Here is a 144179-nt window from a genome sequence, read left to right as displayed (position 1 = left end):
ATGAGTTGGCCCGGGTGCTGGACTGCACACACAGCCCAGCCGGTGGGCCAGCTGAGGAGATTTGGCTCGGCCAAAACGTTGTGTTCTGCTGCAAGCAAAGTCTAGCACCTCATCCAACTCATGAACCGATGATCGGCCTTGAGAAGGAGGGGTGGTGGTGTAGGCGGTAAGCGAAGGTCGGACAGCTGGCTGGGCTTTCGACCGACGGGGTCACGGGCGAGGGCGCTGCTCCTGCACTCCATGGGCTGCAGTACGTCGGGACGGGTGAGGCGGGGCCGGATGCGGCATTCCGATCCCTACAGTCCCCTCGACCTGAATAGTAGCAGTCAAATATGGGAAAAGGGCGCTCCCGTATGGGACAAACCAATTTAGCCCAATGTACGGAATGTCCTGGCTAATACAGGACAGTTGACAACCTTACTCACCAGTCCCTGAGGAAAGCAGGAGTAGCAAGGGGAACATAGTCACTGCGGATGATCAGAGGCAGAGAAGGGCACGTTAGATCAGTATGCGAGGTAGAAGGGACCAAGAGGATAGGTTGCACACACACTCACTCACACCCATACACACATGCACCCTCTCACTCATGCACGCACACACACGTACGCACACACACGCACGCACTTACACACACACGCACGCGCACACACACGCACTCACACATACACACACTCACTCACATACAAACACACTCACTCACACACGCACGCACACATTCACACACATGCACGCACACGTATGCACACGCACACACACTCACATACAAACGCACATACACTCTCACTCACAAACATTGCGCGCAAAGTCCGGCGTCCAGGCCAAAACTCCTCATCTGGCTCACCGGCTGGGCTTTGTGTTCTGCTGCACGCAAAGTCCAGCACACCATCCGACTCATGAAGCGACGATCGACCAGGAGAAGGAGGGGTGGTGGTGTCGGCGGTAAGCGAAGGTCCGATGGTCGGACAGCTGGCCGGGCTGCCGACCGACGGGGCCATGGGCTAGGCGCTGCTGCTGCACTCCATGGGCTGCACTATGTCGGGACGGATGAGGCGGGGCCGAATGCGGCGCTCCGACCCGACAGTCCCCTCAACCCGAGTAGTAGCAGTCAAATACAGGACACGGGCAGTCCCGTATGGGACAAACCAATTTAGCTCAATATACAGGATGTCCCGGCTAATACGGGACAGTTGGCAACCCTAATTGTGATCCATCAGCTTCACACATTTTTTAGAACTCCTTTGGTAAATGCTACCAGAAATAAAGTTTAAAAAATGGATCTACAATATCACTTATGAAATAATGAATGAATGAATAAGTTTATGAATGAATGAATGAATGAATAAATTTATTGGCCAAGTATTCACATACAAGGAATTTGCCTTGGTGCTCCGCCCGCAAGTGACATGACATACAGTGACAGTTAAGAATGATACATAAAACATTAAACATTAATAATAAAACATTATTGATTAAATAAGGAGGGCAGATTGTGGAAAAGGACACAATGCGCTGAAGTAACCCAGCAGGTCAGGCAGCATCTCTGGAGAACATGGACAGGTGACGTTTCGGGTCGAGACCGAACTTCACCTATCCCTGTTCTCCAGAGATGCTGCCTGACTTGCTGAGTTACCCCAGCACATTGGGGTCTTTTGCGTATTAACTAGCATCTGCAGTTCCTTGTATCGACATTTGGACCCAAAGCAGACCAGGCAAACACTGGGCTTCTGTGATGCTCTGTAGACCATGTCACAGCTCCACCTTTACTCTACCATTGCAATTACTTCAGAGGATCGAGCCCACTTCAATGAGCAGTGCAGGAGCAGGGCAGGAGCAGCACCAGACAGACCTAAACATAGTGAGTTGCAGCCCATTGAAGCTGCAGTTCAGGGCCACTTGTAGGCAGATTGAGGAGTTTAAATTTCTCTGAGTTACTTGATGTTGCCTGGCTGATGGACCACAAACTAAAAAAAACATTGAATATAGAGGGTCGACACAAAGTGTTGGTGTAACTCAGCGGGTCAGGCAGCATCTCTGGAGAAAAACGATGGATGACGTTTCAGGTCGGGACCCTTCTTCAGACTGCATTGATGTCCATCGATAGTCTGCCTCCTGCGATGGAGACAGGGAGATCGAGAAAGGGGAGAGAGTTGTCCGAGATACTCCAGGTCAATTTGAGGGCAGGGTGAAAGCTAGTGGTGAAGTTAATAAAGTCCATGAGTTCTGTACGGGTCCAGGAGGTAGCCCCGACACAGTTGTTGATGTAGCAGAGAAAGAATTAGGGGATAGGGCCAGTGTATGCCTCGAATAAGGACTGTTCGACGTAACTGACAAAAAGGCAGGCACAGTTGGAGCCCATGAGAATGCCCATGGCCACGCGTTTGATTTTGAGAAAGTGAGAGGAGTCAAAGGAGAAGTTGTTGAGGCTGAGGACAAGTTCAGCTTTGGCAGAGAACAGTGTTAGTGGAGGGAGATTGGTTGGGTCTTTGATCGAGGAAGAAACAAAGGGCCTTGAAGTCCTCCTGGAGGGGGATGGAAGTATAGAAGGAAGGTGAAAATTAGTGAACGGGGGCCTGGAAACTGAAAGTAGTTATAGATGCTGCCTGACCCGCTGAGTTACTCCAGCACTTTGTGTCTATTTTTGGTATAAACCAGCATCTGCAGTTCTTTGTTTCTCAATATAAAGGGTTGTTTGGCTCATTGACAGACATTTTGTGTGGAAGATCAAAATAAGCAGCTTCAGCACATTAACATTAATTCACTGTAATGTGATACCATCAATGCATTCGCATAAAGTGTTTTACATGATTCATGTTCATGCCAATTTGAATCTTTTATTTTTATTAAGCAGATTAAGTCGAAATTGTTTATGGCATAATGTATATCAATATCCTTCATATTATAGTCACTGAGCTTATAGGGCTATAATTACAAAACTAGGAATATAATTTTGAAAAAGCTATTACATGTTAAGGCAGACCAGAGCAGGTTTTTAACCATGATTCAGTCATGTTCTGAAATTAGGTCTCATATGGTTGGCCATAGATCACTTGTTACAAATTTCATACAGCTTTGCATTATTCACCCAGTCACACTTCCACTTCCCATTGGATAAAATCCATATATTACAGTTCCACGACACACAGCAGGGAGATAACGACCAATATCCTCAAGGTTTGAATGCACTTTAGACGTGATAACAATATTTATTTTAATTTGCTTGTTATGATTTTTATGTCCTTCAACTCGAGAACTGTCAGTTATTGGGGAGTGAAACCAGACCTAGAGTGCAAAATAACTTTTACAGTTCCCCAGGGAAGCATCTTGGGTCTCAACGCCAAAGAGTCACATTTCATTTCAAATTTTAGTGATCCCATTTGGCTCTCTAAAATTGACCGTCTCATTGTGCTGACTGACGGAGAGTTTTCTGCTATGGAGCCATCGCTGGAAGTGTAATTTTCCACAGTACGCTAATTTTGTCGGTAAATGACAATTCTGACTGATTGAAAGATATTTCATGGAATCAGGTCCTTTGGGTCACCTGGTCCACGCTGACCATCAATCACCCGTTCACACTATCCCACTTTCTAATCCACTCCCTGCACACTTTGGGCAATTTACAGAGGGCCAATTAACCTACCAAGCCACACTGTTTTGGGACGTGAGAAGAAACCAGAGCATCCAGAGCAGTCACAGGGAGAACGAGCAAACTCCACACTGACAGCACCTGAGGTCAGGATCAAACCGGGTCTCTGGCGCCGTGAGGCTGTGGCTGGACCACCGTATTTCATTGTACCTTGGTACACGTGACAGTCCGAACGCTTTACCCAGGGTGGAAATGTCCCACACTATAAAGTGTGAGGGGGAAATTCTAATGGAGATGTGTGGGGCACGTTTTTTACACAGAGGCTGGTGGAGCCCGGCACATATTGCCAAGGGTGGTGGTGGAGGCAGATATGACATAGCGTTTAAGATTCTTTTAAATGGGCACATAGATTTGTAGGGATCACTTGCAGGCAGATGGGATCAGTGCAACAAAGCATCACGTTTGGCACAAATATTGTGAGCCGAAGGGCCTGTTTCTGTGCTGTACTGCTCTATGTTCTAAACTAAATTAGATATGAGAGATACAGCATGGAAACAGGCCCTTCGGCCCATTGAGTCAGTGCTGACCCAGATACCCCAGATACTGGCCCTATCCTACATTCTAGGGGCAATTTACAATTTACAGAAGCCAATTAATCTACAGACCTGGACGTCTTTGGAGTGTGGGAGGAAACCGGAGCACCCGGAGAAAACCCACGCAGGTTATGGGGAGAATGTGAAAACTCCATACAGACAGCACCCCTGGTTAGGATCGATCACCATATCTGGCCAGAGGCTGAAGCTCCCTCTATATTTTTCCATCATGGTTACACTCCGACACGTGACCTGTTAAGGATCCAGTCATTTTAAAAAGAAAAATGTGATCATTATACTCACTTGTTAGATAACAGTCGAGGCTAACAGTCACATTATCCAGTGCAATTACTGCACTTGACTCGTCGGTCCATGCAGTGTTCAGCTGTAACCAGAACCTGTGAAAGCAACAATTATCTGAATGAAAGTGATGTTTTCTCCGGCAGGTCACAATAAGGTCTTCAAAGACATTTTTGTTTAAAGAAAGAGAACCACTTGAGTATTAGCACAATGGCAAATCCAAATGGTTTCAGGCCAGAACATGCAGCCTACATCGATCAAGTGGAGCAAATAAAGGCAGCAGTGCTGCAAAACAAAATCGCAAGAAGCAAACAAAAATAATGTGGCATATGTTAAAATCATCCAACTATTCACATAAAATCCGTGTTCAAAAATACACTGCAAATGTCTCAAACTTTTGTTTGCTTGGGTTAAACATGAGTAGAATCCCTATTTTGTCTTCTTGCAATATTAAGCATTACCATGGGAACTCATCTCAAGAATCATCAGAGATGAGTTGATGCTCATTGACTCATCAATTCATTTGTGATGCTTCTTGAGATGGGTTCCCAGGGGGTCATCTCAACCCAATCTAAGGATTTAAACTTTAGACTTCAGAGATACAGTGGGGAAACAGACCTTTCGGCCCACCGAGTTCGATAGACAATAGACAATAGACAATAGACAATAGGTGCAGGAGTAGGCCATTTGGCTCTTCGAGCCAGCACCGCCATTCAATGTGATCATTGCTGATCATCCCCAATCAGTACCCCGTTCCTGCCTTTCCCCCATATGCCCAGACTCTGCTATCTTTAAGAGCCCTATCGAGCTCTCTCTTGAAAGTATCCAGAGAACCCGGCCACCACTGCCCTCTGAGGCAGAGAATTCCACAAACTCACAACTTTCTGGTGACAAGATGTTTCCTCATCTCCGTTCTAAATGGCTTACCCCTTATTCTTAAACTGTGGCCCTTGGTTCTGGACTCCCCCAACACCGGGAACATGTTTCCTGCCTCTAGCGTGTCCAAATCCTTAATAATCTTATATGTTTCAATAAGATGCCCTCTCATCCTTCTAAATGCACGCTGACAATTGATCACTGTGTACACTAACACTATCTTACACACTAGGGGCAAGTTGCAATTTATAGAAGCCAATTAATCTCCAAACCTGCACATCTTTGGAGTATGGGAGGAAATCGGAGCACCCGGCAAAAACCCATGTGGTCACAGGGAGAACGTGCAAACTCTACACAGACAGCATCAGGTTCAAACCCGAGGCACTTGTGCTGTAAAGTAGCAACTCTACTCTGTGCCACTATGCCACACTATTCCAATGTTGAATTATCCTATTTGATCTCTAAGATCTGGAATGGATATTTTCACTTGTAGGAGAATCTAGACCAGGAGTCTCTGCTTAGCAATAAGTAGTGTTAATTTAAAACAAGGTAAAATATTTTATTTCAAAGGAGATAGGCACAAAATACTGGAGTAATTCAGCGAATCAGGCAGCATCTTTGGAGAGAAGTAGGTGACGTTTCGGGTCAGAACCTTTATAATAGAGAAGGATTCCAACCCAAAATGTCACCTATTCCTTCTCCAGAGATACTGCCTGATCCGCTGAGTTACTCCAGCATTTTATGCCTATCTTCGGTGTAAACCAGCATCTGCAGTTCCTTCCTTCCCATTTTATTTCAAAGCGTCGTGGATCTTTGGAATGCTTTTCCTCAAAGGGCGAGTTTGACAGGTTCTTGTTAAGAAAGGGAGGAGTGGGGAGCAAGGAGCAAGGTGAACAAGGAGCAAGGAGAACATGGAGGTAAGTCTACATTCAGGTCAGCCATGATCTTATTAAATGGTTCAGCATTGTTGAAGTACGGAGTGACACACTTCTACTCCCATGTTTTATGTGTAATAAGGAATTACAGATACTGGTTTACACAGTTGACACAGAATGCTGGAGTAACTCGGCGGGTCAGGAAGAAAGGAATAGCTGACGTTCTGGGTCGAGACCTTGCATCAGACAGTCAGATGAAGGATCTCCACCCAAAGCGTCACCTATTCCTTTTCTCCAGAGATGTTGCCTGACCCGCTGAGTTAATCCAGCATTTTGTATTTACCCACGTTGTATGTTTCTATTAGACATAAATCATGCTGCCAAAATCTAGTCCTTGTTGCCCATCAGCCAACCTTCAGTTCACAACCCACCCCCCACACCCTCACTAGCTTGTCCAGCACACATTGCCCCACTGATCTGCAAATACCACATTTAAAAAACATTGGGACAGGTACATGGATAGGAAAGATGTAGTGGGATATGGGCTGAATGCAGGAAGGTGGGACTAGGGTAGATGGGGCATCGTGGCCAACATGGACTGGTTGGGCCGAAGGACCTTTTTGCATGCTGTATGAATCCATGACCATTTTGAGGGCCTAAGAACACTCGCTTTGCTGGGGACAACAGGCAACAATGGAACAATGGTACGCCTTTCAAGAGTCAAGAGTGTTTACTTGTCATGTGTACAGACAAAACAATGACATTCGTATTTGCAGCAGCAAAACATGCCTGTAAACACAATACACGTAGATGGGGGCGCACAGTGTCAGAGGAGGAAGTTCAGAGGCGCAGCGGTAGATTTGCTGCCTTACAGCGCCAGAGGCCTGGGTTCCATCCTGTCTGTACGGACGATGTACGTTCTCCCTGTGACGGTGTGGGGTTTTCTCCGGGTGCTTCGGTTTTCTCCTACACTCCAAAGATGTGCAGGTGTGTAAGTCAATTGGCTTTGGTAAAATTGTAAATTCCCCTGGTGTGTAGGATAGTGCTAGTTTATGGGGATCGCTGGTCAACACGGATGCGGTGCGCCAAAGGGCCCGTTTCCGCTCTCTGTATCCCTAAAGTCTAAAGTAAAGTCTAAAGATAATATATAACAACAAAAATATTTCATGCTGAAATATCCTTGTTCTGCGTTCATCGGCAGCAGTAGTAGCTGATTGTGGACAGCATGAGGTGCATATGGGAATAGACTGATACTTTTCCTGATGTGTTAAGGAGAGATATGGCTTTGATCAACTTAGGGTCTTGCCTTGACAGAGTAAAGGAAAAATAATTGCTGATCAGTAGGCTAAACAGCAGCTCATGAGAAGGTCAATATCACTGAGCCAGAACAACCTCAAGCTGGAAACCATAAGTCATTCACCAAGTCATTTTGAATGCTGCCTTATTTACATCTAAATTTACACACCAGCCAGCTGTGGAGTTTGATCGCTGTACTCAATTAATTTTTCTTTAATGTGATAATCTCCTTTCAAATTAAGAGGAGCTGCTTCAGTGTTGAAGGTAGATGCTGGAGGTCAGTCAAGGATTATTTCTATCAACAGATGTCACACGTAATATGTAAAAATTATGTATTTGCAAAGCTGGACAAAGTAGGGGAGAAACAAATGTTTTTTAAGTTGCATACAGGGTCAACATAAAGGCTGAGACTAAAATGCTGCCAAAATGGAACCTCATGCATCAGGACTCAGTGGCCTGTTCTGTGCGTACTGCACTTACCGAGGCGATTGTGCTTCTGTATGGGGATAGTTTTGAGATTATACAAATAAATGTATTTCATTGTACCTGGTACATGTGACAATCAAGAAACCATCGAACCATTGAACCATTTGAGCATTTTTAAAGCGAAGATTTATATATTTTAGACTTTAGGCTTAGGCTTTTGAGTTACAGCGTGGAAACAGGCCCTTCGCCCCCAACGAGTCCACGCTGACCACCCCGTACACTAACCTCTACAGACTAGGGACAATTTTACAACTCACCGAAGCCATTTAACCAACGAACCTGCACCTCTTTGGAGTGTGGGAGGAAACTGGAGCACCCAGATAAAACCTATGCGGTCACGGGGAGAACATACACACTCCATGCAGGCAGCACTTGCCAGGAATGCGCTGGTTAGTAGGTTATTTGGCTACCATACACTGAAGGCAAACAATGGGTAATTCATACAATGGGGGCATTGGGAGCATACAGCATGAGTTTGCAAGAGGAAGGTAGATGGATGCATAATGGTTGGCACGGATGCAGTGTACTCATGCCGTTTAATGCTATGACTATGATAATATGCTTGCCATCACAATCCAAAAATAAAAGGGGCTGTATCTTCATGAAAAGAAATTTGGACGAGCAACAGAAATCAGAATAGCGAGTATTGATTTTGCAACAGGAGAGAGGTGAACAGTACAATTCCACAGGGGTTGGATCCAGATTTAGTGGTTTTCCTAATATATTTGTACTGTGACCTCCTACACATTATTGGGGGGGGGGGGGGGGGGGTACTGCCAGGAGGATAGTATTTGAAATCAAGAAGATATAAACAAGGAACTGCAGATGCTGGATCACAAAGAAACTCCGTGGGTCAGTCACCAGTCAGCAATGGAGAACATGGATAGGTGACATATTGGGACCCTTCTTCAGACTCAAATCCGAGAATGGGGAGATACAGTACATGGGAGATGAAATTTAGTGGGGGGAAAATAAAATGCTGGAGGAACTCAGTGAACCAGGTGTTGAGGTTTCACATTTATATCCCATTGACCAGACTCTACTTCACCAATAGCCTGGATAGAGTGGATGTGGAGAGGATGTTCACAAGTAAAACAAGTCGTGAATTAGGTTGTGAAAGTGGGACAGACCCTTTATGAATACATTCTAGTTAGTTGAACATAATTTGCAAATCCATGTTTGCTTTTCCTTTAATCAATCCACTCAGTCTAATCGACTGACTCTGTCTCTGACTATGCTACAAGAATTTTTCTCGCCATAGAGGTTAAACTCAGCATGGAATTACTATCAGGCCTTCTAAACTACTTTGGGATAAACAGCTGTTTGAGTAATATTTGTCAGTGATCCAGGTATGTCTAAAGATTTATGCGGATCTGGCATTATCTCCAGTTTGTTGTTACAAGATTATTTCCAATGTTACTGACCCCAGATTGAGTAAAATCAATCACAGCCTTGACAAAAACATTTTAATTGGCAGCAATTTCACGCCATCAGTAAATCTCACACCAAGTGACCATGTTGTGCAGTAATTATATTCTCAATATAACAAAATATATACTTGGCATGGCATTGTCCTGTCAAGTTCAAAATATATTTGTGCCAATTAAATCACAATTACATAAAAAAGGAACTAACATAGTGAGTTTAAATAAATTAAAGTGAATGTTTTACAGAATATGATTGGAGCAAGTGATTGCTCCAAAAGCTATCAGCCTCATTAGTATATAAATTATCATATGTCTTTATAGCCACTCCCCAGATTTATCAAGCAACTGTGTAAATCATTATTCTCTTTACAAAGCACCTAAAACTCACTTACTGGAAAAAACCCAGCATTAATTGTTTCCTTAATTGTTCTCATAATTGGTCTTTGATCTTAAACTTGTGAAATTAAATTATTGATGATGGGCTAAATAATCTATTAATTATCCAGAGATGATGGAACTTTGGTGAGGAAGATTTCTCTCTTAAGGACACAAAGTGCTAAAGTAACTCAGCGAGTCAGGCAGCATCCCTTGACTTTGTCCCCAACCTTAATGAATATTCCAATGATTAGAGACATATAAATTTCCCAAACTTTCCAGGAAATGCAAGCTGCTCACCTAGAACAGATCCCCCAGTGGTAACTTTGTCCCATATGCAAACTTTGGTCTGCAAAGGGGCTTTCAATCCTTAACCACGATCCATTGCACCCCTCACCTGTATCCACCTACCAGACTTTGTCCTGCCCCCAGCTTTGTTCCAGCTTTACCTCCCTCCCCCCCAACCAGTACCAAGGGTCTCAATCTAAACAATCACCTATTCATGTTCTCAAGGGAAGCTGCTTGACCCGTTGAGTTACTCCAGCACTTTGTGTAATTTTTTGTGAACCATCATCTGGAGTTCCTTGTGTCTGCAGGACTGCGCTCCCAAATATGTGCAAGCTGTCGAAAAGATTGAATGTTTATGAATGTCTGACAAATATCAAAAAAATTGCAAAACAATTAAAAATACTAGGGTGGCACAGTAGTAGAGCTGCTGCCGTACAGCACTACAGACCTCGGTTTGATCCTGACTACGGGTGTTGTCTGAACAGAGTTTTTTACGTTCTTCCTGTAACCGCGTGGGTTTTCTCCGGGTGCTCCGGTTTCCCCCCACACTCCAAAGATATGCAGGTTTATAGGTTAATTGGCTTTGGTAAAATTGTAATTGTCCCTAGTGTGTAGGGTAGTGCAAGTGTACATGGTGATTGCTAGTCAGTGCGGACTTGGTAGGCTGAAGGGCCTGTTTCCACGGGATATCTCTAAAGTCTAAATTATCTGACTGGATTGTTGAAAGAACAGATTGTTTTCACAGATAAAAAAAACACAACTGCACCAGAAAGTTAGAACATAAAATGCTAATTATCTGCAATTTACCTTTTGGTTCATAGCCATTCATCTCTATTAAAGTAAATGGAGGATATGAACAGGCACCAGTTGCAACCCAGCATCAGTTCCCAGTAAAACCACAAGAAGCTAGGCTTCCACTGTTGGACTTGAACACTTTTTTTAGTTTAGTTTAGTTTAAAGATACAGCATGGAAACAGGCCCTTTGGCCCATCGGGTCCATGCTGACCGGCGATCACCCCATACACTAGCACAATCCTACACACTAGAGAGAATGTACAATCTTTATTTACTAATGCCAATTAAGCTACAAACCTGTACATCTTTGGAGTGTGGGAGGAAACCGGAGTACCCGGAGAAACCCATGCAATCACTGGGAGAACGTACAAACTCCGTACAGTTTTAATTGGAAAAATATGTTTCTCTGGACATTTTTTTGGATTTTGCTTAGACTGCCCGACACATTGTGTCTGATACAGATTGGCCTACTCATGGCCACGGAGATTTGGTCTGAAGAAGGGTCCCGACCCGAAACATCACCTATCCATGTCCTCCGGAGATGCAGCCTGATCCATTGAGTAACACCAGTACTTTGTTCCTAGCCATTGTCACCTTGCCCCACTGAGAGAGAAGGCTGAAGCCACATCTGACATTAATTCATCATCATTTGTTGCACCTGATCCTTCTTGTTTGCCTTGATGTGATGCAGATTGCACCACTTACTAAGAGAGCTTTCTAAATAATGCCTATGAAGACACTTGCCCTTTTACTGATACCTGTTGCTGTTAGATGCAAGCAAGATCAGACAGTGCTGACAGCTTTGGCCTTCTGAATGTGTTGCCATTGAGCTATTTAAATGGAATGAAGACTCCCACTTCTACTTTTCACAGTGTATGCACAGTAATCTGGGACATAATTCCATTTAAATAGTTGAACGTTACCAAATCGGAACCACAGGTGTCACAATCCAATTCACTTATATGCTGGTTAATATTATAATCCATATTTCTCTTTATCCTAGAATCAAATACACAGGACAAGATGTTAAGAAGTCCCTTGTGCCAATAGGTGGGGAGCATTTCACGACATTCGTTGATTGTTGAGAGTGGTAGACGCTCAACATCTGTGGGGGGTGGGGGGGGGGGGGGGGGGGGGGGGGGGGGAGTGGATACGTATATCTTGGCCTGGGTAACCTTTAGGACAGTTGGGCACAGGACACATCATCAGTAGTGTACCCTTGCATCACTGGGTGTTTCGGCCTTTTAACACTATACACCCTCCACAAGGGCGGCCCGCTGCAGGATGATCAGCCCTCAGCGCGTGTCCCGTGTCAAACCGTCCCAAAGATTCACCCTGAAATACTTGGGGCCCAGCATGGGTCTTTACGCTTGAGCCAAATCCACCGGCTGCTTCTTTCAGCCGCCTCTGAGAGTGATCTTATGGTCTTCCGCAGAGCCTGACCGTGGATTCCAAGCTCCTTCAGCAGTCTGATGGTAGATGACGCAACAAATCCTCTGCATCCCACTTCAACTGGATAGACTTTGGTGTTCCAGCCACGCTGCGTTGCCTCTGCTGCAAGCTCTGCGTAACGCAGCTTCTTACGCTCATAGGCCTCCTCAACAGAGTTCTCCCATGGAACTGTGAGCTCTATGATGTAAGCAGTCTTCTGTGAAGGGGACCAGAACACCAAGTCTGGCCTGAGGTTGGTGGAAGCAATTTCAGGTGGAAAAACTAGTTGTCGGCCGATGTCCGCCAGCATCCTCCAGTCGCGGGCCCTGCATAGGTTTCCTTCTTCTGATCTGGTGGAAGGATGTTTAGATGTTTTCTGTCCTTCTCGGACAAAGGTTGTTGCCCTTAGGGGGAGGGGGTTGCTTACTCTCGGAGGCAAGGAGTTGGTCGCTCACCGCCTGTTCTCAAGGGCTGATGCCAGGCTTTTTAGTACCTGATTATGCCGCCACGTGTATCTCCCTTGCGTGAGGCTGGTCTTGCAGCCTACCATGATGTGTTTGAGGGTCGCTGGAGTTGGGCAGAGGGCACAGGTTGGATCCTCGCCGTACCACTGATGGAGGTTCTTTGGTGATGGAAGCACGTCATAAGTCGCTCTGATGATGAAGCTGATCTTGCTTGCTTCCATTTCCCATAGTTCTTTCCAGCTGATCTTCCTCCGCTCCACACCTTCCCACTGCATCCATTGCCCCTGTTTGGCAAGAGAGACCGCCTTTGCACTTCTTGCGGCCTCCTCTTGTCGCCGCACCTCCTCGACCACCAATGTCCTCCGCTCTGATGTTGTGGCCTTTCGCCAAGTTGGTTTACTTGTCGTAAGGCCAAAGCCTCCTCTTCCCTGCTGGACTTGCCCCACGATGTCTTTGTATCTCAGGGCTGATGAAGCTTGCTGTACTGCATCAGATGGCGTCCACTTCCGGCCAGTTACTAGGGGCGGCGCAACAGCACTGATGGTCTTGTCTCTAGAGTCCCTCAGTGTCATCTGAAGGCTTACTTTAGAACACTTGTATTCCTCTGTTAGACTAGTGAGAGGTAGTTCCAGGACCCCTTTGCCATATAGGCCGATGTTAGTTAGACATCGTGGGACCCCGAGCCATTTCTTCGCGTATGAAGTTATGGTTCGCTCCATCTTCTCCACAGTTGTTATTGGGGCTTCATAAATGGTCAGTGGCCACATTGTCCGAGGAAGGAGTCCAAACTGTAGGCACCAGAGCTTCAGTTTCCCAGGCAGTAGGGTCTGATTGATGTTCTCCAGGCCATTGACAATTTCTTGCCTTAGTTGTTCCACCTGCTCTTTATCCTTGAGACTTGCATTGTACCATCTGCCCAGGCTTTTAACTGGCTGTTCAGACACTGTTGGTATAGGGTCGTCACCGATACAGAACCTTGTGTCTCTAAGCACCCCCTTGACTATGGAGATGCTTCGAGATTTACTTGGTTTGATCTTCATTCGGGCCCACTTGATGTTCTCCTGCAGCTTTCCAAGTAGCCGCTTGGTGCATGCTGCAGTAGTGGTTAGTGTGGTCATGTCGTCCATGTATGCCCTGATGGGTGGCAGACGGAGCCCAGCCCTGGTTCGTTCACCGCCCACCACCCATTTTGAGGCCCTGATGATGACTTCCATGGCCATTGTAAAGGCCAAGGGTGAGACTGTGCAGCCTGCCATGATGCCTACTTCCAAGCGCTGCCATGTTGTACTGAAGTCAGCTGTTGTGAAGCACAGCTGCAGGTCTTGGAAATAGCTCTTGACCAGTGTGGTGATGAGCTCTGGTACATGGAAAAAGGCAAAAGATTCCCAAAGGAGTTCATGGGGAACTGAACCAAATGCATTGGCCAGATCGAGGAAGATCACATGTAGGTCTCTCTTCTCCTTCTTAGCTGCTTGGATCTGGTGCCAGATCATGCTTGTATGCTCCAAGCAGCCCGAAAATCCTGGAATTCCTGCTTTCTGTACAGATGTATCAATGTACTTGTTTGTTACCAGATAGGTGGACAGCCTTTGTGAAACAATGCTGAAAAAGATTTTTCCCTCGACGTTGAGGAGACATATTGGCCGGAATTGGCTGATGTCTGACGCATCCTTTTCTTTAGGTATTAGCACGCCGCCGGCCCTTCGCCACGCCTTAGGTATTGTTTGCTTCTTCCACACCACCCTCATGAGCTTCCATAGAAAACGTAACACATCCGGTGCGTTCTTGTAGAGCTTGTATGGTACTCCATTTGGCCCCGGAGCTGATGCTGCTCTTGCTCGCCGGACAGTGTTCTCTACCTCTTTCCATCTTGGAGGGCTGGTGTCCAGGTTGAATTCAGGTGGTTGAATAGGCGGGATGTCATGTGGGATGACTAACTGCTCATGCCTTTTTGTGTCTTGGTGGGCCTTTTCCAGGTGTTCCTCCAATTCCCGTTTTGATGTTTTCAAAGTTCCACTTTTTTCCTTTGCGAAGAGGTCTTTGATGAACTTGAAAGGGTCTTTGTAGAACCGTGTTCTTGTGTGTTCTTTCTTCCTGCGAAGTTTCCTCAAGTTCTCTGCTTTTCGCAAGGTTGCCAATCGGCTCTTGATGTCCTCTTGGAGTAGCATGAGACCTTCTCTCTCTGCCTCAGTTGCTTTTTTCCATTGCTTTTTCAACTGTCTCCTCTCTCTGATTAGCCTCTCGATCTCCTGCTGCCTCCTGGACTTGATTGGTGTTGGTAATTTCTTTCCACCTCTCCCTTTACTCACCCCAAACCGTTCTTCTCCATAGCTGTAGATTGTGTTGCCCATCCTTTCAAGCTTTTCCACTGCTGTGCCCGCTTGTTGCTCCAAGATATGTATAAGGTCACTGTTGACCGTCTCCCACTCTTTCTTTTCAACAGCTTTGGGCCATTTCACTCCAGGTTTGTGCCCTTTGATCTTTCCCTCCAATGGAGGTCTTTGTCGTTGTTGCGTGGGCTCCTCCACCGGCATTTCTGTGCTTGTATCACCCTCTTCAGTGACATGGGTGCTGATGCTCTGCGAACTTTGGTTTGAGTCCTGTCGCTGTGCTTCACTCGACTGATTTGACTGGTTGCTTCGTAAGAAGTACTGGTCAATGCGAGGCCCATGTCTCTGCTCTCTCAAGCACTTTTTCCTCCCTTGGTGGATCTTCAAGCCCTTCACTGATGTAATTTTCTCCCAACCACAAATGCACACCTGAAGTTTGTGTCCCGCAGCTGTTGTGGATGTCTCATGTGCCATGCTCTCCTTGTCCGTAGTCGTTTCCGTTCCTGGGTCTGTAACCGTGTTATCAATCGGTGAGCCATCTTCCGCCCCCGCTCTCGCAGGCTCTAGGGGTATTCTCTTTAATTTACTTTTAGTAGCATTTAGCGGGTGTCTCCAACTAACTGAAACAGCGTTGGGGACTGCTATCATGGGTAGCTAGCCCATGACGGCCCCAGTGGGGTCTGTTCCCTCCTGTCAGCTGTCTCTCCAAGCTGTCACGTGGACTTTCCCATGTTGTCAGCTGTCCTTTCACAGCAGTCACTGGACGAGTCCAGATTATCAGAATCAAATACACAGGACAAGATGTTAAGAAGTCCCTTGTGCCAATAGGTGGGGAGCATTTCACGACATTCGTTGATTGTTGAGAGTGGTAGACGCTCAACATCTGTGGGGGGGGGGGGGGGGGGGGGGGGGGGGGGGGTGGGGGAGTGGATACGTATATCTTGGCCTGGGTAACCTTTAGGACAGTTGGGCACAGGACACATCATCAGTAGTGTACCCTTGCATCACTGGGTGTTTCGGCCTTTTAACACTATACACCCTCCACAAGGGCGGCCCGCTGCAGGATGATCAGCCCTCAGCGCGTGTCCCGTGTCAAACCGTCCCAAAGATTCACCCTGAAATACTTGGGGCCCAGCATGGGTCTTTCCGCTTGAGCCAAATCCACCGGCTGCTTCTTTCAGCCGCCTCTGAGAGTGATCTTATGGTCTTCCGCAGAGCCTGACCATGGATTCCAAGCTCCTTCAGCAGTCTGATGGTAGATGACGCAACAAATCCTCTGCATCCCACTTCAACTGGATAGACTTTGGTGTTCCAGCCACGCTGCGTTGCCTCTGCTGCAAGCTCTGCGTAACGCAGCTTCTTACGCTCATAGGCCTCCTCAACAGAGTTCTCCCATGGAACTGTGAGCTCTATGATGTAAACAGTCTTCTGTGAAGGGGACCAGAACACCAAGTCTGGCCTGAGGTTGGTGGAAGCAATTTCAGGTGGAAAAACTAGTTGTCGGCCGATGTCCGCCAGCATCCTCCAGTCGCGGGCCCTGCATAGGTTTCCTTCTTCTGATCTGGTGGAAGGATGTTTAGATGTTTTCTGTCCTTCTCGGACAAAGGTTGTTGCCCTTAGGGGGAGGGGGTTGCTTGCTCTCGGAGGCAAGGAGTTGGTCGCACACCGCCTGTTCTCAAGGGCTGATGCCAGGCTTTTTAGTACCTGATTATGCCGCCACGTGTATCTCCCTTGCGTGAGGCTGGTCTTGCAGCCTACCATGATGTGTTTGAGGGTCGCTGGAGTTGGGCAGAGGGCACAGGTTGGATCCTCGCCGTACCACTGATGGAGGTTCTTTGGTGATGGAAGCACGTCATAAGTCGCTCTGATGATGAAGCTGATCTTGCTTGCTTCCATTTCCCATAGTTCTTTCCAGCTGATCTTCCTCCGCTCCACACCTTCCCACTGCATCCATTGCCCCTGTTTGGCAAGAGAGACCGCCTTTGCACTTCTTGCGGCCTCCTCTTGTCGCCGCACCTCCTCGACCACCAATGTCCTCCGCTCTGATGTTGTGGCCTTTCGCCAAGTTGGTTTACTTGTCGTAAGGCCAAAGCCTCCTCTTCCCTGCTGGACTTGCCCCACGATGTCTTTGTATCTCAGGGCTGATGAAGCTTGCTGTACTGCATCAGATGGCGTCCACTTCCGGCCAGTTACTAGGGGCGGCGCAACAGCACTGATGGTCTTGTCTCTAGAGTCCCTCAGTGTCATCTGAAGTCTTACTTTAGAACACTTGTATTCCTCTGTTAGACTAGTGAGAGGTAGTTCCAGGACCCCTTTGCCATATAGGCCGATGTTAGTTAGACATCGTGGGACCCCGAGCCATTTCTTCGCGTATGAAGTTATGGTTCGCTCCATCTTCTCCACAGTTGTTATTGGGGCTTCATAAATGGTCAGTGGCCACATTGTCCGAGGAAGGAGTCCAAACTGTAGGCACCAGAGCTTCAGTTTCCCAGGCAGTAGGGTCTGATTGATGTTCTCCAGGCCATTGACAATTTCTTGCCTTAGTTGTTCCACCTGCTCTTTATCCTTGAGACTTGCATTGTACCATCTGCCCAGGCTTTTAACTGGCTGTTCAGACACTGTTGGTATATCACATGTAGGTCTCTCTTCTCCTTCTTAGCTGCTTGGATCTGGTGCCAGATCATGCTTGTATGCTCCAAGCAGCCCGAAAATCCTGGAATTCCTGCTTTCTGTACAGATGTATCAATGTACTTGTTTGTATTATTTGTCATTGAATTGGTTATTACTTTTATTCAGTTCATGTTTTTTGCGCTTATTCAATTGCATTTTTACTTCCTTTGATTTCATTAATAAGTAAAAAGCCCATTTACTCTTCTGAGTTCAATGAATAACACATTCATGATCCCTTTATCCTTTCATCCTGTGATCTCCAACTGTGCCCTAATGCCATTGGCAATTCCTCTTGTCCGCTGTACAGCTTCTCAATCTTCTCAACAGGGCTAACTATCTACTGACTCATACTTTTTGAAATTAACCAGCAAACTTAGGAATCCCTGACTTCTGCACCCCCCACTCTCGCTCTCCGCTCTTCCATTTTTATCCCTTTTCCATATTATACCTTCAGCACCATTACTACCATTGAACATAGAGCAGTACAGCACATGAATTTAGCCCACAATGTCTGTGCCGAACATGATGCCAAGCAGGCACGGAACTCGCTATCAAAATATGGAGGGGACCGGGGGACAGGGGGGACACAATTTTTTGGCGGCCGCGCGCGCATGCGCATGCGCACACTCACACACACGTGCGCGAGGCTTCGGAGGCTCAATCCAGCGCTAAATGCAGCTCAACTCTGCCTGTCTCGCCGGGTTAACCTACAGCCCTGCCTGGACTGACGGGACACCAGCGCTGCTTCTCCGCGCTGGCCATATTTCCCACAAGTCCAGGAAGGACAGGTGGGACAGGCAGAGTTGAGCTGGGTTTAGCGCTGCTTCTCTGCGCTGGCTATGGGCCTGGGGGAACCGCTCACGTCTGACTCCCGACCTCTCTGGCCACCCATGGGGGGCACTCGGGTGGGGACGGGACAGTGCCGGAGACCTGGCCGGGATCGATCCTGGCTGCGGATGAGGCGCAGGTCTGTGCCACGTCTCCCTCCTCCAATCACCGCACTCTATCCTCAGTCCCACCCCCCCCCCCACTCCTCCCTCCTCCAATCATCGCGCTGAATCATCATGTCCCGCCCCCATTGCTTGCTGACCGACGTCTCTCTCGTCCAATCGCCGCCCTCGATCAGCAGTCCCACCTCCACTGTCTCACGGAAAGCGGAGATTTTAAAATCCAGATGACAAAAACTTGGGGGAGGATGTACCCCACCTCTCAAAACATGGGGGGGACGTGTCCCCTCTGGCCCCCCCGGGTTTTCCGCCCCTGATGCCACGACCATCTCTTATCCACCTACACATAACGCATATCCCTCCATTCTCTGCATAACCACATGCCTATCTAAAAGTCTTTTAAATGCCACTATCGTATCTGCTTCAACAAACACCTCTGGCAGCGCATTCCAGGGACTCACTGCCCTCTGTGTAAAAAAACTTGCCCCGCACATTTCCAGTAAACTTTGCTACTATTCTCTTAAAGTTATGACCTCTAGTATTTGATTTTTTCTATCCTGAGGAAAAAGATTCTGTCTTCCCAGTTTATTACTGACTTTCATTCCTCTCTCTCCCTCTGGTGGTTTCATCCACCGTTCATGCACATCCTTCACCCACTGGATGATCTTCCCTATCTGAATCCATCTGTTCTTCAACTCTTCCCTAATGATTTCAATTATCAGCTTCCTTATTTAGAGTCATACTGCACTGAAACAGGCCCTTCGCCCATCTTGCCCATGCCAACCAAAATGCCTCATCTACCCTAGTCCCATCTGCCCCTGCTTGGCCCGTATCCCTCTAAACCTTCCCTATCCATGTACCTCTCCATGTGTCTTTTAAATGCTGTTATAGTAGCTGCCTCAACTACCTCCTCTGGTAGCTTGTATCATATACCAACCACTTTTCCTTACCTCATCTACCTTCCTTATTTATCAGATTCCAGCATAGGTAGTCTCCATGTTTCCATTTACGAGGCTTTAGCAGCTGTCTCCACCTTTACCTTATCGCCCCCATCTGGTTCCATCTGCTTTTACCTTCCAACTAAAATGTACTTGCCTCTGTCTCCCAACTCCACCCTCCCACTCCCACAGTTGTCTCTAACTGTCCCTCAGCCTTCACTTTTCACCCATCCTTGGTCCCCCTATCACCAACTGCCCTCTCTCCTTTACACAGTCTATTTTCCCTTTCCGCTCTCGGTCCTGTTGCAGTGTCTCGTCTTGAAACGTCAACAATTCCTGTAATTCCCCCTGTCTCCACAAATGGCGCTTGGCCCATTGAGTACCTTCAGCAGTTTGCTATTTGCTCCAGAGTACAGCATCTGCAGTCTCTTGCGTCTCCCTGTTAAGACTTCATTATTTAAGGAAGGATATACTTGCCTTGGAGGGACTACAGAGATGGTGCACTAAATTGATCCCAAGTGTGAAGGATTTATTTTACAAGGTGAGATGAAGCAGATTGTGTCTACACCCTCTGCTCAGTATAAGTGAACATGTTGATACATACACAATGCTAAGGGGGGATTAAGAGAGTGTGGTTACCCAGATGCTTTCCCTGGTGCATAGTTGCAGAATAAGCCGTGGCTCATTTAAGAGTCATATAAACCTCAAAAGTGTCAAACCCTTGGATTTCTCCACACCATAAAGTTGTGGACTCTGAATAAAGAAGTACTTTACGTTTGTGACTGATTGCTTATTATTTGAATCAAAGATTAAGGGAAAATGGAAGGGAAGTAAAATTGAATAAAAATATAAGGAATTGAATAAGGCACAAACCATATTGTCCCTTGAGGTTCCTCTGCAAATCAGTAAAATATAGGACAGGTTTAGAGGATTATGGCCAAACCCAGGCAGGTGGGACTCATGTAGATGGGACATGTTGGCCGGTGTGGGCAAGTTGCATCAAAGGGGCTGTTTCCATGCTGTGAGACTCTATGACTAGAATATCTGCTCCTATATCTCAAAGGTAAAATGGTTCTTTATTGTGACATGCACTGAAGTACGGTCAAATCCCTTTTTTGTTGCATACAGTTCAGCAAAGTATTGATATATTTATGCCCAATCCTAGATTAAGTACAAAGTGTATAGAAATAGCCCGCCGAGTCAATATACAAGAGTCGGCAGGTTTTGGTCCCATTTCTCAAAGTCCAAGTTGCTTTAAGTGCTTATATTCTCATACTTTTTTACTCAGGGCTGATTAAAACCTCCCCTTTACATATATAATGGACAGCCAGAACAGCTGTAAATGAAAGCGGACAGCACCATGAAGAGCACCCCCGCAAAGTAAATTGAACAGACTTTTTTTCTCAGTAGAGGAACAGAGCAGGAACAGAACGCCATACCTGTCAGACACGTTGGACAATGATAGCGCAATCTTTTGCCAGCTCCCTGAGCCAGTAGCATTTCCGAATTCCCACAGAGTCCTGCCGTATTCCTCATCCGTCCTGTTCTCCACAAGCATGAACGAAAGGCTTCCCATTAACGTGCCAAACAAACACAAGGACATGTGGACCTGCATGTAAAGAGATGCATACGCAAATGATCAGGGCCCACACTTAACTTTGCACAAAGTAGTGATTTTATCTCTCTTATCTTGACAAAACATTGAAGTAAAGTAGAGAAAATTCACAGCAGTACTGTTTAGTTTGGTTTAGTTTAGTTTGGAGATACAGCATGGAAAAAGGCCTTTTGCCCGCCGAGTCCACGTCAAACAGTGATCACCCATTAATTAGTTCTATCTTACACAATAGCAACAATTTACAGAAGCCAATTAACCTACAAACCTGCACATCTTTGGAATGTGGGAGGAAACCGCACGCAGTCACAGGGAGAACGTACAAACTCCTTACAGACAGTACAATGAGAACCATACATATGGATTCATGACTATCATGACTTTGAAATAGCAAAAGAGTGTGATGTTTTACTAAAGGGTTCGGCAAAGGAAATTTAGTATATTTAGATCTCAACTTGCATTTCTGATTCATGAAATTTCATTTAGTCTGAAGAAGGGACTTGACCCGAAACCCCACCAAGTTCTCCAGCTGAGTTACTCCAGCACTTTGTGTCCATGTGTGACACCTCCAGTGAAAATGTGTGTTCTGTGCAAGGACAGTGATGGCACCAACACCATTATGGATTAGGCCTTTGTCACGACCTTGTTGAGAAAATATACCCAGGTGATAGTGATGAAGGTATAGAGAAAACGGAGAGAGGTGTAATTAAGTCAATATTGATTTAATACTCAACCTTCCCATATGTAATTTTCATCCCTCAAGAGGTGATATAATCTATATATCCCTTTGTTATCACCTCTCCCACAACCAACATTGGACCATTGTGGGCTCCACCTTTCCTTGTTCATCGGTGCTGATTCTGATTTGTTCTGAACCTTTTCATAACTCCAGTCTCTCTCTTCCTTGACTCTCAGTCTGAAGAAGGGTCTCGACCCAAAACGCCACCCAGTCCTTTTCTCCAGAGATGCTGCCTGATCTGCTGAGTTTCTCTACCATTTTGTGTCTATCTTCTGATCTGATATGAAGGGTTCTTTGATGAGGAATCTTACAGGTGGAGCCTTGTAGAAAAACTGATATAACTTTGACTCCAATACAACAGGAATTACCCAACATAACTGAACGTTTTTTTTCTTTAGGAATCTAAGGGGCTTTAAACAACTCTCTGAAATAAAGGTAAACACTCCATTAGCCATTCTGGGTATCCTTTCTATACCTGTGCATTAAACATTCACATGGTTAGACACTCACTTCCTTCCTTCTGTCCCAATTGTCTACAGGTTTGAAAAGCCATTAGGTTTTAGGTTTAGATCCAATCAGATCAGATAATACCATGCATAAATACAATCGTCAAACTCAAGTACAAGGAGTATAGTTCTCGGCATTGTAGCGCATCAGTTCCACAGACAAAGTCCAATGTCCGCAATGGGGTAGAGGTGAATCAGACAGTACCCTGGGTAATGGAAGGACTGTTCAAATGCCTGATAACAGAGAGGAAGAAGCTGGTCCTTGAAGCTTTCTGTTTGACAAGGAAGCACATTGGTGGATGAGAGGAAAAAGGTCAGAAAAAATCTACTTCATATTTGTTAATGGAACCTGAAACTGATCTGAAGTGCCTGGGTCACAATGTAGTGCATGGATTTAAGATTAATATCAGTAGTCTGAACAAAAGAAAGCATGTATACTTCCATGAAATGTCCTACAATTAAATGTTAGTATTCCTTTCGCTACATATTGGTCATATCAATTATCTTAATGTTTCTCTTATCACTTTTAATATTAGCTGGCAAACAGATGAGTCAGTCAATTGCAATTGCCACCAAGCTGGATGCCTGGGGACATGAAGAAGTATTGAACAATGAGTTATCTATTTACTCACTTACTGCCCATTTCCTGAACATCATTAATTTGTTGTGAGTGGCGAGTCGTGAGCTTATAAAGCTGATCTTAAGCATTGAAGCTCTGAAGAGGTTATTTTAGTTTTTACCTCATTAACATGATGCTGACATGCCTCCTTGTTAAACTAATAGTTCACTGCGGGGATGACTTCCAATCACCTGAACTGAGGGAACAGGTGCAGCATTGGTGCAGGGAGACAGGAAGGCAAGGAAACCAGGCTCCATCTCTCTGGTCTCTGCACATTGCCAATTGAGTGAACTTCTACACTTATCAAGGAGAAGAGCTTGCAGCTATTTCATGTCTCGACTTCATTAAGCCCCCACATTTTACACGAAAATAATTAAATGAAGAGATGGCACAATTGTGCAGCTTCTGTTTATTTCCCTTGTGTACCTATGTGCAAATGGCTTCTTGAAATGCCAGAAGGCAAAATATTTTTTTTGTTATGATTTGTGCATTACTTAATATAACTTTACAGCTGTGCGATGTTTCATTGCATAGCACTGACTGACTATGGCTTTCAACAACTCTCTGAAATAAAGGTAAACAGTCCATTAGCCATTCTGGGTATTCTTTCTGTACCTGTGCATTAAGGATTCATATGCTTAGACATTACATTCCTTTGTTCTGTCACAGTTGTCTACCTCTTGCATATTTAAAAAGCTTATCTGATTTATATTCCTGGCTCTGAAACAACTACTTGGCAGCTCAGTGGAATTTCAGATACCCGAAGAATAATAGGAGGTCTGCATCTTTTCATTATTCTTGTCCTGAATATTTTTATTCCCTTGAAACATGGGGAGCTCCCTTCTTGAGCCGCACAGTTTTAAGGTCAAGGGGTCTGGTGGGCAGAGATACTTAATAGTGGCTTCAATGATGATTGGTGAGTGGAATGCTGATCAATTGAGAAGGTGGGCTAGGAGTTTACTGAATTTCGTGGTGGTTCTGAGGGAAGATTAGTTTAGTTTAGTTTAATTTAGCATCAGGTTGAGCTGCTGCCTCACAGGGCTGGAGACTCGGTGTTGATCCTGAACCAAGATGCTGTCTGTGTGGAGTTTGCACGTTCTCCCTGTGACTGCATGGGTTTCCTCCGGGTGCTCCAGTTTCCTCTCACGTCTCAAAGACGTGCATGTTTCCACTAGCGGTGGAGTCTAGGACCAGAGGCCACAGCCTCACAATAACAGGACGTAACTTTAGAAAAGAGATGAGGAGGAATTTATTTAGTCAGGGGGTGGTGATTCTGTGGAGTCCATTGCCAAAGAAGGCGGTGGAGGACGTTTATAGATATTTTTAAGGTGGAGATTGACAGATTCTTGATTAGTACGGGTGTCAGGGGTTATGGGGTGAATGCAGGAGAATGGGATTGAGAAGGAAAGATATAGCAGCCATGATTGAATGTTGGAATAGAGTTGATGGGCCGAATGGCCTAATTCTGTTTCTATAACTTCTAGAACCAAGACAGTATGTAGTTCGAAGTTCAGTCGGTGTTGGTAGTGTTAAATAGCTAGCGCTGTTTGAATGGTTACATTTCAGCACAAGGATTGTGTGGAGCTGATGATGTACAACGTGTGCACTTGTCAAACTTGGTCTTTACAGCTGAAAAGTAATTAGCTTCTTAAGTGCAAGGCTTGAAACAGAGATGAATTAATTAGTCAATTCCCCTTTACTGGATTTTCAGATTTCAGCTTGGTTTGTCTTTGCAAAATAGTAAGTGCAGTAATACGCGATACACCTGTAGTATGATAAATACTATGGAAAAATACATTTTTCTGTTACATGATTAAACTGATGTTTTGCCTGCTGAAAGCAATTACAGCTGCCCATTCTTTTTCCCTGACTTGTGCCCGCTCATGGAAATATAAGCTTTCAGTAATAGTGTTTGAAACCTAACCAATCTCAGTGTGGGAAAAGGCTGCTGTTGGCTTTTTTTGGCACAGAAATACATAGGTTTGGTCAATTAAAGTAAAAGTAAGATACTGTACTTAGAGTATTGAGTATAGAAGTTGGGAGGTCATGTTGCAGTTATATAAGATGTTGGTGAGGCCACATTTTGGGTATTGTGTTCAGTTTTGGGCACCATGTTATAGGAAAGATGTTGTCAAGCAGAGAAGATTTAGTTTAGTTTAGAGATATAGTGCTGAAACATTCCCTTTGGCCCACCGGGTCCGCGCTGACCAGCGATCCCCGCACATTAACACTATCCTACACACACTATGGACAATTTTTACATTTACCAAGCCAATTAACCTACAAACCTGTACGTCTTTGGAGTGTGGGAGGAAACCGAAGATCTCGGAGAAAACCCACGCAGGTTACGGGAAGGACGTACAAACTCTGTACAGACAGCACCCATAGTCGGGATCGAACCCCGAGTCTCTGGCACTGCATTCACTGTAAGGCAGCAACTCGACTGCTGTGCCACCGTGACTCAGATGTTTTGCCTTTACTAGGATGTTGCCAGATCTTGATGGCCTGAGCTGTAGGGAGATGTTGAGCAGGCTAGGACTCTATTCCTTGATGCCCAGGACGATGAGGGGTGATCTTATAGAGGTATTCAAAAAATAATGAGAGGAATGGATCGTGAAAATGCACATAGTAGTGGAATAGAGAACCATAGGTGTAAGGTGAGAGTAGAAAGATTTAATAGGAACCTGTGGGGTAACTTTTTTACGCAAAGGTTGGAGGGTACATAGAACGGGCTGCAGGAGGAGGTAGTTGAGGCAGGTACTATCATAACATTTAAGAAACATTTAGACAGGTACATGGATTGGACAGGTTTAGAGGGATATAGGTCAAATGCAGGCAGGTGGGACCAGTGTAGATGGGGCATATTGGTCGGTGTGGGCAAATTGGGCTGAAGGTTCTGTTTCCACGCTGTATGACTGTCTGACTACTTCTAGAATCTGTCGTGGCATATTGAGAAATATGCTCAGATGTTTTATTCACAGATGTTGTTGGTAACACATTCTAGACAAAATATAGTGTCATAGCTTTGCCTTTAAAGATAACTCAAAGCCTTAAATCGAGTCAAAGACTCAAAAACACTGCCAAGCCGGTAAATTTATAGTACGTTATTGTGAAAACATGCACTTGTTCAATATTTATTCTGTTTTAAATCTTATTGAACAAAGCAGATTTTGTTTCTGTGAGCAAGGTGGAGGGTTAAATGCATGGATTTTGTTATTTGGAGGGATTTGATTGAACATTGTAGTGGGTGGTGGGGATGGTGGGTGTATGGAACAAGCTGCCACATGAAGTAGAAACAAGCAGTTGCTGGTTTATACCAAGGGTAAACACAGAGTGCTGGAGTAACTTGAGTCAAGGAGCATCTCTGGAGGAAAAAGGATGGATGATGTTTCGGTTCGGGGCCCTTCCTCAGAATGAAAGTCTTTTCTTGCCTCCAGCTCTTCATTTCCCCCTCCCCCCTATTTTCAGTCTGAAGAAGGGTCCCAACCCGAAACGACACCCATCCTTTTTTTCTAGAGATGCTGCCTGACCCACTGATTTACTCCAGCACTCTGTGCCTATCTTTGCCAGAGGAGGTAGTTGAGGTAGATACTGTGACAACATTTAAATGACACTTGGGCTGGCACATGGTTAGGAAAGATTTGAGGGATATGGGCCAAATGCGGGCAAATGGGATTAGCAAGATGGGGCATCTTGATCGACGTGGGCAAAGCCAATGGGCCTGATTCCATGTTGTTTGACTCAATGAGTCTATAAGCAGTTCGTTTCACATAAATACCATATTGTATCCTTGCACCACCACAGGGACAACCTACGGTACTCAGGCAGGAGACCAGCAGCATCACTCACATACCCCAAGTGGTGCTTTTTCCCACCAAGTGAGGAGTAGATAGATTTGATTCACCAGAGTTCATTTATAAAAAAGATAAAGTTTAATAAAATCCTCACATGTCCAATAAATGTGATGAGATTAATTCCATTCTGACATTTCACGTCACTATAACTGAATTTTAGAAGATCTCAATGGGTAGGCATTACAGTATCAAGAACCAGAGTACATAGGTTTAAGGTGAGACAGGCGGGATTTAGCACAGACCTTAGGGGCAATATTTTACTCACATGTTGGGTATATGAAACGAGTTGCCAGAGGAGGTAGTTGAGGCAGATAGAATGACACTTGGACTAGTACATGGATTGGAAAGGTTTAGAGAGATGTGGTCCCAACATGGGCAAATGGCATTAGCATAGATGGGGCATCCTGGTCAACATGGATACGTTGAGCCAGTTTCCGTGCTGAATGATTTTATGTCTATGACATTTAGTGCCTACAGGCAAGATCAAACTTCCAGATTTAGTAGGTTTAAGGTGAGGGAGCAACGATTTGATGGGAACCTGAGGGGTAACTTTTTTACACAAAGGGTGGTGGGTGTACGGAACACGCTACTGGAGGAGGTAGTTGATAGGCCAAAAGCAGACTCGTGGGTAGTTTAGATGGGGCATGTTGGTCAGCGTGTGCACGTTGGGCCAAAGGGCCTGTTTCCACGACGTATGACTATTTCTTAATAGGCGTTCTATCTGTAACTGGAACTATCCTGATGGTAATTCTTGTAAGGGAATGATCTTAATGCACAATAGGCAATATTTTTTACACCAAATGCATAAATATATGCTTAGTATTTGATTACCTCAAATCTTTCTGGTTTGAGCAGTACTTCCTAAGGAATGTCCTAAGTTCTTGATGAATATCCCACAAGCACACTCCCTGCAGAATTGAACAGGTGTGCAAAAAGAAATGGAAAAATATTGGGAAAGGGAGCTTTATTTACACATTCCCGGTACTGAACTTTATGATTATTTAAAGTGAATATGAAGTGAATTCTGAATTCATATTTCTGAAATATGAATTCAGAAATACTACGTTAGCACCAATCACAATGGGTTGAACAAATTCTAGGCTTAACCTAACAGCGATGTTAATAGCAATGAACCTCTGAGTAAAACAGAAACAATGCACTTGCCTCACAGGGAGAATTCCTAATGGGAGATGGAAAAATCATACTTCTCAACTCATTGAAATCAGTTGTCTGAATCTCTTTGGTGTCGAGGAACAGAAAATGGCCTGAAGAAAAAAAGAGAGAAATGTAAAAAATTAAATAGTACTCTTTTTTTTAATTTTTTTAAAATCTTTTGGTTTTATTCAATTATTAAAAATAATATTACACTACAATAAAACAAGCCTGAACCCACAACCATAATACAATACAAACATGTAATAAACTACTATACAACTATGATACAATCCTTATTGAGGATACATTCAACACCCTGCGGAGCCCAGCGGTCCCGGAACTCCCTCAGGGTGCCCGCAGACAGGGCGTATTCCCTTTCTAATCCCACCCGGGCACGGACGTAACCCCGGAAAAGGGGCAGGCAGCCGGCTCGGGTAGAGCCCTCCACCGTCTGGCGCCGTGACTCGCGGATGGCCAGCTTGGCCAGGCCCAGGAGCAACCCAACCAGGACATCTTCAGCCCTACCCTCTCCCCTACGCACAGGGTGTCCAAAGATGAGGATGATGGGTGAAAAATGCAGCCAGAAGGCAAGGAGCAGCCCCATTAGATATTCAAACAGTGGCTGCAGCCTCACGCACTCCATGTACACGTGGTACACAGACTCTTCCAGCCCGCAAAAGTGGCAGGCGGCTGGCGAGTCTGTGAACCGCGTTAAATAGTACTCTTGGCAGGTATATCAGATTCATTTTTTATTACTGTCCATTTTATTACTTCAAGGTAGTATCCATCCAAGGCTGCTTCTATTTCTCATTATCCTCATTGAGCTTTCAACCCCAAAAGCTTCAACTACTCGAAGTAATAAAACTGTTCAGGAGGAAACAAATGGCCTGTGCACTGTGGTACAAAGCTTGTTACTGAACGGTGTGGAGGTGAATATGAACACAGTTGAGGGAATTCCCCTGAGAATGATTCTGGAGATAAATTGGCAATTTTGGCTTATCTTTGTCTTGAGTGTTTGCATGCAACTCCTGCTTTGCTGTTAAACAAATAGTGCAGTGCAGAATCTAACAATAACTAATCTTCCTCAATGTACGATTCAGCTTGGTTGAGTCTTGTAAAGACTGAGTACTTGGAAACGGCTTAAGGGAAGACACTAAAAATTTTGTGGCTCTACCTTTCAGTCTTTGTACATAAAACACTGGAACAGAAACAAAAATGTATTCCTATATTCATTTTATAAAATAAAAAAATTATATGCGAGTATAAATCATGTAAATTATTATATCTGTCATTAAAACAACACGACTTAAAATGTTTTATATGCAAATCAGTCACGGTGGTGCAGCGGTTGACTTGCTTCCTTACAGCGAATGCAGCGTTGGAGACCCGGATTTGATCCCGACTACGGGTGCTCTCTTTACGGAGTTTGTACGTTCTCCCCATGACCTGCGTGGGTTTTCTCCGAGAACTTCGGTTTCCTCCCACACTCCGAAGACATACAGGTTTGTAGGTTAATTGGCTTGGTAAATGTAAAAATTGTCCCTTGTGTGTGCAAGATAGTGTTAATGTGCGGGGATCACTGGTCGGTGCGGACCTGGTGGGCCAAAGGGCCTGTTTCCACGCTGTATCTCTAAACTAAACTCAAATATTTTGAAGTGTAGCAATTGTGACTTGCAAGACAAAGATAGCAGGCATTTCAGGAATAGCAAGCTTTCAGTATTAGCAGCAATCAGTTTTACTTCTACTTACACTCCCATCTCCCCCCCCTCTGCCTTCCTCCACCCTAGTCATTTTCCCAGTTACATAGTTCCTCACATTGTATCCCTCTTGTGATCACACCTTCCCTAACCAACAATGGGCTTACCAGGCACCACCCTCCCTGAGGTCATTTGTGACCAACCTTGATTGGTCCTGGTCTTTTCTTGCCTCCAACTCTTCGTCTCTCCCCACCCCCCACCCCCACATCCTAGTTTATGTCTGAAGGGCCCCAACCCGAAACGTCACCCGTCCTTTTCCTCCAGACATGCTGCCAGAACCCGCTGTGTTACTCCAGCAATTTGTGTCTATCTTTGGTATAAACCGGCATCTGCAATTCCTTGCTTCTACTAAAGGAGTATTGTTGGTCAGCATAAAGCAGAGATCTCAAGTACAAACATATTCACAGGTCAAGCAGTGCCTAGGAAGAGTTAATGCTACAGATTCCATAACCAGAGATCTTGCTTTGATTTTCTTAATTATGACATCAGCCCAAACCATAACAAACATTTGGACGAGAAATATCTTTCAGTAGTGTAGTTGAATATCAGCGTAGAGTGGTACTTACATTGCTACTATCATTCGTAGCAAACTGAGAGAGTAGCATGTACATTAATATTCAGGAATCCTATGTTAGTACCATTCACAATGCACTGAATGAATTCTGTGGTGGGAGATTGCAACCTTCATGTGGTCCGCCCTGTTTCGACTAATGCAATTAACCTGGTGTGCACAATTAAATAAGATCAAATAGAACAAGTTGTCCTACAACTTTAGGCTGTGCACGCCATACGCAAGAAGAAGAATGAATTCTAGGCTTATCCGAACAGGGATAATGCTAATTCTGTCAGTATTATCCTTATTAACATAAAGGATAATAGCTACAGAAAATTGAATCTTTTTTCCAATTATGATAAGCTTTGTAAACAATCAAACATACAGCTTATTTACATTTTGCCAAAACATGGCGTCTCTTTCATGTGGTCACAGTGGATTATTTCTGTTCTCTTGCTAATCGAGTATCGGGGGTTTGGCAATACTCAATTGTACCGTTTGTAAGAAAAATAATTTCATTGTGTTAGCACTTCACACATGCAGCAATAAAAGCACCTCTTAGAGGGGGGCACAGTGGCACAGCAGCAGTGTTGCTGCCTTACTCCGCCAGAGACCAGGTTCTGATGCTGACTACAAGTGCTGTCTGTCTGTACGGAGTTTCTACTTTCTCCCTGTGACCGCATAGCGTTTTTTGCGCTGGTTTCCTCCTACACTCCAAAGACGAACAGGTTTGTAGGTTAATTGGCTTTGGTAAAATTGTAAACTGCCCCTTGAGTGTAAGATAGTGTCAGCATAGGGGTGATAGCTGGTCGGCGCGCACGCGGTGGGCTGAAGGGCCTATTTTCACACTGTATCTCTCAAGTCTAAAGGATCTCGATCTGAAACAATACCTATCCATGTTGTCTAGAAATGCTGCCTGACCCATTGAGTTACTCCAGCACTTTGTGTCCTATTGCGAGGCAACTAGCAACTGCAGTTCTTTGCTTTTCACTTTTATCGTTGTTTGCATGAATCACATTGGGAGACCCATTTGTGGTATTAAGCTGTGTTGGATGCCAAATAAATAATGAGACCCGGCAAATAGGTTGATGGAAGATTAAATGCCAAGTTTTTAAAAAACTGGTGCAGCTGCGAATGGCTTTCAGTCAACAACGAGCAGCTTATCTTCACCTTGTAGAGTAACATCATACGTGGTCTGGAGGCACAGCTAAGAAAAAGGACGGAGCCTCCTTCTGTGACATAATAAATTTAAAAGGATTATCATTGTGCTATGCAAATGGTTGGTAAATTCATTTCACTGAATATTCTGTGGATTATTAGTGGCCTTGTAGTTGTGTCATGAGACCCATCAATGTGTTAAAAACAGCCGTGAGATAAAAGCTTATTCACTCCAAAGCGTTCAACTCAAACCGCCAATAATTGGGTGCATGAATTAAACAATGAATGAGTCACAATTGACAATATTTGTCCTGATTTTTTTCATTGTATTGATTGTGAAACATTGGCAGTCACAGTCTTTACAACCTTTCAAAGGAAAACAACTTCTAGATATCCGCATGTGGAGTTAACTGCTGCACTCTTTTGCAGACCAGAACGGAGGGAAATCATTTGAATTGTTTGGAACTTCAATGAATTTACAAATTTGTTATTTTCCAAAATACCCTGAAAATGTCAGGCTGTGTTACGTGATGTTTAATTAAGTTTTAAATGGAAGTCTAAGCCATGACAACAATTAAGTGACTCCAGAACTGAAAGAAAAATACATTTGTATACGATCTGACATTCCCACTCAGAAATATTTCAACCCACTTCATTCCTATTTTTAAAATCTTTTTTTTTCAATATTTATAATATATGTATAAATTGTTTGTGAAGTATTGTGTACTATCATCTTGGTTTGTCATCTCTGAGAATTATTGAACAGAATTCTTCATGCGGTTATAGTCTTTTTAAATTAATAGTCATACTGATCTACTTTTACTTGCCAGGAACGTATATCATTCTTTAGAAGGCTTAGGAAGTTCGGCATGCCCCCAGCAACTCTCACCAACTTCTATAGATGTGCCGTAAAAAGCATTTTATCGGAATGCATCACAGCATGGTTGGGGAACAGCTCCACCCAAGACAGCAAGAAATTGCAGAGAATTGTGGACGCAGCCCAGACCATCACACAAACCAACCTCCCTTCCATTGACTCCATTTACACCTCACGCTGCCTCGGCAAGGCCACCAGCATAATCAAGGACAAGTTATACCCCGGCTACTTTCTCTTCTCCCCTCTCCCATTGGGCAAAAGATCCAGAAGTGTGAAAACGCACACCTCTTGATTCAGGGACAGTTTCTTCCCAACTGTTATCAGGCAACTGAACCATCCTACCAACTACTACAGAGCAGTCCTGAGCTACTATCTACCTAATTGGAAACCCTCGAACTATCTTTGATTGGACTTTATTTACACTTATCCACATTATTCCCTTTGTCATGTATCCGTATACTGTGGAAACTATGGATGGCTCGATTGTAATCATGTATTGTCTTTCCGCTGACTGGTTAGCATGCACCAAAAGCTGTTCACTGTACCTCAGTACAGGTGACAATAAACTAAACTCAAACACATTCATTTACCTAGACATACATTTAGTTCATGTTAAGCTTTACATGCCGTAGAGCATAGCATCACAGAATCAGATAGCATGGGAACAGGCTCTTTGGGCAAACTTGTCCATGAGGAACATGATGCCCCATCTGCTGGTTCCACCTGCCTGCATTTAGCCCGATCCCTTTAAATATTTCCTATCCATGTATTTTTCCAAATGTCTTTCAAATGGGGTTATAGTACCTGCCTCGATTACCTCCTCTGGCAGCTTGTTCCATATATCCACCAGCCTATGAGTGAAAAGGTTGCCCCTCAGGATCGTATTGAATCTCGGCCCCCTCACCTTAAACGTATGTCTTCTGGTTCTTGATTCCCCTACTCTGGGTAAAAGACTCTGTGCGCTCACCCGCTCTATTTCCCTCATGATACGTGTGACTGAGGAGTGAATGAATAATGCGATGTAAAGCGCCTTGAGTATTAGAAAGGCGCTATATAAATCCCATCCATTATTATTATTATTATTAATTGCTGAACATCAGGGATTTCCTTAAATTGTGGAATGAAAGCAACCAGCATTGGAATTGCACAACAGATATATTTGTTGGCAGCGTCTTTCAAAATTGACAATGAGAAAGGTTGCTGCACAGTTCACTACAAATTAGACATTTTCCAATAATATTTAGAATTCCTAACAGCGTGACATGGAAGAAACATAGAAACATATAAAATAGGTGCAGGAGTAGGCCATTCGGCCCTTCGAGCCTGCACCGCCATTCAATATGATCATGGCTGATCATCCAACTCAGTATCCTGTACCTGCCTTCTCTCCATACCCCCTGATCCCTTTTGCCACAAGGGCCACATCTAACACCCTTTTAAATATAGCCTTCTGTGGCAGAGAATACCACAGATTCACCACTCTCTGTGTGAAAAATGTTTTTCTCATCTCGGTCCTAAAAGATTTCCCCCCTTATCCTTAAACTGTGACCCCTTGTTCTGGACTTCCCCAACATCGGGAACAATCTTCCTGCATCTAGCCTGTCCAACCCCTTAAGAATTTTGTAAGTTTCTATAAGATCCCCCCCTCAATCTTCTAAATTCTAGCGAGTGCAAGTCGAAAGACCAATGGCAGAAAGTAAGCAAGAATTAGTAAATTATCAAAAAGAAAGGCTTCATTCCTGCAGATGATTATGACTTTGGAGAGGAGGGGAGAGATGATTAAACAACATGGCTCTGCTGGTTGGCAGGGGAGTTAAGTATGGTTTAGGGTTTCAGGGTTAGATATTTAAGTTCAGGTTTAGATTTATTGTGTACCAAGGTGCAGAGAAAAGCATAATAGTAAGATTAAACGAGAACTTACCAGTTTGAAGTTTGATCTGTATTTTATGAGGAGTTACGATGAGGGATTACGGGAAGAACCCCGCCACGACGCATGCGTGTCATTCTTCAAAGCAGCGGTGTGAAATCACAGATAACTGTAATGACTAAACATAGTAAGATTAGAGAAGAGATACCAGTTAAGTATATGATCAAGGGTGGGAGCGGAGGGCACGTAATCCCTCATCGTAACTCCTCATAAAATACAGATCAAACTTCAAACTGGTAAGTTCTCGTTTAATCTTACTATTTTACTTCGGAGTCACGTGAGTGACTACGTGAAGATTTTAAAGCTCTGTGATTTCATGCCGTGGAAACGAGTCCATGCATCACGTCTGCCTTGATGACTGTAGGAGGAATTGTGTTAACATAATTTGGACATGAATTCGACATTGAAATCATAAAATTTATTAACACAAATTTATAACCCCTTTTTATGGGTTTAAATTAATTTACAGAACTTAAAATTGTTTCTGCAAACGTTTCAGGTTTCATTACTGGTTTATTGTAAAATAATTGGAATGTTTTTTCCCCCCCCAGACCATCCTGCTGCCTTGAGGATTTGGTCCATTGGGACATCCAACTGTATCGCTGCCGATGTAGCTGCAGCCCTGGTGGAATGAGATTTAAAATATTAATATCCACCCCAGCCTTTTGTTAGCACCTGTTTCAGCCATCTTGAGATGGTCTGGACCGTCACTCTTTTGTGTGGTTGCTAGTGGCTGACCAAAAAGTGCCTTCTCATTGCCTCTTAGGATTTTCGTTTTCTCCATGTATAACGACAGATGTCTTACTATACACAGACGGTCATCTGTTGGGTATGACCTAAATTGTATATTGAGGCCTGCTGATCCCTGTCTGTTCTGCTTACTAACTCATAGATATGAAACGTAATATTTTCTGTTGAGGAAGTCATGTTGTCCAGTCTTAGTTTATGCAGTGACTGTACCCTTTGTGCCGTGACCAATGCCATTAGCATGACTGTTTTTAATGTCAGTCTGTGTAGGGACAGAGCTGTTGCTGGAGACCAATTCCTGAGCATCTTCAGGATAATAATTACATCCCATATTTGGGAGTACCTGGTTCTTGGGGGATTAGTATTAAAATTCCCCTCATAAGTTATGTTACCAGTGGGTGAGTCCCAACAGAGTAACGCTCTGTCCCCTGCCATAGGTAAGTCGATAGGGCATTTCTGGCGCAGTTGATGGCACTGTAACTGAGCCCCTCATCATAGTGGAGGCCTGCCAGATATTCCAGAACAGACGGGATGTTCATGTCTCTGTAGGTGATGTTGTTTTTATGGCAGTGCATCGCCCACTTCCTGATATAGACCAGATACTGTTTTTTGGTTGACTGTCTTTGGGCCGCCGAGATCATGTTCACTGTTCGGTCCGTCAGTCCCAGTTGTAGTAGAGGTGTTTTTATAACTCTACAAATTAATAAGTTCAAATGTTTATGGCATGGGTGGCTATCCCTTGTTACGGGATGTAGCAATAAATCTGGTCTATGTGGGATGGTGATACATGGTTCTAATACCATGTTTAATACCACTGGGAACCATGGTTGAGTAGGCCAATCGGGTACTACCAATACCAGATGCAGAGTCTTGTTGTATTTTCCTTAATACCCGATTGATGAGGCAGAAAGGAGGGAATGCGTAAATAAACAAATCCCCCCCCCCCAATGCAGCGAAAATGCATCTGTCGCCGCTGCCCCAGGGTCTGGTTCCCATGAAACATAATTTGATAACTGGTGGTTAAGTCTGGATGCGAATAGATCGATATCTGGTGTTCCATATTTTGCTGTAATATCAGCAAATACTTTTTTATTCAACATCCATTCGGTGTTTTTATTAAATTTGCGTGACCTGGTGTCTGCCACTAAATTTAGTCTTCCTGGTAGGTAAGTGGCTGATATCCAAATATCTCTCTGGATACACCATTGCCAAATTGTATTAGCCAGATTGTCACATGATGTCGATTTGTTTCCACCCATGTGGTTAATGTATGCTACCACGGTGGTATTGTCTATCTGTAGTCTAACATGCTGGTGATATGACCCAGTACAATATGACTTTAGGCCATGTAATGCACCCAACATTTCCAGGTAGTTTATGCCCAGTGTGAGTAATAATGATGCCTCCCGAGCAGTCCATCTACCTCCACAGCTGGTGATGGTATTGGTGGCTCCCCACCCAAGTGCACTGGCATCAGTTTGTAGTACCATGGAAGGGTTACTGACAATGATTGGATTGGAACAAAGCCAGATGTTATCTATCCACCATTTTAGTTCCATTTTAGCTTGATTGGTAGTTTCATAGGTCTGTCAAAGTGACCTGCATTAATTTAGAGTGCTTGTATTTTTGCTCTCTGTAAGTTTAGGTAATGTAGAGGTCCAAATTGTGTGGCTGGAAAGGCAGCCACCATTTTGCCAATTACTTTTGCTACCAATCTGATGGATGGTTTGCTGATGTCAATTAGGTTATTGCAAGCCTCTATTAAATCTCTAGCCTTTCCCTTAGGCAGAGTCACCGACATGTGAACTGAGTCAATGGTGAAACCCCAAATAGTCCATAGTAGTGGAAGGCGTTAGTTTAGATTTAACTGGATGGATAATAAATCCCAGTTTTTCAAATAACTGTTTTGTGGCTGTTACAGTTTGTTTGGCCAATTCCAAAGTTTTTCCCACAATGAGTATGTCATCTAAATATGCCACGACCATGTGTTTACGTTTCCGTAGAGACGCTAGGGCTGGTTTCAAAATTTTTGTGAACAGCCTGGGGCTGATGATAAACCATTTGGCAGTGCTTTATACTGCCAGAGTTGTCCCATCCAGTTGAATTTTAAGTAACATCTGTGGTCACCTCGTATAGGCACTGAATAGTAAGCATCTTTTAAATCAATGCTGGCCATGAAGTAACCTTTGGAAATTAATTGTTTAGCAGTAACAAAGGTATCCATTTTGTCAGATCTATGATGATGCGACAACCACCATCTTTTTTGTTTTTGATAAATATATTGGACACGAATTCTAATGGTTCGTGTTGAGTTTTCTCAATTACACCTTTTATGTAAAGCCGCTCCAGTTCAGCTTGCGCTTTTGATTTTTCTTTATCAGAAGGCACGAACATTCGGTTCAGTATATGTTGAACTGGAGGGCTGTACTTGTGTATAAACTCTATTGTATATCCCTGGATACTGCTTAAGATGTAAGTATCGGTTGTTAACATGCTCCATGCCTTCAGAAAAGAGTGTAATCTCCACCCAACCTCCATGCTCCCTGTATTTTGTAGGGAACCAGACCCACCTACCTCCATAGTTACCAGTGGCAGGTTTACTTCTTTTTGTAGGTTCTTCGCTGCTGTTGTTGCGCTGGTGTCTGGATTTTCGGTTTGGTTGGCGTTGGAGGTCCCCGCATCTTCCAAGAAGGCCGGCCTGGGCCATGGCCTAAAAAAGACTCATGTTTTGAGTACCGGGCCTTCGAGCTTTCACCAGTTCTGCTGGTGGGTGCGTAGGGTGCTGTCTTTGGCTGTAGTGGGTTCCAGTAGGTTCTCTTGTTCCTGCACCCCTTGCACACTTGTCTTTCCTTCTGCGGACCCCTCTTCCAGGTCAGCCCAGAACTGACCCGCAGTGCTCCCCTCTGATGAGGTAGAAGCACTGTGCAGCCCTTCAAGAGGTACTGCTGTGGGTTTATCATAGGGCCCACAGTGACCCGACTCCATCTCCCGGAGTCTGTCACGTTGGAGCAAATGCTCCACACACCGCTCCATCCGGCTCCAGCGCTCTCGGTCGCTGGCCGCCCGCGGTTGTTCAAAGTCAGACTCCTCTGAGTCCACGACCTTGTTTGTTTTTGTGTCTAGCCTTTCCGCGCGGCCGCGTGGATCTGGCCGGTGCGGAGGCGACATCGGGCACAGCTGATCCCACTATCGGTGATCCGAGTGCCGCTGGCTGCTGCTGGCTGCCCGCTGCTCCGCGGTCCTCCCTCACCAGCTTTGTCCTTACTGCCCTTCTGTGGAGTGGATCTGGTCGGTGCAGAGGCGACATTGGGCACAGCTGATCCCATCTAGCCCACCAGCTTTGTCGCAGCCCGTTGGTTTCTCCACCTGTAATCAGCATGGTAAAAACACAAAAAGACCGCAGCTCTTACCTGCAGGTCCAGGTTAAAATTGTCGCTACGGGGGAACGTCGTTCCACCCCGTTTCCTGCCGTTTTTGACTTGTCCAAAAAGTCGACGGCCCATTCTGAAAGCCTCCCGCCCGGCCGTGGTGTTCTGGCCGGCGCGGGACCAAAAGTCGGCACAGCTGATCCCTTACGGGGCTTGTGCCTTCAGCTGCTGCTGGCTCCCGCAACTTCGCGGTCCTCCCCAGCCAGCTTCCCTCGCAGCACTTGTGGACACTATTTTGTCCAGCTTCCCCCCCTGTGTAAAAACAGCGCGGGGAACAAAACTACCGCAGAGTAAATTTCTTACCTGCAGGTCGCGGTTTCAAACTTACCGCTGCGGGGGAACGCTCCCCCCCGCCTGTTGACTCGCAAGCGTGAAGCGATATATGTCACGCATGCGTCGTGGCGGGGTTCTTCACGTAGTCACTCACGTGACTCCGAAGTAAAATCAAGGGCGAGTCTCACTCACATACACACTCATTCACACCAGCATAATCAAGGAATGATCTCACCCCTGACACTCCCTCTTCTCCCCTCTCCCTTAGGGCAAAAGGTACGGAAGGGTGAAAACGCACACCTCCTGATTCAGCAACAGTTTCTTACAATGGGTTCAATAGATCTTACGAAGGGTTCCGACCAAATAAAATCACCCATCCTTTTTCTCCAGAGATGCTGCCTGACCCGCTGAGTGACATCAGCACTTTGTGTTGATCTTCAGTATCTTTCCGACACAGATTCTTCCCAGCTGTTAGCGGACAAATGAACCATCCTGTCACCAACTAGGGAGTGGGCCTGAGCCACCTCATGGGAGATCCTCAGACCATTTTTAATCGGACTTTACCTTACACTAAACAATATTCCCATTAACCTGTATCTGTACACTGTGGACGGCTTGATTGAAATCATGTATAGTCTTTCTGCTGACCAGATAACACGCAACAAAATAGCTTTTCACTGTACCTCGTTACACATGACCATAAACTAGACTAAACTAAAGTAAACTTTGCTTCATAATCTATCCAATTAGATCAGATAATAGTCTAGTTGTAGTGGCAGTAGTTCAATTTCATATAATGCAAAAGATCTATCATCAAGAAAAACTAATGACCAGTTAGACCAAGAAACTGTGAATTATATAATTATGGACTAGTGCAGACTCATGTGAAAGGGTGTGCCTAAATGTAAGATTAAAAAAAAATCCAATTTTACTAACAGAATTGTACATCAATAGACTGCTTCAATTCACTCTAATCACTAGAAGGTAATGCACCAAACCAATATCAATAGGATTGATTTTCTGCTCCTTGAAATAAGGCAATGCTGCCTGTAACACTGTCAAAAGAATATGATGTGTACAAGGTCATGGTGATTCAGTAGTCCTGGACTGGTCGATTCAAAGCCCTGATGGATGTTGACATCATTTTTCATCCCATCGTAACAAAAAAAAAAATCCCAAGCACATCAACAGATTACTGGCCTCATGTAGACTGTTAACTAAACACAGGCGGCTGCAGAATTGTAAATTAAATTATTCTGGGCACCATACATCTGCCCTTTCAACTCAGCACAAATGTTAATAATAAGACTTGGAATAGAGGTGAGAATTTTGCAGAAGTTTTTGAACATTGAACACTAAAGCCTAGGAACAGGCCCTTCGGCCCACAATGCCCATGCCGGACATGACGACAAGATAAACTATTCCCTTTATCCTGTATATCTGTACATTGTGGATGGCTCGATTGCAATCATGTGCCGTCTTTCCACTGACTGGTTAGCATGCAACAAAAGCTTTTCACTTTACCTCAGTACACGTGGCAATAAACTACAAAAAACTAAAACTAAAACTAATTGCATCTGCTTTGTATTCCTCCATTTGCTACATGACCATGTGCCTATCTAAAAGCTTCTTAAACTCCACTATCATATCTACCTCCCCCCACCATCCCTGGCAGCACATTCCAGACACCCACCACCCTCTGTGTAAAAGAAATTCCCAGCACATCTCTTTGCCCTCTCACCTTAAAGCCACACTCTCTAGTCTTTGACATTTCCACCCTCGGAAAAAAAGGTTCTGACTTATGTTACCTTACATAATTTTACATATTTCTATCAGGTTTCCACTCAGCCTCCGGCCGTCCAGAAAATTACAATCCTGGTTTGTCCAATCCATCCTTGTATCTAATAACACCTAATGCAGGCATCATATGCTACATAATACCTGCTGAGATGTTGCCTGACCAACGGAATTACTCCAGCACTTGTGTCTGTTTTTGTAAACTAGCATCTGCAGTTTCTTTTTTCTACGTAGACAGGGATGTTGTCTACAAATGCCACAGGGGCGTCACGGTGGCGCAGCAGTAGATTGCTGTCTTCCAGCGCCCGAGACCCTGGTTCAATCATGTACATTCTCCATGTGACCACGTGGTTTTACTCCAGGTGCTCGGTTTCCTCCCACACTCCAAAGACATACAAATTTGTAGATTAATTGGCTTTGGAAAAATTGTAAATTGAAACATAGAAACATAGAAAATAGGTGCAGACGTTCGCCATTCGGCCCTTCGAGCCAGCACCGCCATTCAATATGATCATGGCTGATCATCCAAAATCAGATGTAAATTGTCCCTAGTGTGTCGGATAGTGCCAGTGCTCGCAGCTCGGTGTGGACTCGGTGGGCCACAGGTCCTGTTTCCATGCTGTATATCTAAAATCCAAAGCCTAAAAGACAGCTGCAGAATTGGAAATTCAATGCATAGAAAAATGGTGCAAATAAATTGGACTTGTGCGACTAAGGAGTGATTGTGACTTGGGTGTCCATTGACAATGGCAATAAAAATTGAGGGGAGATGAAAAACGTATTATCAATTTACTATGACCTATTTACAATACTGCACAAAGTTACAATTATCTCCATTGCATTTATAACATGGAAAGGAGCAATTTGCTCAACTGATCTATTCCACACTGTACACCTGGCCCACAAATCCCTCATGCCCGTAGTCTAAAATACCGGTATCAAAACTTGCCTGAATTAGGCCAATCCAATCTGTCTCAATTGGGAAATAAGTTCCACTCACTGAAGGAGATTCCCCTCTTGGTCCATGTATCATGTCGTTAAGTCCATGTTTCATCTTCTGATGAAATATCATTGACCTGAGATGTCCTCCGCTCATGAACGTTGTCTGATATGCTGCATATTTCCAGTACTATCTGTTTTAATTTTGCATTTATTCCATTTTATTTTAGACTCATTCACAAGTGGAAGGGGCGCAGCAGAGCCCTTGTAGCGGCACCTAGTGGTGGGGTGGAGCGGGCACAACCCTCTTCATTGGTTGGTGCGGTCATCTGGGTGTTGGTTTTTGGAGCCTTTGGCGTGTGTCAGTTAGTTAGTCAGCCCTTCTCCCAGCAACAGGAGCTATTATTGTTAGTGCAGTCAGACATGCGGACTTCACGGGTTTTTGTTCGTTTTTATTAAATATCAAAATGATTTAGCTCAACCTGTCTCGCCTCACTATATTTGGTGACCCCGACGATCCGAACGTTTTTCGGATTTCTTCTCGTTATGTACGCCGACAAGAACTTCGACGACTCGCCTGCCCAGCAGAATGCAGTCGCACTTAAACTGCCCGTGTTCTGGGTGACGCAGCCACATGTGTGGTTCACACACATCTAGGCCCAGTTTGAGCTCCGCCCGATCGTCGCGGATGTGACACGCTACTTCTACGTGGAGGACGCTCTCACCCAGGAGACGGCATCGCAGTTGCTGCCGTTCCTGCAGAATTCGCCTGCCGTTGACAGGTACGAGGCCCTGAAGGCGTTGCTGCTACGCACCTTCGGGCTCAGCCGCCACGATCGCATGGCTTGGCTGCTACATATGGACGGTCTGGGTGATCGTCAGCTGTTGGATCTCATGAGTGAGATGTTAGCACTCATGGATGGACTTCAGCCTTGCCTGTTGTTCAAACAGGTGTTTCTGGAGCAGATGCCCGATGACATACGCCTGCTTCTTGCTGGGTCTGATTTCACCGACCCCCTGCAGCTCGCTGAACGGGCGGATGAACTGTGGCTTTCCAAAGAGCAGGATGGTGGTTCCATCAGCCGGGTGTCCGCGCTGTCGTCACAGCGGCCTCGCTGGGCTGTTCCTCCTCAGGATGACTTCGCTGGCTCGCAGTCCACCGCCGGGGTTCGTAGTAAGCGTCAGTGGTGTTAATACCACCAACGCTGGGGCGTGGAGGCCTGCCAATGCCGTGCCCCCTGCTAGTTTCTGGGAAATTCCTCGGCCGATCGCCAGTAGAGACTATCGCGGTTGGCCAGAAACATTGCCTCTACATCAGGATTCGCCATTCCGGGCTTTGTTTCCTCGTGGATTCTGGGGCTGAGATCAGCATCATCCCTTCGACTGGCCTCGATACCCGTGCTGGGAAGCGTGGCCCCACCCTGACCGCCGTTAATGGCAGTCCCATTCACTCCTACGGGACTCGGACTGTTTCCTTCGTCCTTGATTCTCACCGTTATTTGTGGCCCTTCACCGTCGCGCATTCATGTGGATCTTGTGGGTCCTCTGCCATCGTCTCGTGGTGCCACTCACCTGCTCATGGTTGTGGATCGTTTCACACGGTGGCCTGAAGCTATTCCGCTGTCCAACACCTCCGTTGCGAATTGTGCCCGGGCTCTCGCGGCCCACCGGGTGGTGCGTTTCGGCGTGCCTGCTGACATTTTTACCGATCATGGAGCCCAGTTCATCTCTGCCTTGTAGACAAAAATGCTGGAGGAACTCAGCGGGCGGGGCAGCATCTATGGAGCGAAGGAAATGGGCAACATTTCGGGCCGAAACCCTTCTTCTTCTGAACCCTTCTCGGTTCTTAAGGACTGCTCTTTTGTCTTTGTTTGCAGGGACTCGCATCGTACTCCGCTCCAGCAACCTTATGAAGGGCCCGTCCGGGTGTTGCGGCCTGGTGTAGCGACTTTTGTATTGGATGTCGGGGATCGTGAGGAGATCGTGTCGGTGGCCCGCCTCAAGCCTGCTCATTTGGATGTCGACAGCCCGGTGGTGATGGCCCAACCGCGGCGTAGGGGTCGTCCACTGGCCGAGCCCTGTTCCCCGGTTGCACCTGTTGTGCCTCTTTCCCATTTTCTGCCTGTTTGCCCTGGTCAGCCTGTGGCACCGGTTGTGCCAGTCCCTCCTGTTCCGCCCGTGGCACTGGTTGTGCCTGTCCTTCCTGTCTCCACTCAGTCTGGTCGGGTCATTCGCATGCCCGCTCGTTCCCTCTCCTCGGGTTCTGGGTGGGGGGGGGGGGGGTCCTGTAGCGGCACCTAGTGGTGGGATGGAGAGGGCAGAACCCTCTTCATTGGTCGGAGCGATCATGTGACCGTGGGGTGTTGGTTTTCGCGGGCTATTGCGGTGTGTAAGTTAGTTAGTCAGCGCTCCTCCCAGCAACAGGAGCTATTATTGTTAGTGCAGTCAGACACGCGGACTTCACGGGTTTTTGTTCGTTTTTATTAAAATTAAAAATCATTTCGCTCAACCTGTCTGGCCTCACTACACCCTAGTGAATTTGACAGGAATCAGAGGGGAAAACTGTCTAGATGCCCAAAGTCACATCAAGCACAAAGAAGGGTCTGAAAAAGGAGCCCCGACCCGAAACATCACCCATCTTTTTTCTCCAGAGATGCTGCCTGACCCATTGAGTCACTCCAGCACTTTGTGTCTACCTTCGCTGTAAAGAAGGATGGTTTAGGTTGCCAAAGGCAAACAATTCAGCTGCAGGGTAATCCTGGAGGCAGTTCCTGCAGCAGTAGACTCAGTTATATTTAACTGCTGCCTTAGTGACTCCTTCACAGTTAAGATTGGAAATGAGGTTGCTTGTTGATTCCTGCCGTTTTCTGTTTGCACTTTCTCAAGTAATGTGACAGTTTACATCTGCAGCTGCAAATGTTAGGAAGCTTGACATAGCAGTCTTCCTAATCAGCGTTTATCTGATTATGTTTTATCGGCATGCATCACAGCATGGTTTGGGAACACAACATTGAACATAAAACAGTACAGCACAGGAACAGGCCATTTGACCTACATTGTTCGTGTTGAACATGTTGACAGGATAAACTAATCTCCTCTGCCTGTATGTGATATCCTCCATGCCCTGCATATCCATGTGGCTATGCAAAAACCTCTTAAATACCACTATCGAATCTGCCTCCACCTCCACCACCACCCCTGGCAGGCCATTCCAGGCACCCACCACCCTCTATGTAAAGGAAAACCTGCCCCATATATCTCATTTAAATTTTGCCCACTCTCACCTTAAAGATATGCTCTCTAGCCTTTGCCATTGACATCCTGGTAAAGAAGTTCTGATTGTCTTTCATAATTTTATGTACTGTTACCAGATCTCCCCTCAGTCTCTGAAGGTGTTTTTGAGTGGACATTGGGAGCCCTTCCGATCCTCTTGATACTGGAGTTAAACATTGGCAAGAGACTACAACTTTAAAGCCCTGTCCCACGGTACGAGTTCATTCCAAGAGTTCTCCCGAGTTTGCCCTGATTCGAACTCGGAGATTTACGGTAATGGCCACTCGTCGGTACTCGGGGCTCTCGTGGACCATTTTCATCATGTTGAAAAATCTTCACGAGTCTTCCCGTGCTTACCTGCCATTAGCGAGTCTTCCCGAGTACCTGCCGTTAGCGCTAAGAGACGTCCCCGAGCTCCGACGTACACACTACGTTCATTCTCCGTGCTTACCACAAGTTTGATTTTTTTTTAAACTCGGGAGAGCTCTTGGAATGAACTCGTACCGTGGGACAGGGCTTTTAGGATCAACTTTGGGATCATGACTGACTCTGCATCTTTTAACTGCTCACCCTCTCTGCAAGCGGAGGAATGATTGTTAATGGCTACTCCTTGCCCTCCTGTAGCTTTACTCTGAAGTATTAGACTTTAGATTTTGTCGAAAGATCATGGAAACAGGTCCTTTGGCGCACCAGATCCACACCAACCAGCGATCACCCCGTACACTAACACTGTCCTTCACACTAGGGCCAATTTTACTATTTCACTGAAACCAATTAATCTACAAACCTGAACGTCTTTGGAGGAAACCGGAGAACCCGGAGAAAACCCACAGGGCCACAGGGAAAACGTAAAAAAACTCCATACAGACAGCACCTGTAGTCAGAATCAAGCCCAGTTTTCTGGCAGTTAGAGGCAGCAGCTCTACCAGCTGCACCACTGTGCCACTCTTATTCAAAACGAGAACTAGTCAAAAGGTAAAAATTAAACAAAAGGGTGTCAGATAAGGGGAGAAGTGGAGCCAAAGTGAGGGATATAGAGGATGTTGGTGGAAGGGAATGGGGAAGGGGGGGGGGGGGGGGGGGGGGGGGGGCAGTGTTGTGAGTCAGTATCCAGATTCAGAGACAGTTTCTTCCCAGCATTTATCGAGCAACAGAACTGTCCTCTCACCAACTAGGTACGGGTCCTGACCTCCCATCTACCTCATTGGAGACCTTCGACCTATCTTTAATCAGACTTTACTTTGCATTAAATGTTATACCTTTTATGCTGCATCTGTACACTGTGGACAGATTGATTGTAATCATGCATAGTCTTTCCACTGACTGGATAACACGCAACAAAAAGCTTTTCACTGTACCTCGGACAATAAATTAAACAATCAAGGCCAGTATTCAACCAAGGTAGACAAAAGTGCTGGAGAAACTCAGCAGGGTGAGGCAGCATCTATGGAGTGAAGGAAATAGGCAATGTTTCGGGCCAAAACCCTTCTTCAGACTGATGTGAGGGTGAGGGGAGGGGGGGGAAGAAGAAAGGAAGAGTTGGAACCAGTGGGCTGAGGGAGCGCTGAGAAGGGGAGGAGAAAGTAAGGACTACCTGAAATTAGAGAAGTCAATGTTCATACCGCTGGGGTGCAAACTGCGCAAACGAAATATGAGGTGCTGCTCCTCCAATTTCCCTCATCCTTTCTTCTTCCCGCCCTCCCCCACACCCAATCTCACATCAGTCTGAAGAAGGATTTCGACCCGAAACGTTGCCTATTTCCTTCGCTCCATTTATGCTGCCTCACCCGCTGAGTTTCTCCAGCACTTTTGTCTACCTTTGATTTTCCAGCAGTTCCTTCTTAAACAGTATTCAACTACCTTGGTACAAATGACAATACTAAACTATTAAGCCATTTAAATTAATATCACTTGGCTCAAAGATGAAATTTTGTATCAGGCACCTTCGGAATAACATGATTTTCTCCCTGGTTCTTCACTGGAAGATCGTGCGTCTTTCACTGTCCACGTTGGTTCATACATCTCGGATGTCACTGAAAACCACCCACAATCATCTTCTTCGAACGAACAGTGTGAGCCAGCTGGAAGGTTACCTGGAAGGTGAAAGAAGAGTATCTATGATTTTCCTATCCAAAATAAACAATTGCAGAAGCAGATGACGTGATATTTGCAAAACGAAATCACCAAGTGGCAAGACCCTTGTAACCCGCAAGAACCACAGGTCTAAGGGAATGGACTTGGTCGGCAAAAGTGAGTTTATCGGCATCAGAAACGTGGCGACTCATGTGTACTGCCTAGGTGAGGACTGCTGTATGATTTTAAAAAAGTTTTTAAATAAATATTTTTATTAGAAGCATGTATACAAATAATAATAAGCGACAATTTAATTACAGATTTCTTACATAGCTTCAGTTTTTAAATTTTTTTTTTAAAGAATAAAGATAAAGAGAGAAAAAGATAAGAGAAACTATAATCTAATAGGTAGAAAAAGAAGAAAAACTAAATTACAAATAACAAGATTGTGGAGATAGATCCAGGAGATATTAAGTATAATTATTCATCCAATCCCAAACTCAGGTTTCAACCCTGATTTTGTGTTAAACCAATTCACTTTTTTAAGAATTCAATAAATGGAGACCATATTCTAACAAATAATTCTGGTTTGTCAATTAAGACAAATCTTATTTTTTCCATATGCAAGGTCTCAGTCATTTCCGTAATCCTGATTTTAATTGTGGGGGTTGCTGTTTTTTTTCCAAATTGTTAGTATTAATTTTTTCGCAGTTATTAGACTGTAATCAAGAAAGTGTCTCTGACTTATCGTAAAGTTTGTGCTATGTTCTGATAATCCTAATACTATTAATTTTGGATCTGGGTCCAGTTGGTTATTGATAACTTCAGAAATAATTTTAAAAATGTCCTTCCAAAAATCTTGAATTTTTATACGTTACAAAGGTATGAGTTGGCTTCTTGAAATTGGCATTTATCACAAAGAGGTGAAAAATTTGGAAAAATCCTATTTAATTTTGTCTTCTAATAATGTAATCTATATAGTATTTTAAATTGTATCAAGGAGTGTCTAGCATTTAACGAACAGTGGTTTATATATTGTAAGCTTTCATCCCATGTGTCTTTTATTGTGGGTTGAGTCAACTCATCCTCCCATGCTCGTCTGTATGATTCTGATGACGGAACCTCAGTATCTAAGAGGATATTATAGACATAAGATATTAATTTATTTGTATTGGGATGTCTATTCAAACATTCATCAAGGGTTTCTGGACCCCTAAATCTATAGTCTTGCGTGTGGAGTTTTACATAGTCTCTGAGTTGAAAATATCTAAAATAATTTGCTGTATGATTTGCTAATGCTGTATGATTTTACCAGGTTGTATGCAAAACACTTTAACATTATTGCCTTATCTAAATGTTATTCCCTTATTTAAACATTATTCCCTTATCATGTATCTATACACTGTTAATGGATCGCTTGTAATCATGCATTGCCTTTCTGCTGACTGGTTAGCACGCAACAAAAGCTTTTCACTGTACTTCGGTAAATGTGACAATAAAGTAAACTGAAACTGAACTGAACTGAACAAAACATTTCACTGTACCTAGGTACATGTGATAATAAAGTATCATTGAATTCACTGGGGATGTGTGGCAGCAAGAGTGGATTATTTCCAGCAATCTGCTTCTAAGTGGCAAGCAGCATTTTTGGAGAAAAGGAATAGGTGACGTATAGGGTCAAAATGTCTGAAGAACGGTTTCGACCCAAAACATCACCTATTCCATTTCTACGGGGATGCTGCCTGACCCGCTGAGTTACTTCTGCAATTGTTGTCTATCTTCTGCTTCAAAATGCTACGTTTATAAAGTGTAGTTTCATTTGCAATTAGATGGATTCATCTTTAAGTGGTCAGCTTGGTTTTTGCCAGGTAGTTAATGACTTTGACGGATATAGATAGTGCCTCGGGGTGGTTTACATCCCACAGTATGGAGAGCTGTTTCTATTCTATGTTGAGGCACAAGACATTGGAAACGGAACGGCAAACTCAGAAACACTTGTGGGGAAGAAACATTGGGTGTCTTGCTCAGAGCTGGCCACCTATCCTCCTGCATCAGAAAAAGTCATACTATGCATTTCCACTACATTCCAGAGTCAAGTGGGTCGTATGGTCCTATGTCCCAGACAGAACAATGAAATTCTTACGTGCAGCAGCACAACAGAACATGTAAACATTGTACTCTGTACATTTCAGAATTCTATCATTTTCAATGTTTCATATGGTTGCTTCAAACCATTCTCTCAAGGTCTTTGTCAAAACCCTTTAATATTGTGGGTGGTCGAAGGATATGTGGCCAATGCAAATGGCACTGAGATTAACATAAGGTGTGCAAATAGAACATAGAGCAGTAGAGCTCGGGAACAGGCCCTTCAGCCCACAATGTCTGTGCTGAACACGACGCTAAGATAAACTAATCTCATCTGCCTGCACATGATCGGGTGGTGCCACCAGCAGTGGCTGCCTCACCAACAGTCTTCTTTTTGTTATTTTTAGTATGTTTTAAACAGTATGTTTTTGTGTTCCTTGGTTTGTTTTATGTGGGGGGTGGGGTGGGTGGGGGGAAACTTTTTTCAATCTCTTATTTCGACGGAGATGCGATTTTTTTCCGTATCGTATCTCCATCCCCACTGCGGCCTAACATAGTGGAGTTGACGGCCTATCCTGGAGACCGACGGGCGCTCCAAGCTGCAAGAGTCTGCGGGACTTTAACATTGCAGAGCTTGCGATCCCTTTTGCCGGGGATCGAAGCTCCAACTGCTGGGCCTGCGGACTTGAACATCGTGAAGCCCGCGGTGTCTGGTAAGAAGAGGTTGATTCAGGAGCTCCATGCCGCGTAGAGAATTTCAACCACCTCGATGCGGGAGTTTTGATCACCCCAACCCCATCACCTTCGATCGTCGGCTGCGGGGGCTTTGATCGCCCCGACTGCAGATGGTTTGACTGCCCCAACCGTGGGAGAACAAGAGGAAGAAAATGGAACTTTATTGCCTTCCATCACAGTGAGGAATGTACAATCCACTGTGATGGATGTTTATGTTAACTTTTATGTGGTTGTGTGTCTCGTTGCTTTTTACTTAGTATGGCTGTATGGTAACTCAAATTTCACTGTACCTTCATTGGTACATGTGACAATAAACTGACCTGGAAACCTGGAAACCTTGATCCATACCCCTCCATTCTCTGTATATTCATACATATTCATAGTGTCTTAAACACCACTATGGTATCTTCCTCCATCACAATCCTGACAACGTGCTCCAGACACCCACCACCCTTTGTGTAAAAACTTGCCCCGCTCATCTCCTTTAAACATTGCCCCTCTCACCTTAAATATGTAAGGCGGAGGGAGTCAGTATCCAGATTCAGGGACGGTTTCTTCCAGGCAACTGAACCGTCCTCTCACCGACTAGAGAGCGGATCTACTTTAAAATTTGCCCTTCTCATGATAAATCTACACTCTCTCGTCTTTGACATTTCTAAAAATGTACATTGAACTTCAAACTATACTACTCAGATGGAAGCTGAATGAGGAGAGAACCCATGGTATTTAACAGCACAATCATGTAAATTTAGAATATTAGCACACTAAACTGGAATATTGGACCAGAAAATAAGAAACAATAAAAGGAAATGAATCGGAATAATGTTAAATTATATACAAGAAAATATTTTTTCAGAAAAATGATTGTTTCGGACAATTTGTAAAGAGGCAACAAATGCAAATAATAGTAAAGATGTTGAAAGTATTGTTGGATTGTAATAAGTTCATGTCATAGGAGCAGGAGTAGGCCATTCAGCCCATCGAGTCTACTCCGCCATTCAATCATGACTGATCTACCTTTCACTCTCAGCCCCATTCTCCTGCCTTCTCCCCATAACCCTTGGCAGCCTTACCAATCAAGTATCTGACAATCTCCACTTTAAAATATAGGAAGCATTATATACTTTCAGGATGAAAACTCTAATTTGAATTGCTTTTTATTTTCTCTATCTTTTCCTTCCACAAGGTAAATAAAGAGATCCTTCAAATACCAATTTAACCTTTCAGTATTATCCCAGCACTATTCCTTTCCTCAGTAATGAAGGTTGTAACAGGCTGCAAGATCAAATGTACTGATAACAACAATGAACTTGACGATTTCAATGGGGTCTTTCACTTTGCCGGAACATCATGGGCCAAATACTGTAATTGATGTGCTATTTAAGTGTAATTACTGTTGGACCATAAGACACAGGAGCAGAATTAGGTCAGTAAGTTTACTTCGCCACTCAATCATGGCTGATTTATTTTTTCCTGCCAACACTATTCTCCTGCTTTTTCCCCATAACCTTTAACACCCTTCCTAATCAAGAACCTATCAATCTCCGATATAAAACTACCCAATGTCTTGGCCGCCACAGCCGTTTGTGCCAATGAGTTCCATAGATACAACACCTACTGGGGGCAACTCGGTGGTGCAGTGGTAGAGTTGCTGCCTTCCAGTTTGTACGTTCTCCCCATGACCGCATGGGTTTTCCCCGGGTGCTCCGGTTTCCTCCCATAATCCAAAGACGTGCAAGTTTGTACGTTAAATGGCTTTGGTAAAGATGGTGAATTGTCCCTCGTGTGTGGAATAGTGCTCATGTACGGGGATCGCTGGTCGGTGCAGGGCCGAAGGGCCTGTTTCTCTAAACTAACCTCGATTCTAAAGGCACATCCTTTTATTCTGATGTTGTAATGCAAACAAATGTAGCTGTCAATTTGACAATAGCAATGTATCTCAAATACGAGAGTTAAGCATTTAATAATCCATTTTACAACCATACTAATTTGAAAGAGGTAGGCCACTTCACCCCTTAAGACTGGTTCACCATTCAATAAGATTATGGCTGATCTGATTGGAACCTCAACTTTGCTTTCACCGCTACTCATCATAAACTATTACCATGTCACATTTTCAATATCGATCTACATCTGTCTTAAAAATATTCAAAGACTTTGCTTCCACTGCTCTTGCAGGAAGAGAATGCCTTCATAGTCTTCAGAGAGAAAAATTCTTGTGTCGACTCTATCAAAACCTTGACCTCTTGTTCTAGAATTTCCTACAAGAGGAAACGTTCTCACCATGCCCACTCTCAGGAACTTATAGAGTCATACAGTATTGACGGACACAAAAACCTGGAGTAACTCACCGGGTCAGGCAGCATCTCTGGAGAAAAGGAATAGCTTTTTGTGTCTATCTGGTTTAAACCAGCATCTGGAGTTCCTCCCTGCACATACAGTGTAGAAATATGCTCTTCGGTCCAACTTGCCCACACCGCCCAACATGCCCCATCCACACTAGTCCCACCTGCCTGCATTTGGCTCATATCCCTCTAAACCTTTCATTTCTTATATATTTCAATTTACCACATTTCAATCATGTTTTATCTCACTCTAAATTCCAGCAAAAACGTGTCTAACCCGACCAACTTTTCCTCATAAGACGCGCTGCCCATTTCAGGTGAGTACAAGGAACTGCAGGTGCTGGTTTACAAAAAAAGACACAATGTGCTGGATTAACTCAGCGGGTCAGGCGGCATCTCTGGTGAATGTGGAGATCCATGTTCTGAGTTACTCCAGCACTTTGTGCCTGCCCATTTCATGTATCGGTCAAAAATACATTTGCTGAACAGCTTTTATTGCATTGACAATCTTCCTTAAATCAGGAGAACAGTACTTCAGATGTCATCTGACCAATGTCCCATATAACTGAAGCGTAATTTCTCTACTTTTATATTCGATCCCCCTCGCTACAAACAGTAACATTCTGCTAGCTCTCCTAATTATTTGGTACACCAGCATACTGGAAAACGTTAAGTCAAGCACTAAGGACACCGTATCCCTGCGAAATTGAAAGTCCTACAGTCTCTCACACCTTAAAACAAAATGTAAAAAAAAAAAAAATCCTTTGTAAACAGCACATTTAGCAACCATATCTTCAGTCTTCATCCAAGCCATTCATATGAATGGTAAGATCTTGGAATTCCCTTCTATTTGAACTATGGGAATATTTTCACCAGAAGAACTTGAGCCGACTAGAGGGCAATTAAGGATGGGCAATAAATGTTGGTTTTACCAGTGACACCCAGACCTCAAGAAATGAATATATAGATATCCCATCCTTTAGATTTACTGCTGTACTCTTTGTCCTTGTGCTGAACTTGGATATATTTTGGTAGCTGTTTAATGAATAAAGTTGCCTGCGCTAGGCACATTACCTATCGTCTACCTCATTGCGGACCCTCGGACAATCTCTTATTCGACTTTATAGAGTCATGGAATCATGGAGTCATGCAGCATGGAAACAGGCCCAGCGGCCCAACTTGCCCACACCCAGCAACATGTCCCATCTATAGTAGCCCCACCTGCCTGCATTTGGCCCATATCCCTCCAACCCTATCCTGTCCACGTAGCTGTCTAAATGTTTCTTAAACATTGCAATAGTACCTGCCTCAACTACCTCCTCCAGCGGCTGGTTCCATATACCCACCACCCTTTATGTAAAAGTTATCCCTCAGTTTCCTATTAAATCTTTCCCCCTTCACATTTCATCTATATCCTCTGGTTCTCGATTCCCCTACTCTGGGCTAAAGATTCTGTGCGTTTACCTGATCTGTCCTTTAAAAAAACAAAACTATTTATTTATTTATTTATTTATTATTTATTAGAAGTAGTGTACATTACAGTGATATAAGCCAAAAATAACATAATACATTTCCTGCACCACTTTATATTTTAAACTTTAAAAAGAAGAAAAGTAAAGAGAGTTAGATAGGATAGTAATTGCGTGAAAGAGTGATCAAGAGAGACCCTTAGAAACGTAAAACTCAAAAATAGTTAAGAAGAAAGCCAAAGACAAAGAAAGTGAGAAGAAGAGAACAGAAGATATAAAAAAACTAAAAAAAGATTAAAAGGGATATACATACTTCGTATCTTTACTCACCCTTCACCAGGTCCTGAAACCATTTATTATCAAAGTTATGTTGCACCCTATACTTGTAATAAGTCGATAAATGGAGACCAAATCTTTTGGAAATGCTCTGGTTTGCCTGCTAGGAGGAATCTCATGTCGTTCAGGTGTAACACTTCGGACATATTTGAAATCCACATATTTATCGTTGGTGTTGGGGCGTTTTTCCAGAATTTAAGTATGAGTTTTTTTCCTGTTATTAAACCGTAATTAAGTAAGCTCTTTTGGAATGAAGTCAGCTCAAGGCTGGCTTCCATTGTTCCAAAAATAATCAATTCTGCGTTCGGTCTCAGTTTTATTTTTAATAATTTTATAAAAATTTCAAAGATTTAATTCCAAAATGTTTAGATTTTTATACAAAAAACAAAGGAATGTGCTATAGTTGCTTCTTGGGATAGACATTTATCACAGATGGGTGAGACATTTGGAAAAAGTTTACTTATTTTTGTTTTTGAATAATATGTCTATGTAAAGTTTTAAATTGGATTAGAATATGTCTTACATTGATCGAGCATTTATGCACATATAGCTACCTGATCTATTCTTATCACAGTTTTGTACATTTCTATAAGATCCCTCATCCTCTTGTGCACCAAGGAATAGAGTCCTAGTCTGTTATAGTCTCCTTATAGCTCAGGTCCTTGAGCTCTGGCAACATCCTTGTAAATCTTCTCTGCACCCTTTCCAGCTTGACAATATCTTTCCTATAACATGGTGCCTAAAAGTGAACACAAATATAAGCTTACCAACACCTTATACAACTGCAACATGACCCCCCAGCTTCGATACAATGCTCTGACTGATGAAGACCAATGTGCCAAAAGCCTTTTTAACCACCCTATCTACCTGTGACCACTCTATCTACCTTTGAAGGTTTACCTTGCACTAAACGTTATTCCCTCTCTCCTGTACGTGTACACTATGGGAGGCTTGATTGTTTTAATGTATAGCTTTTTCGTTAACTGAATGGCACACGGCAAAACAGCTTTTCACTGTACTTCAGTGCATGTGACAATAATCTAAACTATCAAAGTATTTCTAGACCAGTGTTCAAAGAGCAACATTGGTCAACAAACAAGTTCTGCCAAGACTTCATGAAAGGTGACACTTTCCATTGACAGGATTAACATGAGAATATAAAATCAACTTTGAACTGTTTACAGGTTTTATTGAGAATTGTGGATTGTGGAAAAAGATCTACGCAAGCTGCTTATTCTTCTTATGTTACACAAAATGCATCAATCTCATTAATGTGGCATAAGCAGGATTCTAGGCATTACTACATTGGCAGTAGACCTTGTCCAAAGAAATCAGTAATGATGATAAATGTTATTATCCATTTTAAACAACCAGATCCATATAAAATAAATATATTTTTGTAACCTCCCAAAAAATAACGGTGTAATAACTCCTACTTGTCGTCAACATTGAATGTCTTACAGACTTTGATTAAACAATGTCCATTATAATCATTGCATTTAATCATTCCGGGAATAATTTATCATTAGGTTACTCATATAAGGTAGGTGATTACTTAAAAGGTAATGTGCATTCTATCATACTGTCATGTAATCACAAATGTTATAAAAAGGAAGGATGTGCATGCATATACTTTCTAATTTTGGTCTTTAAAACTGTTAGATTAACCACTCACGATGGTGAATCAGTGACCCCTCTTACTGAAGTGATGGTGTTTTCCATTCTGAGGGGAATTTGTGCATTTTCAGCTTCATGCCAACACATTTGCTATTACTAGGTGCTGCCTATAAAACATTAAGCCCAACGTATTGTGAATAGTACAGCAATTACTAACCCTGTCATTACCCATTTAAAAAAATTCTGCTGATATTAGTCAAAGTCAAATCTTAAGCAGTTTTAATCAGCTGTTCACAGCTCTTAATCCCCGGTATTACAGAGATTGATTTGAAAAGCTTGGGGTGGAAATGCACTCACACAACTCCTAGAGAAAATGCTGCCGTGGATTTGAAAATGAGATTAACCTGGAGAACAGCATTTTTCTGAACAGGTTCTCGAGTGTTTTATCACCCATCAGGAGGTTTGTTCTAATTTTTCAGCAGTTTTTGTGGTCTTAAGGCACTTTCTTTCCCCTGGTGTAACAAAGGCAGACCCGGTTTACAAAGAAGGGATGAGTACTTTTTGTAACTTTATAACATATGTGTGTGTGTGTGTGTTTATGTATGTATATGTATATGTACAGTATTGTTCTGTTTTGGGACATATGACAATAAAACACTCTTAACTCTTGTTTCTAAACCTGAATACTTTGAATACCTAAATCATCTTTTTCCACACTTAAACCAAACTCGCTGCAAGTATAACTGTAATTTGCTGTCTGTGAGGAATAACCATCAAATATCAGATCTTTTCAGCCTCAATAGCAGCATGCTATTTTATTTTATTTTTGCTACAGGTATGCCTGCTAAATTACCTATATCTATTGATTTCCTTTTATTTTTACAATGTTGATTTGACATGTGATGTTCCCTCTCCAAATTTATGTACAGAGAAATGGAAAACCTTTAAACTATCTTTAATCGGACTTTATTGTTAAATCATTGCACTAAATGCTGTACCCTTTATCCGTGCAGTGTGGACAACTTGATTGTATTCATAAAATGACACGTAGTGCTGCAGTAACAGCAGGTCAGGCAGCATCTCTGGAGAACATGGATCAGTGATGTTTTGGGTTGGAACGCTTCCTGTCACCTACAGTGACTTGCAAAAGTATTCATACCCTTTGAACTTTTCCACATTTTGTCATGTTACAACCACAAACGTAAATGTATTTTATTGGGATTTTATGTGATAGACCAACACAAAGTGGCGCATAATTGTGAAGTGGAAGGAAAATGATACATGGTTTTCAAATTTTTTTATAAATAAAAAACTGAAAAGTGTGGCGTGCAAAAGTATTCAGCCCCCTTTACTCTGATACCCCTAAATAAAATCCAGTGCAACCAATTGCCTTCAGAAGTCACCTAATTAGTAAATAGAGTCCACTTGTGTGTAATCTCATCTCAGTATAAATACAGCTGTTCTGTGAAGGCCTCAGAGGTTTGTTAGAGAACATTAGTGAACAAACAGCATCATGAAGCCCAAGGAACACACCAGACAGGTCAGGGATAAAGTTGTGGAGAAGTTTAAAGCAGGGTGTAGGTTATAAATAAATATCCCAAGCTTTGAACATCTCACGGAGCACTGTTCAATCCATCATCCGAAAATGGAAAGAGTATGGCACAACTGCAAACCTACCAAGACATGGCCGTCCACCTAAACTGACAGGCCGGGCAAGGAGAGCATTGATCAGAGAAGCAGCCATGGTAACTCTGGAGGAGCTGCAGAGATCCACAGCTCAGGTGGGAGAATCTGTCCACAGGACAACTATTAGTCGTGCACTCCACAAATCGGGCCTTTATGGAAGAGTGGCAAGAAGAAAGCCATTGTTGAAAAAAAGCCATAAGAAGTCCCGTTTGCAGTTTGCCACAAGCCATGTGGGGGACACAGCAAACATGTGGAGGAAGGTACTCTGGTCAGATGAGACCAAAATTGAAGTTTTTGGCCTAAATGCAAAACACTATGTATGGCGGAAAACTAACACTGCACATCACCCTGAACACACCATCCCCACTGTGAAACATGGTGGTGGCAGCATCATGCTGTGGGGATGCTTTTCATCAGCAGGGACAGGGAAGCTGGTCAGAGTTGATGGGAAGATGGATGGAGCCAAATACAGGGCAATCTTGGAAGAAAACCTGTAGAGTCTGCAAAAGACTTGAGACTGGGGCGGAGGTTCACCTTCCAGCAGGACAACGACCCTAAACATACAGCCAGAGCTACAATGGAATGGTTTAGATCAAAGCATATTCATGTGTTAGAATGGCTCAGTCAAAGTCCAGACCTAAATCCAATTGAGAATCTCTGGCAAGACTTGAAAATTGCTGTTCACAGACGCTCTCCATCTAATCTGACTGAGCTTGAGCTATTTTGCAAAGAAGAATGGGCAAAAATTTCAGTCTCTAGATGTGCAAAGCTGGTAGAGACATACCCCAAAAGGCTTGCAGCTGTAATTGCAGCGAAAGGTGGTTCTACAAAGTATTGACTCAGGGGGGCTGAATACTTTTGCACGCCACACTTTTCAGTTTTTTATTTGAAAAAAATTTGTAAACCATGTATCATTTTCCTTCCACTTCACAATTATGCACCACTTTGTGTTGGTCTATCACATAAAATCCCAATAAAATACATTTACGTTTGTGGTTGTAACGTGACAAAATGTGGAAAAGTTCAAGGGGTATGAAAACTTTTGCAAGCCATTGTATATACCTATATAGATGACCCAAAATGTCACCTTATCTTTTTCTCCAGAGATGTTGTCTTACCCGCTGAGTTACTCCTGCAGTTTGCATCAATCTTTGGTATAAACCAGCATCTTAATTTCTTTCTACACATCTCTCATGAATCTGAATTGGTGACGTTTTGGTTTCAGAGTCGTCTTCAGATTGAATAGGTGACGTTTTGGGTCTCCAGAGATGCTGCCTGACCCGCTGAGTTACTCCAGCACTTTGTGTCCTTTTGGGTATTAACCAGCATCTTCAGTTCTTTCTTTCTACATCGATGATATACAGTCTTTTCTTTGACTGGTTGGCATGCAAACAAAAGCTTTTTACTGCACCTGGGTACACGCGACAATAATAAAATTCACTAAACTAGAATATACTAAATAGATCTGCCAACATTAAACAGTAAATAATCGGATCTTGCCTAACAAAATCTGATAGCGTCTCACAAAATGGTGAGTCTGTGGTGGATAATGGCTGACATGCTATCACATTGACATCAGCATGCATGTAAAATAAAGATGAATGGACTCACTACACACTGATCCTTCATCTTCTGCCTTGCTGCAGTCCTCAGTGAAATCGCAGAGCTGCCTCAGTTTAATAGCTACCCCATTCCAGCAACTGAACGTTCCCTCAAGCGTTGTCCTGGAGCCTGTCAAAGGACCTGAAATACAACCACAAATGGAATGGCACATAAAACGCACTTTATTTTCCACCATAACGCCAATGATTGATAGGATTTTACTGTGCAGCTTCTGTGCAGTATGATGATTATGGCAGGGGTGCCTTTGAGAGGTCACAGAATCACAGTTTCCCACAACATAACTATTCCTGTTTACGTTTATCATGGAAACTTGAAAAGGTGATATAAACTGCATACACAACATGAGCAAATTATTGTGGTTAATCCCATTAAAAAGGCTTCAAAATAAGAATCGCCACCCTCCTTTGAAAATGTTGGAAATTATAATGTTGTGTAAAAGGGTTTATGACTATTACATTTATAAACCATCTAGAAAGTGAAAGAAGATATGAGGAACTGCAGGTGCTGGTATAGAAAAAAAAGACACAAAGTGCTGGAGCAACTCCAGCAAGTCAGGCAGCATCTCTGGAAAGCATGGATACAGACAGCATCCGTAATCAGGACCGATCCCGGGTCTCTGGAGCTCCAAGCAGCAACTCTGCCGCTGTGCCACAGTGCTGCCCTTGGGGGGCAACATTTGAATGGGGCCACATTTTTTTTAACACAGTCTCCACACAACCAGCACCTGAGGTCGGGATCGAACCCAGGTCTCTGGCTCTGTGAGGCAGCAACTCTACCAGCGGTGCCTATGTGGCAAATTAGAACTAGAACTACCTGTATCCACAAATACGGAAACACAGGAAAAGAAAATTAAAGGTTCGGTGTTTAACGATATCAGGTGCAGTTGAGAAGTTTTATTCTTAATCAGATAACACTTTTTACATGAATCTTGAAGTCTGTTAGTCCTGGCATCAATTGCCACGGATTATATAAGCAAGAGAAAGCCTGCATTTGCACACTTCCACTCATGACCTGAGGATACCGTATAGTCAATGAAGTGTTGTTATTATTATTATTAAGGAAACAGAATAGTCAATATGCAAACAGCATATATTAATAAAAACCTAATTAATAATTATCTGATAATCCATCTCAATGTTATTAGGCAGTTGTAAGTATTGGCCAGCATGTGAAGATAGGGATTAAAGGGTCCCTTTCAGAATGGCAGGCAGTGACTAGTGGGGTACCGCAAAGCTCGGTGCTGGGATCGCAGCTATTTACAATATACTGTACATTAATGATTTAGATTAATTAAAAGTAACATTAGCAAATTTGCAGATGACACAAAGCTGGGTGGCAGATGACACAAAGCTGTGAACTGTGAAGAGGATGCTATGAGGATGCAGGGTGACTTGGACTGGTTGGGTGAGTGGGCAGATGCATGGCAGATGCAGTATAATGTGGATAAATGTGGGGTTATCCACTTTGGTGGCAAGAACGGGAAGGCAGATTATTAACTGAATGGTGTCAGGTTAGGAAAAGGGGAACTACAACGGGATATAGGGGTCCTTGTACATCAGTCACTGAAAGTAAGCATACAGGTATTGCAGTCGTGTGAAGAAAGCTAAGGCATGTTGGCCTTCATAACGAGAGGAGTTGAGTATAGGAGCAAAGAGGTCCTTCTACAGTTGTACAGGGCCCTGGTGAGACCACACCTGGAGTATTGTGTGCAGTTTTGGTCTCCTAATATGAAGAAGGACATTCTTGCTATTGAGGGAGTGCAGCATAAGTTCACCAGGTTAATTCCCGAGATGGCGGGACTGTCGTATGATGAAAGAATGGAGCGACTGGGCTTGTATTCACTGGAATTTAGGATGAGAGGCGATCTCATAAAATGATTAAGGGATTGGATACACTAGATGCAGGAAACATGTTACCGATGTTGGGCGAGTCCAGAACCAGGGGCCACAGTTTAAGAATAAGGGGTAAGCCATTTAGAACTGAGATGCGGAAAAACTTTTTCACACAGTTGTGAATTTGTGGAATTCTCTGCCACAGAAGGCAGTGATGGCCGATTCACTGGATGCATTCAAAAGTGAGTTAGATAGAACTCTTGGGGCTAGCGGAATCAAGGGATATGGGGAGAAGGCATGAACGGGGTACTGATTGTGGATGATCAGCCATGATCACATTGAATGGTGGTGCTGGCTCGAAGGGCCGAATGGCCTACCCCTGCACCTATTGGCTATGTATCGATGAACCTATTGAAAACGGTGTCATTTCTTGGCCACCTGTGAAGTCTGACAGAAACTCTGTTGACGCTGCAACAATCTGTTCACAGTAGGGAGTGTACAGGAAAAAGCAAGACTCAGGAAACAGTTATGATAAATAGCAACTGCAATTAAGCAAATTGCAAGTAAACAGGTACGTATAAAAATGTCATCTATTTAGGCCACCCAAAGAGTTGTTCATATGCCTGGCAGATGGAAGTCGCAAAATAATTAGTTTAGTTTAGTTTAGTTTAGAGATACAGCTTGGATACTGGCCCTTTGGATCACTGAGTCCATGCCAACCTGCGATCCCCGCGCACTAACGGCGTCTACGCACACTAGGGATAATTTACAATTTTACCAGGCCAATTAGTCGACAAACCTGCACGTCTGTGGAGTGTGGCTTTTTAAACTGCTCTAAATGCCATTAGATATCAGTTATTATTTTCTTCACCTATAAGACTGTATAATAATGAATGTCAATCATATAGACATTACATTCTCTTTTTTTTGTTCTACCAAAGCTGCGCTTGGTTTACAAAATGCACAATTTGAGTGCCGGGAGGGTATTGGTAGAGGAGGTTTACGAGCAAGATTCCAAGGATGATTGCGCTAATGTATGAGGAACATTTGATGGGTCTGGGCCTGTACTCGTGGACTTTAGAAGGATGAAGGGACCTTATTGAAACTAACTGAATAGTGTAAGGCCTTGTTAGAGTGAATGTGGAAAGGATGTTTCCACTAGTGGGGGAGTCTAGGACCAGAGGACACTGTCTCAGAATAAAATGAAGCACCATTAAGACTCTATTCCTTGGAGCGCAGGAGGATGAAGGGTGATCTTATAGAGGTGTACAAGAGAGGATTAGATTGGGTAGACGCACAGAGTCTTGCCCAGAGTATGGGAATCGAGGACCAGAGGACATAGGTTTAAGATGAGGAAGGAAAGATTTAATAGTAACCTGAGGGGTATCTTTAGCACGCAAAGGGTGGTGGGCGTATGGAATAAGCTGCCAGAGGAAGTAGTTGAGGTAGGGACTATTGCAACATTTAAGAAACATTTAGACAGGTACATGGATAGGACAGGATTAGAGGGATATGAACCAAATGCAGGCAGATGGGACAAGTGTAGATGGGACATATTGGCCGGTTTGGGAAAGTTGCGCTGAAGGGCCTGTTTCCATGCTGTAAGACTCTCCAACTGTCTCGAGGAGGATTTTTTTAGTCAGAGGGTGGTGAATCATTGCCACAGACGGCTGTGGCGACCAAACCATTGGGCATTTTTAAAGTGGAGATTGACAGATTCTTGATGAGTAAGTGTGTCAAAGGTTATGGGCAGAAGGCAGGAGAATGGGGTGAGAAGGAAAGATAGATCAGCAAGGATTGAATGGTGGAGTAAACTCGAGGGGCCGAATTACCAAATTCTGCTCCAAAACCATCTCACTGTGCAATGTGCTAATTAGTGTAAGTGGTAAGTTTCAATAAGCTAATATGATATTAAATTGGCATGTCTTGTTAGTGTCAGCAAGGTCATAATACCAAGTCATTCCAAAAGTTGAACATTTTAATCATGCTGTGATTTTGGAAATTTAGATGACAAGAGGTGAAAATGAAAAAGTTTATTTTATGTTTAGGAAGCTGAAATCAGACTGAATATTTCAGGGATATAAAGAAAGCAAGAAAGAAGTCTAACAGGAATCAGGGGTGCTAAAAGGGGCCATAAAAGGCCGTTGGAGTGTGGTTTAAGTTGGGTTTACTTTAGAGACGCAGCACTGAAACAGGCCCTTTGGCCCACCGAGTCTGCGCAGACCTGCGATCCCCGCATACTAACACCATCCTACACATACTAGGGACAATTTACAATTTTACAAAGCCAATTAACCTCTAAATCTGTACATCTTTGGAGTAGGAGCAAGGAAAATCCCCAAGGCATTTTATACATGCTTTAAAAGCAAATGGGTAGAATGGGAGATGGGTAGAACCACTCAGGGACAAAGGAGGAAAGATATGTCTGAAGCAAGAAGTAGTGGGTGAGGTACTAAATAGATAATTTGCATTTTTTACACAAAGGAGCGAGACATGGAGAACATGGAGGTAGGTGAAGTAGGTATGAGGTATGCTAATATTAAGGGGCAAGTTATTATCAAGAAGGAAAAGGTGTGGGGTGTATGAAGAACATTAAATTGAATAAAGCCAGGCACATGGATAGGACAGGTTTAGAAGGATGTGGGCCAAATGCAGGCAGGTTGGACTAGTGTTGATGGGCCATTTTGATCAGTGTGGGCAAGTTGGTCTGAAGGGCCTGTTTCCATGCTGTATGACTATAATGCCCCAATTCCTGTACTAATGCAGATCTCAAACCATTCCCAAAATAGAATACTGAGCTCACAAATCGAAAATTTATAAGATTAGTAATTCTATTTTCTATGAGTGGAACTCACACAATGCACCCTGCCTTTATTTAGTTCCACACGTGCTACCATTTGTGCAAAATACCGATGATCTTCAAATGAATGTGCATGCAGAAAGGTTCTGTGTATTTGTGCAAGGAAAATTGAGGGCAGTCTGGATGACTTCAACACCAAGCGCCTCCAACTGTTATAAATGTTGATTTCAATGAGCAAACATGACACATTGACAGGATTGGGTAAGTGCTGACTGTTACAGAGAAATATTTATAGTTGGCATCTATGATATATTAGTGAAACATGTTGTAGTGTTGATGAAATCAGCTGGAGGACTGGTAAAACAGGCTGTTGCAACAGTGAAATACAGTGTATTAATTAAAAAAGAGGGAACATCCTGACTGGATGTGGGAATACACATACCGCAGCAACTCAAAATGGAGAAGGGGAAACCATGAGAGAACCACTTCATCAGGAGCAGGTGGAAAGCTCAGTCATCAGGCATGAAAACAATACCTTCTATGCTTTCAAGATCGGCTACGGGAGGCGCCACGGGGGCTTGGAGGATGAAGGTGGCCGGGCGAGGAGAGGGACGATCCGTGTAGAGGTGAAGGCTGCAACGGGCCTTGATGGCCAGCTGCAGCTGGGACTTTGAAGCTGGTGCCAAAACCGAGCAACTCTTGCATATGGACTCAGTGGGCATTTCGGTGTGGACATGTTGGGCCGATCGGCCTGTTTCCACGCTTTAAGACTCTATAACTGTCAGAGGACGTGGTGGAGGCACTTACAATTACAATACTTAAAAGGCATTTGGACAACTACTGAGATAGGAAAGGTATAAAGGGATATGAGACAATGCAAGCAAATTGGACCAACATAGATAGTCATTAGAGGTGGCACACGGGTAGGCTTAAGAGAGCTCTAGGACTGCGAAAAGAGATTATTTAACCATGTCCAAACACTTTCATTCATATATATTGGAACCTTTTACTCCATTAATGTTTTTATTTCATTAATGTTTAAGTAGATCACAATTTTAACTACTAGATATGCTGAAAACTAGGACAAGAATTCATCAGAATTTTTATTCATTTATAAAACCTATAAAAATAAGTGCTGGAGGCACTCGGTGGGTCAGTCTGAAGAAGGCTCATGACCCGAACCATCGTCTATTGACAGTATTCCTTCCGCAGATGCTGTCTGACCAGTTGAGTTCCTTCGACACTTTTTTTGCCCAAGATTCAAGCATCTGCAGTTTTTCTATTACCTACATTAGTGAGGCATGTTGCAGCATTAATAAAACATTGAAAAATGCTGCAGTGACAATCAAGAGTACTGTAACATCAGTGTTTTTTTTGAAGATTAATAGAAGTGATCATTTCAGTGAAGCATTCGGGAATCCCGCTGAGCATCGTATAAAAGAGACAAAGAAATAACTAATTTGTACCGTCTTTTATGGAGCAAAACACCCCAAGGTATTTCAAAAACTTTGTTAAAAGTGATGCTGGGGCTCCCAGCAAGGCCGTGGCCATAGCTCGACAACAGGCCTGGCTTGTCCACCACGGAACTGGGAACTCACCTGGAGTCGTCCGAGGCTCGACTCCTGCTCGACCTCGAAGACCGGGAAGGAGGGTGGGAGGGAGGCTGTGGACACTAGATGAAGGGCCGTTTTCAAGATGGCGGCGGATGGAGGAGAGCATCGGTGTTGCCAGGACAACGAGCCTTTAAGGCCAAGTTAAAATTGCACTCTAAGAACTTTGAAACTTTGTGGGCGCCAGAAACATGGCAACTCTTTGTATACTGTTTTGGAGAAGTGTACTAGATTACAATTGTTGCACTTTTGTACTTATCTATGATTACGCTTATCTCTAGTACGATTTTACTGAATTGTACGCAAAATAATGAATTTTACTGTACCCAGGAACAGAGGTGCAGGTGATAATAAAGTATTATCATCATCATCATCATCATCATCAAACATCTTAAATGATAGAAGTGTTAGCAGAGCAAACTGCGTGCATGTTATATGGAACATCGTTACTTGAGTGATGCAAAGTAAAATAAGAATTTTCAGCTAAAATATATGTTCAGAGAAAATGGTAAATTCATTCACACTCTTGTTTTAACCAAGAATGGATACTGAAGACCCACACCACTCTCAGAAGATTATCAAAAATAATTGATTGCAAAAGAAAGTGATATTTAGAAAACAAAAACATATACATTTTTGTAATTTAACATTTTCATTGTCCTGCTTGCAGCAGTTTCCATTACAAGCACATTTTATTTTCAGGAAAGCTTCAGTATTTACCTTCATGGCAGTTCTTCAGGGTAACTGAGTCCAAAGCCGTTAGCTCCCAGTTCTTCCGGCTGTTTCCTTTATATTCAAGAGAGAACCGGAAACCATCTTCCAAGCTTCCCACTTTCCCCTGAAGCAGAGTCCATCTGTTCCAGTGCGAGGGATTTTGGAAATAACAGAAAGGGAGAGCAAGAAAAAAAAATAACACTGTGAATCAAACCAGCAGAGACACAACATACTTTTAATTCAAGGCAGGGTTGCACTGCTTTATATCAAAGTGCCTTTCATCGCAGTCCAGTGATGACTCCAGAGTTACTGATGAAAGGGACCAAACTCACATGGCGACAATAATATTCTGTATTAGTCCAGGCATAGGACTTTAAATCTACCTTGTACATTCAATGCTGTAACAAATCAAGGCTGCAAGCCATCAGTTAGAATTTTGCTCTGATATTCTGCCCAAATTCGCTTACCACAATGTTGAAGGAAGGAGAAAAAAGGGGTTAGAATTTTCCTTAGAACTTCTGACTGTTCATCCAAATGACTTCTATGTTTATATATCTGTTGTGCTGCTGCAATTAAGAATTGTATTATTGCTTTTGGGACATATGACAATAAAACACCCTTGGCTCATGAAATGCTGTTGATGCAAAGTGGAATGAGAAAAAAGCAAACATTTTCCAACTGTAAAGATAGAAGACCTCTTAGTATAGTTCAGTTTAGTTTAGTTTAGTTTAGTCTAGTTTAGAGATACAACATGGAAATAGGTCCTTCAGCCCACCATGCAGACCATTAATCGCCCGTTCACACTAGTTCTATCCTACACACTAGGGACAATTTACAGGAACCAATTAACCTACAAACCTATACGTATTTGGAGTGTGGGAGAAAACCGGAGCACCCGGGGAAAACCACGGGGTCTCAGGGTGAACGTGCAAACTCCACTCAGACAACATCCTTGGTCAGGATCGAACCAAGGTCTCTGGCGCTGTGAGGCAACAACTCTATTGCTGCACCAATTTGCCGCTCCTGTTGAAGGGACACACTTCTTGTTAGAGGAAAAAGGCATGACAGAAGTCAACTACACCTGTCTTCTGGATATATATGAACTATTGCAGGGAGTAGTTCATTTTAGAAAATAATTGATGACAGTAGTCTTAGAAGTACTGCTCTGTTTATTAGCAGTTCCCCTTCCTTGTTACACATTTTGGTTCATTGTTACGTTCGGCTTTTTTTTTAACATGGTGAGAATACTGTCAGAAGTCTGATTTGTACATTTTGTTGATCCCAAACTCAAAAAGGGTAGATTTACTTTAGAGATGCAGCGTGGAAACAGGCCCTTTGGCCCATTAAGTCTGCGCTGACCAGCTCCGTACACTAGCACTATCCTCTACATTAGGTACAGCTTGCAGAAGCTAATTATCCTGAAAATCTGTACGTCTTTGGAATGTGGGAGGAAACCGGAGCACCTGAAGAAAATCCATGTGGTCACAGGGAGAACATGCAAACTCTCAACAGACAGCACCTGAGGTCAGGATCGGACTCGGGTCTCTGGCGCTGTAAGGCAGCAACTCTACCGCTGCGCCACTGTGCTGCTGTGATGGGCAATGCAGTTGAACCAATGGACAGAAATCCTTCCCTATACAACAGCAGCAACAGAGACAACCAGATAGATACAAAATGCTGGAGTAACTCAGTGGGACAAGCAGCATCTCTGGAGAGAAGGAATGGGTGATGTTTCGGGATGAGACCCTTATTCAGACCTTTCTCCAGAGTGGCTGCCTGTCCCGCTATGTTTACTCCAGCATTTTGTGCCTATCTTCAGTGTAAACCAGCATATGCATAACAGAAACGTCCTGAGTATATACGATATGATATAATAGAACTTTATTTATCCCAGGAGAGAAATGTGTCTGCCGACGGTCATAAAACACAAGATACATGAAACATGAAATTAAAGTGACGAGTAGGAAGGATTGGGGATGTGCAAAGATTGGGGGGGGGGGGGGGGGGGGGGGGGGGTGAAGGGTAGTCAGTCTACCCCACGACAGAATGGGGAGGAATTGTACAGTTTGATAGCCACAGGGAAAAATAATATCCTATGGCGTTCTGTACTGCATCTTGATAACATATCCTGCCCATTTTATTTTTAAATGCACTCCATGCTTCCAGTTTTTCATGAGCAGTATGCTCTCAGGCACTGACATCCATGGGGAATGGTGGAGATGCTGGCTACATGAATATGCTAGTTGCAGAAGAATTGCTCAAAAAGATCACTACCGTACATCACGCACTAGAATTCTATGCATAAAAATGCCAAACAATATGTAATTTCCTTACCCTATTAGATTAAAATGTTTTACACTGCAATTCTATATTTTAATGCCAAACAGTATCAATGGAAACTATGGAAAAAATAAATCAAATAAATCCCTGCACTCATATCCCATGAAGAGCCAAATCTTCACAGAGGGTGCTGATGCTAATCAGTCTACATGTATAAACTAAAAATGACTTCCCAACAAAATTGTTCAATTGCTTAAAAGTCTTAGAATATATTTGCTGGTTGCATTGGAGCTATGATTGCATAAATAGAAGATAAATGGGAGTTTACATTCTGCTGCACACAGTTGTGGATGTCACCAAGGACTCAGATGTCAGAGAATTAAAATGTGGCTGAATTCCATTTTAATTTCCCACTGATATAATGAACGATTCACTCCTTGCCTTGAATCTCAGAAATACTGAAAACCAGTCACAATCTGAATTGAAAAAAATGAATCAAACTGGAAAGAAAGGGACTAATAACCTCAATAAGGAAAACGCTTGAAGATAGAAACAGGAGCTGATTAAAAATGGAACTAACTCAATGATATGTTCATAAAATCAGAAGTTCTAGGACTGAATTAGGCTATTCGGCCCATCAAGTCTAACTCAATCGTGGCTGATCTATCTTTCCCTCGCAACCCCATTCTACTGCCTTTTTCCCATCACCCCAGACCGCCTTACAAATCATGAATCTGTCAATCTCTGCCTTAAAAATATCCATTGACTTGCCTCCACAGCCATCTGTGGCAATGAATCACCACTTGAAACCGATAACCTGAAACTGAACACAAATCTGGATAGGAGGGAACAGGTTAGATATATTCAGTTTAGATATACAACGTGGAAACATGTCCTCCGCATCACCGAGTCCACGCTGACCATCAATCATCCATACACTAGTTCTATGTTATTCAACTTTCACATCCGACACACACAGGGGTAATTTCCAGAGACCAATTAACCCACAAACCTCTACGTCTTTTGAATGTAGGAGGAAACAGAAGCACCTGGAGAAAACCCATGTGGTCACCGGAATAATGCGCAAACTCTGCAGACGGCAACCATAGTCAGGATTGAACCGTGGGTCTTTGATGCTGTAAGGCAACAGTGTCTAATCTGAGTGTTTTATTGTCATATGTACCAGAATGGAACAGAAATTATTACTCGCAACAGTTTATTTGTCTTGCAACGATTAAGAAACATTGGATAGGATAGGTTTAGAGAGATATGGGCCAAATGCAGGCAAGTGGGATTAGTGTACATGGGACATGTTGGTCAGTGTGGGCAAGTTAGACCAATGGGCCTATTTTCACGCTGTATAACTCTATTGAGGGGGGATCTTATAGAAACGTACAAAATTCTTAAGGGGTTGGATAGGCTAGATGCAGGAAGATTGTTCCCGATGTTGGGGAAGTCCAGAACAAGGGGTCACAGTTTAAGGATAAGGGGGAAATCTTTTAGGACCGAGATGAGGAAAACATTTTTCACACAGAGAGTGGTGAATCTCTGGAATTCTCTGCCACAGAAGGTAGTTGAGGCCAGTTCATTGGCTATAGTTAAGAGGGAGTTAGATGTGGCCCTTGTGGCTAAATGGATCAGGGGGTATGGAGGGAAGGCAGGTACAGGATACTGAGTTGGATGATCAGCCATGATCATATTGAATGGCGGTGCAGGCTCGAAGGGCCGAATGGCCTACTCCTGCACCTATTTTCTATGTTTCTATGTTTCTATGACGCTAACAGTAGCACAACAGGTTTGTCATCGCACAACTCAAAAATAATGTAATAAACAAAAATAAAGTTTTAAAAAATCTATGTATCAGGAAGAGCTGAAGAAGCCATTCAGATTAATAAATAAATTGCCTACAATGGAGACCCAAAATAAAGCAGAGCTGCTCTAGCAATACCTACAGGGAAAGAAACAAAGTTCTAGCTTAATTTCAAAAACATCAAATATATCAAAAAAAATCACAAAAAATATATATATATACACACACACTGAAATGTTTTTCTTGTTTACAGTGCATTATGTTTACATATTCTGTTGTGCTGCAGCAAGTAAGCATTTCATTGTTCTATCTGGGACATATGACAATAAAACACGTTTGACTCTTGGCTCTTCCTCAGAAGGTAGGTCGGACGATCAGGAATTACAGTGTACCCAGCCCTTACTGATCTACCCCGAGCTGATGTACGGGCACAATGCTTCGCCAACTGGATTGAAAATCAGATGGCAATGCCGTTTGCGTGTTTACTAAATTTGTGGATGACGTTAAAATCAATATAGTTGAATCCTGATTAATTAATAATGGAAGCAATGGTTGCTCTCAAAGAGAGTGGAGGTTGCAAGCAGTCAAGCTTGAACTATGAAATATATCTATGATGCTACAGCCATCAGCATCTTATCAGTGGCTGCACTGTTAAATCGTTCAGACAGGTACTACATCTAACATGCAGCGAGATAACAATCATGTTCATCCAGTATCAAAAACAAAATCATTGCATTGCTGTTAAATAATAATCTGGGATGATGAAAATAAATGGACAATTGGCATCATAATGGTGAATTATTCTTCATAGTTTTCCTGCCTGATCCTTTTATAAGCTTTAAAAACAGAAGCTGTTCTTCAATACACCAACATACCTCACTATGCTGCAGAATGAGAAATGTAAGCAGATTTATTTTTACCAACACAGGAGATTTTATTAAATGATTTTCATTAAATGATGTGCTTTAAATGATTTTGTAACAGAAAGATGGTTTGTAAATAATCTCATTAAAGTATTTAAACTGGATTAGTATTATTATATATTTAATAATCACAGCAGCACACTGGCTCAGATGGTAGAGCTGTTGCCTCACTCACAGCGCCAGAGACCCAGTTCGATCCTGACCTCAGGTGCTGTCTGTGTGGAATTTGCACGTTCTCCCTGTGACCGTTTGACTTTCCTCCGGGCGCTTCAGTTTCCACCCCAACATCCCAAAGACGTGCGGGTTATAAATTAATTGGCTTCTGTAAATTGCCTCTAATCTGTTGGGAGTCCTAGTGGAATAACGTAGAATTAGTGTGAACGGGTGATCGATGATCGGCATGGTCTCGTTGGACGGAAGGGTCTGCTTCCATGTTGTATGTCTAGAACTAAAACTAAAACACACCAGGAATAATAAATTCTATTAACAAATTCTAACTCTCCAGAAGTATAGGGCATAGGGTGAGAGGGGTGAGGGTTAAAAAAGATCTGAGGAGCAACTTCTTCACACAGAATGTGGTGGAATGAGCTGCCAGGGGTAGCTCTGGAAAAGGATATGTTGGCAACATTTAAAAGAAGTTTAGACGGGTACATGAATAGGAATGTTTAAGAGGAACATGGACCAAATGACAGCATATAGGACGAGCACAGTTATGAAACCTGATCAGCAAGGATTAAGTATGGTCGATGGATCTATTTCCATTTTGTATGAATCCATGATTCTATGACTCTAAAAGCAGAATTAACAGTAACTTGGCATGGATTTGTAGACAAGTTATGTCCAAAAAAATGTTTTAAGGAAGTAACAGAGGAGCTCAATAAGGGAAATGTGCTTTAAGTGTTTAACATGGACTTCCACAGGAATTAATTAATGTGTCACATCATAGTGTCACGTGTGCCACATATATCATCAAGATTAAAGACCGTGCAATAATAGGGGTTGTAACATTACTGATAGAAGATTGGCTGAGAATGTGAAAGGTTGTGTTTTTTTGCTGAAATGTACAGAATATTTTCCAGAGGTCAATATGAGGACTACAATAACAAATATTATTGATTTGGACTTGGGAGTACAGGGCACAATTTGCAAAAGATGCTTAGAGAACAACATTTGGAGCCAAAGCTCATATTGCACTGGTAACCCGCTTGATGTTAACCCTCAGAATACTGATAAATATTCCCCCCTCTTCCCTGTGCCCAATAGAGATGCACACGATAGTCATAGAGTCATCATACAGCATGGAAACAGGCCCCTCGGCCCAACTTGCCTACGCCGACCAAGATGCCCCATCTACATTAGTACCCAACTGCTCGCACTTGGCCCTTCGTCTCGACCCGAAACATCACCCATTCCTTCTCCCCAGAGATTCTGCCAATCCTGCTGAGTTACTCCAGTATTTTTGAGTCTATGTTTGGTTTAAACCAGCATCTGCAGTTCCTTCCTACACATAGATACTATCATAACGTTGAACCGACAATTGTACAGGTGCATGGAATGGACAGATTTTAGGATTATGGGTCAAGTGCGGGCAGTTGGGTCTAATGAAGATGCGGCATCATAGTCGGCGTAGGCAAGTTGGGTCAAAGGGCCTATTTCCATGCTGTATGATGACTATATGATGCCTGGAAGGTCATGTTTGACTAATCTTCTTGAATTTTTTGAAGAGATTACTCGGGAAATTGATGAGGGTAAAGCAGTGGATGTTGTATATATGGACTTCAGTAAGGCCTTTGACAAGGTTCCTCACGGAAGGTTGGTTAAGAAGGTTCAATGGTTGGGTATTAATGGTGGAGTAGCAAGATGGATTCAACAGTGGCTGAATGGGAGATGCCAGAGAGTAATGGTGGATGGTTGTTTGTCAGGTTGGAGGCCAGTGACTAGTGGGGTGCCACAGGGATCTGTGTTGGGTCCACTGTTGTTTGTCATGTACATCAATGATCTGGATGATGGTGTGGTAAATTGGATTAGTAAGTATGCAGATGATACTAAGATAAGTGGGGTTGTGGATAATGAAGTAGATTTTCAAAGTCTACAGAGAGATTTATGCCAGTTGGAAGAGTGGGCTGAAAGATGGCAGATGGAGTTTAATGCTGATAAATGTGAGGTGCTACATCTTGGCAGGACAAATCAAAATAGGACGTACATGGTAAATGGTAGGGAATTGAAGAATGCAGGTGAACAGAGGGTTCTGGGAATAACTGTGCACAGTTCCCTGAAAGTGGAATCTCATGTAGATAGGGTGGTAAAGAAAGCTTTTGGTGTGCTGGCCTTTATAAATCAGAGCATTGAGTATAGAAGTTGGGATGTAATGTTAAAATTGTACAAGGCATTGGTGAGGCCAATTCTGGAGTATGGTGTACAAATTTGGTTGCCTAATTATAGGAAGGATGTCAACAAAATAGAGAGAGTACAGAGGAGATTTACTAGAATGTTGCCTGGGTTTCAGCAACTAAGTTACAGAGAAAGGTTGAACAAGTTAGGGCTTTATTCTTTGGAGCGCAGAAGGTTAAGGGGGGACTTGATAGAGGTCTTTAAAATGATGAGAGGGATAGACAGAGTTGACGTGGATAAACTTTTCCCACTGAGAGTAGGGAAGATTCAAACAAGGGGACATGACTTGAGAATTAAGGGACAGAAGTTTAGGGGTAACATGAGGGGGAACTTCTTTACTCAGAGAGTGGTGGCTGTGTGGAATGAGCTTCCAGTGAAGGTGGTGGAGGCAGGTTCGTTTTTATCATTTAAAAATAAATTGGATAGTTATATGGACGGGAAAGGAATGGAGGGTTATGGTCTGAATGCAGGTGTATGGGACTAGGGGAGAATACGTGTTCGGCACAGACTAGAAGGGTCGAGATGGCCTGTTTCCGTGCTGTAATTGTTATATGGTTATATGGTTATATGTCTCTGTGATTCCAGGGTTTAGGATATATGTGGATGGACTGGAGAAGCTGAGCTTGTTCTCCTTGGGATGCAGGAGACTGCAAGGGGATTTGCCAGAGCACAATTTGTAACTTTTTAGTGCAATTGAATCTTAAGTATCAAGTCCTGGATTTACAAGGCTTCTGCAGCATAGCAAACAAAGCTTAATGTTAGCGGCAAACAGCAATTGAATGTGCAGGCAACTCAAATCCCAGTTGGTTACGTGGAGAATGAGAGCGAGAGAGTTTCACTTACATTCTTCACTTGATGAGATCCCTGAAAGGCAGATTCAGAGCATTTTGTAGTTACAGTATGTATGGAAATCAAAGGAGAATTTAATTGGGGAGAGGATTGCTGGGAGGTGAGAACAGGGTAGCTGTCTTGAGAGAGATTCAGGTTTCTTCTGAGTTTTTAGCTTAGAGATACAGCGTGGAAACAAGCCCTTCAGCCCACCCAGTCTGTGCCGACCAGCGATCACCCGTACACGAGTTCTATCTGACACACTAGGGACAATTTACATAAGCTGATTAACCTACAAATCTGCATGTCTTCACAATGTGAAAGGATACCGGAGCACCCGGAGAAAACCCAAGCGGATCACAGGGAGGATGTACAAATTCCGTACAGGCAGTACCCGTAGTCAGCATCAAACCCGGGTCTCTGGTGCTGTAATGCAGCAACTCTACCGCTGCGCCATTGTGCCGTACTAGGAGGTTGGTCAAATAATTGAGGTTTGGGCTGAGAACCTGAGCAGCGAGAGGAACTTGGAGTGATCATAACATTGCAATGCTAGGATGAGATCAATCCGGAGGCAGCGTGGACTCTCTGTGGGATACCCACTTATCATTGAACAAATGTCAGGGCTAGTGGGGAGAAGGCAGGAGAATGGGGTTAAGAGGGGAAGATAGATCAGCCATGATTGAATGGTAAAGTAGACTTGATTGGTTGAATGGCCTAATTCTAATCAATCAATCAATCAATCAACCAACCAACCAACCAACCAACCAACCAACCAACCAACCAACCAACCAACCAACCAACCAACCAACCAACCAACCAACCAACCAACCAACCAACCAATCAAGCAATCAATCAAGCAATCAATCAATCAATCAATCAATCAATCAATCAATCAATCAATCAATCAATCAATCAATCAATCAAATCAATCAATCAATCAATCAAATCAATCGATCAATCAATCAATGGCAAGATCATGAGAGGAATATATTGGGGAAATGCACAGTCTTTTACCCAGAATTGGGGCGTATAAAACCATTGGACATAGGTTTAAAATGAGGGGGGAAAGATTTAACATTTAAGAAGCATTTAGACAGGTACATGATAGGATAGGTTTATAGGCCAAATGCAGGCAGGTGGGACTACTGTAAATGGGACATGTCGGTCGACATGGGCAAGTTGGGCCAAAGAGCCTGTTTCCATGCCTTATGACAAGTAAGACAACATTAGCGTTGCTGGTTAGAGAGGAGATTAACGCAATAGAAAGGAAGGACATTAGCTTGGAGGATGTGGAAACGATATGGGTAGAGCTGCGAAACACTAAGGGGCAGAAAACGCTAGTGGGAGTTATGTACAGGCCACCTAACAGTAGTAGTGGAGTTGGGGATGGCATCAAACAGGAAATTAGAAGTGCGTGCAACAAAGGTAAAACAGTTATAATGGGTGACTTCAATCTACATATAGATTGGGTGAATCAAATTGGCAGGGGTGCTGAGGAAGAGGATTTCTTGGAATGTATGCGGGATAGTTTTCTAAACCAACATGTAGAGGAACCAACGAGAGAGCAGGCTATTCTAGACTGGGTATTGAGTAATGAGGAAGGGTTAGTTAGCAGTCTTGATGTGTGTGGCCCCTTGGGCAAGAGTGACCATAATATGGTTGAGTTCTTCATTAGGATGGAGAGTGACATAGTTAATTCAGAAACAAGAGTCCTGAACTTAAAGAAAGGTGACTTTGAGGGTATGAGACACGAATTGGCCAAGATAGGCTGGCAAATGATTCTTAAAGGGTTGACGGTGGATATGCAATGGAAGGCATTTAAAAACTGCATGGATGAACTACAACAATTGTTCATCCCAGTTTGGCTAAAGAATAAATCAGGAAAGGTAGTGCATCCGTGGATAACAAGGGAAATCAGAGTCCAGCAGAGGAGGACAAAAGGCTTAATTAGGAAAGGGAAAATAGATTATGAAAGAAAATTGGCAGGGAACATTAAAATCATTTGCTATGTCGCTCTTCCAGGGAGATGCTAAATGCATTTCGTTGTCTCTGTATTGTACACTGACAATGACAATTAAAATTGAATCTGAATCTGAATCTGAAAAACTGACTGCAAAAGTTTTTATAGATATGTGAAAAGCTTAGTTAAAACAAATGTAGCTCCCTTGTAGTCAGAAACAGGCAAATTGATCATGGGGAACAAGGACATGGCAGACCAATTGAATAACTACTTTGGTTCTGTCTTCACTAAGGAAGACATAAATAATCTGCCGGAAATAGCAAGGGACCGGGGGTTAAATGAGATGGAGGAACTGAGTGAAATCCAGGTTAGCCGGGAAGTGGTGTTAGGTAAATTGAATGGATTAAAGGCCGATAAATCCCCAGGGCCAGATAAGTTGCACCCCAGAGTACTTAAGGAAGTAGCCGCAGAAATAGTGGATGCATTAGTGATAATTTTTCAAAACTCTTTAGATTCTGGAGTAGTTCCTGAGGACTGGAGGGTAGCTAATGTAGCCCCACTTTTTAAAAAGGGAGGGAGAGAGAAAACAGGGAATTACAGACCAGTTAGTCTAACATCGGTGGTGGGGAAAATTCTGGAGTCAGTTATTAAAGATGGGATAGCAGCACATTTGGAAAATGGTGAATTCATTGCACAAAGTCAGCCTGGATTTATGAAAGGTAAATCATGTCTGACGAATCTTATAGAATTTTTCGAGGATGTAACTAGTAGAGTGGATAAGGAGAACCAGTGGGTGTGTTATATCTGGACTTTCAGAAGGCTTTCGTCAAGGTCCCACATAAGAGATTAGTATGCAAACTTAAAGCACACGGTATTGGGGGTTTAGTATTGATGTGGATAGAGAACTGGCTGGCAGACAGGAAGCAAAGAGTAGGAGTAAACGGGTCCTTTTCAGAATGGCAGGCAGTGACTAGTGGGGTACCACAAGGCTCAGTGCTGGGACCCCAGCTATTTACAATATATATTAATGATCTGGATGAGGGAATTGAATGCAACATCTCCAAGTTTGCGGATGACACGAAACTGGGGGGCAGTGTTAGCTGTGAGGAGGATGCTAGGAGGCTGCATGGTGACTTGGATAGGTTGGGTGAGTGGGCAAATGCATGGCAGATGCAGTATAATGTGGATAAATGTGAGGTTATCCACTTTGGTGGCAAAAACAGGAAAGTAGACTATTATCTGAATGGTGGCCGATTAGGAAAAGGGGAGATGCAACGAGACCTGGGTATCATGGTACACCAGTCATTGAAAGTAGGCATGCAGGTGCAGCAGGCAGTGAAGAAAGCAAATGGTATGTTAGCATTCATAGCAAAATAATTTGAGTATAAGAGCAGGGAGGTTCTACTGCAGTTGTACAGGGTCTTGGTGAGACCACACCTGGAGTATTGCGTACAGTTTTGGTCTCCTAATTTCAGGAAAGACATTCTTGCCATAGAGGGAGTACATAGAAGGTTCACCAGACTGATTCCTGGGATGGCAGGACTTTCATATGAAGAAAGACTGGATAGACTCGGCTTGTACACGCTAGAATTTAGAAGATTGAGGGGGGATCTTATAGAAACGTACACAATTCTTAAGGGGTTGGACAGGCTAGATGCAGGAAGATTATTCCCGATGTTGGGGAAGTCCAGAACTAGGGGTCAGTTGACTCATGCATGTTCCTTTAACATAGTGACCTCACCACTACTAACCACTCCCCATATCACCAGTATAATTGTAACCTCCCCACCTCTAGATCGCTCTCTAGCTCCGGTGACAGACCACGGACAGCTAGGGCAGTAATGTGTATGAGTAGTGTGATCAGTAATAAAACAGTAGTGAAGACATAGTGCGCTTAAACTGGTCTTTACATGGTGTCAGAAGCGGGATTCGAACCCACGCCTGATGAGCCCTGTCCAGGACTTAGGCAGACGGTGGAGGACGTCGCTGCACAGGTTGGCCCGGCCACTGTCTTCTCAGTCCTCGATGCCAAGAGCTCTTTCTGCAGATACCGCTGGATGAACGTTCCTCATACCTGACCACCTTCAGCACACCCTTCGGCAGGTTCCGTTTCCTCCGCATGCCATTCGGGATCAATTCTGCCAGCGAGGTCTTCCAGCGCACCATGGAGCAGCTGTTTGCCGGTCTGCCGTGTGCTATCATAGACAACGACATCCTGGTATACGGGAAGGACGTCGCTGAGCACGACCTCCACCTCCGCCAAGTCCTGGACAGGGCTCGTGATATCAACCTTAAGCTTAACCCTAAGAAGTGCCGTTTCCGCGTCCCAGAGGTCACGTACGTGGGACACGTCTTCACAGCTGAGGGGCTGAAGCCTGACCCGCAGAAGACGGCTGCGGTCTCTGGGATGTCTGCACCCGCCGACGTGCCCAGCCTGCAGCGCTTTCTGGGCATGGTGAACTACCTGGGGAAGTTCATCCCCGACCTCAGCGAGCTGAGTGCGCCCCTGAGGGAGCTGATCAAGAAGGACACTGCCTGGGCTTGGTTCCCGAAGCACCAGATGGTGTTTGACATCCTGAAGTCCAGGCTGGTTAGTACCCCCACTCTCAAGTTCTTCGAGTTGCAGCGGCCAATTGTCCTCACCTGCGACGCCTCGAAGTTCGGTCTTGGTGCCGCCTGCCTGCAGCTCTACGATGGCCTGAAGCTGCCTGTCTCCTACGCTTCTCGCACCATGACCCCCGCTGAGCAGCGTTATGCTCAGATCGAGAAAGAGCTCCTCGCCGTGGTGTTTGCCTGCTCGAAGTTTAAGGATTACATCCTGGGCAACACCTTCACTATCGTAACCGATCACCAGCCGCTGGTCACGATCCTGAATAAACCGATCCACGTCGCCTCATCCCGCTTGCAGCGAATGATGCTGCAGCTCCAGCGCTTCACGTTTCGGGTCGTGTACCGCAAGGCAAGGACATGTTCGTAGCCAACACGCTGTCCCGCGCACCGCTGACGTCCACTACCCGACACCCGTACGAATCGTCTGACCTGATGGTGTTAAACGTTAATATTGTGCCTTCACAGCAGATGCAGTCCCTGGTCCAGCACACTGCCAAAGATCCTGCCCTGCAACAACTTGCCGACGTCATCCGGCGTGGTTGGCCTGACCGTCGCTCATCCTTGCCGGCCGGTGCCGTGCCCTACTTCCTGGTCCGGGATGAGCTTGTGCTGCACGACGGTGTGGTGGTGAAGGGCCACAAGGTTGTGGTGCCTGCTGTGCTGCGGGACCACTATTTTCAAACCGCCCACAGCGGCCATCCCGGGGCCGAGGCCACTCTGTCCCAGGCCCAGAGCCAGTTCTATTGGCCCGGCATGGCCCCGGACATCCGGGAGAGGGTCTCAGCCTGCTCCACCTGCAATAGCCTCTCTCCCCATCAGCAACGGCAGCCGCTTCTGCAACAGCCTGCCCCCGATCTGCCATGGATGGCAGTCGCCACTGACTTCTTCGAGTGGCGTGGCAAGCACTTCCAGGCCCTTGTGGACTCCTACTCCAGCTGGTTCGAGGTGGACCAGCTGCCCTCCCTCACATCTGCTGCTGTCATTGGCAAGCTGCGCCGCCACTTCGCAACCTTTGGCTCCCCTGCGAGTTTGCAGTCGGACAACGGTAGCCAGTTTTCAAGTGCGGAGTTCCGCGATTTCGCTGCCACCTGGAACTTTCGTCACTTCACCAGCAGCCCCGAGTACCCGCAGAGCAACGGCCTTGCTGAGCGCGCCGTCCGCAGTGCCAAGGAGCTGCTGGAGCACTGCAGACTTTCCCGGTCGGATTTTCACCTGGCCCTCCTCAACCTCCGCAACATTTCCCGAGACCCTGCCCTGGGCTCGCCTGCTCAGCGGCTCATGTCCCGCACCACGCGCCCTCCGATCCCTGTGTCCCAGCGGTCCCTGGTGCCTTCTGTCCTCCGCCCTGCTGCCGTCAAGGAGCGCATTGCCCAAAAGCAAGAAATACAAAAACGCTCCCATGACAGGTCCTGCCGTCCCCTTCCGCGTCTGTTCCCTGGTCAGGTCGTCCGGATGCAGTCCCCCTCCGGCCACTACCGACTGGCGGTTGTCGTCAGCTCTGCCGGCTCACCGTGCTCTTACCTTGTCGACCACGAGGGTACCATCTACCGCCGGTCCCGCCAGCATTTGCGGCTGGTCAATGAACCCGCTCCGCCTCCTGCTGCCCCTTTTGCCCCCCCGATTTCTTCCTCTCTGCCTACCGCTCCTCGCATGCCCAGCACTCTGCCCTCTCAGCTCTTTGGGCCCCGCTCCCCTGCTGCCAGTCCGCCCTCGCCTGTTCGTTTGCCCGCCTTAGTGCCGGTTTCCCCTCCCCGGTCTCCGCTCCATCCCTCTCCTGCCCGATCTCCGGCTCGTTCGCCCGCTCCCGCTCCTGCTCCTGTTCCTGTTGTTCCTGCGGAGGAGGGGGAGGGCGAGTTACGTACCCGCTCCGGGCGGTTGGTCAAGCCGCCTGTACGTTACGGGGAATTTGTTTAACTGTTGCCTGACTGTGTGTGTGTGTGTTTAACTGCTTGTAGCGTATGAGTCGTGGTCGCCCTGTCACTGCTGTACTGCTTTGTTTCCAAGGGGAAGGATGTGGACTAGTGCATGTTCCTTTAACATAGTGACCTCACCACTACTAACCACTCCCCATATCACCAGTATAATTGTAACCTCCCCACCTCTAGATCGCTCTCTAGCTCCGGTGACAGACCACGGACAGCTAGGGCAGTAATGTGGATGAGTAGTGTGATCAGTAATAAAACAGTAGTGAAGACATAGTGTGCTTAGACTCGTCTTTACAGGGTCACAGTTTAAGGATAAGAGGGAAGTCTTTTAGGACCGAGATGAGAAAATCATTGTTTACACAGAGAGTGGTGAATCTGTGGAATTCTCTGCCACAGAAGGTAGTTGAGGCCAGTTCATTGGCTATATTTAAGAGGGAGCTAGATGTGGCCCTTGTGGCTAAAGGGATCAGGGGGGATGGAGAGAAGGCAGGGATGGGATACTGATTTGGATGATCAGCCATGATCATATTGAATGGCGGTGCAGGCTCGAAGGGCCGAATGGCCTACTCCTGCACCTATTTTCTATGTTTCTATGAACTAAATGTATGTCCAGGTAAATGAATGATGTATGTTCCCTGGAAGGAAAATTAGTATGACTATTAGTTAAAAACCAGTCTCCAGTCAAATTTCCATGATTTCAGAAAGCCTGCTAGGATGCCAAGGTTTCTACGGTGGACTTCAGCATAAAAGATCCTGAATTCCCAGAACCCAGGGGCGACACAGTGGTGCAGTGGTGGAGTTTCCGCCTTCCAACACCATATAACCGGGTTCGATCCTGACTACGGGTGCTGTCTGTACAGAGTTTGTACCCGTGATTGCGTAGGTTTTCTCTGGGTGCTCCGGTTTCCTCCCACATTCCAAAGACGCGCAGGTTTGAAGGCTAATTAACTTTGGTAAAATTGTACATTTGGCCCCAGTGTGTTGGATCGTGCTAATGTACAAGGTGATCGCTGGACGGTGCCAAAAGCCTTGTTTCCTAAACTACGTAAACTAAACTAAAAACTAAACCAGAAAACCCAGTTAACTAAAAGTTAGGTAATAAGCTTTCCACTGCACCTCGGTACACATGACAACAGACTATACTGCTGGCTCGTCAAGGATTCTACAGCAGAATCCAGGATAAAAGATGATTGTCACCTATTTTATCGAAGCTTCATAAAGAGTCAAACGTCTTCCATCGCTCAAGTAACTACCTTCTAAAAGTGATTCAATGTCTGTTACACTCACCCATTGGACAGCTCTGAGGTCAGGGATTATGCCACATACAAGTCAGTGTGTCCTTCCTTCTGAATTATGAGGGAATAAATTACAGAGATACAAGTTTCCAGGCAATTGAATCTATCACATCGAAGTTAATCAGGACCTGCAGAAGATCTCATGGGCTTTTAATGAGCAGTTAAAGCATGTTATTTCAGCCCATTACAACCTGATGGTGAAGGCACATTGTGTGCAGTTTAAAATATTCTAACTCTACTGGTGAAGTGAGCAATATTTTGACAAGACAAATGTAGCTGTTTCCTTCGCTCAAGTGCTAACTGATGGGAACGCAGAGAATTGCCCTCTCTGGAGACTCGAAAGATCAAGAGGAGATATGACCTGGCTATAAAATGCTGACAAGTTAATGTGAATTTAACCAGTTTAAACTATCATCAGGGAAGCAAAGATGACAAACAAAACATTAGCATCACGCAAAAAATGGCAGTAACTGGTAGAGCTAAAGCCTTGCAATTCTTTGAAGCTATGGCATTCACAGAGTTATAGAATCATACAGTGTGGAAACATGCCCTTCGGCCCAACTTGCCCACACCGACCAACATGTCCAATCTACACTAGTCCCACCTGCCTGCATTTGGTCCATATCCCTCTAAACCTATCCATGTACTGTACCTGTCTAAATGTATCTTACATTTTGCGATAGTAGCTGCCGGTAGCTTGTTCCAAACACCCACCACCCTTTGTCTGAAAAAGTTAACCCCCAGGTTCCTATTAAATCTATCCCCCCTCACCTTAAACCTATGTCCTCTGGATCTCGATTCCCCTACTCTGGGCAAGAGCCCCTTGTGTGTCTACTCAATCTATTCCTCTTCCTTTCTTCCAATCTTACTTATTTATGCATCCCTGGTTTTTGTTGTTCCACCTTTGACAGCTGAGACATCAATTGTACAGCATGGGTGCCGAAATATTTTGAGGTCATTTTCAGAACAGAAAGAATGGGTATAAATCATTGGTAGACAAAAATGCTGGAGAAACTCAGCGGGTGCAGCAGCATCTATGGAGCGAAGGAAATAGGCAACGTTTCGGGCCGAAACCCTTCTTCATTGCCTGTGGTTCTGGAACATAGAGGTTGCATGGATGTGATGGAGGTTATATTGCCCAGCGAGAACATTGCAAGCTGGAAGATCAAAGCCTTCTTTGGTGCTAACATAGTCAGGAATTTGTCAATCTCTGCCTTAAAAATATACATTGACTTGGCCTCCACCACCTTCTTTGGCAATGAATTCCACAGGTTCACCACCCTCTGACTAAAGAAAATCCTCCTCATCTCCTTTCTAAAGGTACGTCCTGTTATTCTGAAGCTATGGCCTTTGGTCTTAGACTCTCCCACTAGTGGAAACTTGCACGTCTTTGGGACATAGGAGGCAACTGAAGCACCTGGAGGAAACCCACGCGGAGATCGTGTAAACTCCACACAGACAGCGCCAGAGATCAGGACGGAAACTATAAGGTAGCAGCTGTGCCGTTGTGCAGCCCCATTCTTGAGGAGTCATCTAAATTTATCTTGCTCCACTGTATAATATCATTTTCTCTTAGACTGGGCGGGTTAGTTGACAGGTGATTTATACTTGCTCTTGCTGCATTCTATCAGTGTCTGCCTCGACAGGGAGCTGTGTGCCAAATACAGAAGAGCTTTGCTTTGGCTTCAAAGAAGATGAACAATCCACTGCATCCTATGTTCGTTCGCACTGCTCCTGGAGTGCAAGATGACTGGGTGAATGAGAAGAGGCTTGGAGCAAGGGTCAGGGTGATGTTTAGGTTTATTATTGTCACATGGGGCCAAGGAAAGAGCGTTCACGTCGCGGCCCTGTTTCAACCAATCTTTCCACCACCACGCACAAGAAGCACAAGAAGCGCAAGACAGACACCATTGTGCAGATGCCGAGAAGTGTGTTCAGCTCTGGCTGAACAACTTCTAATCTTGTGTGTGGACTCGATAAGAAGAAGATTGTCACATGTACTGAGAGGTACAGTGAAAAACTTTGCTTTGCATGTTATTCAATCAAATCACATAATACCATACATAAGTGCAATCAAGTCAAGATTGGGAGAGAAATAGATAGGGTAAATGCACTGATTGGTGCAGACTCGATGGGCTGAAGGGCCTGTTTGAAATGCTGTATCTTTCAATCAATCATGATCATGAGATGAATTACAAGATCATGAGAGGAATAGATAAGGTAAATGCACAGTCTTTTACCCAGAGTAAGGGAATCAAGAACTAGAGGACATATGTTTAATGTGAGGAGGGGAAAGATTTAATAGGTAGCTGAGGGGCAATTTTTTACACAAAGGATGGTGGGTGTATGGAACGAACTGCCGGAAGATGTAGCTGAGGCAGGTACTATCACAGTGATTAAAAAACATTTAGACAGGTACTAGGATAGGTTTAGAGGGACATGGGCCAAGTGCAGGTAGGTGGGACTAGTTTAGATGAGACATGTTGTTCGGTGTGGGCATGTTGGGCCGAAGGGCCTGTTTTCACACCGTATCACTCTATGACTCTGTGGGTTTGATGGGTTCTTAGCAGGAGGCTGCATTTGCCCGTGGTGTTAAGGGAGCATTTCTACCCAAATCTCAGCAAGCAAAGGATATATCAGTGCTTCCGTATTGAGCTTATTATTCAAACCTGCTGACTGAAATGCCAACACTAACCTTGAGCAGAATGCGAACCACTTTCGTTTATAACATTATGACCATGACAATGAACGCCTTTTCCAAACTGCAGGTGGTGATATTTACAATAAATCACAAATTGCCAGTAGGTAACACTGAATCGCCACCCATGCAAAGAACCAGCTACATTTCATTCCCTCTTGATACTATCAATGGGCACACAAACACAATGGGCCATTATGGGCTTCACCCCTCCTTGGTCATCTGTTGCCAGTCCAGCTTTGTTCTGGCTTTTCTTACCTCCAGTTCCCCCAGTCTGAAGAAGGAACCCGACCCGAATATGTCACCTATTCTTTTTCTCAGACAAATGACGGTAGCACAGTGGTGCAACGGTAGAGTTGCTGCCTGACAGCATCAGAGTCCCGAGTTCAATCCCCACCATGGGTGCTGTCTGTGCGGAGAGCACGTTCTCCCCGTGACCGCATGGGATTTCTCCGGGTGCTTCCTCACACACTCCAAAGATGTGCAGTTTATTTTGCTTCCGTAAGTTGTAAAAATTGTTCCTTGTGTGTAGGATAGTGTTAAGAGCCTGTCCCACCTGGGCGTTATTTGCGCGTCATTTACGCGACATCGTTTATGCGTCACGACGCACGACGCGACATCATTTACGTGACGCACACATGCATGGTGGGTGGTGAGACGTGGGGGCGTAGGCAGTGACGCGCGCGGCACCCCCAGATTTTGGGATTCACAAAATCTTTGCGCGCCACCTGCGTGACGCGCAAATGATGCCCAAGTGGGACAGGCTCTTTAGTGTACGGGGGTGATCACTGGTCGGCATGGGCGCTGCAGGCTGAAGGGGAAAACGTGCAAACTCAGTACAGACAGCACCAGTAGTCATGATCGAACCTGGGTCTCTGGCGCTGTCAGGCAACTACTAAACCGCTGCGCCTCAGTGCCGCCATGGAGGTGCAGTCTGAATCAGTAAACTGATCTAAAGACTAACAAGTGCAATGGCTGGCAAGTCTGCAATAGTAACTGTGCTCACTCTTTGTGAGGATCTCAGAAGTGAATGGGATGTGTTTCTCTCGCCTGCCATCGATTTATCACTGCACCTACATCATAATTTAATCACATGCCAATGGCAACACGTGCACAGAATCATAACGGTGGAGGGAAGGTTCACTTGTTATGTGTCTCCTGCATTTCATCATATGCACTTTGCTGCTCCTCGCATTCACTTCACATTCCTTTTCAATAAGTAATGCATGGCCACAAGATCTGAATGGAATTATGCATTATACTGCACAATTCTCCGCAACAACCTTCGCTCAGCTTAAGACAGCGCAGGGGCACCGTGACCTCCGGTGCTGCCTGTATGGAGATTGCACATTGTTCCTGGACTGCATGATTTGCCATTGGATGCTTCAGTTACCTCCCAAACCTCAAAGGCTTGATGCTTGACTGATTAAATTGGCTACTGTATGTCATTATCCCTCGTTTTGGTGGATGGTGGGATATTCAGGGTGGAGCTAAAATCATAGCACTCTTTTACCTTTGTATGATTGTGCTTCATTATTGTATGATTTTCAAAGGTACTTTATTGTCACATGTTGCAAGGTACAGGGAAATTAATGTTCTCAGCATACAGTTCAGTACAAGTGTTACCATACATAAGCACATTTAAAAAAAAGCTTTTGGAGATTCAGCGTTGAAACAGACCTGTCGGCCCACCAAGTCCGTGCCGACCAGCGATCACCGGTAATTTTATCCTACGCACTAGTGACAATTTACAGAGGCTAATTAGCCTGTAAACCTGACCATCTTTGGAATGTGGGAGAAAACCACCGAGGTCACAGGGAGAACGTACAAACTACTTACAGCCAGCACCTGTGGTCAGGATTGAACCAGCATTAGTCAGGATCTGGTGATGTGAGGCAGCAGCTCTGCCTCCACGCCATTGTACCACCCCAAATCTTGGATACAGTACGAGTGTGCAGAAAAAGTTCACCGAGCCAGTATACAAGACAGTGTTGGCACAGCGGTAGAGTTGCTGCCTTACAGCGCCAGAGACCCTTGTTCATTCCTGACTATGAGTGCTGTCAGCACAGAGTTTGCATGTTCTCCCCGTGACCCGCTTGGGTTTTCTCCGGGATCTCCGGTTTCCTCCCAAAATCCAAAGACATACAGGTTTGTAGGCTAATTGGCTTGGTATCATTGTAAATTGTCCCTAATATGTGTAGGATAGCATTACTGTACAGGGATTGCTGGTTGGCATGAACCTAGTGGGTCGAAGGGCAGGTTTCCATGATATATCTCTAAATTAAACTAAACTAAACTAAAAAGTTTTAACTGCAATGTCTGCAGAAAAAAGGGTTTCTATGTACCGAGGTACACGTGACAATAAAGTATCTATTGAACTATTGAGAGAGTCCTGTGCTGGGAAATAAATGAGGGAATGGGAATAAGGGGATTGCTTCCATTGCCGAGCTGCAGCTTGAATTCCTGCAATTCCCTGAAGACTTCCTTGAAAATCAAAAGATTTTCTTTCTCTGTGCTTATACCAATCAGCAGATCCCCTAGCTTGCAAACATCCGAATACAGTCTGGAAAATGTAGAAACAAGAGGAGAGGCAGGAAATAGATGAACTCAGACGAGAGGAGAGGGGGGCTGGAACGAACCCAGACATTAAAATAAAAGGTGCGAGACAAAATAATTGGACAGTTGCGAATTGTGAAGCCAGAGGAAGGAATGTGGGTGGAGGGGATGGCGAGGGGAATAATAGGTGCAAGTTCAGGTGGAGCACAGTGGAGGAGGAGGGAATGAAAGGGAAGGGGGTTTTGGAATATGTTGGTGTGTACTTGACTCCATTGGGTTACCCTGTGTTTGCGCATGTTGAATGCCAGATGCTACTGACTTTTTGTTGACATTTGGGTAGCACAGTGTCGCATCTGGTAGAGATGCTGCCTCACAGCACCAGACACCCAGGTTCAATCCTGTCCTCGGGTGCTGTCTGTGCGGAGTTTGCACATTCTTCCTGTAATTGTGTGGTTTTCCTATGACATTCCAAAGACGTGCGGGTGTGTAGTTTAATTGGCCTCTGTAATTTGCCCTTAGTGTGTAGGGAATAGATGCATAAATGGGATAAATAGATCTAATGTGAACAGGTGATTGATGCTCAACATGCAATCAGTGGGCCGAAGGGCCTGTTTCAATGCTGTACATCTCTCCCTAAACCTTCAAGTGTTTATAGGCATAGGAGAGTGCAGCACAGTGGCGCAGCGGTAGAGCCGCTGCCTTACAACGTCAGAGACGCGGGTTCGATCCTGACGACGGGTGCTTGCCTGTACGGAGTTTGTATGTTCTCCCTGTGACCGTGTGGGTTTTCTCCGGGTGCTCAGGTTTCCTCCCACACTTCAAAGATGTACAGGCTTGGAGGTTAATTGGTTTCAGTAAAATTGTAAATTATCCCTAATGTGGACAATGATAGTGTTAGTGTACGGGATGATCGCAGGTCAGCGCAGAATCAGTGGGCCTGTTTCCACGCTGTATCTCTAAAATCTAAAGGTCAAATTACCTTTGATCCTGATAAATTCTGCATTCATATCTTACAAAATGAATAGCAGATATTAGAAACATAGAAACATACAATTGTTCTATCATCACAATTGATTTATTTTAACAGGCAGTCTCCGCACAACAGTATAATTTTATCTGTAGCAGGATCCCGACCCGAAATGTCACTGGTCCATTTCCCACCACATAAGCTATGTGACCTGCTGAGTTCATCCAGCAACTTGTTTTTTGCACTGTATACTTTAGTCTGCATTTGGCACAATCTAGCATGGCTCACTCATTCTTGATAGTTTTCACAAGCAAGCTGTTTTGTTTTTGCTACATTTGAAACCGGTCAGCATTTGAAATAGACCGGCTTTGTAATTGGTTGGATGAGAATTTGTGCATTGTACCCTCTGTCACTGACTTCCAACAGATCATTGTCTTTTTGCAAAAATGTGCCAGGATGCAAATTTGAATTGCTTAAAGATACAGCCTGGAAACAAGCCCTTCGGCCTACCGGGTCCGCACTGACTAGCGTTCACCCTGTACACTAGCACTATTGTACACACCAGGGACAATTTACAGAAGCAAATTAACCTACAAACCAGCACGTCTTTGCAGTGTGGGAGGAAACCGGAGCACTCGGAGAAAACCCACAGGGAGCACATACAAACTCCGTACAGACAGCACCTGTAGTCATGATGGAACGCGGGTCTCTGGCACTTTAAGGCAGCAACTCTACTGCTGCGCCACTGTGCTGCCCCAACTTTCATTACTGTAAACATTCTACCAATTAACCTTCAGCTCGCTGAGTCAGTAAATCCTCATTAATGACTAACGAGCATGTTGTCATGACTCAAGGAACTGAGCTATGTTGGGCAGGTAGGACTATTCCTTGGAGCGCAGGACGCTGAAGTGTGATCTTACATAAGGGTGTAAAATTATGTAAATTATGAGGAGAATAGATAGGTGAATGCACAGTGTCCTTTCCCCAGGGTAGGGGAATCGACAATTAGAGGGCAGGAGGGGAAAGATAGGGAGTAAAGTGCCTGTCCCACGGGCATGCGATTCCATGCAGCAAGCGCGACCTAAAGGGCCGTTCCCACCAGCATGCGCCTGCATGCGGCAAGCGCGACCTAACGTGGTCGCTTGAGCCGTACGGCCTCGCGGGGCCAGTCCCACTTCGATCGCCGGAGCCGTATGGAGTTGTGCGGAGCTGGTCCGGACATCGCGCTGGGCTCCCTGAAAAACTGACCGTGTTTAAAAATTCCTCGCGGCAATGGCCTGCCGGCCCGCAGCCGCCTCGACACCATACGTCACGCGCGAACTTCCCACGGACTTCGCTCGCACTTCATGTTACTCACTCGACCTCAGCGCGGCCCCCGCTTCTGGTTTAGTCGCGCTTGCCGCATGCAGGCGCATGCTGGTAGGTCGCGCTTGCCACATGCAGGTCGCGCTTGCCACATGCAGGTCGCATGCCCGTGGGACAGGCCTTTAACGTTTTCATGCGGAGTATGGTGAATAATATATGGAACCTGTTAAGGCAGGTAACAATAACAACATTCAAAAGACTTTTGGACACATACTGTACATGGATAGGAAAGGTTAAGAGGGATATGGGCCATAGATGGGCAAATGGGATTAATTTGGCCGGCATAGACGAGTTGGGCCGAAGGGCCTGTTTCTCTGCAATATAACTCTATGACTCTCTTGACCTGTTCTGTAACTTGCTACAATGATGGGTAGAAATATTTGTTCAATGCTGAATAGTCCATTTGATCTAATATCTATAACATTTTGTCAGCAGAGGTTTTTAATCTTGATGGCCCTTCTGTCAATCACTTCTGCTGCAACTTGATCAAGTAAGTATCTCGACTCATTATTGAATAGCCATTGGCAAGTTTGCCCATTAGTTGCTGTTGCTTCTTGGGGGATGTATACTGTGCAGAAACATGTTCTCATCATCCGAATCAACTTCCAATCAAGTCCTCCCTTCAATTGTTGTTTTTGAATTGTTACCAAAATCGATTTTGTTGCTTCTCCTAGCCCTGGATCTGTAGACTGTCAAAATGGGGCCTTTCTTCCAGCAATAGATATACTTGGCTAACAGCACTACACCATTGAATGAAAGCTATTGAAATAGCAGACAATGACCGAACTTATGCTCAGCTTAAACTTTTACATGCTGCAAACTTAGTTTCATAAGCTTGGATAGATACAAAAAGCTCAACGGGGACAGGCAGCATCTCTGGAGAGAAGGAATAGGTGACGTTTCGGGTCGAGACCCTTCTTCAGACTTTGCCACAGATCTCTAACAGGTTTCTAACAATGGAATGCATCCAAATAGTTGCTTCTTCTGGATATAATTTTCTTGTGTTCCTGGATTCTATTTCCATCAACATAATTTTTTTTAAAGTTTGAATGTCAAGTTTTACATGCGCAGGAGCTTTGGCTAAATTCATCTGTTTACCGGATTGCCACAAACATATCGTGCAGGACATGATCTAAAAATTGATCAACATTTCAATGCAGGAATAAGAAACATCAGGGGGGGCACAATAGTGCAGCAGTAGAGCTGCTGCCTTATGCCATCAGAGACCTGTAAATTGCCCTAGTGTGTAGGGAGTAGGTGCATAAATGGGATAAATTCCGAGTGTGCAGTTTAGTTTAGAGATGCAGCGTTGAAACGGGTCCTTTGGCACACCAAGTCCACGTGCCGACCAGCGAACACCCATACACTAGTTCTAGCCTACACAGTAAGGACAATTTATAGAGGCCAATTAACCTACGGACTGTGTCGCCTAATGAGAAAGCAAAATTGCCATCCCTACCTCTGTGGTTTGCTGTGCTACACATGGAGGTCTTAAATGGGTGAACTTTTGCAAGAACTGGTGTAAATCAGCTTTGATGAGACAATTTAAAATGTTCAATTTAAAGCAGGGCTAATCCACCTAGCCTTTTTATGCCCTCCATCATTCATGAAGATCTTTGTTGATCTTCTACCTCAGCAACATTTTGGGGCTCTCGATCAATATCCCTTGTTATCTAGGTGTCCATTCATCAGAGGTTTGAATAAATGCAGTGACTAAGCCTCGACATTCCCGCAGATAGAAAATTCCAGAGATTCACCCCACTCGAAGTGAACACATTTCTCCTCATTTCAATCCAAAATGGCCTCCCCTTAATTCTGCAACAGTGACCCCCTTGTTCCTGACTCCTCAGTCAAGGCAAATGAGTTCAATGTTTCCAGTAGATACAAGGATACTGGTTTACAAAAAAATACATAAAGTTTATGTTCATGTCATTAGGTGCAGAATTAGGCCATTTGGCTTATTGAGTTTACTCACCATTCACTCATGACTTATCTATATTTCCCTCTCAACCCTATTCTCCTGCTTTCTCCCCATAACCCCTGACACCCATACTTGTCAAGAATCAAGATTCTGTCAATCTCTGCCTTAAAAATATCCATTGATTTGGCCTCCTCAGCTGTCTGTGGCAATGAATTCCACAGATTCACCACCCACTGACGAAATAAATTCCTCCTCATCTCCATTCTAAAGGTGTCAATGAACTCCACAGATTTGTAGCTGATCTATCTTCCCCTCAACCCCATTCTCCTGCCTTCTCCCCGTTACCTTAAAGCCCGATAAATCAAGAAGCTGTCAATCTCTACCTAAAGTACTAGACCTCGTCAACTGTCCTCAGTGCACTCCTCTGCACCAGCTGCCCCTTCCACTTAACTTTTTATTGGGCACAGCCATTAATTCCATCCTCCAAATCATTAATGTACAACTGAAAAGTAGCGGACCCAACGTCGACCCTTGGGCAACACCATTAGTCACCAGCAGCCATCCAGAAAAAGCTCCCTTTATTCCCACTATTTGCCTTCTGCTATTCAGCCAATCTTCTATCAATGCCATAATCTTCCTTCTAATACCATGAGGTCTCATCATGTTTAGCAGCCGCACGTGCGACACTTTATCAAAGTGCTGGACTAACTCAGCGAGTCAGGCAGCATAAAAGAGACAAAGTCTGATCAATGGTCCCGACCCAAAACTGCACCTCTCCATATTCTTCAGACACGCTACCTGACCCAAAGAAAGACACAAAATGCTGGAGTAAAGTGCCTGTCCCACGGGCATGCGACTCCATGCGGCAAGCGCGACCTAAAGGGCCGGTCCCACCAGCATGCGCCTGCATGAGGCAAGCGCGACCTAACCAGAAGCGGGGGCCGCGCGGAGGTTGAGTGGGTGACATGAAGTGCGAGCGAAGTCCGCGGGAAGTTCGCACGTGACGTACGGCGTCGAGGCTGCTGCGGGCTGGCGGGCCGTTGCCGCGCAGAATTTTTTAACACGGTCAGTTTTTCGGAGCCCCGCGCAATGTCGGGACCGGCCCCGCGAGGCCGTACGGCTCAAGCGACCACGTTAGGTTGCGCTTGCCGCATGCAGGCGCATGCTGGTGGGACCGGCCCTTTAGGTCACACTTGCCACATGGAGTCGCATGCCCGTGGGACAGGCCCTTAACTCGGCGGGACAGGCAGCATCTTTGGAGAGAAGGAATGATTGACATTTCGAGTCAAGATCCTTCTTCAGACTGATGTCAGGAGAGAGGGAGATTCAAAGATAAGGAAGTGTAAGGTGTGAAAAAGAGGACAAAGGGTATTGGGATCAAGAAAAATATAGAATAGATCATTGTTAGGGGGCTGCCCCACTAATCTGCGACCTAATCTGCGAGTTTAGTCGAGTTTGCCCTCGACTCAAACTTGCAGCATGGACGACACGAGGTCGTAGGAGGTCACTGGAACTCTTCTTCATGCTCGAGGGAAGTTCCCGAATACTCGTGGCCTCAGCTAGGTCACGGAAAATTTTTCAGCATATTAGAAATTGTCCGTGAGTAAAATTTGGTCGGCCTTGTTCTTTTTGACTCGTTGTGCATTGGAGTGGGGTCGCTATGTAGTTACAGGCAGTCGAAGGCTAAACTTTTGTCTGACTTCTTAAAACTGTCTCCACTCCTTCTCTCTCCCTTCTTCCCCCCTTCCCTCCCCATCTCTCTCCTTCTCTCCCCTTCTCTCCCCGCACCCCCTCTCCGCGCTCTCTAAAGGACTTATCTTACACTGCAGCCGTCTTTAACCTTCCTGTTCATCGCGGGTGTGAGTTTCAGACAGCGCTCCCCCGCATTCCTTGGCCCCTGCCTTCGCGATGTGTTTGGGTCTGTGTACGGTTGGTCGATCCAGCTCGCGGTTTCAACGCGGACAGTCGATCCAGCTCGACGTTTTCCAGGCGAGTGCCCTCGAGCTTGAAGGTCGAAGGCACTCTTCTTAACCTGCGGATCAGGCCGCCGCAGTGGGACAGCCCCTTTATCTGGGAGAAGGTAACAACACCTGACCCGCTGAGTTAAGGGCCTGTCCCACCAGCATGCGATTGCATGTGTCTAGCGCGAACAAACGTGGTCGCTTGAGGCGTACGGACTCGTGGGGCCGGTCCCAATTCAAACTTTGGAGGCGTATGGAGTTGTGCGGGGCTGGTCCCGACATCATACTCACCAATCAGCTGGGCAGGAGGCGGGCCGACCGAATTTGGACGTCGCACGGCGTCGGGCGGTGACATCATGACACAACGACACGCCGGGCGGTGACGTCATCGTGCAACGCCACGCGCTAGGCGTACGCCATCAAGACGCTGCGTACGATGTCAAGACGCTGCATACGGCGTCAAGACGCTGCATATGCCCTCAATGCGCCTGCGGGCCGACAAACCGTTGGCGCGCGGGATTTTCGGACAGTGCAAGATTTTTGGTGCCCCGTGTGATGTCGGGACCAGCCCCGCACAACTCCATACGCCTCCGCCGATCGAAGTGGGACCGCGAGGCCGTACGCCTCAAGCGACCACGTTTGGTCGCGCTAGACGCATGCAATCGTATGCTGGTGGGAAAGGCCCTTTACTTCATCACTTTATGTCTTTCGCTCTAATCCAACCTGTCTCATCCCAGGAGAGTTTTCACAATAAGATTCTCTCTCACTCTTCTAAATTCTAGCGAATTATCAATATGCAGTATGTTCACATTAACAAAAGTGGCTGCAGTTTATTCGCAGGACAGAACACTCAAGCTGGATATGTATTGAGTCTTAGAATTTCTATTACGGACTGAATGTCATACTGTTACAAGACAGGCACACCTTACAACTCTGCAGTCTCAGAGGATCAAAGGATGCTCACGCAGACAGATTCACTAAACTCTGAAACTGAAATGGTTTGCAGAGTACCTGGTTGGACTGTAAACAAAATTCAGATCAATGCCTGGTAACTAGCCAACAGTCGATTGTGCAATTTGCATTTGTTATACATCAAAGCAATTGAGTGGCAGGGGGTCATCTGCAGAGAACATGCTTTGACAATGGAATGCATTCATAGGTGGGCATTATGTATACAGCAAAAATCAAGCTGTCACATGAAACACCATCAAAATGGATCACTGCATGCTAAAAAATATTCTTCTGTTAGAGCAAAGCTTGTTTTACTCAACAGACTAGTGCCAACGTTTAATGACTTTTAGACTTTAGAGATACTGTGCGGAAACATGTCCTTCGGCCCACCAAGTCCGTGCTGACCAGCAATCACCCCATATACTAGCACTATCCTACACACCAGGGACAATTTACAATTTACCGAGGCCAATTACTCCACGTCTTTAGAGTGTGGGAGGAAACCAGAGCCCCTGGAGAAACCCCACATGTTCACAGGGAGAATGTATAAACTCCTTACGGACAGCACCCAACAATTCAGCGAGATTTCAACCCAACGGTATGAATATTGATTTCACTAACTTCAAGTAATCCTTGCTTTCCTCTCTCGCCATCACTTCACCACCCTAATTCTCCAACTAGTTTCACTTTCCTTCCCATTAATTTTACTGATTATATACCACTTTGTCACCTTCACCTCAGCTAACAGTGAACCAGTCTACATTTCCTTCTAATCATCTGCTTTGATTAGTCATTTTCACACCTTACCCCTCTATATCTCTAGTTACCCTCTTTCCTGACTTTCAGTCTGAATAAGGGTCTTGACCCAAAACGCCACCCATTCCTTCTCTCCAGGGATGCTGCCATTCCCGCTGAGTTACTCCAGCATTTTGTGTCTATCTTCGGTGTAAACCAGCTTTTGCAGTTCCATCCTACACTGAGAATCTCTCTACTCCTGACTGCCGGTAAAACCCTCATGATAGTCCTGTTGCCGTGGTACCAGGAACCCACCCGAGGCCCCACCCGCAGGCTCGAGGGACTGCGGATCCGAGCCGAGAATCTGGCCGACCGCAGAATCAGGAGGGAGCAGCTGGAGAGGCGGACTGGAGGAGCAAGGGCCGGTAGGAGGGTGGACTGGGGTAATGCTTCCAGCGCCTTCAACATCGGTTGCAGGAGGTGCCCCCAAGAATCATTGAACCAAGTGGCAAGACAAGTTCCAGACACACAGACTCAGTCCCAGCCAAACCTCCCCGATATTTACATATTGCTGGAGGAATAAGAGACATGTCAGAAGAATGGCTGATGATAGAATAACAAAGCAGCCATTTTACAGAGAGCCGACTGAGGACAAACAAACATGTGGTGGACAGAGAAAGGGAGTCAAAGTCTCTCTTACAACGACCCTAAAATGTTTTAGCAATGACACATACCACTGGAAACAACAAACAATGGATCATTATGCGAACCCCAGTATAAACCAGTGCTAGCTGATATGTTTGAGCTAGAGTGGAGGAAGCTAAGGGGAAAAGAGAATCTCAAAAATCAAGAACTACTGATGCTACAACATTCCTAGTTCCTTGTTTCTGTGTGCTTTTGCCCCACTAAACTTATTTCTTCATACCTTGGCTCTGGTCTGTCTAAAGGAATAGGTGATGTTTCTGGAAACGTCATCTATTCCTTTTCTCCAGAGATGCTGTCTAACCTGCTGTGTTACTCCAGGTTTCTGTGTCTATCTTCGGTTTAAACCAACATCTGTAGTTCCTTCCTACACTCTATTCTGTCTAACTGTTCAGTCCCTTCCCGCCAATATCTGGGGCACCTTTCATTACATCTACCATTTTGATAACTTCAATTCCTTGGTTGCAATCAGCTCATCTTTACCATGGACCTTCAGTCTCAAAACACCTCCATCCCTCATCATGAAGGTCTAAGGGCTTTGCACTTCTTTCTGGAACTAAGAGCTAATCAATTCCTCTCCACACACACTCATCGGCAGAACCTGCTCTCATCCTCAACAACTTCTCTCTCGATTGCTTCCACTTTCTGCAAATCCAAAGTGCAGCCACGGGGACCGGCATAAGGCTCAGTTAGACCCATCTTTTTGTTGCCATCATGGAATCATCCTTGTTGCAAATCTTCTGCGGCACTTCTCTCCAATTCTCCCTCCACCCGATCGATTATTACTTTGCTACTGCTTTCTGCACTTGACCAGAATTTGGCAATTTTGCCACCTTTGCCATCAACTTCCACAATGCTTCCAAATTCAATGGGACTATTTCTGACACTTTTGTTTTAGAGATACCACGGAAACAGGCCCTTCGTCCCACCGAGTCCATGCTGACCATCGATCACCTGTCCGGACTAGTTCCATGTTATCCCACTTTCTCATCCACTCCCTACACATGACGGGGCAATTTACAGAGGCCAATGAACCTACAAGCCCACACATCTTTGGGGTATGGTACACAGCCCACGTGGTCACAGGGGAGAAAGTGCAAACTCCACATAGACAGCACCCAAGGTCAGGATTGAACTCTGGTCTCTGGCGCTGTGAGGCAGCAGCTCTACCAGCTACGCCACTGCACCCTTCTTTTCCATTTCTGGATCTCTCCAGTCCCACCTCACGAGACAAACTATCTACTGATATTTATTTTTGAATGAACGAAAGGATGAATGAATAAATAATATTTACAGTAGGAGGGACAATAGGATCACATCAGATTTCAATAGTGAAGGATGAAGCTAGTAAGAAAGTGCTTGATCGGGGAGAGGAAGGGGGCAGACAGATCACAGAAAGGGACGGTGATGATAACTTATTTTGGCTCTTTCTGGATCAGAAACTGGGCAGCACGGAGGCGCAGCGGTAGAGTTGCTGCCTTACAGCACCAGAGAATCAGGTTCGATCCTGACTACAGGTGCTGTCTGCCCGGTTTGTACATTCTCCCCATGACTTGTATGGGACTTCTCTGATTGCTCCAGTTTCTGCCCACATTCCAAAGACGGACAGGTTTGTAGGTTAATTGGCTTTGGTAAAAATTGTCCCTAGTGTGTGTAGGATAGTGTTAGTGTACGGGGTAATCGCTGGTCGGCACGGACATGGTGGGCCAACGGGTCTGTTTCACTAAACTAAACAGTAAAAGTATTTACCTTATAGGTTGTTGGGCTCCTCAAGGCCCCAGCACCCGTGCTAAAATAGAGTGACAATTTAAATGAAGGCTTGTTGCCTTATTATAATATTTAATGAGCAATTCACGTCCTATATACAGGTTGTTTATTCGTCCCTTGGCTCACTTTGTGGAGAGGAAATGGATAACACATCAGATTAAATTCTTTCTGCAAATTTATTGCACTTTAATTTCCCACACCACTCCATCCAAGACATTCATGGGATTTAAGATTCGGTCCACACCCGTTGTTTTGAAGTTGTACTGGTTTAAATGTTTCATGCCAAAAACATCGTCCAATTAAGAAACAAAAACTGAATCATTTTCTAAGTAAATCAGAGGGAATTTTCACCACAATGAAATCTGAGAATACCATGAAAACAACTGCTTCTCTGCCAACGTTTGGTGGTGGTGGGTGTGAGGATGGAAACAATACAGGGCAGGGCATGAATGATGGACTCCTGTGTTAATTAAAACATATTTGCACAATGTATTGATGCTTGAATACACTATATCAAGAATCTGTCAATGCTGTCATTGAACTCTCTACAGAGGCTGCTCAGACCTAATAGCCCAGCACTAATTAAGAGACATGCTCTGCAGGACTCAAATTAAATTACTAACTTCTGAGCACAAGTTTAAAAAAAAGACAATTCTGTTTAAGTTCCATATTCAACGGGAATGAATGGTGGTCTGAAGAAGAGATGGTCTTGACCCAAAACATCACCCATTCCTCTACAGAGATGCTGCCTGATCCACTGAGTTACTCCAGCTTGTTGTGTCTATCTTCGCCTTATTATATGACACTGTAATAGGACATCCGGAGACAAAAAAGAAAGAAATTCATGATATTTACTGCCATAGATTAGCCCTGCAAGGTGTGAAGTTTGGTAACTTGGAGTGCAAAAATATTTAAATGAACCTTCTGAGGGTGGCACAGTGGGGCAGCGGTAGAGTTGCTGCCTGATGGTGCCAGAGACCCGGGTTCCATCCTGATTACGGGTGCTGTCTGTACGGAGTTCCTACATTCTCCATGATGGTTTTATCTGGGTGTTTCAGTTTCCTTCCACAGTCCAAAAACGTGCAGGTTTGTAAGTTAATTGGCTGCTGTAAATTATCCTCGGGGTTTAAAATAGAACTAGTGTACGGGTTATCGCTGGTTGGTGCAGAGTCGGTGGGCTGACGGGCCTGTTCCCATGCTCTCTGTCTAAAACTAAAACTTATTTAAGCTTTATTCAAAATCATTGCGATTACACTCGAATTTAAGGTGAGGGGGGATAGATTTAATAAGAACCTATAAGGGGTACCTTTTTTACACAATGGGTGGTGGAACCAGCTACTGGAGGAGGTAGTTGAAGCAGGAACTGTCACACGTTTAAGAAACATTTTGCCAGGTATTTAGACATAGACAGGATAGGTTTAGAGGGAAATGGGACAAATGCAGGCAGGTGGGACAAGTGTAGATGGGACGGTGTGGGCAAATTGAGCCGATGGGCCTGTTTACACGCTGTTTGACTCTATAACACTATTTCTAAAATTAAAACTAAAAGTTATTTAAGTTGTATTTGTTGCAATTACACAGGAAGGTACTGGAGCAGATTTCCCACTGTCCTGAAATGACTACCCGCCTGCACCTCGACCATGCAGTTTGTCCCAGCACAATATCTCACTGCGCTGATGCCTCTCTATGCTTCAACATGGCTGATTACAGCACAGGGACTCGACCGGTTCAGGCAGTCAGCTCTACTTAAAAGCCCCAGGGATCCCAACCCCAGGATCAGCAGCTGTCAGAGGCCTCAGCATTACTGACTGTTTGTGAATGCCAAAGATGTTCTTCGCAAACAGTCGGTAACTTTTAAGGGCTGCTGTGAAAATAAAGAAAATGTTAAAGGATTGCAAATAGTAAAATTTATTAAAAAATGCAAAAACTGCATCTGCAAATTAAAAATCAATTAAGACACGAAAATTAACTCCAATAACAATATAGTTGCCCAGCTGATTTGCCCTCTAAAGCAGCCAACCTAATTAAAGACGTCCCACCCAGGTCATTCCTTTTTCTCCCAGCTCCCATTCACCAAAAGGTACAGAAGCTTGAAAGTATGGGCCACCAGACTCAGGGATAGCTTCTTCCCTTCTGTTATCAGGTTTCTGAACAGTCCATCCATAAGCTAGAATACTGTCTGATTCACCTCCATCCCATTGAGGACATTGGACTTTGTCTTTGGAACTGATCACTACAATACCGAGAACTATATTCTGCACTCTGTATCTTCCGCATTTTTCTACCTAGTGTACTTGAGTTTGATGGCATATTGTTGCAGCTGGCAGAACAACTGCCTCACAGCGTCAGAGACCCTGACCTCGGATGCTGTCTGGATGGAGTTTACACATTCTCCCTGTGAACGTGTCGGTTTCTTCTGGGTGCTCCAGTTTCCCCTCATATCCTAACGGTGCATGTTTGCAGGTTAAATGACCTCTGTAAAAGATTAAGTTGCTCCTAATGTGTAGGAAGTGGATGAGACAGTGCAATAACATAGAACAAGTGTGGATGGGTGATTGATGGTTGGCTTGGACTCAATGGGCCGAAGGGCCTGTTTCCATGCTGCATCTCTAAACTAAACTAAACTATATCTAGGATTGTCTGATTTGACTGGATTGCATGCAAAACAGAGCGTTTCATGTTACCTCAGTACCTGTGACAATAACAAACCTCAACCCAAACCTAAACCTACATTTCTCCCATTGATTTGAATGGGGGCAATGCCTGCTCTTGGTTTAATCTGCTGTGGACTCGGCAGGGAGGATTCACAGTGTGAAAACTGGCAAACCTGCGGAGAGTCCCGCTGCACCAGAGCAGCACAGCAGCAACTGCAGCAGGATGCAAAGGTGCTGCTGCATACTCTGGCTTAAACCAGTGCTGACAGCTGGGATTCCCATCGGGATACCCAGGACAGATCCGGTATTAGCATTGACATCATTGAATAGATTTGCCAAATTATCATCTAATACACATTGCCTGACACAGTAATGGAAGCAGATTCACGAAAGATATTTAGAAAGAGAATTGGACAAATACTTGACGGTGAGACAATTGCAGTTATTGGGGAATTAGTCGAAAAATGCAACAAACTGAAGAGCTCTTTCGTAGGCACAATAAGCTGAAAGGGCTTCTATAATGTTGTGAGATTTTATGATTACAGTACAAAGGCCAATATATATTTCTACTAAAATGGTGCATCTTTCATAAGTTCATCAGTTATAGGAGCAGAATTAGGCCCTTCAGCCCATCAAGTCTATTCCACTATTCAATCACAGTTGACCTATCTTTCCCTCTCAACCCCATTCTTCTGCCTGCTCCCCATAACCCTGACACCCGCACCAATCAAAAGTCTATCAATCTCTGCCTTAAAAATATCCATTGACAGCCTCCACAGCTGTCTGTGGCAATGAATTCCGCAGATATTTAATGCTTTCATGCTTCAATCTGGAATCCTCACTTCAAAATCAAGGGGATCTAGGTTCAAACCTCAGAGGGCGGCACAGAAGCTCAGCTGGTGGAGCTGCTGCCTCAACACCAGAGACATGGGTTTGATCCTGACCTTTGGAGCTTTTCACTACACCAATTGGTGTATGTGACAAATAAAGAACCTTTGAACCTTTGGACACAGTGGAGGTTGCATCTTCTCCCTCCACTGGGTGCATGTTCTCCCTGTGACCACATGGGTACTTCCAGGTGCTCCAATTTCTTGCCACACCCCAAAGTTGTGCCTGTTTGTTGGTTAATAGGCGTCTGTAAATTGCCCCCTTGTGTGCAGGGAGTGGATGAGAAAGTGTGAGAACTAGACTGAACAGGTGATTTGATGGCTGGCGAGGACTCGATGGGCCGCAGGGCATGTCTCCATGCTGTATCTCTAATGCACGCTACAAGGTGCTGGAGGGACACAGTGGGTCAGACGGCATCAAATGAGTGTGATTGATCGTTGACGTGGTTTTGGTGGGTCCAAGGGCCTGTTACCATGCTGTATTTTTCAATCAAACAATCAATCATTCATAATTTAGGCTGATAGTTCATCGCATAATGAGGTAGCGTTCCCATTTGGAAACATAATCTAATATCTGCACATTTGTAACATTTTTTTCCCTTCCTCTTTATTCTATTTCTTTTTTCAATAGTTTCCAATATGATGAAGAGTCAACATGGCCATTTCATTCACTAATTGCCTAATGTTGATTAATGTTAAGTCTTCACTTTAGACTTTAGACTTCAGAGATACAGCGTGGAAACAGGCCCTCCGGCACACCAAGCCACACCGACCGGCGATCACTACACACTGGTTCTATCCTGCATGGTGGTGACAATTTTCACAATTAACCTACAAACCTGCACATCTTTGGAATGTGGGAGGAAACCAGATCACCCAGAGAAAAACTCACATGAAAACGTATAAACTCCATACAGGCAGCACCTGTAGTCAGTTTCGAACCCGATTCTCTGACGCTATAAGGCAGCAACTCTACCGCTGCGCCACTGTGCTGCCCTTAAACTGTCACCCACAGTTTAATTAGGAGTCTGCATTCTCTTGTTACTTTGTGCCATTATTTCACACATCAGTGCATATTCAGAGGCTGTTTGGAATTGTCAGCTTATTATGCACATATCAGCTTTCTCAAAAGTCAGTTAGCTGCTTAGCCTCTAATTTCCTTAGTTGCCTGCATCAGAATAACAGACAAAGGTGTCATAGTTTATGAGGTAAGGAGAGGAGAATTGAACTGGTGGTGGGGGGCAGGGAGGGGAAGCGTTATGTAAAGGCTAATGTGTATGAATCTCACACACAGATGAGTTGAAAGTGCCACTCCAATTTGATGATGGATTGTTGGAGGAAAATTCACCTCATTTAAGCTCATTACTTCCACAGGATATGTCTACTAAAGGCTGATTTAATTTATCAAATGTAATGAGATTATTTTAGGAATCTCACTGACTGTTTTCTAAAGTTAAGACTAGCCAACACCAGAATACCAGTCTTGTCTTATGCCTTGTGTTGTGAAGTCTATACAGATTTCTTGCATATGATATGTTAACTCATGGACCATCAGGTTCCAGACTCATATTCATGGTAATCAATCACTTCAGTCTGTACTTAGTTTAGTTTAGAAATACAGCGCAACAACAGGCCCTTCGTCCCACTGAGTCCGTACCGACCGACAATCCCCACACGCAAGCACTTTCCTACACACGGGGGATAATTTACAATTTTACCAAAGCCAATTAACCTTCAAACCTGTATGTCATTGGAGTGTGGGAGGAAACAGGAGCACTCGGGGAGAACCCGCTCGGTCACGGGGAGAACGTACAAACTCCGTATAGACAGCACCCGTAATCAGGGTCGAACCCCGGTCTCTGGTGCTGTGAGGCAGCATCTCAACCGCTGCACCACCGTGTTGCCCTTACTGATCCTTATAACTCCTGATCCCAAATGAAACCATATTTTACCCACTTTTTAAAAAGGTTGTTATTCCGATTTGATTCAAAGAGTTTGCTCAGTAACATTCCAGACATTCCATTCTATTCCAATCAAATCAACATGGCCTGCACCAGCTGCCCATCTGTACAGAGTGCAACTCTTGATGGGTGAAATTCTTATTCAAATGCCTTGCATGCTCACACTACATTCCCTAGTGGAGCTTATCAGTTTAAGCAGATTTGTATGCATGCACCGCTTGTAATCAGGGAAGCTGTATCGTAAAGTAATAGTCTTACAGCGTGGAAATAGAGCCTTCGGCCCAACTTGCCCATACTGGCCAACATTTCCCATCTACACTACTCCCACCTGCCTGCTTTTGGCCCAGTTCCCCCTAAATGTTTCAAATCTGCGCAAATCTTCACCATTTTGAAGCACAAATATTCACAGTTAGTTGGAATAATTGTGAAAACATTGTGTTTTCTGCTTTGAGTTGTAAGAGTAAGGGAATCATGAACCAGAGGACATCAGTTTAAGGTGAGCAGGTATAGATTGAATAGGAACCTGAGAGACAACATTTTTATACAAAGGATGATAGGTACATAGAATGAGCTGCTGGAGGAGGTAGCTGAGGCAGGTGTGATTGAATGTTTAAAAAACATTTGGACAGGTACATGGATAGGATAGATTTAGAGGGATACGGGATGGAACTAGTGTAGATGGGACATGTTGAAAGGTGTGGGCAGGTTGGGCCAAAGAGCTGTATAACTCCATGTGTGAACGTGCAGACAAGTGAAGGGGTGATTGTGGACAGGGAGAATGGGGGGGGGGGGGGGGGGGGGGGGGGGGGAGAGGGGACATGGGAAAATGTGGGGGGATGGGAAGGGAAGGGACTGGCAAGATAAGGGGGATGGGATGGTGAGAATGGGGAGATGGGAAGGGGAGGGGTGGGAACATGTGGGGATGGAGAGATGGGAAAGGGGAGAAGGGCGAGGGTGAACAGGAAAAGGATGGAGCAAGAGTGAATGGATGGGAGAGTGGGATGGGATTGGTGAAGAGTTCTGTACCTCTGCGTGGCTTTCCTTGCATACAGTACGTTCCTGAATAGAAACACCTTCCGATCCTGACCCTGACCCTGACAGTGCACCAAATTCCAAAAAATCACACAAACACAGCAGCTGAAAAGGATCTGTAAAGAATGACGTCTTGCATGCTGCACGGAGCACCACGGGAGGCACCGAACCCAGCAAGGATTAGCTTTAATTGTGCAATTGTCTCAACAACTGGAGCGTTAAGGATGAGAAAAATTACTTTGATCTATCATGCATTGCTTTCCTTTCCCCCATGGTGCACAATTTAAGCAAGTGAAAATGAGAGCTGTAGAACTCTGTTTATTAAAGAGATTGTGGTGAAACAGAGAGGCAAGGGAAAAGGGGACATAATTAAAAATGAAAAAATAAAATATACATTTTCTCCAAATTTTCCACTGACAAATGATAGTTTATTCTCTATTCAATAACAAGTCTTACGTGCGGATAATTAAAGAGTTACCTGTGCATTTGTAATCACTCGAGAAGGACTCTAAGATGCGTGGCTAGTCTATTTAGGGTTGATGAAAGAGCGTTTCTGGCAATTGGTCTAAATTACTTTACGATAAAGGAGTAAGGGGATTGAATTTGTTAATTAAACGATAATGAACAAGCATTTTGGGAAGTCAAACTAGGGCACGATCTTCACAGTGAGTGCCATGGACCTGGGGAGTGTTGCAGAGCAGAGAGATCTAGGGGTTCAGGTACATTGTTCCCCGAAAGTGGTGTCACACCTACTGTAGATGGGGTGGTCAAGAAGGCTTTTGGTGTATTAGAAACATAGAAACATAGAAATTAGGTGCAGGAGTAGGCCATTCGGCCCTTCGAGCCTGCACCGCCATTCAATATGATCATGGCTGATCATCCAACTCAGTATCCTGTACCTGCCTTCTCTCCATACCCCCTGATCCCTTTAGCCACAAGGGCCACATCTAACTCCCTCTTAAATATAGCCAATGAACTGGCCTCAACTACCTTCTGTGGCAGAGAATTCCAGAGATTCACCACTCTCTGTGTGAAAAATGTTTTTCTCATCTCGATCCTAAAAGATTTCCCCCTTATCCTTAAACTGTGACCCCTTGTTCTGGACTTCCCCAACATCGGGAACAATCTTCCTGCATCCAGCCTGTCCAACCACTTAAGAATTTTGTAAGTTTCTATAAGATCCCCCCTCAATCTTCTAAATTCTTGCGAGTACAAGCCGAGTCTATCCAGTCTTTCTTCATATGAAAGTCCTGACATCCCAGGAATCAGTCTGGTGAACCTTCTCTGTACTCCCTCTATGGCAAGAATGTATTTTCTCAGATTAGGAGACCAAAACTGTACGCAATACTCCAGGTGTGGTCTCACTGTACAAGACCCTGTACAACTGCAGTAGAACCTCCCTGCTCCTATACTCAAATCCTTTTGCTATGAATGCTAACATACCATTTTTGCTATGAATGCTAACATACCTGCAGCACCTGCATGCCTACTTTCAATGACTGGTGTACCATGACACCCAGGTCTCGTTGCATCTCCCCTTTTCCTAATCGGCCACCATTCAGATAATAGTTTACTTTCCTGTTTTTGCCACCAAAGTGGATAACCTCACATTTATCCACATTATACTGCATCTGCCATGCATTTGCCCACTCACCCAGCCTATCCAAATCACCTTGCAGCCTCCTAGCATCCCCCTCACAGCTAACGCTGCCCCCCAGCTTTGTGTCATCCGCAAACTTGGAGATGGTGCATTCAATTCCCTCGTCCAAATCATTAATATATATTGTAAATAGCTGGGGTCCCAGCACTGAGCCTTGCGGTACCCCACCAATCACTGCCTGCCATTCTGAAAAGGACCCGTTTAATCCTATTCTTTGCTTCCTGTCTGCCAGCCAGTTCTCTATCCACATCAATACTGAACCCCCAATACCGTGTGCTTTAAGTTTGTATACTAATCTCTTATGTGGGACCTTGTCGAAAGCCTTCTGAAAGTCCAGATATAACACATCCACTGGTTTTCCCTTATCCACTCTACTAGTTACATCCTCAAAAACTTTTATAAGATTCATCAGACATGATTTACCTTTCATAAATCTATGCTGACTTTGCCCTATGATTTCACCACTTCCCCATGATCAATTCACCTGTTTCTGACTGCAAGGGACCTACATTTGTTTTAACCAATCTTTTTCTCTTCACATATCTATAAAACCTTTTGCAGTCAGTTTTTATGTTCCCTGCCAGTTTTCTTTCATAATCTATTTTCCCTTTCCTAATTAAGCCCTTTGTCCTCCTCTGCTGGACTCTGAATTTCTCCCAGTCCTCTGGTAGGCTGCTTTTTCTGGCTAATTTGTACGCTTCATCTTTTGTTTTGATACTATCCCTGATTTCCATTGTTATCCACAGATGCACTACCTTCATCGTCCAGCAAATTGCCTTCATCGTTCAGGAAATTGAGTATAGAAGTTGAGATGTTATGTTACAGATGTACAAGACATAGTGAGGGCATATTTGAAGTCTTCTGTTCAATTTTGCCATTGGAAGTATGTTGTGAGGCTGGAAAGAGTGCAGAGAAGATTCTGGTTGCCAGGGTTTAAAGGCCTGAGCTATGCAGAGAGGTTGGACAGGCTAGGACTTTATTTATTGGGGCGTGGAGTCATACAGCATGGAACGAGGCCCTTTGGCCTAACCTCCCCATGCCGACCAACATGCCCCATCTGCACTAGTCCCACCTGCCTGTGTTTGGCCCTTATCCCTCCGAACCTATCCTATCCATTTACCTGCATACATGTCTTTTAAATGTTGTGATACTACCTGCTTCAACTACCTACTCCGTTCTATAAACCTACCAAAAAGGTGCCCCACATGTTCCTATTAAATCTTTCATCACTCACCTTAAATCCATGTCCTCTGATTCTTGGGTAAATTACTCTGTTTAGTTACCCTGTTCATTCCTGGCGGCTGAGGGTGATCTTATTGAGTTGTATAAAATCATGAGGGGAAGAGATACACAGAATATTTTACACAGAGTAGGGATATCAAGAAAAAGAGGACATAGGTTAAGGTGAGAGGAGAAAGATTTAAGAGGAATTTGAAGGTCAACTTTTTTCGCAGAGGGTGGTGGGTATATGCAAAGAGCTACCAGAGGTGATAGTTGAGGCAGGTAAAATAACAACGTTTAAAAGGCATTTGGACAGGTCCATGGATAGGAAAGATTCAGAGGGCTATGGGCCAACTGTGGGCAGATGGAACTAGAGTATACATTGGCAGGTTGGGTTGATAGGCCTGTTTCCGTGCTGCATGACTCTCACGCAGAAGAATGAGGACAACATGCCCTAACAGCAAATACATACATTCCCAAGGATCCAGCATTGGGCAACTGAGGTGCCTACTTGATGCTGGTGGTAGATTATTTCAATATAGACATTACGCTTCATGACATACTGTTAACTTTAGATTTAATTGCATCTGTAGGGTGTGCTCTCTGTAAACTGCATCTACCATTTAAGGGCTTCCCTTATCAATTGCGGCGCTCCTAAATTGTCTTTCTTTTATATTTCCAGAATAGGGAGAAGCAGTCTTGTGAACTGAATCAAGTACTTCAACAGCGAATGACTGCATTAAGTGCCTTCAAGGAATTTTGATGACTTGCTTTCAGCAGAAACTGGGCAGCATGGAAATAGTTGGATATGATTTGCCCCTCCACTTCGTTCCCCTCCCACACTCCAAAGACATCGCGAGTTAATTGACTTTGGTAAAAAAAACGTAAATTGTCCCTAGTGGCGGCGGCCTAGATCCGGAAGTGGCGGCGCTGCCCTGGCAGCAGCGGCTCGCCTGCAGTCCATTTGTTTTTACTTTTTTGTGTTGCTTTTTTTCGTTTTGTCTAGTTAAGTTTTTGGATTTTAGGTTGTGTTTATGTGGGAGGTGGGGGGTTGAAACGGGGCTTGCTGTCTCTCCCTTCGGGGGAATGCGACTTTTTTGACGTATCCCCCTTCTCTGCCTCCGTCTGCGCTGAGGCCTAATGGCGGAGCTGGCGACCTCGAGGCTCCGGAGGCAGCCTGTCAGGACTTGCCCTGGGCTCGCTCCCGTGAGGGCGGTCCGGCTCGGGGCTGGAACGGCGCTCCCGTGAGAGGCTGTGACGCTCCCGTGAGGGCGGCCTGGCGCGGGGCTGTGACTCTCCCGTGAGGGGCTGTGGCGCTCCCGTCGGGGCGGCCCAGCTCGAGGGTGGAATGGCGCTCCTGTCGGGGCGGCCCAGCTCGAGGGAGGAATGGCACTCACGTGAGGGCGACCCGGCTCGGGGATGGAACGGTGCTCCGGTGGATGGGACGGCGTTCTGGCGGCGGTGACCTGAGTCCGGGGTTCGGCCGCGGGCCAGCGGCTGCGTCCGCTGGACTGGAGGGCGGCAGCTTCGACCACCCCGGGCCGCGGTGTTTGAGCCGGCCCGTTTGCGGGGTTCGGTGAGCCGCGGGACTGGTTGTACCATCGCCCAGTGGGGTATCGCCTCAGCGCAGAGGGAGAAGAGGAGGGAAGAGACTGCAGCCCTAAGATTTTTGCCTCCACCACAGTGAGGAGGTGCTTGGTGGATTCACTGTGGTGGATGTTAATTTGTGTTTATTGTTGTTTATTATTGTATTATTGTATGTATGACTGCAGGCACGAAATTTCGTTCAGACCGTAAGGTCTGAATGACAATAAAGGTAATTCTAATTCTAATTCTAGTGTGTAGGATAGTTCCAGTGTATGGGCTGATCGCTGGTCGGCTCGGACTCAATGGGCCAAAGAGCCTGTTTCTGCGCTGTATCTCAAAAATCTAAAGTCAAGTTTGAATTAGTTAACAAATAAAAATCATGTGAATACCCAGTGCATAACCCATTTCACATAGCATGTTTTTATCCAATACCCATAAATTGAATGCATCTTGCCTGTTACATTTATTCTCAGCAAGTTGAACACCAGACTGAAAACTGGACATATTAAACTTGAAATCTTGCCATAGATACAGCTGTATAGAAAATGAGTACCTTATCTCTGATTGTGGAAGAAACACAGAAGTGAGTTATTTTCTCACTTTATACATTCCTGGACATTCCTATCTGCTTGGCAAAAGGATTTGTTGTAGTTGATAATACCAATTTGTCAGTTGAAAGTGACTAATTTGATGCACGATGCAATGAACTGATTTGTGGAAGACAGTTCCATGATCCTGTCCTACACTAATCCACAAAATCCATTTCTCACTTGCAGTATTTCAGTGAGACAACGATTTGCCTTGATTAAAGGTGACTCGGTAAAACATAAAAACATTTCAGTCAAGAGAGTGTAAGCCATTAAAATGTCATTAACCAGTGTAATCATAGAACACAGAACTGTAGAGTACAGGGGTAGCACGGTGGCGCAGCGGTCGAGTTGCTGCCTTACAATGCCAGTGACCCGGGTTTAATCCTGACCACGGGTGCTGTCTGTGCGGAGTTTCCCCAAGACGAGCAGGTTTGTAGGTTAATTGTCTTTGGTGAAGATTGTAAATTGTCCCCAGTGTGTACGATAGAGCTAGTGTATTGGGTGATTGCTGGCTGGCATGGACTTGGGCCTGTTTCCATGCTGTATCTCTAAACTATACTAAAACTAAATGCAGGAACAGGCCTTTCGGCCCATATTGTCCATGCTGAACACGGTGTCAAGTTAAAGCATTTTCTTGAAACGGAACCAACTAGCTGTGTCTTGGTAGTTGAGGCCAGTTCATTGGCTATATTTAAGAGGGAGTTAGATGTGGCCCTTGTGGCTAAAGGGATCAGGGTGTATGGAGAGAAGGCAGGTACAGTTTACTGAGTTGGATGATCAGCCATGATCATATTGAATGGCGGTGCAGGCTCGAAGGGCCGAATGGCCTACTCCTGCACCTAATTTCTATGTTTCTATGTTTCTATGTACATTCGTATCTTAGATCAACTCATATTGGCATTGGACACCATGATCATTATTTCAATAACAGACCTAGATTCCAATCTATATTTTTAACTGTTATCAACTGTATAACTGACACACAGACATTCACGTCAAAACACCTCTGATATTTCAAAGAGTATATGTTCATTCACCTTGACATCACGCACCTTGACAATACCACATAAAATATGCGTTTAATGAGAATTTGTGACAATTTACCCACTTCTGTTCCTACATCAACTCCTCTTCCTCCCAATGTATTCGTGATCAACACACACACAAGTGTTGTGGTATTTATTGCAGCACAAATTAAAGGCAATACCCATAACAAAGTTCAGTACAAAGAACACTGAACATAGAACAAGCAGAGGAACCACAATGTCGAACATGATGCCAAGACCATCATTTTTTTTAGTTTTCTTTAGAGGTAGAGCGTGGAAACAGGCCCTTCGGCCCACCGAGTCCACACCGACTATTGATCACACTAGTCCCACGTTATCCCACTTTTGCATCCTACACAATAGGGAAAATTTACAGAAGCCAATTAACCTACAAACCCGCACGTTTTTGGAATGTGGGAGGTAACCAGAGCACCCAAAGGAAACGCATGTGGTCAGAGGGAGAACGTGCAAACTTCACACAGACAGCACCCATATTCAGGGTTGAACCCGGGTCTCTGGCGCTCTGAGGCAACAGCTCGACCACTTTTTTATCCGCTGCCTTTCTTTTCTGAGTGCACATAATCCACATCCCTCCATTCCCTGCATATCCGCATGCCTATCCAAAAGCCTTTCAAACGGCACTGTTGTAGCTACCTCCACCACCATCCCCGGCAGTGTGTTCCATGCACTCACCGCCCTCTGAGTAGAAACACTTGCCTGCACATTTTCTTTCAAGTTTGCTCCATTCAGTAGCTAACACTCTAATACATATTTGATGGCTGTCGGAAGGGAGAGTGGACGCTGGCGCGGTTTAGCTGCCGCTGCTCTCTCTTGCACATTGTGTTTTTGATTTTTTTTTTGTCTTTGGATCGAAGTCTGTCTTTAATTTGTGTATTGGTGATGTCTTTATTATTTATTTTACTCCGATTATATGTTTTTTTACTCTTGTTAAATTCTGTAAGGTGTCCTTGAGACTTTTGAAAGGCGCCCACAAATAAAATTTATTATTATTATTATATTTGATCAGTTGCCGGCCCTGATTTGTCTTGGTCTTTTCTTGTTTTTATATCCCCTCCCCCCCACCCCCCTTACAATCAATCAAATGAAACATCGCATATCCAAGGTCTCCTGAGATGTTGCCTGCCCCTGTCCCACTGTACGAGGTAATTCACGAGTTCTCCCGAGTTTTTCCCTGATTCAAACTCTGAGAATGTCCGTAGCCGGTCCGTAGGAGTTCGTGGATGTCTCGTAGCGGCTCGTACGAGTAAAAAGTAACATTTTTTTTCATCACAAGTATTTTTTTGCGCCATGACATTTTTTACATGGATGAAAAAACGTCACGAGTTTACCGGATGTCCCGAGTACCTACCGTTAGCATTACGAGCCGCTACGAGACATCCACGAACTCCTATGGACCCGCTACGGACATTCTCCGAGTTCGAATCAGGGAAAAACTCGTGAGAACTCTTGAATTATCTTGTACAGTGGGACAGGGGCTTTACTCCAGCACTCTGTGTCTATCTTTAATGAATTGACTGGCTCAGCTGCTCAACCACAAATGCCACGAAGAAATTGTCTTTATGTAGCACCCACGATCAAGTAAACTGCAGCATGGCAATACCTGGGAGACTTAAAGAACAAAGATTGACACCGACCGAGATAAGGAGTGGAAAACAGTTCCATAATCTTGTTCTACAGTAATCCACTTAATCCATTTCTGAGTTGAAGTATTTCAGAGGCAAAGATGGATGTCAGAGCAGCAGACCCATCGCTCTGCAGGTTTCAGCTCCTCGCCTACTTTAGATGTTTTGAGGATTTAAACCTGTAATGCCTTCTCAGGCATTGAATTCCAGACCCCTTTCATTCTCTAATCCTTCCATCAAACCGAGGCTCCCTAGTTTTTGATAGCTCTACTAAAAGAAACAGGACTTCCCTATTTACTCCACCCAGGCTTCCCATAATGTAATGCCCCTGTCCCACTTAGACGATTTTTTAGGCGACTACAGGCAACTAGGTTGTCGCCACATGGTCGCCGGGCTGTTGCCTGTATGATCGTGAGTAGTCTCCACAGTCGCCCAAAGAATCGTAGCGTTTTTCTGGTCGCTGCTGGGTTTTGAAATGTTTAAACCTTTTTGCCGACAGTTGGCGACAGTTGGCTTGACGCCAATGAGCGTAGCTTGACCTCCTGACGTAGGTGCTGTTGTAGGCTGTCGCCAGGATGACGTAAGTTGTCGTCGGTGCTGACTTCGGCGAATTCCATTGGCAACTACCTACGTCAACCGGCGACAGGTACCGGCGACTGTATTGTCTTACCTTGTCATAGCTTGTTGCGGGTGGACGTAGGTTGCTGTAGGTGTGGTCATAGGTCCTAATGGGTCGCCGGTTGTCGGTAGCTTGCTGTAGCAGGACGTCGACTAGGTGATCGGTTGTTGTAGACATTGTCTTGTTTAGTTTATGCTTAGAGATACAGCATGGAAACAGGCCCTCTGGCCCTCCGAGTTGAGCTCCCGCACACGTCGCGGATACACTTCCTCGGACGGAAGGCTTTTAACAGTTAAGCCCCTGCTAGAGCAGATCTTGGCCGCAGTAGGGGAGAGAGGGGAGGCCTTCATTCACAAGGTGAAGGCCCATTCCGCCACAGAGCCCCGGGGGGAGGGCAACCAACATGCGGACGCCCTGGCTAAGGAGGGCGCCCGCAGTGGCATTTTCTGGGACCCCTATGGGCCCAGGCAGATAGCAGCAATCCAGGATAGGGAGGGAAACGTCGGGACCCCAAAGGTCACATTGCCTCTGGACCTGAGGACCGTCCAAGCTCAGGATCCTGTTTTAAAAGCCATCCTCAGAGCGGTTAGTGAGGGCGAGCAGGTAGAGGGTCTCTACAGTAAGGCGGCCCTCTCCGTAAAAGTAGGCATGCTCTTCCATGCCGAACAGTGGGTTGTGCCACAGCAGCACAGGAGGGAGTTCCTCCAGCTGGCACACGAGGGTCCAGGGGCAGGGCACCCCGGACCGGAGGTTACGTGGCAGCGGATAGAGCAGGCGGGATGGTGGCCGGGGCTTAGGGACGATGTCCGCGAGTTCTGCGCCTGCTGCCTCGTCTGTGCTGCCAATAACCCAGACCCCCAGAAAAGGAAAGCACCCATGGGACACGTCAGGAGGGTGGAGGGACCTTGGCAGTCGATCCAGATCGACTACATCGGGCCCTTGCCCACCACCCAAGGAGGCTATAAGTACTGCCTCGTCCTGATAGATGTGTTCTCTAAGTGGGTGGAGGCTTTCCCCTGTAAGACAGCTACGGCACTGGGTACTGCCAAGATCCTGGTCCGGGAGGTGTTCTCGCGGTGGGGGCTCCCTCGGTTTGTGGAGTCCGACCAAGGGAGTCATTTCACCGGACAGGTGATGCAGAACACCCTCATGCTCCTGGGCATTGAGGGGAAGTGGCACGTAGCCCACAATCCTCAGTCATCAGGGATTGTGGAGCGCATGAATAGGACCCTGAAAGAAAGGTTGAGGAAGGAGGCCATGGGCTCGCCCCAAAAATGGGCGGAGGTCCTGCCCCTAGTCCTCATGGGGATCAGGGCCAGCCAGTCAAAGAGCACGGGGTATTCCCCGTACGAGCTGATGACTGGCAGGGTTATGCGCACTCCCACCCATGTTCTGGCCCCGGTGCTCACGGAGGGTCAGCTCGAGGAAGTTAAGAGGGACAGGTTTGTCCAGCATCTCTTCGAGCATCTGAAGCAGGTCCACGGGCAGGCGGCTGGGAACATGGGAAGGCAGCACCTGCGCAACACGCTGTTGCTGGAGCCGCACAAGCTGCAGGAGTGGGTGGTAGGAGAATTAGTAATGGTTCGGAACTACGCTAGGGTAGGTAGTTTCGAACCACTCTACATGGGGCCCTACAACATTGTAGATAAAACCAGCCCCATGGTCTACGCCGTGAAGATGCCCCGGCGGGTTAAATGGTTTCACATTAACCAGTGCAAATCATATAAGCCTGGAGCACAGGGGTCAAACACAGGGGCCAGCCCTGTGAGTGGGGACTCACAGCCAAGGGTGAGGCAGGTCACGCAGACAGGCAAGGTTGCCTGCGTGAGGGGGGGGGACATTCTCCAGGAATGGAGAGTCTCGCGTTTTGGGTGGGATTCAGACGAGGAAGAGCCTGATCAGCTCGACCAGGGGCTGGACCCCATTACGGAGGAGTCGGAGTCGGAGGGGGACGACAGTAACGTTCTCGACTCAAGCACCAGGAAGGCGGGGGTAGCGGGCGGAGGCTCACCACCTGTAGGTACAGGCAGGGTGAGGCCGGATGCCGCGAGAATACCCAGCACCGGGGGGGCAGAGCTGGATGAGGAGGGGCCAGGGTCGGCAGCTGCGGGGGTACCCGAGCTGTGACACGGCAGGAACCGGTCCTCAGCCAGGCTGTCCAGGGGGCAGTGTCTAAGGTGACTCTCCGTAGGTCTAATAGGGAACCCCAACCTAGAACGTTTTGGCCAGAGGTCAATCACGCCGCGAGGTACGGGAGTTTAGCGTTTCAGAGGAGGTTTAGCCCCCGACAGGCAGCGACAGGCTGCGGAGGGTCAAAGGTGGGAGACAGCGTGGTGCAGCCGCAGGAGACGACCCGCTGCAGCCTTGACAGGGATTAGCTGAGCCGCCCTGGGAAGGCGGCGCTGTATTATAGTGTAGATAAGGATAAGGATAGGTAATATAGATAAGTTTGGGGGAATAGTTTTAGACAAAGTTGATGCGTCCAGGATGCAGGTGTGGGGTGCGGGCTGAGGGTCAAGAGACCCGGCCGCAGGGGGCGTTTAACAAAGCCAAGCGCTCTCCAAGAGGCTGGCTATACCATATTTCATCTGTTTTCTGGAGCGGAAGGAGGCACTCGTATGGTGGATCGTCGCCACGGCGATCGGATGTGGGTGGGCCTATCGGGGCCGCACCAAGGACATCATCGCCTACGGCTGCTCCGGGGACACGGCTCCCATCGCGACCGATGGGACTGGAAGGAGAGAAGCGGAGGAGACCGCAGTTCACTTTCATGAAGGCCGGTGGCCGGGGTGGCTGGGATCGAACTCTTCAGAATATTCCAGCGCCTCAGGCTTTGCTTATCGGGACACTGCATTATTGTGCCCGAGAGTCTAGATCGTCGCCCAAAGAATAAGCGCCACCGTGGGCACCGTGGATCTGCCTGGTTTGCACGGGGAAGGTCCCCGCGAGCAGGCGGTGGTGGCTGAGGGAAACAAGTCGGACAATGGCCAACTCCACTGTGGAGTGGGAGAGACTTAACAACAACACTCACGGAACTATTTCTGGGACTAATGAACAGTTGAGTGTGTGTTGGGACAAATGGTGGGAACCGGATGAGGGGATCTATATGTGTATGTGGTGTTCGAGGTATCGCTGCCCCACGGGCAACAGCATATTTTTCCACAGACAGTGGCAGGATGACGGTAAGGGGATGAGATGGGATGTTAGCTCGCAGGCTTGTGGGGTCCCCCTTTCCCCGATCCCGGCAAACGCCACTGGACTCATCACACGACCGCGCACAACCCCTCCCACAGTTCCGCTGGCAGTAGCACAGGAGGGCGAGTGCCCTAAAACCACTAAGGGGCCCGGGAATGGCCTGGTACTGATACCAACTGACCAGGTATTGTACCAGGGGGTGCACTACAGGGTGGCCTCGGTGATCTTAAACCTCACCGAGGTGCGGTTGCCGGAGTGGTGCCCCAGGGAAACTGAAAGACTGTACCAGGTGCTACTGATTAACATGTTCCGGCAATTTTACGAGTTCGACCTTGCCAGCGTGGACAAGGAGAGCTTGTATAGCCAAGAGCCGGAGGACTGGGGTCGGACGGGGAGGCAAAGGAGGGGTGTAGTGAATGATGTGTTTACGGGCTTTAACACCGGGACATCTGTGGTCAACGCTCTAGATAACATGGAGCTGCAGACCCAGATTAACGGGTTAAAGTCGCAGTTGAAAGGCATCCTCACGGATGGGAACAAGGTCGCCGGGTCCGAGCTGCATGAGGACCAGGCGATGACACTACACCTGCGCGAGATCATCGCTGAGCTGGAAAGGCATGCCGGCGCGGTGAACGCAATGATTAGGGAAGATCGGAACGCGTCCGATCAGGCAGCGCAAAATGAGGTGTGCGTACTGTACGGGGCGTGGTTGCTGGGCGAGGGCCGCTGCAACCTCGAGGACCTGAAACAAGGATTGGTCCCATCCTGGATCAGTAACAAACACCTACAAGCGCTGCTACCCTTCCAGAACGCGCTCACCCCGTGCCAGCTCAGGTTAGCGTCGGAGGCGTACCCTGTTCCCGTAGATTGTGGCCAATCAAACCACACAATCATGGGAATAGTGGTGCGGATGCCGGTGTTGGGCAAGACGACAAGGCCCGCACCGGTGTACAGGGTGGAGAACATTGGAGTCATTCAGGGGGGAGCCCATATTCGCTATGCAGCGGTCCCACCGTACGTCATCCGCTGGGAGCAGTCGATGACGGGTACTGACCTCTCGGGGTGTCGGAGCCGGGGAGCACATATTATATTGTGTCCTCAGCACTTGAATGTCCTTTTGAAACAGCAGTGCGGGTTCAGGACTGTTGGCTCGAAGCCTATGAATTGTACCATGGAGGCAATGGCACAGGGCCATGTGCCCCCACAGGTGGCATACATAGGGGGTGGCACCTATTGTGTTACCACTGCCGCGCAGCACTATCGACACGGGCAGCACGGTTCGTGTCCGGTAAGGGACAGCAGCTTCTGTTTTAAACCCAGGGCAGAGGTTCAAGTGGCACAGCAGCAAATTGTCCCCATTCCTGAACCTTCCACGGTTCACCTAACTGTACAGGAAAACTTCACCGACCTGCAGCGATTTGTAGCGCATTTCGGGTACGCCATTCCCCCTCTCCCCGAACATCTCACAACCCTGTTAAAGGCAGTCGCCGTATCACAAAGGCACTTTTACACCGTGGAAAGAAAAGGAAAGCAGTAGGACCCCTGGGCGAGGTGAACCCCCGGGACCACCCGAAAGACCGAGACGACTGCCGACGACCGTTCCACAGCCACCTAATCGGAGGAAGCAGCACGACCAGCCAGTAACCTCAGTAATCACCCCATGGTGAGCATGTACCCCGATCCTGCACATCCTGGACATAGTTTAGTGTAGAGGGGAGGGGGAGGGGATTATATTAATGTGGGTGTAAGTGTAGATGTGCTGGCAAATTTTACGATGTGCCGTACGTTCCCCATCCCGCACTCGAGTATTGTATCGTAGTTATTGCGTCTATGATCCCGAAACAGGAACTGTAATTATGCATATGCCTTATAGAACTGTGTCAAAGTATTCATGTACCGTAGTCCCAACCGCTAAATAAATGTTTTTCCTGTTTAAACCCTGGTCTTCAAATCTGGTCTGGTTGAATTTTCTGCACTATCAACGCTCCTGCAACTAAGTCCAGTGTCTAGAACCGTAGGGGGTGAGTGGGTCGAGCCACTCACGGGGAACCAGTGTGCGCGGCCTGGTTGAGGGACCAGAGCAAACCACAGGGACCTTAGGTCGGGCGAAAGCTCGACGCAGAAAACCCTTACAGATGATGGTAAGTTTTCTCTCATTATTTCAACGGATGTTTCATTTAAGTATTGCAGAGACATCTAAAGTGTCCTGCTGGATGAATTTGACGAGCCCTGGATGTAGGAGTCAAAACAGCCAAATTACATGAATCTGGCATCTTATCTTTTCTAAAATAAAAACAGTATTTGGTGTGAAGGTTGTTATCTTACTCCCGTATTCTGTTTGTATTGAGGGAGCCTCTATGTGCAAAGATCTCAATACTGCTCTGAGCTGAATATCCCTTCTTCATCTTTTTCAAGGTGAACACGGTATAACGAGATATCAGTTGTACCGGGCCCTGGTGAGACCGCACCTGGAGCATTGTGTGCAGTTTTGGTCTCCTAATTTGAGGAAGGACATTCTTGCTATTGAGGGAGTGCAGCGTAGGTTCACATGGTTAATTCCCAGGATGGCCGGACTGTTATATGATGTAAGAATGGAGTGGCTGGGCTTGTATTCACTGGAATTTAGGGATCTTATAGAAACATATGAAATTATTAAAGGATTGGACACACTAGATGCAGGAAACATGTTCCCGATGTTGGGCGAGTCCAGAGCCAGGGGCCACAGTTTAACAATAAGGGGTTGGCCATTTAGAACTGAGATGAAGAAAAACTTTTTCACACAGAGAGTTGTGAATTTGTGGAATTCTTTGCCTCAGAAGGCAGTGGAGGCCAATTCATTGGATGCATTCAAAAGAGAGTTAGATAGAGCTCTTAGGGCTAGTAGAATCAAGGGGTATGGGGAGGAGGCAGGATCGTGGTACTGATTGGGATGATCAGCCATGATCACATTGAATGGCGGCGCTGGCTCTAAGGGCCGAATGGCCTGCTCCTGCACCTATTGTCCATGTATCTATGAATACATAAACTGGCCACTCAAGAATTGTAATTAATTGCTATTGCATTCCATGTCATAGAGTCATAGAATTATACGGACACTGAAAATGGCCCTTTGGACCAACTCGTTCATACTGACCAAGTTGCCTTCCAGAGCAAGTTCCATTTGCCTGCAGAGAGACACAAAACACTGGAGTAACTCAGTGGATTAGGCAGCTTCTCTGGAGAAAAGGAACAAGTGACGTTTCGGGTCAACACCCTTCTCCAGGTTGTGAGTCAGGGGAGAGGGAAACTGGAGGTATGAAAAGGTTCAAAACAAATCAGAGCCGATGACTGAGGACAAAGGAAAGGTGGAGCCCAGTGGTTCACTGTTGGCTGTGAAAGAGGTCATAACAAAGGGAAATATGGATTTGAACTGTGGAACTAGCAGGACGACTAGGGTGGGGCGGGGACAATGCTGCCTGACCCGCTGAGTTGCTCCAGCATTTTGTGTCTATCTTTGTTCTAAACCTGCCTGCATTTCCTTCCTAACCATTTGCCTGCATTAGGCCCATAACCCTCTAATCATCAGTCAAAAGATCTTCTGAATTTTGTAATTGTTCTAGCCTCTACCACTTCCTCAATTGTTCCAACTTCTACCACAGCTTGTTCCATTTGTTCAACCTCAATGTGAAAAAAACATGCTCCTCAGGTTCTTTGTAAGTCTTTTCCCTCTCACCTTAAAATATGCCCTCTAGTTTTTGACTCCCTTATCCTGGGATAAATGACTGTGACCATTTACCTTTCCTAAGTCCCTCATGATTTTATAGCCCTCTGTAAGGTCACCCATCAGCCTTCTTTACACTGGGGAAGACAGGACATTGAAATTCTTACTTGTAGCAGCACAATAAATATGTAAACACAGTGCTCTGAAAAACCCATAATAAACTCTTTGTTTGCCTTCTTCAGGATCACTGATTCCAATCAGCAGAATGTTTCCTATTAGAATTGAATGCATATTAAGGTGGTGCAGGGTAACAAACTTTCCTGAAGCCTCTCGAATAAATATCCTGCATTCACAATGGTAGCTCAGCGGTGCTGCTAGTAGCGTTATTGCCACACAGTTCCTGTAACCCCGGTCGATCCTGAGCTCAGGTGCTGTCTGTGTGGAATTTGCACATGCATCCAGTGACTCCATAGGATTTCTCTGGGTGCTCCGGTTTCCTCCCACATCCCAGAGACATGCAGGTTTACAGGGTAATAACGCTCAGTAAATTGTCTCTAGCATGTAAGGTGTGGATGCGAAAGTGGGATTACATAGAACTCCGTGAACGGGTGTTCAATGGTCGGCGTGGACTCGATGGGCTGAAGAGTGTGTTTTCATACTGTATCTCTAAACTAAATTAAAATCAGGTTTAATTCTGACCTTCGGTGCTGTCTGTGTGGAATCTGCACTTTCTCCCAACGTTTCAGTTTTAAGGGCCTGTCCCACTGTATAAGGTAATTCAAGAGTTCTCCCGAGTTTTCCCCTGATTCGAACTCGGAGAATGTCCGTAGTGGGTCCGTAGGAGTTTGTGGATGTCTCGCAGCGGCTTGTACGAGTAACGGTAGGTACTCGGAAAATCCGGTAAACTCTTGAAGTTTTTTCAACACTGTGAAAAATGTCCACGAGTAAAGAAATACTGGTGATGAAAAAAATGGTTACTTTTTACTCGTACGAGCCACTACGAGACATCCACGAACTCCTACGGACCCGCTACGGACATTCTCCGAGTTCAAATCAGGGGAAAACTCGGGAGAACTCCGAAATTACCTCATACAGTGGAACCAGCCCTTAAGTTTAGTTTAGTTTTGAGATACAGCATGGAAACAAGCCCTTCGGCCCACTGAGTCCATGCTGACCAGCGATCACCAGTACACTAGTTCTATGTTATCCCAATTTCTCATCCTACACAAGGGGCAATTTACAGATGCAAATTAATCTACAAACCTGCACATCTTTAGAATGTGGGAGGAAACCCATGGAGTCGCCGGATGGATGTGCAAACTCCACACAGACAGCACCCGAGGTCAGGATCGAACTGGGGTTGCTGGAACTATGTGGCAACAACTCTACTAGCAGCACCGCCAAGCTACCATTGTCAATGCAGGATATTTCTTTGAGAGGCTTCAGAAAGGTTTGGTACACTGAACAACCTTAATATGCATTCAGGACTAATAGGAATCATTCTACTGATGAAAATCAGTAATCCTGAAAATGGCAAACAAATAATTTATTAAAGGCTTTACAGAGCACTGTGTTTACATATTCTGTTGTGCTGCCGCACGTAAGAATTTAATGGTTCTGTTTCGTGACATATGACAATAAAACAATCTTGACTCTTGTCTCATGAAAAATAGTGTAATCTCATCATAATAGCCAACATTCATTTTCTCCAGAGATGTTGCCTGACCTACTGAGTTACTCCAGCTCTTTGTGTTTCTCAGTAAATGGTGTATATTGCATGTCTTAATTTGCACATTCATAATTTGGTGGGGTTGAACTCTTGATTGAAAATCACATAATTTCTATGACAAGAAGGTGATTAACTCTGCTAAATTACTGCCCAAGAGGTGAGGACTGAAATTTATCTTTCAAATGTTAACATCAAAAACAGTCATACTAATTTGTACCACACTAACACAGCTGTAATTTGCAATATTAATATTCTCAACGAGCATTACTGAGACAATATTATTCTGTCAACATTGTTGTTTAGCATTGACATCCCCAGAAGTGATGCTTCAACATTTCTTCAGAAATACCGCCAACCATGTTAAAATCTCGAGGACCAGCAAAATTCATATCAAGAGGTGAAGCTACATAGGAAGACCAATGTTAGTAACTCTCGTCCAGCATATCCCAAAAGTTTTACCATTCATTTATTTCAACATTTATATCGAGAGGGCTTGTATACAAAAACAGGGATGTAATGCTGAGGCTCTATAAGGTGCTGGTCAATCAGCATATTGTGAGCAATTTTGGGCACCATATCTGAGGATGGATGTGCTGGCTCTGGAGAGGATCCAGAAGATGTTTACAAGAATGATCCTAGGAATGAGTAGGTTAACATATGATGAGCATTTGTCAGCACTGGGCCTGTACTCGCTGGAGTTTAAAAGAATGGGGGAGGACCTCATTGAATTAAAGTACGTTCTTTTAGGAAGGAGATGAGGTGGAATTGTTTTAGTCAGTGGCTGGTGAATCTGTGAAATTCTTTGCCACAATAGACTGTGAAGGCAGTTAGTGGATATATTTAAAGCAGAGATAGATAGATTCCTGATTAGTACAAGTGTCAGTTATGGGGGGAAGGCAAGAGAATGGGGTTAGGAGGGAGAGATAGATCAGCCATGATTAAATGGTGCAGTAGACTTGATGGGCCGTAATTCTACTCCTATCACATGATCTTATGAACACACTTGTGCAAAATGAATAAAACTATTTGTATACTGTAGTTTAGTTTACTTTACAGATACAGTGTGGAAATGGGCCATTCAGCCCACTGAGATGAATGAGTGGGCTGAACGGCCCACTTATTAATGGGCAGGGGGGCAATGGATCAGCGTTCTCATCGCGCCCCCCGTCAGTACCCAGGCTCACCTGGGGAAGCCAATGATCCTCCCAGCAGACTAAATTCTACAAGACGACGCCTGAGAGCCAAGTCAAAGAATCCTAGTCATTATCCCAAAGCCGAAAGCAGCAACAACGACCAGCCTCAAGAGCACCTAGCAGTTGGACCTGCTCTCCGAATACTACAACTGAATGTTGAAGGCCTCTCTGCAGCCAAGCGACACCTCATCGAAGTCCTCGCCCACCAACACTCCATCGACGTCATCTGTCTCCAAGAGACTCACGTTGTGCACAGAGGAAGCGGGCCGTTACACCATCAATGGCTTTGATCTTCTTTGCTATTCAGGACTGGACATGGCCCCTGCTTGGCCAGCCTTCACAAATGGGGCAGCAGCCCAACCCCACGGTGTGCTTGTTCAAGAAGCAACTGCTTGGCTAAAGGACTTTGCATTCGCTAAATAAATAAATTAATGGGCACCATACCACCGGCCATTGATCGCTCATTCACACTAGCTAGATGTTGTTCCACTTCTCGCATCCACTTTCTGCATGCTCAGGGCAATTTACAGCAACCAATTAACCTACAAACCCACACGTCTTTGGGATCTGGGAGGAAACCGGAGCACCCGGAGGAAACCCGCGCGATCACAGGGAGAATGCGCAATCCGAGGCCATGTTCGAACCCGGGTCTCTGGTGCTGTGAGGCAGCAGCTCTACCAACTGTGCCAATGTTTGGATCATGTCAGTTCCACTGCAAGGTTATCCAAGTGTAATAATAACCCAATGTAGAAACAAGGAAATGCTGATGCTGGTTTACACAATAGGACACAAAATGCTGGAGTAAACCAGTCAGCTGCATCCCTGGAGAACATGGAAAGATGATGTTTCGGTTCAGGACCGTTCTTCAGCATTTTGTGCCTTTCCTTGCATAATAATAGCTGCCTGACCTTCTGAGCATTTACCTCTCAGTTTCTGATTCAGTGCCAACTCTGACCAGCATTTCAATGCCTTTAAATGCCCCTCTGTTTGTTTGCTCTCTCTCTCTACCTTCCCTCATTAATCTACCTGCCCGTGAGATCACCTTGCTACCTCACCTGAGATGTTTCCCTTGTCCTATCCATCCCTTCTCTTCCCAGTCTCCATCCTAAAACCAACTTGTTATCTCACTTCCCTAATTCTTAACGGTTCAATGGTACTTTATCATCACATGTACATAATGGTTCAATGGTACTGTATCATCACTTGGGTACAGTGACATCCATATTGTCAAATACATCTCAGTAAAATCTTGCTATAAATAAGTGCGATCAAACTTAAGATCAGTGGAAGTGTTAGAATAGTAGATTGCACTGAGACAAGGGTGTGGCCAGGACTCAAGGGCTTGAGCTATAGGGAGAGGTTGGGCAGACTAGGACTTTATTCCTTGAGCGCAGGAGGCTGAAGTGTATAAAATCATTAGGGGAATAGATCGGGTTTAGAGATACAGCGTAACTTTGACCTGAATGATTATTAGCAAAATCATCACATATTTATGAAAGGGCAAAAGTTCCATCTGCTTACTACTAAAGTTAAGGCAGATCTGAAAGCTTGACAAAGGTGGATAGAAATTGTATAACATAGAAAAGTACAGCAAATGATCAGGCCCTTCTGCCCACAATGTCCATACCGAACATGATCCAAAGATAAACTAATTTCCTCTACCTCCACGTGATCCTTATCCCTCCGTTCCCTGCATGGATGTTTAAACGATGTTTAGTGTTAACCCAGAACAGTTTTCTTGTGACTGGAGTGAATACAAAAACACACTTACTACATTACATTTCAGACAATTTATTTATCTCAAGTCACTTTCAAATTGGAACAGGAGATTTCATGTCTGAATTTGTAGGGAATGTGGAGCCCAGTTTATTTGGCTGCTTGGTCTGGCAGGCCTGTTTAATGCTGCAGCCCTCTCACTGGACTCCTTTGTGGCAGATTGTTCAATGGTTCAATAGTTCTTTATTGTCACATGTGCATAGCACAGTGACATTCTTTAACACAACCCACAAATGCACAGTCCCTATATTTTGGCGCCATTTACAAAGAAAATGTTCTCGGGCGACACGGTGGTGCAGCGGCAGAGTTGCTGCCTTACAGCGCCAGAGACCCGGGTTTTATCCTGACTACGGGTGTTTATCCAGACGGAGTTTGTACATTCTCCCTGTGACTGCGTGGGGAGAGGAGGAGAAAGTGGGACAACATAAAACTAATGTGAATGGGTGATTGATGGTCGGTGTGGACTCTATGGGCCAAAGGTCATGTTTCCATGCTGTATCTCTAAACAAAATAAACCTAAAACTGGTGGAGCAAACCCTTGAAATTGATGTCTCCTCAAGAGGAGTCCGAATCAGGATTTGTTGTTGGACACATCTGGAAGAAGCGAGAATAGACTGAACACTATCACCACCTTTTAGAAAAGAGATGAGGAGGAATCTCTTTAGTCGGAGGGTGGAGAATCTGTGGAATTCATTGCCACAGATGGCTGTGGAGGCCGTCAGTGGATAAATCTAAGGCGGAGATTGACAGATTCCTGATGAGTAAGTGTGTCAGGGGTAATGGAGAGAAGGCAGGAGAAAGGGGTTGAGGGAGGAGATAGATTGGACATGATTGAATGGCCTTGATTGAGTAGTCTGGATGGGTCGAAGAGATTAATTCTGCTCCTATAACTTATAACATAAAATTATATGTTATCTCAAAAGCCCAATTTGAATGGATGATTTAATGTGCACTCAATAATCACGGCAGATTCAATGCAATACATTTCTTTTTGTATATCCAGACAAAGAAAACATGATTATTTGAACGCATTTGATGCATTTTGTCGAAGAATTACTGATAAGAAACACTGGATTCCCAAATGTACCCATCATCTTCAAGGCTGATTCAAGGTAGAAATCCTCAAGCCTCCATCACAGTCAACAGTAATGTAATTTATTTCAATTTCATAATGTTTCTTGCAAATTGAGCCAATAAGTACCATTGCTTGCTTTTGATGGTTTTATGGCCGGGTCTGCTTCATCAGCTTACAATTTAAGCTGCATTGCGATTTTAAATAGAACATAGCTCTGGCATTGTTAAAGTTGTCTCCAAAAATAAGCAGTTTCTTTTGTTTGTGCAAATACTCTGCTGAGAAGCTTTTAACCAGTTCCAAAGCCCTGGACATGTAACAAAGGTAATGCCACTGTGGTGATGGGGGATTTCAATATGCAGGTAGACTGGGAAAATCAGGTTGGTTCAGGACCCCAAGAAAGAGAGTTTGTAGAATGCCTCCGAGATGGATTCTTAGAGCAGCTTGTAATGGAGCCGACAGAGAAAAGGCAATTCTGGATTTAGTGTTGTCCAATGAACCAGATATGATAAGAGAACTCGAGGTAAAGGAACCGCTTGGAGGTAGTGATCATAATATGATTAGTTTTAATTTACAATTTGAGAAGGAGAACGTTAAATCGGAAGTGGCAGTGATGCAATTGAACAAAGGGGACTATGAAGGCATGAGAGGGGAGCTGGCCAAAGTAGACTGGAAAGGGATCCTAGCAGGAATGACAGTGGAACAGCAATGGCAGGAATTTCTGGGCATAATCCGGGAGACGCAGGATCATTTCATTCCAAAAAGGAAGAAAGATTCTAAGGGGAGGAGGACGCAACCGTGGCTGACAAGAGAAGTTAGGGATGGAATAAAACTAAAAGAAAAGATGTATAACACAGCAAAGAGTAGCTGGAAGCCAGAGGATTGGGAAACTTTCATAGGACAACAGAAGGAAACAAAACGGGCAATACGGGCTGAAAAGATGAAGTACGAGGGGAAGCTGGCAAGGAATATAAAGGACAGTAAAAGCTTCTTTAGATATGTTAAGGAAAAAAGAGTAGCAAAGTCAAATGTGGGTCCCTTGAAGGCAGACATGGGTGAAATTATTATGGGCAACAAGGAAATGGCAGAAGAGTTGAATAGGTACTTCGAATCTGTCTTCACTAAGGAAGACACAAACAATCTCCCAGATGTACTGGAGGACAGAGGATCTAAGGGGGTAGAGGAACTGAAAGAAATTTTCATTAGGCGAGAAATAGTATTGGGTAGGGTAATGGGACTGAAGGATGATAAATCCCCTGGGCCTGATGGTCTGCATCCCAGGGTCCTCAGGGAGGTGGCTCTAGAAATAGTGGACGCATTGGTGATAATTTTCCAATTTTCAATAGATTCAGGATCAGTTCCTGTGGATTGGAGGATAGCTAATGTTATCCCACTTTTCAAGAAAGGAGCGAGAGAGAAAACAGGGAATTACAGACCAGTTAGCCTGACTTCGGTGGTGGGAAAGATGCTGGAGTCAATTATTAAAGGTAATAATGGGGCATTTGGATAGCAGTAAAAGGATTAGTCCAAGTCAACATGGATTTATGAAAGGGAAATCATGCTTGACTAATTTTTTGAGGATGTGACAAGTAAAATGGATGAAGGGATGCCAGTGGATGTAGTGTATCTAACCAATCAGAAAGCCTTTGATAAGGTCCCGCATGGGAGACTGGTGACTAAAATTAGAGCACATGGTATTGGGGGTAGGGTGTTGACATGGATAGAAAATTGGTTGGCAGACTGGAAGCAAAGAGTAGGAGTGAACGGGTCCTTTTCAGAATGGCAGGCAGTGGCGAGTGGAGTGCCGCAAGGCTCGGTGTTGGGGCCGCAACTGTTTACCATATATATTAATGATTTGGAAGAGGGAATTAGGAGCAACACTAGCAAGTTTGCGGATGACACAAAGCTGGGTGGCAGTGTGAACTGTGAAGAGGATGTTAGGAGGTTGCAGGGTGACCTGGACAGGTTGAGTGAGTGGGCAGATGCGTGGCAGATGCAGTATAATATAGATAAATGTGAGGTTATCCACTTTGGCGGCAAAAACAAGGGGGCAGATTATTGTCTCAATGGGGTTAGGTTAGGTAAGGGGGAGGTGCAGCGAGACCTGGGCGTCCTTGTACACCGGTCACTGAAAGTTGGCGTGCAGGTACAGCAGGCAGTGAAGAAAGCTAATGGAATGTTGGCTACACCTACAAAATCCTGATCCTCACCTACAAAGCCCTCCACCATCTGGCCCCCCCATATCTCATTGACCTCCTCTCCCCCTACCAACCCTCACGGTCCCTCAGATCCACATCAGCCGGTCTCCTCTCCATCCACAAGCCCAACCTCCGCAGTTTTGGGGACAGAGCCTTCTCCAGGGCAGCTCCCAGGCTCTGGAACTCCCTCCCCCAACTGATCCGCAATTCCGTGTCCCTCACCATCTTCCAGTCCCGCCTCAAGACCCATCTCTTCACCTCTGCTTATCCTTAGCCCCACGTCCCCGTCCCTTTTCATCTGTGCATTAATTGCCTCATACTGTGTTTTGTATTGAATTCTGTCTTTACTTTGTGTACTAGTCATGTCTCTGCTATTTATTTCATTCCCCTTACATGTTTTTCCTCTACATGCTCAATTTTTGTAAGGTGTCCTTGAGACTCTTGAAAGGCGCCCATAAATAAAATTTATTATTATTATTATAACAAGAGGATTTCAGTATAGGAGTAAAGCGGTTCTTCTGCAGTTGTATAGGGCTCTGGTGAGACCACATCTGGAGTATTGTGTACAGTTTTGGTCTCCTAATTTGAGGAAGGACATCCTTGTGATTGAGGCAGTGCAGCGTAGGTTCACGAGATTGATCCCTGGGATGGCGGGACTGTCATATGAGGAAAGATTGAAAAGACGAGGCTTGTATTCACTGGAGTTTAGAAGGATGAGGGGGTTTCTTATAGAAACATATAAAATTATAAAAGGACTGGACAAGCTAGATGCAGGAAACATTTTCCCAATGTTGGGCGAGTCCAGAACCAGGGGCCACAGTCTTAGAATAAAGGGGAGGTAATTTAAGACTGAGAAAAAACATTTTCACCCAGAGAGTTGTGAATTTATGGAATTTCCTGCCACAGAGGGCAGTGGAGGCCAAATCACTGGATGGATTTAAGAGAGAGTTAGATAGAGCTCTAGGGGCTAGTGGAGTCAAGGGATATGGGGAGAAGGCAGGCACGGGTTATTGATAGGGGACGATCAGCCATGATCACAATGAATGGCGGTGCTGGCTCGAAGGGCCGAATGGCCTCCTCCTGCACCTATTTTCTATGTTTCTATGTTTCTATGACATGAATACTAAACCTGTATCTGAGAATATGCTTCTGGAGTTTCTGAGGTTCTTGCAGGATACAAGAACACTTTCATCATCGAAAAACAATTCCTCAGTCATCTCTAACCTTCAAAAATAGTTTCAGCTGGAGAAAAAAATATATTTAAAGGAACCATTGAGTCATGTTGTCCTTTTTGGGACCATTAAGCAATGGCAACATTCTTGTAAATCTACTCTGCACCTTTTCTAGTTTGACAATATCTTTCCTATAACATGGTGACCAGAACTGAACACAATGCACTAAATGTGGCCTTACCAAATGTCTTGTACAACTGACCTTCCAACTTCTATGTTCAATACTCTGACTGATGAAGGCCAATGTGCCGAAAGCCTTTTTGACCACCCTATCTACCTGTGACGGCAATTTCAAGGAACTATGTACCAGCATAGGTACCGGATTTAAAATAGCACTCTTTTTCAGGAGTCAACTTTGTTCATGTCACATATAAGCCAGGGTGTGCATGCAGGGCATTAATGAACCAGATGAATTTTTGACACCAATCCAGCAATCTCATTCTTGATTCATTTCACAACTCAAATTTAAATTTCCCAGCTTCTTGGCCTGATTTGAACTCATATCTCCAGATCAATAGCCCAGATCTCCTAGGACAACACAGTGCCCCAGCGGTAGAGTTACAGCGCCAGAGACCCAGGTTCGACCCTGACTACGGCTGCTGGTTGTACGGAGTTTGTACTGCGTGGGTTTTCTCCCGGTGCTCCAGTGATTGCATGAGTTTTCTGCTGGTGCTCCATTTTCTTCTCACATTCAAAACATGTGCAGATTTGTAGGTTAATTGGCTTCTGTTATTTGCCCCTAGGGTGTAGGATAGAGTATGAGTGGACGTTGGTCAGTGCGGACTCAGTGGGCTAAAGGGCCTGTTTCCATGGTGTTATTCTAGACTAAACTAAACTAGATTGTAACAATCATAGTGCTGCTGTACCATACAACCACACTGTATAATAACAAAGTCCCATAGCTCTAAACTAAACCTTTGCCACTGCTCTTGTGATATCCAACATTGTAACTTTAGAGAAAATGTTATTACTTTTTAGTACATTTTTATGATTATAGTTATGGTTATGACTAAAGATTTTAACATAACTGACAAATTACATAGGAGGGAATGACCTTTAGAGAGCTTTCAATTGAATGTCATTTAAGAAGTTATTAAACAAAATTGGAGAACAAGGGATTGGGAATAATATATTGATTTGGACTGAGCAGAGAGTAGAATAACAGGTCATTTTCAGGTTGGATGGCAGTGACCACAGGCACCAATGTTGTGGCCCCAGCAATTTTCAACTTGTATCAGATGATTTGGTTGAGAGGACAAATATCTCCACATCTTTCCTGTTTCCTTTTCTACCTTCCTCCCCTCTCTCTTCCCATTCCCTTCCCTCTTCCCCTTCCCCCCCACCCTTCCTCCACTAGCTGTCGGTTAACTAGTTCTACAGTTCTAGTTAACGAGTTTTACAGTTCTAGTTAACTAGTTCTGCAGTTCCCAATTATGTATCCTTCTTGGGCTCAAACCTGTCTCCAGCCAAATGTCAGCGTATCAGGGAACCTCCTTGCCTGACGTCATCTGCTGCCGGCCCCGATTTAGCTTGTCTTTTCCTTCCTTCCAGTTTTATCCCCCACTCTCCCTGCTACAATCAGTCTAAAGAAGGGCCCCAACTCAAAACGTCATCTATCCATTTTCTCCAGAGATGTTGCCTGACCTGCTGAGTTACTTTCATTGATTTGTTGTTTGGATTCAGAACTAGCTTACTCATGGAAAAAAGAAGGTTGTAGTCGAAGGGCGTTTTTTTTTCTGGCTGGAGGTTTAATGTGGAGGCTTTACAAAATGTGCAGAAGAGGTTTACCAGAATGCTGCCTGGATTTGAGGGGGTTAGCTTTAAAGAGAGGTTGGACAAACTTCGATTATTTTCTCTGGAAGAGAAATGTTGTAGGTTGAGGGGAGAGCTAATATAACATTTTGGGATGTAGATAATCAGAACCTTTTTCCCAGGGTGGAAATTTCAAAGACTAGAGGGCATAGCTTTAAAATGAGAAGGATAAAGATTTAAGGAGATGTACATGGCAAGTGTTTTTACACAGTGAGAGGTGGGTGCCTGCTGTTGTTCATCCTTCATAGTTGAAGAAGTATATGACTTCAGTGTTTTTGTTTGTGGGTCCGGAGGTGACTGGTGAGAGCGATCTGGGCCCGGAAGCCTCGCCCGCATATGGGACACAGTTGGGTGGGTGCTGCAGTAGAAGTTGCAGTGGCTCGTGCCTTGCGCGCGGCGGGTTTCCTCTGAGCTTCTGCAGTGTGCTTCTTCTCAGCTGCACGCACTCCCGTGGTGATCTTGCCTCGCCCAGTTGGGCGGTACGGGTCCTTAAGTCATGACTTGCCCTTGACTTGGATTAAAGTGAGGGAGAGTTGCGTAAATCCTCAGCCTCACTCTCTCATCCTGGCCTATCTGGATCCAGTGGCACCACATAGTCAAGATGGCTGGCGATAGGTCAGATGCAGTGGATGGCCACCAGTGTTCTGTGTGAACATTGTGCCCTAATTACCCTCCACAACGCTTTGCTGGGTCCACCTTTCTACCCGTTGGACCGCCAAATGGTGGTCTCCTCCGCGTATTCCGCCGGATCCAGTCTTCAACTTTCCTGAATAAGGTAATAGCCACAAGGCAGATGGTGTAGCAGTAGAGCTGTTGCCTAACAGTGCCAAAGACATGGGTTTGATCCTGACTATGGGTGTTGTCTGCATGGAGTTTGTACGTTCTCCCTATGACCGCGTGGGTTTTCTCCGGGTGCCCCGGTTTCCTCCCACACTTCAAAGATGTACCGGCTTGTAGGTAAATTGGATACGGTAAAATTGTAAATTGCCCCTAGTGTGTAGGATAATGTTAGTGTGAGGGGTGATTGCTGGTCGGCGCGGACTCAGTGGGCTGAAGGGCCTGTTACCGCACTGTATCTGGAAAGTCTAAAGTGTGAAAGGTTAGAACAAGAGGTACTACTGAACCACATGATCAGCTGTGATTAGTTTAATTTTAGTTTTAGAGATACAACGTTGAAACAGGCCCTTCAGCCCACTGAGTTCACGCCGACAACAGATCACCTGTACACTAGTTCCATGTTATCCCAGATTCACATCCTACACACGAGGCAATTTACAGAAGCCAATTAACATACAAACCTGCAAGTTTTTTGAATGTGGGAGGAAACTGGAGGACCCAGAGAAAACCCATGGAGAACGTATAAACTCCTTACAGACAGCGCCCGTAGTCAAGATCGAACCCGGGTCTGTGGCATTGTAAGGCAGCAACTCTACCACTGCACTACAGTGCCACCCTAATCTTAATGAACAATGGGCTGACTGGCCCTATCCAACTCCCACTTATTTCTGTTCTCATTGTATATTCTAGATGTTCAGAATAACATCTGTGTTCCGATTGGATCGTGATGAGGCCAACAACAGCAGAAGACAATATCAGCAGGACAAAGAAACATGTTCAAACATATTGTGATATCCATGGAGTAAACAGCCATAATTTGTAACAGGTCAACATAAAATTCCTCTTGCTTTTGAAACTGTTATCATCTTTGAAGATACAGTGCCCTCCACCATGTTTGGGACAAAGATCCATCATCTATTTATTTGCCACTGTACTCCACAATTTGCGATTTGTAATAGAAAAAAAATTACTTGTGGTTAAAGTGCCAGATTTTATTAAAGGGTATTTTTATACATTTTGGTTTCACCATGTAGAAATTACAGCTGTGTTTATACATAGTCCCCCCATTTCAGGGCACCATAATGTTTGGGACACATGGCTTCACAGGCATTTGTAATTGCTCATGTGTATTTAAATACCTCCTTAATGCAGGTATAAGGGAGCTCGCAGCACCTAGTCTTTCCTCCAGTCTTTCCATCACCTTTGGAAACTTTTATTGCTGTTTATCAACATGAGGACCAAAGTTGTGCCAATGAAAGTCAAATAAGCCATTATTAGACTGAAAAACAAGAATAAAACTGTTAGAGACACCAGTCAAACCTTAGGCTTACCATAATCAACTGTTTGGAACATCATTAAGAAGAAAGAGAGCACTGGTGAGCTTACAAATCGCAAAGGGACTGGCAGGCCAAAGAAGACCTCCACAGCTGATGACAGAAGAATTCTCTCTATAATAAAGAAAAATCCCCAAACACCTGCCCGACAGATCAGAAACACGCTTCAGGAATCAGGTGTGGATTTGTCAATGACCACTTTCCGCAGCAGACTTCATGAACAGAAATACAAAGGTTATACTGCAATAGGCAAATAAATAAACGATGAGTCTTTGTCTCAAACATTTGGAGGGCACTGTACCTATTGCAGCATGCTAGGCTCTGTCACTATTTTTTGTAGGCAAAATCTGATTCAATTCACATATTTTCTAGGCAAAGCTCCTTTGAAATAATTCATGAACCAGCTATAGATACATTTAGCACAGGCCCAAGCAGATTGTTTGCCCTTTCACTCTTGCCATTATTTTGTTGGCTCTTTTAAATACATCCACATGGCTATAAATTCATGTTCATAAGTCATAGGATCAGAATTAGGCCATTCGCCCCATTCTACCCCATTCGATCATGGCTGATCTATCTTTCCCTATCAAACCAATTCTCCTGCGTTCTCCCCATAACCTTTGACATCCTTACTAATCGCGAATCTGTCAATCTCCATTTTAATAATACCCAATGACTTGGCCTCCACCGCTGTCTGTGGCAATTAATTCTGTAGATTCACCACTCTCTGACTAAAGCATAAAGTTACAGTCACATTGATAGTGTTTCACGCTCACAAATACACGTTATAGGAGAGAATTAGGTCATTTGGCCCATCGAGTCTACTCCACCATTCAATCGTGGCTGATCTCTGCCTCCCAATCCCATTTTCCTGCCTTCTCCTATAACCCTTGACACCCGTTCTAATCAAGAATTTGTCTATCTCTGCCTTAAAAATATCTACTGAGGGCCTCCACAGCCCTCAGTGACAATGAGTTCCACAAATTAACTGCCCTCTGACTAACAAAGTTCCTCCTCACCTCCTTTCAAAAAGAGCGCCCTTTAATCCTGAGGCTATGACCTCTGGTCCTAGACTCTCCCACCAGTGGAAACATCCTTTCCACAACTACTCCATCTATGCCTTTCATTGTTCTGTAAGTTTCAACGAGGTTCCCCCCTTAACCTTTTAAACACCAACGAGTAGATGCCCAGTGCTGTCAAGCACTCATCAAACCCATTCATTCCTGGAATCATTCTTGTAAACCTCCTCTGGACCCTCTCCAGAGCCAGCACATCCTTCCTCAGACACGGGGTCCAAATTTGCTCAGAGTACTCCAAATGTGGCCTGACCAGCGCCTTTTAGAGCCTCAGCATTACATCTCTGCTTTTGTATTCCAGTCCTCTTGATATAAATGCTAGCATTAAATTTGCCCTCCTTACTACCTTTTCCTGGCATTGATCACCAGTCTGTAGTTGAAACATGTTCCTATAAGATAACAGCAGTCGTAGTAGTACACTCTTTCCCTGACATGCCAAAGTCTACTACTCCCACATTGACCTAATGAGCCACCTCAGGAAGCACGATCTCTGAGTGGATGCATGCCATTCTCAATTCTTGGAACTACCGAGGAGGAAGAAGACTGAAGTGCTAGCTTGCAGCAAAAATTGTTCATAAGTTCATATCTTCACAAGCTATTGGAGTGGAAATAGGCTATTCGGCCAATTAGAAACATAGAAACATAGAAATTAGGTGCAGGAGTAGGCCATTCGGCCATTTGGCCCTTCGAGCCTGCACCGCCATTCAATATGATCATGGCTGATCATCCAACTCAGTATCCCGTACCTGCCTTCTCTCCATACCCTCTGATCCCCTTAGCCACAAGGGCCACATCTAACTCCCTCTTAAATATAGCCAATGAACTGGCCTCGACTACCCTCTGTGGCAGGGAGTTCCAGAGATTCACCACTCTCTGTGTGAAAAAAGTTCTTCTCATCTCGGTTTTAAAGGATTTCCCCCTTATCCTTAAGCTGTGACCCCTTGTCCTGGACTTCCCCAACATCGGGAGCAATCTTCCTGCATCTAGCCTGTCCAACCCCTTAAGAATTTTGTAAGTTTCTATAAGATCCCCTCTCAATCTCCTAAATTCTAGAGAGTATAAACCAAGTCTATCCAGTCTTTCTTCATAAGACAGTCCTGACATCCCAGGAATCAGCCCAGAATTGAGTCTACATCGCCAGTAAATCGTGGCAGGTCTATCCTTACCTCTCAACCCCATTCCCCTGCCTTCTCCCCACAACCTTTGACACCCTTACTAATCAAAAACCTGTTAATCTCCACTTTAAAAATATCCGATGACTTGTCCTCCACATTCTTCTGCGGCAATGAATTCCATAGATTTACCAACCATTGACTAAAGAAATTCCTCCTCATCTTCTTTCTAAAGGTACGTCCTTTTATTCTGAGGTTACGGCCTCTGGTCCTAGACTCTTCCACTGGTGGAAACATCCTCTCCACATCCACCAGGCCTTTCACTATTCGGTAAGTTTCAATGAGGTGTCCCCTCATCCTTCTAAACTCAAGCGAATATAGGCACAGAGCCATCAAACACCCATCATACATTAACCTAATCATCCCTAGGATCATTCTCGTAAACCTCACCTGGACCCTCTCCAATGGCAGCACATCCCTCCTCAGATACGGGGCCCAAAACTGCTCATAATACTCCAAATATGGTCTGACCAGTGCCTTATAAAGCTTCTGCATTACATCCCTGTTTTTGTACATTCTAGTCCTCAAAATAAATGCTAATATTGCATTTGTTATTTAACATTACATTGCAAAATATGGCAAAACAGCAGTGCTTTATGTGCCTGTTCACTGCCCCACGGAGAGGTGTAATATATTAGAATTGTTATGTAGACATGACTGACTTTCGACACCATCTCTGCACTGCCAATGAACCCAGAGATCTTCAATAATGCATTAACTAGAGCAGGTCAGAACTGCAGATGCTGGTTAACAGAAAAAGGCACAAAATGCAAAATGCTGCTTAACTCAGCAGGTCAGGCAGCATCTCTGGAGAACATGGATAGAATATGAATCTGGAGATTATGAATATGACGTTTCGGGCCGGGACCCTTCTTCAGACTTCAGTCACCTATCCATATTCTCCACAGATGCTGCCTGACCTGCTGAGTTACTCCAGCACTTTTTGTCCTTTTGTGTATAAACCAGAGTCTGCAGCTCTTTGTTTCTACTACTTGTAATCCCTCACTCGGTTATAGCGGACAATCAGCAATAACTGACACCATTGCCCCCCCACTGGTCCATTATAATGAGCGTTTACTATATTTATTTGTTCCATAGTTTGTTCTTTTAGTTATTTTTTGATTCATGCATTGAAGATGATTGTGGTGTTAAATTAATTCAAATTTTAATCCTTAAATTACTATCAATGCAATTAAACTATTTCTAAACTTCTCTGATCATCGAAGGTGGAGTTGTAGTTGTCACATGGCCATGGGGATGGTCCCTGACTAGGACCTCTCCACCACATGGAATGGCTGCAGCACCCACGAACATTAGGAGCCATTTGGCCCAAACAGTAAATGTCAACATGAAGGCACAAGGTGGGGGCTGGCACGATCCAGCCCCTTATATCTACTTCAGAGCTCACTTGGCACCATGTTCAAGATGTGTTCAAGAGAATTGGATTTAGCTCTTCGGGCTAACGGAATCAAGGTATGTGGAGAAAAAGCAGGAACGGGGTACTGATTTTGGATAATCAGTCATGATCATATTGAATGATGCTGCTGGCTCAAAGGGCCGAATGGCCTACTCCTGCACTATTTTCGATGCTTCTATGTTCAGCATGGGCACTGTGGGCAGAAGGACCTTTTACTGTTGCTGTTCTTCCACTGTTCTATATTTTATGTTACCATGAGCAAGTTTCAAATAAAGTGGTTTTGGTGCATCAAGTTAATTTGGCCAGAGAATGCCAAAGTATAATTTATCTTAAAATCATGAATTTTATTCTTATTCTCCGGTAATTCCTTGGTGTTAAATTAAGTTTTCTATTAAATAGTCAATAATCTAATTGAGAAACATCTCACCAGCAAATTAGGGAATCCCTTGCAGAATCAGATCCAAATGCTATTGGATTTATTTCCTCCCCTCTTTAAACATGGGCGATGAGCTCCCGGCACTGGTTCACTTTGTCTTCATTTTCCACTCAACAAACAGTTGCTATTCAGCTCTTGGGTTGGGTTTTTAGTGAATTCTATTAACTTCTCATAAAATTACTAAGCAAGCACTCTCCCTGTAGGGAGAAGTAAATCAAAAGACTTCAACACAGAACAAAATCTAACACAAATTGTAAACTCTTATTCATTTGTTTTGGGCTAAATAAGTAGTACCGATTCTTTGTGCTGTATTATCAGTGTATATGCATTTATTCAAGTTATTTTATAATACTGCCCGGAATTAAATCTGTTTTAAAAATCCTGGAAGAAAAACATTAGCAATTGGGCATGGTGGCGCAGCGGTAGAGTTGCTGCATCACAGCACAAGTGACCCAGGTTCCAGCCTGACTGTGGGTGCTGTCAATGCGGAATTTTATTTCGAAGTCACGTGTGTGACTACATGAAGAGCCCGCCAGTCCGCATGCGCGTCAATACGTCGATGCATGGCGCGCGAGTCGGAGCAGTTCGAAACTGCTCTGGCAGGTAAGTTAATTTTATTCTTCAGCGGGCCGCTGCAGGCTCTGAACGGGAGCAGGTACAGCGGGCCCGGACTAGCTGACGGGTGCAGCCTGAGCGGCTGCCGCCATTGGAGCTTCGAACAGGAGCAGGCGGCCAAATTTGAAGGCCGCCGTGGGGCTCCGTAGGAGCTAGGATATGAATGCGGCTGCCAGCACAGCCAGGTCAGCGATCGCTGCTTAAAATAGCAGCAGCCGGTGAGTTAAAAATAGCCGTGGCCAGGGGCTCAGCTACCGTAGCACCGAGCATTTTTAATCATAGAGGCTGCCAGCTGAGGTCGGAGCAGCGTATAGTGTATGTGTTATTTTTATGGCGGCTATAAATAGTGTTGCCAGGTTTTTAATAGCGGTTGCCGCTCGGTCACGTTTGTGACTATAATAGCAGATAGCATACAAATGTCATGTTTAATACTTTGGCAATATAACGATGTATCTTATCATGCCAATAAAGTTTTAAATTGAAAATGAATTAAATTAAATATAAAGGACATTTTTTATCACTTACACCAATTGGTGTAGTGAAATTTGACTTGCCTTTGCAGTCCAGAGCTCCTGGCTTAGAAAGCCTTTTTTGAGCTGTGTCTATCAGACACCTGTGGAGCTACAACTGGTTCAGGGTGGCAACATGTTAATTTCCGCTCAGTAGAGGGGATTGATGGAAATTCTTTCATAAGAAACTCCAACCATGTGGTATCGATAAAGCAGTGGAATCTTTGATCGAATGGGGCTATGCTTTTTAATCATATTAACGTACAATAAATAATGATGTGTTATACCGACAGCACAGTGCGGAAAGCCAACGGCCACTTCAGAGTCGCTGGCAGCGCCGATCTGCACAGCTAGTCCCGATTCGGCTCTGAGAGGGAGCAGCTTGGCAACCTCGAGTCGGGGCAAAGTCAAAGCCAAGTCTGTGAGACATGTCCTGTCGGACGATTTGGGTCAAGAGGATTTTTGTTCCCACATCTATGGCCAATGTGATTGACCGTTTGTCTCAATTGGAACATCTGATGAGTCAGATGGTGGCACGTAATATGCTTCGTGTTACGGAGGCATGTACAGGCAGTTCGAGTCATACGCCTGTGGCAACCCCTGCTTCAGGGTTGCAATATTCCTCCCACACCGATGAAGGAGTGTTGGAGATGGTGCCAAAAAATATGCTCCATGTTAGGGAGGCATGTACAGGCAGCTCAAGTCATATGCCTGTAGCAACTCCTGGTTCAGGGTTGCAATATTCCTCCCACTTGGAAGAGTATCGGAGATGGTGCACAAAATATGCCCCGTGTTACGGAGGCATGCACAGGCAGTTCGAATCATACGCTTGTAAGCAATACCTGGTTCAGGGTTGCAATATTCCTTCCACTCGGATAAAGAGAGTGTCGGAGATGGTGGTACAAAATATGCTCCATGTTACGGAGGCATACACAGGCAGTTCGAGTCATACGCCTGTGGCAACTCCTGGTTCAGGGTTGCAGTATTTCCCCCACCATGTCGAGGGGAGTGTCGGAGATCAGTATGCAGCTGACTCCGAACATGAGTAAGTGTCGGAATCCCATGCTTTAATGCATGATGTACGAGAGTCGCATCAGGAAGAGCTGCCTGCTCTTGCCTCTAAATTTGCTGTTCCCTCGGGGACGGGCAAGCCACTACAAGAGGAGTTGGCCAGCGACATCGGCTACCTAACATCACACCAGCTGAAGGAGATGTGGTCAGACAGGGTCTGAAAATGGAACTTTGGTGAAGCTCCAACAAGCAGATCGACCCGGGTTCAGAGACGCTGGCAGGTAAGGTCTCTTTGTTAACCTCCGTAAAACTCCGAAGTGGAGCAGTCTGTCGGCCCAGGTTTGGGTTTACTGGCAGCATGGGCTGTCTAGTATATTTTCACTGTCTCTGGGAAAGATCAGGTTGATGCAGAGACATTGGCAGGGTGCCTTGCATAGTAACCTCTGTAAGTTCCAAGTAGGAACAGCTAGGTTACCCTGGTTCAGAGTCCACCATCATGGAACTGGCTGGCCATATGGGGCATATTGACCAGGGAAGCACTGTCTCAACATCTGTGATTGAGGTTATCAGTAGAATGAAGTAGTTGAAGTCTTCCTTAAGATATGTTTAAATTTCTGTTCAGTTAGTGGAGTTGCCAGTTCATTGGAAACATCATTGCCATCCTCTCTGGGATAGGTAGCTACCAGCAGGAAGCTGGTCTGGCATATAATATTTTTATCTGACCTGCAGGTTCATGTTGTGAATCAAAAATGTATTTATAATAATCTGTAGGCTCTCAATACCAGTATTCCTGATTGAGTGGCGGGTCATAGAGATTGTGTTGCGCACTCTGCCGACTCAGACAAGTGGTTTCAGTCAGAGGACTGCGAAGCAATTCCTGATTCAGGTTTGCATTATGCTAAATTCCACTCTGAGTAAGAATGCTGAGAATTCGTGGTGACTCTTATAGTCAAGAGTTGACAGGGAACTCGTATTCCCACATCAAGGGGAGACTGTGTTTTCAGCTCTAGTCATAATGTTCTGATTTTACTTCGGAGTCACGTGAGTGACTACGTGAAGAACCCGTCCAGCACGCATGCGCGACATGAGCGTTCACGCAGTGCAACAGCGACGAACGGGAGTAAGGGCGCTCCCGCTACAAGCTTGAAGGAATGGACCGTTAGGTAAGTACTTACCCACAGGTTCAAACTCACAACTTTGCTCCTCTTTGTGCACCAGGGAAAACTTGAGCAAAGCAGCACAGAGGGAAATCGACCCCGTTCGACTCCAGGGAAGGAGCGTTCCGTCAGTGGAGGGGGCGAGAGGCGGCACCTGGACCGCACACACTGTGGTCCACAGTCAGGGTACTGAGCCGATGCCCAGTCTGCTAAGAGCTGCCTGACCAACAGCAGCTGACTGGAGGGAAATTCAAAAACTGGCCGGTAATCCCTGCATACTCCGACAAGGAGACTCGCCGACCGAGAATGGCAGAAACGCCGCCCGAGAACGGCAGGCAGCCTCTTGAGCAAAGTTGGCAACCAAACCTCGGGCTGGAGACAGACACGGAAGATGGAACCGGCACTTCAAGCTACCGCCCAAGAGCGAGTAAGTGTCTGTTTTTCAAGCCTTGAGAAAGGTCATGGAGTTAAAAACTCCAGCGAGACTTGCCTCGGGAGCTGGGGCAAGCTCGCCAAGGGAGCATAACACTCCCGCTCCAGTGCACTAACAGCACTGGCCATCTCCCTCATCAGAGGAGATCGATGGCGACCAGGGCTGGGCTGGTCAAGAAGAGGGGTCACTGGCTGAACAACATCGGGAGTATGCTTGAGGTACAGGATCAGGAAGAGCTGCTGGGTGTGAGATACCACTACGTGGCTACACCACGAGCGAGATGGCCGTTTTCAGTCTAAACTGACGGCCAGCTTACTACCTGTCTTTCCAAAAAACCTCTCCAAGACAGGTAGTCATGAGGCATTGGATTTTATCACGCCTCCCCAAAATTGCATTTACTCAAAGTGCCTACCATTATTGGGGGTACATTGAGCAGGGCATTTCAAAACCCAAATGTCTTAAATTGCATTTGATACCCCTGACGTCGGCTATCATTTTTGCATGCTCATTCCAGAGGGGCAGGGTAGTATGGCAAAACACCTGACCCTACAGTATGCAACCGCAACCTGCCCTCAACCCATGGAAAATGCGCCACCCCCTAACAACACCATCCCGACAGACAAGGAACCAGAAACCGAAGAAATGAACACACCACTAAACAACAGTGGAGGCAGGTGAGTATGATTCCTACCATCACATAAAAGGTGAAGGGTTTGTACTAACAGGGTGGGGGAATCATACCTGGGTTTGGAAGCATGAAGAACTATCACACTTGGTAGTTATATACCAAAAGTATTCAAGGATAAAAATTGAATTAAGAAACTTGCCACCAGTTCAGCATGCACCCCAAAGGGGTTTACCCTCCCACTAAAAAAGAACATGAGGGACTAGCTGAACTGGAGGATATATATAAAGGGGTCATAAAGAAGTCTAATATGAACCTTTGGTACCAAAAAATCCAAAGATGATGAATGTCGCACCATCATTGACTTTACCACTTGAATATTTTCACCTGGTATACACACTTTAATGGAAAACTTGTAACTGCTAACCGTGGATTTCCTAGGATACTTTATGGTAGACATCGACTTAAAAGACGCATACTATTCAGTACCCATTCATAAAAGATCTTCGGAGATACCACAATTTACCTGGATGGGGTAACTATGGCAGTATAAATTATTGACAATGGCTAAATATGAGCCAAAACTGTTTTCCAAGATATTCAAACCAGCTCTGACACTATTAAGGAACATATCGTCATGGCATGTCTCAATGATATTAACGACAGACAAAACCATGGAAATAGCTAAATCAGCAGCATTAGCTACTAAAACTTATTTAGCCTGGGCTCTGTCATACAATCCAGATAAATCTACGTTGACACCAACCACAACTATGGACTATCTGGTATTCAATTAACTCTATCCACTTGTCTATAACATTGCCAAAAGGAGAGTCAGCGTACTGGCACAACCTGTAACAAATTAATGGTAACAATCAACCAACCATTCAACAAAGTGGCAAGAGTTATTGGGAATTAGTAGCAGCATTACCAGCTACTTAACTTGAACCTTTCCATTAGAGCTAAGGTGCTAGTGTTTAAACAAAATAACCCATATCCAGAACAGGTGGTAAATGGACTAATCTGGTCGTCATCACTACAGACACTGGGCATAAAACCTAGTTGGAAATATTGAGTGCGTTCTATGGGTAAAAGCATATTGTTCAATAGTGCACCATTTTGCATGTTCGTTTATAAATTGACAACATCACAGTGGTGGCATATACCAAACCACATGGGCGGAATAAAATTGATATCATGTGACAATTTATTTAACAATGGTAATGGTATGTCGTTAAACATATTTGACCATCAGCAACTTACCTACCAGGGGAGCTAAATACTGTAACAGACATATTGAACCAAAGTATTTGCTGAAATTACAAAGCAACATGGAACACCAGATATCGATTTCCTTGTATTCCAATTGAATCACCACGTACCGATGTATGTCGCATGGAACCAGACCTTGAGGCAGCGGCAATGGATACATTCCCGTTGAACTGGGGGGGGAGGGGGGGGGGAATCTAATCTCTATGTTCTCCCCTTTTCTACCTCATCAGTCAGGTACTACGGCCTCATCAGTCGGGTACTACGCAAAATAGAGATGGACTCTGCTTCAGGCATTTTGATAGTACCCGACTAACCTACACAGCCATGGTTCCCAGTGGTCCTCGACATGGTCATTAAAACCCCAATGACTTTTCCCAGTAGCCCAGACTTATTAACTCACCCAGTATCAGGCATAAGCCACCCATGCCATGATAAATTAAACTACTGGGTTGCAGATTTTGAAAAGACCACTGCTGGGCCTGGGTTGTAGAATTGGGAAGACCACTGCTGGGCCTGGATTTGTTAGACAGCACTATCGACACGATGACAGCATCCCATCGCATATCCACAAGGGAACTATACTTGGCGAACATCAAGAAGTGGGAAGATACTGTTCAAATACAGGTACTACATATTTAACTACAACAAAACCTGTACTGGAGTTCCTGGCAGGTCTTCACCATAATGAAGGACTCAGCTACAGCGCCATTAATACAGCCAGAAGTGCTCTGTCAGCCTACTTAACTCAGGCACCAGGACAACAGGCCACAGGGTACCACCCGCTGGTGATCAAACTCATGAGAGGCATATTCAACTCTAATCCCCCAGACCTAGGTACACCCAAATCTGGGATGTCAGTGTGGTCCTGACGTACCGTAGGGGATGGTCACCAGCCAGGTCCCTCACCCTGGAACAGCCTACCCTGAAGACGGTCATGCTGATGCCACTTGTCTCAGCACAAAGAGTCCAGTTCCTCCATCTACTACGATTGGACAATATGGTTATAACACCAGACCGTGTCACATTTACCATTCAGGGGCTGGTCAAACAGAGCAGACCAGGAACATCAGGTCCAGTTATGGAATTCCGGGCATACCCACCTGAACCACGGTTATGTGTCATGACCCACTTATTGAATTGCATCGACACAATAAGAAATCCCCGAGGGAGAGAAAAAGCCTTATGGGTCAGCCACAAGAAACCTCATGGTCGGGTGACGAGCCAAACTATCTCAAGTGGCTCAAGCAGGTACTGGGAGCTGCTGGAGTAAATACTAACGTGTATAAATCTTACTCCACATCGGTGGCTAAGAGGATGGACGTGCCTATGGACCACATCCTGGCTACAGCGGGGTGGTCTAGGGAGTATACATTCCAAACGTTTTATAACAAGCCGCTGGCAGAACCTGTATCGTTTGCAGAAAAAGTATTAGAATCTGCAAATATATAATTTAAGCCCGGGGGAGCATTTTGGTCTTGTTATTGTTAATAACACCATTATTGTTTTACAAACAGATTCATGGTTGATTACGATAACATACTTCCTCCCTCGAATGACTTTGGCAGCGAGTGAAGTATGAACTGTTACACGGTTTGAAATCACAGAGCTTTAAAATCTTCACGTGACTCCGAAGTAAAATAGTAAGATTAAACGAGAACTTACCAGTTCGAAGTTTGATCTGTATTTTATGAGGAGTTACGATGAGGGATTACGTGCCCTCCGCTCCCACCCTCAATTATAGAGATCAACTGATATTTAAGTTCTCCTTTTCTTTACTATGTTTATTTCAATTATTGTGTCTTCTGTGATTCCACACCGCTGCTTTGAAGTATGTCGCGCATGCGTGCTGGACGGGTTCTTCACGTAATCCCTCATCGTAACTCCTCATAAAATACAGATCAAACTTCGAACTGGTAAATTCTCGTTTAATCTTACTATTATATGTTATCAGCGAAATGTATGAATAACTAGATAATGCATCTTCCGCGGCAAAAGAAGCCAAAACATTTTCCGTCCGTAT

The 144179-nt window shown here is 44.9% G+C and overlaps 2 protein-coding genes across 2 annotated transcripts in view; both read right to left on the bottom strand.

Moving 5' to 3' along the window:
* alk (ALK receptor tyrosine kinase) overlaps nt 1-21277 on the bottom strand; it is a 288715-nt gene extending 267438 nt beyond the window's left edge. Inside the window, exons 1-2 of the mRNA XM_033025471.1 lie at nt 21114-21277; nt 4480-4574 (exon numbers count right to left, since the gene is read on the bottom strand). Coding sequence (XP_032881362.1) covers nt 4480-4574; nt 21114-21277 — 259 coding nt within the window. The remainder of the gene's footprint in view (nt 1-4479; nt 4575-21113) is intronic.
* A 6554-nt stretch (nt 21278-27831) lies between these two features.
* LOC116976478 (ALK tyrosine kinase receptor-like) lies at nt 27832-93194 on the bottom strand. The gene is made up of 7 exons (XM_033026372.1): nt 93165-93194; nt 80277-80446; nt 65820-65953; nt 58846-58977; nt 46832-46981; nt 28169-28269; nt 27832-27912 (listed from the first exon to the last, which is right to left on the bottom strand). Exons 1-7 carry the CDS (start codon nt 93192-93194, stop codon nt 27832-27834), a joined length of 798 nt encoding a protein of 265 aa, XP_032882263.1.
* Nucleotides 93195-144179: the final 50985 nt, after the last annotated feature.

The sequence above is a fragment of the Amblyraja radiata genome, chromosome 8 (genome assembly GCF_010909765.2).
Source record: "Amblyraja radiata isolate CabotCenter1 chromosome 8, sAmbRad1.1.pri, whole genome shotgun sequence".
NCBI classification, from domain to species: Eukaryota; Metazoa; Chordata; class Chondrichthyes; order Rajiformes; family Rajidae; genus Amblyraja; species Amblyraja radiata.
The sequence above is the reverse complement of the archived record's forward strand: the minus strand, read 5'-3'. Positions and strand labels throughout refer to the sequence as shown.

Bases quoted from the DNA above. Each gene is read 5' to 3' on its own strand.
- LOC116976478 (XM_033026372.1), bottom strand. From the start codon at position 93,194: ATGAACAGGAAGGTTAAAGACGGCTGCAGT. The intron at 80,447-93,164 runs GTAAGATAAGTC...CCTCCTCCGCAG, and splicing joins AGGTTAAAGACGGCTGCAGT to GAACAACAGGAACAGGAGCA. The intron at 27,913-28,168 runs GCAAGTGCATTG...TCAATTCTGCAG, and splicing joins TTAGGAATTCTCCCTGTGAG to GGAGTGTGCTTGTGGGATAT.